Raw genomic sequence first — 144,179 nt, 5'->3', positions numbered from 1 at the left:
ATGAAAAAAAATTCAAGGATTTGGAGGCTTTTTGACCCTCATCTGCTTGGGAAAGTATGGATTTTGGTTGCTTTTTATGATAGCAAATCTGATTTCATTTTATTTATATTATCGTGTTTCCTTCCCCTCTCTCTGTGTTATAAATAGGAAGATTTGATAGAGGGACTGAATGAATGAAATTTAGGAACAAAAAAAATATAGTTATCAGAAGGAGTAGGTCTTGTATAGCCTTTTCAAACACCTCTAGATGGTAAAAATATCCATATCGAAGAAAAGAAACAATTAAATCGAACATTTTTTTTAGAATAGATGATATTATTATACAACGACAAGGGGGATCTCACAGCCCGGGATCAAGGCATCAAAGCATCAAAGTACAAGCAAAGACAGGGTAACAAAACCCAAAACAAAGTCTACAAGATAAGATCAGAACAAAACCATCATAAAAAAACAAACTCCGCAGACCACCAGAGAGAAAGCCCGTGAAAAGAAACCAAAATCCCACAAACAAGGGACAATAGCAAAACAAAGAACAACGGAAAGTACAACAAGAAAAAACATCCGTAAACACACTATATAAAACCAAGAAGATCAACCCGCCAGGAAGAATCACGAGCACGAACCGTAGAGACCATAAGGTGAACCAGAGCTGACACCGACTTCGGTCTACTTCCATGCAGTCGTCGATTACGTTCTTGCCAGATGTAGTATATGGAAGCACACCAGAATACATGAAATAACTTACTACACACCTTCTTACTCGATCCCACTCGACACAACCAACTCAAACTCCACATCCCAACTCGCCACCCGATGCAACGAGCCCAACTGACGCAACACACTAGACCACACATCTCTCCCAAACCCACACTAAAAAATAAATGATCTCGCGACTCCACATCTCCCCCACACAGAAGACACCCCTCCTTTGACAACACACTTCAACTCCTCAACCAATCCTATGTACCCAACCTGTCCCTCACAGCTAACTACGCACAGAATGAGTGACGCGGAATACCACCCCCCGCCCACAAAATACTAGCCCAAGACACCCTAGGACGACGAGGACGCAAACTCTTCCACGCACTAGCGATAGAAAATCGACTACTCACATCCGGCACCCACACCCAATAATCTTCCCCCTTTACCCTAGGTCCCACTGCCTGAATAAGACCCCAGATCTCAAGAAGCTCTCAAGACACTGTAGGCCAACTCCAACCTCCCTCACCATCTATGAATTCCGACAACCGCGCCTCTAAGCTACTCCCTGCATCATAAACCACCGTAGACTCGTATGAATCTAAAATTGCACCCCCCGGTAGCCAAGGATCCCACCAAACAAAACAAGACTGACCATCGCCAACCATCAAACGATAATAAATTTAGCTTAAATTGTAAGCTTGGTCCCTATAGTTTGAATAAAGTTAGAATATAGTCCCTGTGATTTATAATTAGAATTTAGTTTCTATGGCTTAATAAAACCTTTGTACTAAATTATAAGGATCAAATTTACAATTTAACCATAAATTTACTAATAAAGCTTAAAATAAAACTTTATCAAAACATGTGCCTCCAACATGGGTTTGGAATTATCATGTCATGCTCAATGGCAGGTCTAGAACTTTTGTTTAGGGGATTTACTTCACATTGAGTACATATAATTTATAAATAATTCTCAAAATAATTAATTAAACAGTTACTTTTTCGTACATCACTATTGTCCCTAAATTGTTATATAATTTTGTCATCTATTTTATCAAAGAAATGTTTTTCAACATGTTACAAGATAATAATTCATTCATTGATCTATTTTTTAATTATTCGTAATTGTTGCAATTGATAAGATCAATACTAAGGTGAGCAATTGATATACTGATGACTAAACTTTATCTTTAAATGTCATCATCATTTATAGGGAAAACTCATCAATACTTGTTAGCTCAGCAGGCGTATTATCTAAACGCACAACAATGACTATATTTTTAAAGCTGATTTTCAAGAATAACAAGTTCAATGGTTGAAGAATGTCTGAGATAAAATTGGTAAGACAAATAAATTTTTGTTTATCAAAAGTAACAAATGAGTCATTTAGATTAAGACATGTAATACAATGAGCAATTCAATATTTGTTTAAGTGAAACAATTATTTAATTTTGAAGTTGCATATTAATAATTGTATAAAAAATCTTAACTCAGATAATGGTGCATATTTTTTATTTCTTAAGATATTTGTTATGCCTCTCTCAAATAAAAACACATCATTTTAAGCATTAACATTTTATGTTACCAAAAAATTTAAAACTTCATCCAACAATGAATTCCAACTCGATCTCTCATTGATTGTAATCTTACTCTACAAATCTTGATCCAACTCCCTACATTTACAGTATCTTGATCTTTTAATGATTCATAAGATAGCTATGCATATGGAAAATGTAGTCAAATGATTGAATTAAACTTGTTAAAAAATTTGTTTCAAATTTTTGTTTAGAATGTGATCATCATCTACAATTGTCTCAAGTACACCAAAACTGTTGAGAACACTGAAATAAATGTCATTAGGTTGTTGTAATGTGATCCTTATCATGTATGTCTGTCACAACCCACTCTAGATTACCCTACTTAACCTAGGGTGTGACATGCTTACAATAGTTTCTAACTAAATGGGAGAACGTATTGTCAAACTCTAAAAACGTTTTACAAAATAGGTGGCTAACACAAACTTTCTTTTTAATATTATTATTAGAAATTCGAATACAAATTTGGTAATGGTTTTGTTATTAACTCATGTGTACATTTTCAAGAGCTACTCTTACAAAATTTCGATATGTTTTGATTATTTTGAGTTTTGAATTTGTTTATTATTTCCATTATTTTTATAGAATTTTAAATTTCTATTGAAAATGGGAAAAGTTTCTTATAAACTTATTTTCTTATGTACTCTTAACAGTCATTGGGTTTTTTAGTCAATTAATTTTCTTAAATTTTCCACTAGGTAGCATTTGAGGTTCCACGACCTATAAAAGTTGAGATATGCTACCAGTTTTGTTTAGATTTCACATATGAATTTTTCCATTATTGTTTTGACTTATAACTATAGTAGCTAACGTAGTTTCAAATGATTTAATGAAAACTTGCAATCTCCAGGTATATAACATAACAAATCTTTAGTCATATATTTTCTAAAATGTATTTAGTTTTTTTTTATAAGGTTGATAATAGATTCCATAATTACATTGGGATCTATTGTCGGCATGCCACATCTTAGGTTTGGTATGGTAGCATGGGACGGAGTGTGACAATGTCCTAGATGTTAACTCACTACTTCCTAATTTAATCCTTGTCCACTTGACAATTCACCATTATTCAGAGTTTCAAAAGTTACAATATTATGTTTTTCTCTTGAAATATTTTGCTGTCTTGTTGATGATCCAATAACATTTACCATATTTGCAACCGAAAGAAATAAATTTAATGGTCTGCATTTAGACCATGTTTACTTTAAGCGAATGAAAAAGGATGAAGCTAGGTTGACTCCAATTGGACCATCAATTGAAATGGGTCTGAAAGGTAAAATGATTTTATTGTGTTTGTTGGTGTTTACTTATCAAATTTTTCAAAAGTAGTGTCACTGTCATTGAGACGGTTTATTTCACATCATTAATCGAAACTTAAAATTAAATAGACTAAACTACCCTCATCAAATGTTTTCCTATTAATAACACGCCCATTGACGAGCATCTCAAACAATCTATCTACTGTTTGAGACCATTCCTCTTGGCTATGTTGAGCTTCAACTCCGTACTTCCCTTTGTTAGGGTTCCTCGGAGTAGTTCATTCCCTCGCCCATCTGTAAGTTGAACATTTTTATGCCATTGAACTTTTTTTTTTACTTCATTTATACTACAGTTGTCTTCAACTACCTGTTCAAACAACTATAATTAGGGTTACGATCAATCTATACGTCCTATTGATTCATTTCAATTTCGAACTTGCTTGTTCCCTGTCGTTACTTCTCTAGTATTAATAAGATTCTATTACCCTATTTATAAGTGATCAGTAAGTAATCCCTTCGTTTATCTTCACTATTATCGACATGACCTGATTTATTTTATGATCTGATTATACTTACCGACAAAAATATCGTTCGTCAGTCTATTCGTTCGTCGATATGAATGTTGTTTGACGTTTCGTCCTATTCCTATTGTTTAATAGCAGTAAGTCGATAAGTCGATAGCGGTAAGTCGGTAATGGAGTCGGTAACAGCAAATGGATGAAATCGTCTGCATTTCTTGCTTGCTAACTATTTTTTTCATGAAATGTGGCAATTTTTAGATAACACATGGCAGAGCCTCAATACAAGATTCATCCAAACGAATGGTTTCCAACACAATATACAAGTCTATCCCATATCAAGACTACAAATGTGACCATTAAGAGGAAACTCAGTGAAACAAAACTCGATGCTTTCAAGAGAATAGTATTAAGTTGTTATATTGACCTGAATATCATTTTCAGCAACAATGTAATACATGAGGCCTTACTGAGGGAGGTTGTCCATGTTTGAGAAGACTGCATTATGTGTGATGTTAGAGGATCGCTTCTGACTTTCGGCAAGCTAGAACTCCTACTAATGACAAGGTTGTGGCCTTCTTTTGATGTAGTACCACGACTTACGACTGAGGGCAATCATTTAAAAGATAGGTACTTCCTTGGTTGTGGCACACTTACTGTATTTGATTTGGAGAAAGAGTATCCGAAATTGGAGTTTGAAAATGACGAGGATGCTGTGAAAATTTCTTTGGTATACTACATGGAGCTTACGATGATGAAAAAAGACAAACACACTTTCGCTGATTCAACATTATTTGTTGATGTCGATGATGTTTTCCATCTCAATAGCATGGGCTGGGGAGCCTTCTTATGGGAGGAGCTTTATAGATGACATTGGTCAAGAAAGCAAGGATGTATTAAGATAATAGTTCATCTAACCCGTCGTATATCATAAAATTCAGTCTATGTTTCCACTTGCCTTTCAGATACTTAAATTACTGTTATGATGTTTTTCAATTAACCAGTTTCATGATTCTAACAATTCTCACGGCTCATTTTCATAAGTTTGGCTATATGAGACACTGTCAATAATACATGGAATCGTTGCGACCAAAGTAAATAAGAAATTCACTCCTCGTATGTTGAGATGGACTTGTGTTCGATCCATACCATGAACCATGTTGCAAGGTAAAGTGTTCGAATGCACATCGATAAGTGTGTGAATAAACCTATGTTCATGTCATTACCATTTTCTTGTATTGACATTAGCATTCGACATTATGACAAACTAAAATTACGAATGTGATACATATATAGGATGAAGAGCCATTGTATGTAGACACGCCAGTGCATGAGAGGCAAATACATGTACCTGATGTTGGGTTTTTTGTCCTAAAACTCGTAGATGGTAAATGTAAATAATTGACCGTCATCAATAAAGAGTTATCGATGTTATTGCAATAAGTTTTATTGATTGTGTTGTATTCTTTGTCTTAATAACCCTAAATCCAATAAACTAACATTCTAGGCTGTTATGAGTCTTGATCTATATGTGGAGACATACATGGATCAATGTTCAAGATACAACCTAAAGTGTCTATAGTACAGAGATAAGGCTGGGTACCTTATCTTGGTGACACTATGGATACGACCTACATTGTATTTGATACAAATGCACTGATCCAATGCGTTCGTGTAGGTGACATGCGAGTGGGGTATCCCTGAGTTTGCATAAAATGGGACCGCAAAATAGTAACCACTAGATGTAACACCGTTGACTAATTATATTTCTATTTCAATAGGATGACTTAGTCAACTTAGTCTTAATCCTAAGTGTTTTATGAACTCTTGTTCATAAAGGATTATTCTTTGATTTGTATGGGTGAGAGTGGCTAGTTTGCCGACTCAATAAGCCCACCATTTTGGGAACAAGACCAAGTGAGGAGCTGAGAACATAAAAATACAAGATGGAATTCAATCATTCCCGTATCTAGGGTAAATAGATGAGTGTTCCCTTAAGTGGTGTTTCTCAAACTTGAACAAAAGGCCCTACTCTCTCACTGGCCTGAGAGGAGTTTCTGTTTAATGGTTGGACCATAAGCAGGTTGTTCATTAGAGTGCACTAGTACTTAAGGATACAGAGGTAACCTGAGGGTAAAATGATAATTTGACCCAGTTGGTGTTACGAATACTCATGAAAGACTAACTTGCTATTATCGGTCTATATCCATGGACACAAAAATACGTTTGTAGTGATAAGAGTGGAACTGTGGGTCTTTCATGGAGGGTACCCACAGTTAATGAATATTGATTAATTTGGTTGATGAGTTTAACCAATTAATCTCATATCATTGGAGCTTCTGATCTGTAAGTCCATGAGGTCCCTCCCTAGCTCGTAAAAGGAATTGAGGTAACTATGTCTTGAATTAGATTGAAATGTTCAAATTAATTTATGGGAGAATTAACTATTTGAAGGAGTTCAAATATTAATTTAATGTGAATTGGATTCATATTAAAACTATAGATTAAAATTAATATGTATTTGATACACATTAAAACTATAGGTTATGAGAGAAATATGATTGAAAGAATTCAAATATAGGCTAAATTAAATATTTGATATTTAATTTAGTAATTATTTAATTGAAGAATTAAATAATTATTTAATTTAATTTAATTTAATTAAATGAATTGAATTAAAAACGATAGATTATATAAGAGATATTTCATTTAAATATGGTTTAAATTAAATTACTAATTAAATAAGATTTAATTAATTATGAATTTTAATTAATTAAAAATATAATTCCCACGTAAGGGAGTTATATGAAACGTGGGAGATCCCACGTTCCTCCTTCTCTGTTAATAAAAAACCACTATGTTTCTTACCATAGAGAAGACACAATACACAAAACATTTCTATAATTTCTTTTCTCTCAATTTCTCTTTCTCCAATCTCATTTATTTTTTTATTCCTACAAACTACACCTCAACTCTAAGGATTGTAGCCTTGTGGTGGAGTTGAATTCAATCCAATTGGAGAATTGACAAATTCAATCAAGGTTTCTACGAAGGTAAAATTTCTATCACTTTTCTCTGTAATTTCAATGCACGCTTAACCTAGGATCTATTTTACAGTAGGTTGTAATTTTGTTAGTCTATGTAATTTTTCTGAACTTCCTAGTATATGGGTATTTCAGCAATCCTAAATCAATAACGACTTTGGTTCTGAGATTTCCACTGCGTTAGGGCTTTCATCCCCACACCTGAAGCATGTGAAGTCGTAATGCAACGGTTGCCACATGTAGTCCTCCAATCAATTTCTCTACGTCCTCCTGTTTATGAATATAATACAGCCCAAGATGATACATTTGTGCATGACACTTCCACAAATGATGCAATGCGTAACAATGACACTATGTCTGTAAACATGCCAATAAGTACTACATGCATGCAACAGCCTTGGGTACCATTGGCGTCTACCTCAATGTGGATTGCTTAATCACAATAGAGTGTGGCATCCATGTTATTGGTGATAGGGTGGACGAGCTGAACAACAAAATGAATGACATCATGATGATGACGACGGATATATGCAGCCGCATGAGGTCGATAATAGAGTTTATTAACTCAATCTCAAAGGTAATCTTAATAACTATATTTTTTTAAATAGTAAACTATAAACCCAATGATGGCTTATGACAAGTGTACTTATACGTGATTTTCATGCTATATTTCTAACTTAAAATCATGTTACATTTTTCTTACATTTTTTTTTTTTTTTTTTGAAATGGAATGCCTAATCATTTATTTCTATTTTTTCTGTACATATTTTGTTTACTACATGAGATTGCCTTTAAAATATACCACAGAGAGATTAAAGATATAAGGAGTTGATAATAACACATGCATGCAAAGAATAGGATGACTCAAAACAAATTTGTGTCAACTTTATCGATATAGTGAATACACGATAGGTTGATAAGCATATGGAAAGTTGGAATTTGTAAAATTTATAAAACATTTATCGACCAACATGTCGGTTAACCATTATCGGCTCTATAATCGAAATTGGTGTATCGATAGGCATCCAGTGAATGTGTTTTTAAATGTTTACTGATGGGTGCATCCGTAAAGCTGTATGTTATGATATCCGAGGGTAAAAGATGGAAATTCGTCATAAAATATTTTAATAAATAAGTGGTTCCAATGCATATTCCAACTCAATCAGATTGAGTACCTTTTGAAGATCAATCGATCTACAAGATTTGATTACAAATGGTATGGTGGACCCCACATCTAATGCGATTATGGAAGAACGTGTAAACTACATCAAAAGCAATCGGATGGACCCATTGAACAAAATACTGATTGATTGATACCCATTCACCAATGTAAACGTGGTCTTTGTTATAATATGTATTTATATTGTAATTACGATTAGTTGTCATTTATTGTAATTTTATATCTCCTAGACTAGGGTTTCTTAGTCACCTTTATATACATATGTATGTGTGTATCTTCAGCTTGATTAAATAATAAGATCATTATTCTCTCCAAAAGTATTGAGAACATGGTATCAAAGTAGCCTAGGGTTTAGAATATTCGTTTGACAGCTAAGGGTTTATGCTTCTCACAAGATTAGAGTTTGAGTGGTCGTTTTTCTACATCACCCATCCCAGGAGAAGCGTCATCACTGTCCGCTCGAGTCTGCCATCGTCAGTTGTCTAAAATGCCCGCGCGTGAGGCTCATGCACCGCCACAAAGAGGTTCCTTCGTCGCCACGCGCCAGTGTGTGAGACCATCGTTCCACATTCCATCAGTTGGGCTCTTTCCGACTCATCTTTTCTGATCATTCTGTGTATTTGGTTCCATTGAAATCTACTGGGTTGTGAGTTATTTGGAAAAAAAAAAAAAAAAAATACCCTTTTGTGCTTAGAGTTTATTGCTGTTTTGTTTCAATTTGGAGCTATTTGCTCTTTGGTTCATCTGTGATTTCTATTCTGATTTGCTTTTTCCACTCATGACATCTACAAACTGTTTGTTAGCTCATAATGAATGACGTGAAGCTTATAGTAGTATCTAATGTAATTTTTCTAGCGTCAAAGATAACTGACCACAAGTTAAATGGATCTAATTACTATGATGGGTGTTAGACGATTCAATTTTATTTTCTTAGTACAGATATGGATGACCATGTGATTGAGGAGCCACCAAAAGATGATAAGAAAAAGACTTGGCTTCGCGATGACGCTCGACTTTATCTTCAGATTAAAATTTTTATTGAAAGTAAGGTTATTGGTTTTGTAGATCATTGTGATTATATGAAGGAATGCTTAGAATTATTAGAATTTCTATACTCTGGAAAAAACGTTCATCGAATGTTTGATGTCAGTATATAATTCATTCGAACTGAACAGAAAACAAAATCTATTATAAGTTACTTTATAAGACTTAAGAAGACAGCTGCCAAACTTGCTTTACTATTGCCATTTAGCCCCGATGTCAAAGTTCAATAAGCTCGACGAGAAAAGATGGCTGTTATGATTTTTTTTAATGGACTTTTACCTGAGTTTAGAATGGCTAAAACACAGATTCTTTTTTATTATGAAATTTCATCATTAGAAGAAGCCTTCAATCGTGTACTTAGTATTGCGAGTTCTCAATCCGATTTGTCTGTTTCTCAATCTAGCTCTTATGAGTAAGAATAATAGTAACTCCCAGGGCACTTCAGAGATGACTAACAATTTTCAGAAGACTAGTTATGATATCGAAGATCAGATTCTTAGGAAATCGTCTGTCACTATTTTCATATGCTAGGACATATGAAACGTGATTTTCGGAAGTTGTTGTATAAGACTCAACGATCTTAATATGCTCAGATAGCTTCCACCAATGATATGGTTGAGAAGTCTGTTATCATCTATGCCGACAACTTTGCTATATTTCAAGTATTATAGGAATCCTTGTAGGGATCTTCTTCATTAAATCCTATTGCCATCATTGTCAAGAGAGGTAATACGAAATGTCTTCTTACATCATCTATCAAACGGGTCATAGATTCTGGTACCACTGCTTATATGACAAGTAATTCTAACCTATTTTCTACGCCTTTGTCCTTTATCTCATCTTCGACTATCACTTTGGCAGATGGATCAACCTTCTCTATTCTTGGATCTGACACCATTTCTCTCGCTCCATCACTTTCTTTGTCCTCTGTATTACATTTGCCTCAATTTTTTTTAATTTAATTTCGATTAGCCAGCTTACTCGTGACCTTTACTGTTTTGTCTTATTTTTTCCTTGTTATTGCTTGTTTCAAGATCGTACGATGAAGAAGATTATTGGTAGAGGACATGAGTCGGAGGGCCTTTACATTTTTGACCACCAGATATCGAAAGTTGTGGCTTGCTCTGAGTTACATCCCCATTTGAAGTTCATTGTCATTTGGGTCATCCATCATTGTTCGTGTCGAAGAAACTTTATCCAGAATTTCGTTCCTTGTCGTTTTTGAATTGTGATTCGTGTCAGTTTTTTAAATTTCATCGTCTTAGGTCTAGTCCTAGAGTTCATAAATGAGCCAATACCTTTTAAGTTAGTTCATTTTGATATTTGAGGTCCTTGTCTAGTTGTGTCCCAAATAGGTTTTCGTTACTTTACTACTTTTGTTGATGATTATTCTCGTTTGACTTGGTTATGAAAAATTGTTCTGAGTTATTTTCTCATTTTTGTGCTTTTCATGCTGAGATTCGAAATCAATTTAATGTCTCTATCAAAACCTTGCGAACTGATAATGCTTGGTATTTCTCTCATGTACAATCTTACTTATGTGGTTATGACATCATTCATCAATCCTCTTGCATAGACACTTCATCTCAAAATGGAGTTACTGAAAGAAAGAACAGACACCTCCTCGAAACAACTCATGCCTTATCCTTTTAAATTCATGTTCCAAAGCAATTTTGGGCTGATGCGGTGTCCACTGCTGGCTTCTTGATTAATATAATCCCTTCCTCTATCCTTAATGGAGAGATTCCATATTGTACTATTTTTCCTACGAAATCTTTGTTTTCTATTACCCTTAAGATCTTTGGCTGTGTTTGTTTTGTTCAAGATATACGTTCAAATCGTACCAAATTAGATTCGAAATATTTGAAATGCATATTCTTAGGCTATTTGAATTTTCAAAAGGGTTATCGTCGTTAATTTTCTATACTAAACAGGTATCTCGTATCTCCTAATGTTACATTTTTCAAAGATATACCCTTTAGTTCATCACCGTCGAGTCCGTGTCAGAGGGAGGATGATGATTTTTTTTTTTTATCTATGAGATTACCTCTTCTACATCATCCTTTCCCCCATCTTCCTTTGTGTCTCTTCTTTCTGACCCTCCGGTTACTCGAGTCTATTCTAGGTGTCCCCCACAACCTTCAAACCCATGTTCTCTACCATTGGCTTCTTCGACATCTGATCTGGGACCAAGTGATGATCTTCCCATTGCCCTTCAAGAAGGTAAACACATTTGTACTTATCCTATTTCTTCGTTTGTTTCGTATACCCAGTTGTCTTCTCCCACTTATTCCTTTATTACATCTCTTGATTCCACCTCTATCCCTAACTCTGTTCATGAATCTTTATCTCATCTCGGATGGGGTAGTGCAATGATTGAGGAGATGACTACTTTGGATGATAATGGTACTCGGGATCTTGTTTCGCGTTTGGCTGGAAAGAAGGCTATTGGGTGTAAATAGGTGTTGGGATTGGTGTCCTAATTCTCCCGGAGTCTCGTTGTTTTGTAAAGATACATATTGTTTAATGAATAAAATAAGTATTATTTAATTCTGGCATTTACTCATATCTAATAAACAAAACTCTTTGGTTATCTTATGTGAACTTAAGCATGTATATTTGATATACAAGTGGATCATGCCTTAAGTGACAACCTAAATAGGTCTGTAGTATAAGAATTAAGGTGGGATACCTAATCCTGGTGATACTACGGATACGACCCGCTTTATAGAGGTTTGTAAATGTTGTAAACTACTACAGATGGTAGATCCTGACCATTCATATGGAGACGTGGAGCGGGGGTGTCCTATACAAAGAGTTGTATAAGATCTGGACCACGAGATGACTAGACTCTGTATATAATGCCGTTGATACTAGAGACTTGTATCTCACCTAAATGACCATAAGTGACATGACTTCAATCCTAAGTGTTTTGGGAACTCCTCCCTTTGAAGGCGGTCCTTTGATTAGTATGGGTGAGAGTGGCCAGATTGCCAACTCAACATCTCAACCTTTTTGGGACTTGTCTGATCTGGGAGCTGGGAACTCAATCCACAAGATGGAATTCACTTCTTTCCCGAAGTAGGGATAAGTAGAGAGATTGCTCCTTTAAAGGCTAATTCCGGGGCTTGAACATAGTGGCCACAACTTCTCTTTGGAAGAGAAGACTCAATCATAGTAGGACTATGATTTATGTTCATTAGAGGGATCAGTGGTACTTAAGGAGACAGATGTAACTACAGGGGCATAATGGTTATTGGCCCAGCTGTACTTACGAGCGATCTGTGAAGGGTTGTCGCATTGCTAATTGATTAAGATGGACACATAATATATCTGTGGTAAGGAGAGTTCAGCTGTCGATCTTTAGCGGAATATCTGGCAGTTAATGGATGGTGGTTCTTGTGACTAAAGAGTTTAGTCAGTTATTCATGTACCGTTGGAGCTTCGAGCTACAGGTCCATGAGGTCCCCTTGGTAGCTCAATGGATTCAGTTAAGGATCAGTTCTTGGTGTTGATTTGAAATGTTCAAATTGACAAGAGGTATTTTAATTATATATGATATAATCGGTATCATGTATGAGGTACATCTAGTGAAGGATTGATGTAAATGAGATTTACATTAGGTACCATGGAATAGAAAAAGAACTATGGTTTATATGTTTCATGAGATGAAATATTAAAACTATAGGTTATAAATATAGTATGACAAGTTGGTTATCATTTATCTTTATAATAATATTAATTATTGGATAATTAATTCTTTTTCTTTTAAATAACCAAAGTAGTGGGTGGTTATTGATTCATGGTAACCATGAGTTTAAAAGGAAAATGGTTTTCCTATTTTGAAAGAAGTAGTTTTTTTTCAAACGATAGAAAAAGTTTTGAGTTTTCTTTCCGCACAAAAGAAACTCACGAAGTCGTCAAGTAAATTCAGACTTACTAAATGATCGCTGGCCCAAGGTAAACGATTGTGTAGTGTCTGTAGGTGATAGACCAAGCTAAACGATGAGCTAAACGATCGCATAGCTTTTGCTAGACGATCGCTTAGCTTTATCTAAACGATTGGACATTGACCTATATGATAGGTCTCCGCCATCTCCCACTTGCCCAGTTGTGTATGTGATTGGTGTTTCCTCCATTCGTCTGTCTCATACCAAGTCCGAACAGAGCCCGCTCTCTGGATTCTCACACGGAGAATACCAAGGTCGCCTTGTTGGTGGTGTCAGACTTAACTCGACACCGTTGACGTTTTTGGAGGCCGTTCGCTGTTGTGGAAGAGTTCATGACCGAGGAGATCATTGAGGATGAGCGCGAAGTGTTCGTGCTTTGTTCATTCTGTGTTGTGGTCGTGTAGATTGAGCATTCGAGGTTGCTGATTGTTCGAGCGGTCGCGCAACGGAGCGTGAAGACACATCCTCATATGTGCGTAGAGTTTGATCTCTGTTCATTTGAGTTTATTCATGCTTTAATTTCTCTATATGAATTGTGTAATCGTTTGTTTGAAGTCAACTGTAAATGTATTGTTCATTTATGATTGTAATTTGGAATAGTCTTGTTGTGCTACTCATGGAAATCTCGCTTCCGATTTCCTTCAATAGGTGTTTGCTATAAAGATTAATCTCAATGGAACAGTGGCTCGATTGAAAGCTCGTTTTGTTGCCAAAGGTTATGTCTAAATTTATGGGACTGATTATTTTGATACATTTTCTCCTGTTGCCAAATTAACTTCCATTTTATTATTTATCTCGATGGCTGTTACTCACAATTGACCTTTGCATCAACTTTACATTAAGAATGCTTTTGGAAAGTTGGGCATGATTGACATATTTGCTTCAGTTTGGTCAATTTCATACCAAAGATTTGGAGCCATTGAAGTACTTCTTAGGTATTGAAGTAATGAGAAGCAAGAAAGGTATTTATCTGTCCCAACGAAAATACGTACTTGATTTGTTGTCTGAGATAGGTAAACTAGGAGTCAAACCATGTAGTACTCCGATGATACCAAATTTGCAACTTACTAAAGGAGAATTGTTTAAAGATCCTGAGAGATATAGAAGATTAGTTGGAAAGTTAAACTATCTAACAGTGACATGACCTAACATTGTTTATTCTGTGAGTATTGTGAGTCAGTTTATGTCTTTCTCGACTGTGGATCATTGGGCTGCAGTTGAACAAATCCTATGTTATCTAAAGTTGCACCTGGATGTAGGATCTTATATAAAGATCATGGATACAAGGGTTGAATGTTTTTCAAATGCTGATTGGGTTGGATCTCAAGAGGATAGGAGATCGACCTCTAGATATAGTGTTTTGTAGGAGGAAACTTGGTGTCGTGAAAAAGTAAGAAACAAAATGTAGTTTCATGTTCGAGTGTTGAGTCAGAATATAGAGTATGACACAATGATACATCAAGTTTTATTTAAGATGGGATTCAGTATTACTGTGCCAGCTAAACTATGATTTGATAATCAAGATGCTCTCCACATTGCATCCAACCCAGTATTTCATTAACGAACTAAACAAATTGAAGTGGATTGTCATTTTATTCGTGAGAAAATACTAGAAGGGTTGATATCTACAGAATATGTGAAGACTGGAGAATAATTGAGAGATATCCTTACTAAAGCAGTAAATGGAGTAAGAATAAGCACTCTGTGCGACAAGTTGGGCATGATTGACATATTTGCTTCAGTTTGGTCAATTTCATACCAAAGATTTGGAGCCATTGAAGTACTTCTTAGGTATTGAAGTAATGAGAAGCAAGAAAGGTATTTATCTGTCCCAACGAAAATACGTACTTGATTTGTTGTCTGAGATAGGTAAACTAGGAGTCAAACCATGTAGTACTCCGATGATACCAAATTTGCAACTTACTAAAGGAGAATTGTTTAAAGATCCTGAGAGATATAGAAGATTAGTTGGAAAGTTAAACTATCTAACAGTGACATGACCTAACATTGTTTATTCTGTGAGTATTGTGAGTCAGTTTATGTCTTTCTCGACTGTGGATCATTGGGCTGCAGTTGAACAAATCCTATGTTATCTAAAGTTGCACCTGGATGTAGGATCTTATATAAAGATCATGGATACAAGGGTTGAATGTTTTTCAAATGCTGATTGGGTTGGATCTCAAGAGGATAGGAGATCGACCTCTAGATATAGTGTTTTGTAGGAGGAAACTTGGTGTCGTGAAAAAGTAAGAAACAAAATGTAGTTTCATGTTCGAGTGTTGAGTCAGAATATAGAGTATGACACAATGATACATCAAGTTTTATTTAAGATGGGATTCAGTATTACTGTGCCAGCTAAACTATGATTTGATAATCAAGATGCTCTCCACATTGCATCCAACCCAGTATTTCATTAACGAACTAAACAAATTGAAGTGGATTGTCATTTTATTCGTGAGAAAATACTAGAAGGGTTGATATCTACAGAATATGTGAAGACTGGAGAATAATTGAGAGATATCCTTACTAAAGCAGTAAATGGAGTAAGAATAAGCACTCTGTGCGACAAGTTGGGCATGATTGACATATTTGCTTCAGTTTGAGGGAGAGTGTTATAATATGTATTTATAATGTAATTATGATTAGTTGTCGTTTATTGTAATTTTATATCTCCTAAATTAGGGTTTCTTAGTTGCCTATATATATGTGTGTATCTTCAGCCTGATTAATAATAAGATTATTATTCTCTCCAAAAGTATTGTAAACAACTTTATTATTATTATTTTTGCAATAGCTATCAAAGCTAATTAGAGCTGTTGAAAACATAATGAATATAAAATGCACAATTGCACATTCATTTTCTCTTAAAATTAAAGTTTTCAATCCATCAAATCGCCCAACATTTTGTTTGTCCCATCTTATTTTTTTCCTCCTAAACTGACAATGCTTAATTTATGTATAGAAAACAATCCATCAATGGTTTCCTTAATCGGTAAAATGACTTGTACTAGTTAATATGTGCAATACCTGAAAATCGTTATCACGTTTGTCCACATATCTCAACACAATTGTCATTTGATCCTTTGAAGATATCTCCTTCGATATTCGATTATTCAGTTAAAATTGAAACAACTTATCACCGATATCTCTTATGCTTGCATTAATAATTTCTACCACAATCCAATTCTGAATATCATCTTTTTTTATACATGGGACAACCAGTTTCAAGTCTTGGGAGCATTTCTCAAACAACAACTTCAACGTCTTTATTATGGTCATCATAAAGAGTTTAAGAAAATTTCTTACATGTTTTTAATAATAAGTTTCCATTGTAAGTGTAAGTGGACGGTTATTCTGTTTTCTTTTTTTATTACTTTTGATCTCTGGTTCGATTAAGAGCTCGATCTTTGTTGTTGCTTTGTTTGCTGTGGTGCCTTGATCTCAGGCTGCGGGATCCTCCTGTTATTGTATAATAATACAGTTAATATTTGGAAGGTAAAGGGGACGGTAGACTCACGCGGGAAGTCGAAGCGCTTGCAGTTGTTTGAAGAGGTATACGAAGAGACCGTAGACGATAGTATTGAGAAGGTAGACGATAGCGTCACCGAGGTACACGATAGTGCTAAGGAGGTAAACGATAACGTCACTAGACGATAGTATTGAAGAGGTGGACGATAACGTTACCAAGGTACACGATAGTATTGAGGATGTAGACGATAACGTCACCGAGGTACACGATTGTGTTAAGGAGGTAGACGATAACGTCACTGGACGATAGTATTGAGGAGGTAGACGATAGTCTTAACGTGTACTTTGGTCGACAATAATGTTGTGCCAACCTTTCCTTTCCATATTTCTCTTGTATTTTGAAATGTATATAGGTGTTATATTTATACAACATGGAATCCCTAATTTGGGAATGCAAGAATAATTCAACAACAAAAAATGGTTAGACACTTGTTGTATCCAACCTATTCTTTTGGTAAAAAAGTAAGACTATAATTTATGAAGTCTTTCATTACTGACGAAGCTATTGAGTAGATTTTCCTTTGGTGACGTGGCTGGCTGTGTTGGCATCCTTAACAAATATTAGCTATTCAAAATTAAGAAAAAAGAAATATTTTCACAACTGAAACAATCCATTACTGCACCTTCCGAGTTCGATATTCAATTTTTGCTTGGTCAAATATCTTATTAAGAAATGTTGCAATTTGTTGTATTCGTTTCAAAAGATTTCACATACAACCAGGCTTGGTTATGCACATTTTTTTTCTTCACATTTGAAAATCTTTCACCAAAAAATGTGTCATGTCAGGATTGTTCTCCAAATTTGTTCTTAGAATACTGCATAAACTTTGTGATGGCAGTACTCCTGGTCTTCAACCATCTTAATCCCTTATGTTCAGCCATTAAAATGGGTCCAAATTTCTGCTATGATACTCTTACTTACAATTTCCTGGTTATCGGTCATGTTATATCTTATGCTGACTAAATCTTAATATATTGGGTGCTAATATTTGCACCAATGAGCATTAGATTATCTTGATGCTGACTAAATCTTAATATATTTCAAGTTAAATTAAATAGGATTCACCATCTCTTTCAGACTTGTTTCCGAGGTCTTTCTGCTCCAGTAAGTTTCAAGTTTGTAGAAGTATAACATATGTTTCTGATTAATAATTATTATGTCTTCGTTGCTTTGATGCTAAATCAAATCCTTTAGGGCAGTAAATTCACTTGCTTATTTGTGCAAAGTTATGGCCAATTGGCATCTGAGCATGGGAACTTTGTTTATTAATATCTGTTATCACAATAGTCAGTGTTTAACCAATGACCTTATCTTTTGCTAGCAATGACCTATATACTTTATACAAACAATTTATATAATTTATAAGTGGTAGATTTTGGTACACAATCTATATAAGCACCACATTAGGTCCCCTTACTAGATTTTGGTACACAATTTGTAAGTTCTTGTCCTGCCTAATATTGGCTATTGAGGAAGCTCATTTAGTTTAGGTACTTCTTTAAGTGGTTTTGGAGCTTTTGTTGATGCAACTTCTTGCCCTTTTTTATTTATGGAATTATATTAACTTTGTTAAAAATTTAAAAGTATGAGTCAAGGATATGAACATTATGAGGTCATTTCAAATTATTTATTTAAGAAATATTATTTGAGTTTCAATATTTTTTAACGAAATTTGCTTCACCAAGTAAGAGAGAGGACACCCTTTTTATTTAATTTTTTTAGAAATTTTTATTTAGATTCGTTCTAATTTGCATATGTTTGATCTTTGAGAAACTCCATTTTTATTTTTTTCTGGTGTAGTTGTGGTTTTTGTTGTTCTCTTAAAATCAGTTGCAGGGTTCTATTTTGCATTTGCTTTTGTTCACAATGTTCTTTCTTGCATTTTCATTAACGAATGATTAGTTTTGTTGTTTAATAATGCTTCATGGAACATAAGTAAACCAAGTGTAACTTTCTTAATTTAAGTTTCACTTTGTTCTTGTTCTCATAAACTCATTTAATGGATATCCTTGTTTTATGTATTTATAAGTTTTTAGGTTACATTTCCTATAATTCGACTAGTTTTCTTAGATTTGCCATTGTGATTAAATTTTTAAAATTTATTCTCTTGTACATAAATGTGTACACTTCTAACTATGCTTGAACAGAAATGTAGGTTTACAAGGATTCCAGCATAATATGAAAATTGGAACATTGTTCATGAGTAGTTTCGTCTCCAAAGTAGAATCTCAAATTTCAGTTATGTACTAGTAGCCGACAAATCAAAATTGGAATAGGCTAAATATGTCAAGTGGGGATAACAACTCACCTAACTTTCTGTATTTTATACATATGCTACTATATTTAGTAAATTGTGTATTTTATATTTTAACTATCTTTTGTTGAAAATTACTTGTTGAATTTATTTTATCATTGTACCAAGTTTGCTTGAAATTAAATAGTTTTATCTAACATTTTAAAGAATGCAAATGAAATTATTTGTGACACTAGATTATAGTTATTACTAATAATAAATAGTAGCAAGAAATTGTTATAAAATCTAATGCTATAGAAACAAGCATAGTAACAAGTTTATTATTATCTATGAAGCACAGATACTTCATGTGAGCTAAAGAATTAATATCAGACACGTATTGGATACCAATACTTTTAGATACTTCCCAGATATGTATCTGACACGCGATTTGACGTATCTATAATTTCATATACTTTTCAGATATATATCTGAGACACGATTTGACGTATCTATTTTTATGCGTACTTTTTTTTAAGAAAAAGGACAAGTAACTTATATAATCTTTCTCAATCTAAAATTAGGTAACTTATTTAAAAAGCTCACTACTCGAGTCCAAAACTAAAAGAAAAAATAAATAAATAACGAATCAAACCCTAGACTAGAATCATCTAATCTCCATCTTCACATTTGAGTCCCCACAAAATCCACCAAAATATAAACCATTTAGATATCTTCAATAATAAGTTCTTTGTTTATCTTCATACTTCTCTCTCTAGTCTTATTCTTCTTCTTCTTTGCAATATGAGTCACTTTTCTATTGTATTTTATTAACTATTATACTTCAACATCTTAGATGTTGCTTTTTTTGTATTGTATTTTAGTATTTGTATTCTATTTTGTGCTATTGTTATTAACTTGTATGCTAAATTTATCTATATCCTAGATTTTTTTAAAGAAAAAAAATGTATCTTGAACGTATCAGTATCCTCGTTTTTTAGAAATATATATATTAAAAATATATGTATAAAAATGACGCATCCTTAGACGTATCCGTATCTTAGTTTTTTAGAAATTGACGAATCGTTGTATCTAATCGTATCCAATCGTATCCGTATTGTGTAGCCGTATCTGTGTTTGTGTTTCATAGACTGTTATAAAGTGTGCTATTAAACAACCATAACATTAAAAATATGCAATAGAAAGTCTTTAATAATGTTTTTTTATAGCATTAAAAAAATTCTATGAAATGTTGGGGGCTTTTAATAACATGGGCTACGTCAACATGCCTAAAATGCTATAGAAAGTCTTTATAGCGTTTGTTTATCGCTAAAAAATGCTATAAAAGACTTTTTTTTATAGCATTTTCTTACTGTTATAAAAAATGCTATAAAAAGTTTTTTTATAGCATTGTCCGATAACGCTATGAAAATTTTTCATAGCATTAAATTTAAGCTATCGAAAGTGTATTTTTAATAGCATTTATGATAGCATTATAAAAATATTATGGAAAGTTAGGGACTTTTAATAACATGAGCTACGACAACATTTTGAAAATGCTATAGAAAGCCTACGATAGTGTTTTTTTAATGCTATCGTACGTAATATTTGTTGTAGTGATGATGGACTCCTTTAACAAGATACCTAGCACAACAGTGATGTCTAGTCTTTGGGCAAAAACACTAACTATAAATGATACTCTCAATCAACTATAAATGATACTCTCAATATAGTAATTAAAGTACTGACAATAAACTCTGTAAAAAAAAAAATAGTCGAAGCAAATGAGCAATTCTTATAGTTTTTACATATTCATTACCACATGCATACCCCACAATTTGGCCAAATAATTATCTTTCTCTGGGCCGACAATTATCCGCATAAATCCATGAATATGCACATCTTATATTTTAAAATTAAACTAATCTAGACAAGAAAGACTACTTTGGTAACATATTGTTTTGACTGTTTCAATAAAAAATATAAGACACAATAATATAATATTCTTAAATATAATATTATTGTACATAAATAATGGAGAAGAACACCAAGTACACTTTACCAAAATTTACTCAATAATTGCATACATTGAATATAATTAAAGCAACATAATCAAGTGAATATCACAAAAAATTATCAATTAAATTCAAACTTAAATTTACAACATGACAAATTAAACTTGAATCCATAACATGATTAGTATATTTGAACTTAGATCAATTAATCTTAAAACCCAAACATGATTCATCAAATTTAAATCGGATTCACAAACGATTAATTAAAATCTTGATTTTAAATTTACTCAATTATCAAAGTAAAAAATCTAGATTTTAAAAAATATTAAATTATCAATATAATTTAAATTTAATTTTCAATCAAATTAAAAACCAAATTCACAAAAAAAGAAATATCAATAAAAAATTGAGACTAAAATTCACAAAAAGTAACCCAAAAAATAAGAAACAAGAATCGCCGGCAAACCTTCAATCCGCAATTAACCGTAAATAATATGGTCGACATGTCCTTTAATCGAAAAAACCATAGCCAAAAAACCCATGAAACCCATAGCCGGCAGTGCCTTCGACGACAAGCAATGCTGATTGAAACCCATCGTCGACAGTGCCTTCGACGACAAGCAACGGAAACTCCATGGATAGCTCATCGACTGCCGGTGGGTTCCTTTCATACCGATCGACCAAGTGGTTTCCGTGGCGTGAGGATTTTCGTGCCGCGATGCAATTTTTTTTTTTTTTTTTAAAAAATTTAAATAATTTTTAATTCATTAACCAAAATCAAAATTGAATCAAAATCTCAATCGAAATCAAACCTAAACCAACAATCTAACTTTGATATTAAAGATCGTTCATGCCAAATTGCTAAGAATAAATAACATACTAGATTCTATTGAGAGATTGATGATAGCTTCACGATGACTATTGTCTTCTTCAACCAAAAGTGGGATATTTATCTGGATTCAAGAAAGACAAGACTAAGTGCTTATTGTTTTGATATATTGGAGACCATAGCTCTGTCTCGAATTAGAGTTTTCATTAAACTCTAATTAACTAGGCTTATACACATTAAGTTCAAGAAATCTAAGACCTTATTAGATCACATAATCACATAATAGGTCACAGTCTAATAAAATAACTCAATATCCATATACATATACTTTAATTATACATATTATTACTTAAATAAGTCTAACATCTTTTACTTGTGCTTCCAATTCAAAACATACTTATTGTCTTCTTGTCTCACCAAAGCCATTACTTCCTCCTTTCTTTGAATTTTTTTTTGTGTAATCAGCACCGATCTATTGTACAACTTCTGCTACACCCAATTAAAAGTTTTCATGCACGCAATCTTATGTATTTTTTTAGAAATGGAATGTATTAACTTAGGCGCAGTCTAGATTGCAAAGTATTGTCCTCCTTAAAATATTGTTTTTCATCATTTTAATTTATTTTGTTCAAATGTCTAAATTTATTAAAAGATGTCTAAATTTATTATTTCTACTTTTAATAAATTTTAAAATTAATTCTCATCACTATTAACTAAATGATTATAATATTTTCAAGGTAAGAAAAAGCATAATGGCAATATGCTTCCAAAATTTTGTATGAAAAGGACTAATATGGACATTCTTTTAAAACAAAAGTTAACAACAAAATAGACAAACTAAATTGAGATATTTAAGAGTATAAAATCTAAAGAAGAAAATTCTCAAAATATAAAGACTACAAGAATATTTTAACTACATTTATCAGCTGCTCCCAAAAAATATTATGCCACTCTCGGGCTCAATTCACCCTTGAAAGAGAGAATTGTATGTTTTGGAGGATACATGCTCTAAATAAAGAGAGAGATAAGTTATCTACTCATAAAATTATTGAAAAGATCAAAAGAGTGTGAACGATATTTTATTCATATATATTCAAGGTAAAGTAGGAGTTACATTTTGAGACGATCAGATTGTACTTTTCAATTTGTATAAGAGAAGAGAGATTACAAATTTTGAGATAGTCATGTCTCTTTTTTCTGTCTTTGACAATGGAAGCAAATCATTCAAATGGCAGCTTGTAGGCTTGCTTAAAATGTATATCACAAAGTCATTTTCGTCTTGCACCTTCTAAGTTGGAATTGGATAAGCTTAAAAGTCATATATTTGGTCCATAGATTTGAACATGACTCGATGATCCTCACTAAACCCTTTTACATGAATTGTTAATAAATGGTTATTTGATAAATAAATAGAGTTCCATTGATCATTTCATAGGGTAGTTTCTCCGAATGTCAAATATTCGAATTCTCGCCGCTCGGACTAGTTTGAACTAAAAAACCTAATGGTTATTTCAATTAAAAAAATCTGCCTGCATCGCGGGATGCTGCATTTCTTCTTGGCAGCTCAATAGTCTAACTATAGTTTGTCCTACGACAAAATTTTGAGAATTTTATGTCGTGTGGTCGAGGTGAGCCGCAAAATGATCGTGGTTCAAAAATGCACCCAACAATTTGATCATTTCAATTTACAAATTAGAAATAAAAGTGAACTCATTCTGAACCGTCAAAATTGAATGATCAGAAAAGAGAGGAGCACTAGAAACTAGGGACAGAAATTTCCGTTACGGCGGCGATTCAACCACTACCGCTATTTCCGATTTGGTGTCGTCGGTAGCAGCTCTTTCCAATCCCACTTGTCGAATCTCCTCGAGCATGCCGACAACATCTTTCATTGATGGTCGATCATCGGCCTTGACGCTGGCACAGATCAATGCGACGGCTAAAGTTTGAATCATTTCATGCATTGTGGGATCGGTTCTTCCTCTGAGCTTTGAATCGAAAATGTCGGCTGTGTTTTGGTGTGTGGCGAAATGATCTTGAACCCATTGCACCAAATTGGCTCCTCCTGGTAAAGTTGGGTCCAGCGGATGCCGCCCTGTTAGAACCTCCATTATCACTACACCGAAGCTATAAACATCGCTCTTCTCTGTAACTCTCAACATCGACCCTTGTTCTGTAATCATCAAGAAAAACGTTTAGTTTTGAATCCATGGAGTTTATTTGTGAAGATCGAAATATGGGTTTTGAAAGTGAGAGAGAAATGAACATACCAGGGGCCATGTAGCCAAAAGAGCCAGCAAGTTGAGATCTCGACAATGACATCTGTGAACCGTCATTGACGCTTTTTGTACTCATGATTTTGGCTATCCCAAAGTCGGCTAGGTATGGTTCAAATTTATGGCCGAGAAGGATATTCATAGTTTTCACATCTCCATGTAAGATTGGTGGAATACAATCATGGTGAAGATATGCTAGAGCATGAGCCACTCCTAAAAGAACTTCGTATCTAACCTCCCATTCTGCTTCTCCTTTTTCAGGGCCATGGATAAGGGAGCTCAAGTTTCCATTTGGAAGATAATCATAGAACAGGAGCTTCACATTCCTGTTGCATCCCCATCCCAGTAGCCTGATTATGTTCTTATGTCGAATTGATCCCAAAATTTCGATTTCAGTGTTGAAGGAAGTTTCATCAGTAGACCACATTTTCTTCACTGCCATTGTTTCCCCATTTGGGGTTGGGATTCTGTAGACCGCACCAGCGCTTCCGGTGCCGATCACGTTGGATGTAGTTAAGTTTCTTATGATGTGGTCTATTGAGAAATCGAGCTTTTGAAATAGGGTTATTTCCCATTTGTTGCCTTCTGTAAAGATGATGAAACGTGCCATGTGGGTGCGAATTGGCATATAGAATGCTAAAAATAACAGCACTGCACATATGCTGATGAAGATAGGCATAGCTATATGTAATGCTTGTCTGCTTATGTTGCTGGATTCCCCATTGTCTTTAGGATTATCTTCTCCATAGAGGAGGTTTTTGTTTCCGATAACTGCGCTTTCAGGGAGCTTTTGAAAGAAGGGTGTGTCGGGCAATTTCCCGGAGAAGTCGTTGTAGGAGATGTTTAGAATGACAAGGTTTTCAAGCTCGGAAAGAAAGCTAAGTTCCCCAGAGAAGTTGTTGTGGGAGAGGTCTAGAATACTTAGCTTGGTGAGACCAGAGAATTCATATGGGATTTGACCTGAGAACTGATTGTGACTTAGATTAAGAGCAATTTCAAGTGAACCAAATGTACCTAATTGCTTAGGGAGTTCCCCAGAGAAGAAATTGCTGCTGAGGTCTAAATACTGGATTTTCTCACAGGAAACAATTTCTGCAGGGATTTTGCCTGAAAGCTGGTTGTTTTTGAGATCTAGTTTAGTTAATTCCAATAATCCTCCAATGTCGGGGTTGAGCTGACCTTTAAGCCTGTTGTTAGATATATTAAAATACACTAGGTTCTTTGGCAGAGTATTTGGAAGACTAGTGAGCCGATTTGAACGTAGGTCAAGCGACTCAAGCTTGTCACATTTGGAAAAGGATGAAGGAAACCCTCCAACAAAAAAGTTGTCACCCATGTCAAGAAGTTCTAAGTTCTTGAGATTTCCCATCTTTGATGGAATTGTACCTCCAAGCTTATTCATAGACAGTCTTAGCCTGGATAGTGTGGAACAGTTTCCAATTTCGGAAGGAATGATCCCCGATAGATTATTTGATAAGAGAAGAAGTTTAGTTAGTTCTTTCATAGCGAAAATCTTTGCTGGTATTGGACCTGTTAAGTGATTGAGAGATAAATCCACCAATGTGAGATTTGGGGAGTCTGCTAGAGTGAGGGGAATAGTGCCTGTTAAATTGTTCCCCCATACTAATAGTGTACGTAGGTTCTTCATGTTGCCTATATTATCTGGTATCTCCCCCGATAATTTGTTGTTGTCTATTTCCAAATGAAGCAAAGTCGAAATATTAAAAATTTCAGGTGGTATTGCACCAGTAAGCTGATTAAGACTTAGTTGAATGTCTTGAAGTTTCGGAAGTCGTCCGAAACCTTTTGGTATAGGTCCCGTTAGAAGATTTTCTGAAAGATCAAATACTACCAGTTCGTTGCAGTTTCCAATTTCTTCTGGAATTTCACCCTCCATTAAGTTCAACCATAGAAGAAGGATTTTAAGCTTTTTCATCTCCCCGATTCGTCTTGGTAACGGTCCAGAAATACCATTCTGATACAGTCTAATAGTCTGTAATTCACTACAGTTTGTAATCTCTTCTGGGAGTGCATCAAAAAGTTGTGATTTATATATGTGTAAGGTCTGAAGTCTTTGCAGCATCCCGATTGATGAAGGAATAGGACCATAGATTCCGCTGTCGGATAAGCCTAACACCGTTAAACTGCTGCAGTTTCCAATTTCCTTTGGCAACAAACCCTCTAGAAGTCTATTCCCTCCAGCTTTGAAAAGATAAAGATTCTTCAACATTCCAATGCTCTTTGGAATCTCCCCATCGATATCATTGTCATTGACTTGAAAATTCACAAGGCTTGAAAGATTTCCAATGTTCAAGGGTATGTTGCCTTCAAAATCATTGTTATTAAGAAACAAATCTTGCAGCTCGCTCAGCCTGCAAATCTCTTCTGGGATTTTTCCTAATAGGTTATTTTTGCTAAGATCAAGAACATTGAGCTTGTTATAATCTCCAAACTCTGTCGGGATTCTTCCAGTAATATTCGTCTCGGAGATCACAAGGATCCTCAAGGACTTAAGAGCCTGAAAGTTTGTAGGCAATGTACCTTGCAATTCCAATAGTCTCAGGGCTATCTCCTCCACCTCTCCATTGGAGTTGCACACAACTCCAAGCCATGAACATGGCGTCGTGGCTTCCGGATTCCATGAACTCAAAACATCTGTGGGACTTGTTAGATTATTCTTCCATTCAAGAAGAGCTCTACCCTGCTCATCAATGGAGTAACAAGAAGAAAAGAGAAGGAATTTTATACATAAAATCAAGGCTATGGTGAAGAAATGAAGAGGAAGAAAGGGATTCTTTAGAATTGCAGGCATTGTTCTTGAAAACACAAAATACACAATGATCTGTTTTGTGATTGTGGAGAGGGGAAACCCATGTTTTGTTTATAGGAGAAGAAAAAGAAAACAGAAGAGAGAGGAATTTAGATTCAAGAATCTTTCTCTCTATTCTATTATTGTTGTTTTTTCCTCCCTGTTTTGATTCTTAATTCTGGATGCTAGAATATGGTTTTTCCTTTTTTTTTTTTTTTTTTCTTCTTTTATTTCTTTTTAATCTTTATTAAGAAAACCGTTTCTTTTTCTTTTTCCATTCTCTGTCAGTTAACAAATCCTCATAAACGGTTGTTTTTTTTTTTTTTTGGTTAAAGTATACACCCTAGTCCCTTAAATTTCATTAATTTTACTCTAATCATCGTCCTTAGGTTGAAATTCTGTCTTCTAAAGTTGAGTTGTCAATAATTTATTTTTTATTGGACACATGCATGCCACCTGTCATTGTTTTGTTATTTTTATTAACAATTCTATAACAAGAAGAATGCAATTGAGAAAAATCAAAAGATTTAAGGCTAAATTTATTAATTGTAAAAGGTTGAGACCAAATTGAGAAATTTTGGAATACTTGGTTATTATTAGTTCCAACACTAATTGTTGGGGAGTTATGATTGTCTTGTTTTGGTTGTGAAAGTGATGTAAACTATTCTTTGGCAATCTTATTTGGTTATAAGTACATTGTCTTTTTAATATCTTCCAATTAAATTGGTGAATGATGTATTGATATGATGTGACACAAAAATCGTACACTAATATTGGGTTATATTTTAAATTTAATCCATATAATTAAAAAAAAAAGTTAAAATATAGAGTTATTTTCAAATAAAAGAAAATGAATCAATTTATTTACAAATATAGCTAAATATTACTGTCAAGTAGATCGTAATAGACTTCTATCACACATTCTATCACTATAGATAATGACATTTTGCTATATAGATAAACGTTTATCCCGGTCTATCATTAATATACAATGACATTTTGATAAAATCTATACACTATTTATGAACATTTTATTAAACCATAGATACTATTTAGTATTTGTGAGGTTCTATCAAATCATAAACACTAGATTATATCTTTTAAAATCATAGAAACTAAATTCTAACTTTTTGAATTTTATTAAGTCCAACTTTTTAAACTTTATTATTACATGAAGTAATAGATACAATTATTAATAAATAACATTATAATAAATATCAAATAGTTTTCATTGAAAGTCCTAATGGGATGAATTAGAGCAAGCAGGGTGGATGTGATCATTTTAAGCTAAGTTTTTCATCCTAAATCCAAAGGACAATGAATAGACTATTTGAGCATCAATTGGTCAAAGCATAAATCTTTAACTTAAAAGTTTGGTTTTTGTTTGATAATTATTTTGTTTTGTTTTTTATTTTCTAAAAGTGTATTTATTTTATCACAATTTATTACCTATGGTTTTTATATTTCCTATAAAAATATTTGAATTCTTAGCTAATTTAAAAAAAATAAAATCTACTTTTTCTTCAAAATTTAATTTTGATTTTGAGAATACTTCTAAAATGTAGACAACAACTCATAAAAACTAATAAATAGAAGTAATGTGTATAAACTTAATTTTAAAAAATAAAATGATTATCAAGTAGGATTTGGAGGTTCAAATTCCTACCATATAAAACGTTATAAATAAGGTTAAAATGATTGAAGTTTTTATTAAGGGAAGTAAAAACTAAATAGAAGTTTGAATAAATAGTGTGAAAGTGAAACTAAGGCCATGTTGCTAAACAAGAAATTTTGTAACCCCTTGAAAAATCAATTAATTTGATGTCTAAGTTAGTATATAAATATTTTAGTTCACTAAGTTTTTCCATAATCGTTGAAATGGGGAAATGGGACTGTTTATAAGGTCTTTTTTCTAATACTTACTTGGGTTGCCAATAATTATTAGGGCCTTCGAGGTTGTAGAGTGCCAATTTCCTTTTGGGACGAGAAATCTCTGATGTTGTCTCCAAGTTTCAGCTAGTTTGGGACTTTGGGCCCTGGCTGGCACAATCCTCAATAATAATGATTAGGTTTCTCTTTATAAAGAACTTTAATAGTAAGCATAAATTCCAAGAGAAGTTTTAAACGTCCTATTATTTTAGGAATGATTTAATTGACTTATTTTTTTAATATTAATACGAGGGTTCATCAATTTGTTAGACACATGCATGCCATTTTTTATTAACAATTTTGTAACAAGGATGCAATTTTTAAAAAATCAAAAGATTAAAAGTAAATTTATTAATTTTAAAAGATTGGGTCCAAATTCAGAAATTTTGGAATATTTGGTGCTGTTGTTGGTTGTCATTAGTTGCAACATTAGTTGTTGGGAGTTATGTTTACTAGTAATACCTATTATAAATGACACATTTTTTTTTTCTATTAGGGTGAAACTGATCTAAACTACTTCTTGGCCATCTTCTTACATTGTCTTTTAACCTCTCTTCCATGGCTATTTGAATCAAAGTTTGGGATATGGTTTTTTTTTCTTTTATTAAGTTTCTTTTCTTTTCCATTTTCCTTTGGTTAACAAATCTTAATAAATTGTTGTTTTTTCTGTTATATACACCCTAGTCATGATATTTTAGAAAAATTTTCAATTTTATTCTGATTCTTTCGTCCTTAGGTTGAAATTCTCTTTTCTAAAAGGTTAGTTGTCAATAATTTATTCTTTTATTGGATATGTGACACGTGTCATATCGTGTTATTTTTATTAACAATTTTATAACAAGAATGCAATTGAGAAAAATCAAAAAGGGTAAACTATAAAATGGTAAAATATCAAGAACAAATTGAGAAATTTTGGAATAATTGTTTTTATTAGTTGCAACATTAATTGTTTGAGGAGTTATGGTTGTTTTCCGTTTGTGGTGAAAGTGATGTAGATTTTTTTTTGCCATCTTTTTTTAATTTGGTTAAGAGTACATTGTTTTTTTTTTAATGTGATGAGTTCCTTAACTCGGCATAGGAGATAAAAAAAGTAAAGTAATGGATAATTAAGACATTTGATAACCATTATTTGAAAACCATTTTATTTTTAAATTTTTGTTTTTGAAAATTAAGCTTATGGACACTACATCCACCTCCAAATTTCTTCTTTTGTTATTTACTTTTCACCAATGGTTTAAAAACCAAGCCAAATTTTTAGAATAAAATTTTTTTTTTTAAAAAAGATGTTTTTGTCTTTGAAATTTCACTATTTAACCATTTTACTTAAAGAAAGATGTGTATAAGAAATGTGGATGAAATAAGTTTAATTTTAAAAAACAAAATGATTACTAAACGGAAAAACTTTTAGGGATTAATTTAATTTTTGGAAAAAGAAGTTTTTAGCTAGTATGTTTCTAATGAAGATTGGAGTCTCAAGTTCAATAAGGTAGTGGAGAAGGAGATGATCCATCAAATATTTAGTTGTATTTAGCATTTGAGTAACCCACATTTACTAGATGTAATATTGAGAGTTTTAAGGTCTGTTTTGTAATTTAGAAAATAGTTTTTGAATTTTTTAAATAGCTAATAGGCTAATAATAAATCCAACAAATTCAATTTTGTTCTTGAATTTTTAATTTTGATGATAACAAGCCTTAAATATTGATGTGAATTAATTGGGATTTAGTCCCTATAATTTAGAAAAAGTTCATATTCAGTCCATATAGTTTATAATTAGAATTTAATTCCAATTATTTGATAAAATCTATAAATAGAGTTTTAACAAACCATAGATTATTTAGGAGGTTTTAATAAATCTTAAAAACTAAATTCTAACTTTGAAGTAAAAAAAAAGTATAGCTCAATCTACATCAAGTATATATTATCAATTTCGGGGTCTTCGATCCTTCATCTCATAGATGAAAAAAAAATCAGAATTTTAGAATTATAGAGACTAAATTATAACTTTTTCCAAATTATAGGGATCAAATTAAATTTATAATTTAACTTAATACTACCAGAAATAATATATACAATAACTAATAAATAAGGTTATAATATATATTCTATAGTTTTTCTTGAAAGTCATAACATGATGAAATAAGAGCACGCAAGTGGGATCTTTTATTTAAATAGTGTAGATTAGGAAAAATATTAGTGAAATATTGTAGTTTGTAAAATATTTAGAGATTTAGGGTAGCTTTAAGATTTCGAGATGGAAAAAAATCTCAATATAGAGGAAGTCGAAAGTTGAAATCTCGACCTTCTCATTCACAAATCGAGGGTTCAACACTCTGACCTACATAGGTTGAGACTTCAACCCTCGACAAGTTGTTGTTGTGTCCCGTCACTTTACATCACTTCTCCATGCTTGCTCGCCTGCCGCATGTCTACACCTTCACCAATTTAAAGCTGCCTTGCGTCTCAACTACTTCCTCTTCTTCTTAAATATGTGGGTCGAGTTTTGAACACTCGATCTATAGCTATTTAACCCCATATCCCACTCATTTTTTCACCTCACTCATTTTTTGATTGTCTTACTCTCTTCGCCCATTTTCAACTCATTTTTCCACTATCTTATCACAACTGGTTACTTCGTTCTCCTTACTCTCTTCTTATTTCTTAATTCTCATCTTCTATTTTATGTGGATCCTTTGTCTCACACTTCTTTACCCTTAAACAGGTTTGTTATTTTGTTTTACTAGAGATTTTTGTTTTTTTGTAAGAATAATTATAAAATTTATTTCTATTCTTATATTATTATTATTATTATTATTATTATTTTATAGTTTTCATTGTTGTTTGAGAAACAAAGATTCAAGAAAAGAGTATATGTTCGATCAACTAAATTACTATTTTTTTAATTAAAAATATAAGTTATAGGTTCTAATATGGTTTTATTATTTTTTTTTTGTAGTTGTTGCCGAATAACAAATAACAAAAAAAAAAAAAAAAAAAGGTGAACATGGTCACTTTGAAGAAAAAAGAATACCTACTATTGAATTTTTTAGTTTAAATTTTATTTATTACTAGTTTTTTATTTTTAATATTTGTTTATGCTAAATGTATTATTTTAATTTCTTATATATTGATGTTAATAATTTTTAGATCTACACGTTTATCTTTTATTTATTACTAGTTTTTTGTATTTTAGATCTACATATTTATGTTAATTAACCATGTTAATATTTTAGATCTACCATGTTAGTCTCAATTGAATAATAGTTTTTTAATAGTCTAAATTCACTAATATTGATATAATAATGTTAGTAATTTTTTTTATTATTTATATTATGTTAGATCTATAATGTTAGTATTTTCGTTTGTATTTTAAATATATAAAAAATTATTGTTGTTCTTGAAGACATTAGATCAACAATATTGATATAATAATATTAGTAGGCATTATATTGTATTATAGTTTTCTCTATATTTTTTGTTTATTATTTTTTAATAGAAAAAGACGTAATCTTGTTTATTTGTTTTTTTATATGATATTCTACTTTTTAGTATTGTTTTTTAGTTAAAAACTTTAGTATTTTATTTGTTTTTAACAAAAGAAAAAAAAAACTAATTTAATGAGTTTTTATATATTTTTTTATACTATTTGATTTTTTTACTTCTAGTTTGCTTTAGTATTTTTAGTTTAATACAAAAGTTTAATTTATAGTTTAGTACAAAATTATTGTAATTTTTTTAACATATTTGTTATGATATTTGATTTTTTTAGAACTAATTTTGAAAAAATAGTTCTAAAATTTTTAGTAATTTTTTCAGTGATTTTTTTTATAAGAAAGTTTAGTTTATAGTTTAATACAAAATTATTGTGATTTTTTAAACATATTTTTTTTTTATATTTGATTTTTTTAGTGTTAACTTCGAAAAAATAGTTTTAAAAAGTTTAGTAATTTTATAAATAATTTTTTAATAAGAAAATTTAGTTTATGGTTTAATAAAAATATTAATGAGTTTTTTTAAAATGTTTCTTATGATATTTGATTTTTTTAGTAATAACTTTGAAAAAATAGTTTAAAAAAGTTTAGTAATTTTTTCCATGATTTTTTAATAAGAAAGTTTAGTTTATGGTTTAATAAAAAAAATATTAATTTGATGTTTAAAGTTTTTCTATTATACAAAATATAGTATTAATTTGAAGTTTAAAATTTTTTATTTGATTCTTTTAGTTCTTAATAAGTTTGATGTTTAAACTAAGTTAATTTTTTAGTATTTTAAAATTATTTTTAATATTTTTGTTTGTTATTTTTATTTAAGTTTGATAATTAGTAATGTATTGTTGCATTTTTTTTCTTTTAGAAAATGACAGACAAATGTTTGGGATTTATGTTGTTTACAAATGGTAATGTGATTGATGGTATTGATGGAGTTGAGTATAACCAACCACCATGTGAGGGGTTTAACATAAATGTGAGCAGTGGACTTGTTTTTGAGCAATTAATTGAAATAGTAGGGATGTCACTTGGTGTAGATATGAGAGCCAATCAGTTAGAAATAATATATAGATATCCTAATCTAACACTATCAGGATCAGTAAGGTTTATGTCATTCTCTATTTCTGATGAACAAGCAATGAAGTTGATGTTCTTAATCGCGATGCCACTCTCAAATTTAGTGGATTTATATGTTAGTGTGAGTCGGGTAGGGTTGGATATAAACTTGAATGCATCCTTCAGTCAGTTTGAAGATCCTGATCCGGAATTTAGTTACACAGCCATGTGATGATGAAGATATGGAGGCTAACAATTTGTACAGAGATTTTAGAATAGAACAGATGATGAATTTGAAAAGTTGGATTTTGATGGTCATGAAGATACATTCAACGATTTGGATATGAATGTAATAGATAGCATTCGAGAAGACAACCCCATTGTAGCCCCGTGGATGTTGACAATACCTAATTGTATAAAGGGATGATTCGTCAAGACAAAGAAATGCACAACACGCAGTCAAATGTTTTACTATTAAGTGTCATGCACCATATGAGGTTGTGGAATTGACACAAAAAATTTGGGCAATTCGGTGTAAGAAGTGCGAAGAATGTTGCAAAAGGAGACTTCGTGCAACAAAGAAAAAGTCGCATGGCTTGTTTGAGATCATTAAGTATGTTGATCAACATACATGTTTTTACTTAGAACTTAATCAAAGTTATATACAATTAGATTCATCAATGATTATACTAGAGTTTTGTGATGCCGTAAGAGAAAAACCATATATCAGTGTGGCATAACTGCATTCCGACATAAAATCAAAATTTGGATATCATGTTCCTAACCATAGGGTGTGGGAGGGCAAAAGAAAGGCGTTGGCTAAAGTGTTTGGTGATTGAAACGAGTCATACAAATTGTTATCCAGGTGGCTGTATATGGTTAAACAGACCAATCCTGGAACATGTGTGGAGTGGAGGGTGAACAATCCAGCAAATGGTTGGACGGGACGAAAATGTCACCATCATTTCTGCTTACGACATATCGTCAGCAACTTCAATAAAAAAAATACAAATTTAACACATTAAAAAATTATGTTTATCATGTCGGATGTCAATTTCAAATTCAAAAGTTTAATAAAGCCATTGAGGACACCAAAGGAATAAATCGAAGCTGAGTTTTTTTTGACAACATTGATATAGAGCAATGAACTCGAGCACATGATGGAGGGTTTAGTTATAAGTGGATGACGAAAAATCTATCAGAGTGCATAAACTGTCAACGTATGCTGTATGTTACTCTCTTCAATTTCAACCTGAACTATATGAAGATAGGATCACACTCCCTAATATGTCTGTCTTACATATTGACCCATCGTTGTTGAGGAAACCTACTAGACCAAAGAGTTCACGATACCATAACGAGACGGATTTGACATAACCAAGCTATCGACTACGATATGAATTTTGTAATGAATTGGATCATAATCGAAAGAAGTGTCTTCGTTACTAAGATAAGCTCCAAGCAGTTAGGGATTATTATTAATATTTTTATCTTGTAAATAATAATTTTATTGTATAGTTAATTTTCTTATTATAATTTATTAAGTTGTACATTATTTTTTCTAATTAAGTTGTACATTATTTTTTAATTAAGTTGTACATTATTTACTTGAGAAATAAATAATTTTTTTCTTTTAGATCATGACTTTAAATCTAGGACCTATTGATCTCGATGTTATGTACGACCAATCGATTCATCGATCATCAGTTGTATGGTAAGATCGTACCACTGACGAAATATCTTGTAGACATCAAGAGGCAGTTGTTTAGCGCACTATCCCACTCCATCCTTGAATACTACCGTTACTTCGTACGTTTGGATTTTATGGAATTTTCACATTGAGATTCATTCAGCTGGATTGGCATCTCATCATAGCATTGGTCGAGAGATGGAAGTCTGAGATGCATACATTTCATATGTCCATTGGAGAGTGCACTATCACTTTACAAGATATAGAAGTGTCGTTTGGGTTACCTGTTAACGATGAGCCGGTCTCCGGAATGATGTATGATGGCTGGTTACAAATTTGTCAACTGTATCTCGGTGTGACTCCACCTACCGATAAAATTAAAGGATTAAGGTTAAGTTTGATATGGTTAGGGACATAATTCTGTGAGCTCGCCAATGATGCAGACGAGGAAATCGCCATGAGATATATGTGAGCATATATAATGCAAATGATGGGTAGAAATCTGTTTTTTGACCAATCAAGTCATTTTGTTCACTTGATGTTCCTGCCATTATTAGCTAGATGCGGGACAGTATTCCTGGGGTGGAGCATGTTTGGCATGGTTGTATAGACAGTTGTGCAAAAAAACAAAACCTGAAGTTTGCGAGATCGTTGGGCCTCTGATACTTTTGTAACTATGGGCTTGGGAACAATTTCCAACAATGGCTCCACAACTCCAACATGTAAATGACGCTCAGTTAGCTGGACGAGCCTACGGTTCTAGGTATGTTATTTTAATTCAATTTAATTTTTATATGACTAATTTGGTTAATTCATAATCTAAATTATTAATTTAAAATTTTACGCGGAGAGACAAATTTTGTGTGACTAGGACAGCCACACATGTAGTCAGCCAGTATAGATACATGTTTGATATGCTTCAACCTAATCAGGTACATTAATACTGAACCAAATTGATTTTTTTTTATACAAATTTTTATTATATGTCTTTAATATTTTTCAATATAATATTTTGTGTTTCAGATTATTTGGGAGCCTTACAAAGTTGTTATGGACACTTTGTCCAATTTTTGTACAAGCGGTCAAAACATATGGGGGATGATAAGTCCTCTCATATGTTTTCACATTGGTGAGTGGCATCTTCCTGACAGGGTAATGAGACAATTCAGTTTTCAACAGGATGTCCCATCCCCTTGTAATATTGAAACTCTACTGCATGACATCGACTTAAGAATTGAAGATTGGTCCGAAAAAGTTGCACATTTGGTAGTACGATGGCACTATCGTGCAAGGTTTATTGCAATGGGGTTTCTATTGGGCAGTTTGATAGGAATGTCACTCATAACTACATCAACTGGTATAATAATATTACAAGGCGCTACGTTACTCGTACGGGAGCAACTGTGGGTCATCTAGTACATAAATAAATATTATCTAATTATTTTTAATTTAAAATTTATTTTAAATATTGTTTAATTATTTTATAATTCATAGAGATCGAATAGCAGTAGACTTCGTGAAGTTGCAAATGATCCGAACTAGGTTATTGCTATATGTAGTGACAACGAGAGCTATATGGAGGAGATACATTATATGTACGATATACATATTGTTCATCCACTAGTTCCTAGACGTAGAGGACCTGTTCGAGAAGAAGACGATGAGTTTGATGAGATTGCCCACAATGTAGAAGAATTGCCCCTATGATGCAGACGTAGAGCCAAAATGATTATGTTAGTTCGATGATGATGATGTCAACATTTGGTTCAGGATCTTATGATTCAAAGGCTTGTCCATCGCCTTCATACATGCATGGACATAGTCGCAGTCATGGAGAACATAATGAATATTTATATTATGAAGCGCCTGTAGAAGTACCAGAGCAACATCAAGAGAAACCAAAGCAACCTCAAGTTTGAAGTCAACGACGACAACCAGCTCGAAATCGACGACGTTTGCCTTGTGGGACACATTGATTTTTTTTAATTATTTTTAAATAAATGAGATAATAGTTGTATTAATATGAATATTTTAGTTTATATTTTATTATTTTTAAATTATGGAAGGAAACGAGAATGATATATTATTTTCTATGATATTTCTTAGAGGTTAAGAAAATGGTGGTTGAAAATAATAACAAAGTGAGGTCGAATATAATAAATAATAAAATGAAAAAGGGAGGTCGAATTTTAAAATAATAAAATGGAAAAGGGAGAAAATGAAAAAAATAATAAAATGGGAAGAAGTCGAATGTTCAAAACTCGACTTACCCTTGTCGAGTTTTGAACACTCAACTTCATTTGTTGAGTTTTCAAAATTCGACATATTGAATTAGAAAAAAAAATCTACAATTTTTTCTCTATTCTTTTCAAACAACTATATTTTTCTAAATAATTTTTTTAAAAAAAATATCTTTCTAATTTTACCAAGCACTGTGGATGGAATGCATTTTAAAGTAAGTTTTTCATCTAAATTCATAAGAGGATGAATAAACTGTTTGACATAGTTCAATAGGTCAAAACACACCTCTTTAATCTAAATGTTAGAAAGTGAAACTAATCACATATTTGAGACAACTTTTTAAGTGCTTAAAAATGGTTTATAAGTGCGAAACAAAAAAATTTCTAACCCCTTAAAAAATCAATTTAAACCGTCTTTTCTTTTCTTTTTTCGTTTTTTTTAGAAGATTTATACTTAGCCTTAACTATTCACAAGAATTTAAACAAAGATATATGAAGATACATGAAGGGTATTAAGGAATTTTTATTTTGTAAATAGTTAGGTCTGGTCCTAATACCCTTCATGTATCTTTCTCCAAATTCTTGTAAATGGTTTTAGGTCTAGTCCTAACTATTCACAAGAATTTGGAGAAAGATACATCAAGGCTAACTTCTTATTTATTTATTATTTCAAAAAAAAAAAAAAAAGAAGAAGAAAAATGGCAAATTGTGGAAAAGATGATGAGACCAAGGTTTAAAATGTTAACGTTTCAATTTTAGAAAAATATCAGGAGAATTATTGATAAAATGTTCATATTGGTGGATATTTATTGAAAAAATATAAAAACAAAAAATTCAAAAAATATTTAAACTAATAAATAAAAATTTTACGTTTCTTTTAACAAACTAACATATTTATTATTTATATTATGTCTACATCATGTATTTCTCTTTGAATTTTTTTCACCAAATTATCTCTACAAAATCCACAAAAAACCACTATTTATAGGTAATTTGACAACTAGGATGTGAAACTATTTGAAAACTAAGGATATGTGGTCAGAAGACACGTGGATAATATGCATTGAGATACATGGGGCAGTGAAATATTAGACATTTGGTCTTTTAGGACACTAAGTACGGACATTTATTTTTGCTTATAAATGTATGATATTTCCCCTTAGATGGCCATTATGTATGAAATATGCTTCGTTAAAACCTTACTAGAAAAAAGAACTCAATGGAAAAGAAAATCCTAATGAAGGAAAAAGAGTACATATTTCATATAATCTAATAAATCTAAAAGAACACAATATTTTTGTTCCCCCTCATGGAAATATTATTTGAGATCTCTGAGTTACTGCACTCCAATTTTATGCACCAATTTTTCAAAAGTTGCAGTAGGTAATACCTTGGTAAATAATTCTACTAGGTTATCCTTCAGATAAATTTATTATACAGTGATATCACCATTTTTTGAGATCACGGGTGTAGAAAAGCTTTAGTAAAATGTGTTTTGTTTTATATTCTTTAATATATCCTCCTTTGATTTGAGTTATATATACTATTGAAAAGCACTTAAAAAGTGCTTTCTTTAGCTTAGAATTTTGTTAGTTTTCATGCTTATTTTATGTTCTTTGATGATTTATTTGTTTAATTTGTAGGAAAGTGAGCATATATAACTAGTGCCCATAAAGTAGGTCAAGGTTTGACCTAGGGCAAGAATAGATGAGAAAATAGGTGAAAATGGGTGACAATGCGAAATTGGGTGTGAACGGTGCATTGCAGTGCTGCGCAATGCTATCCACGACCCTGCAGACAGAATGGAGGAAACAGAGTAGCGTTGTGGGATTATCCCTATTTTTATAAAACAAAGTTTATCATCAGATTTTAAGGAGGCTGGTTTCTTAGGGTTTCTTTAGAATTCGTCAAGAGCCTCCACTGAGAGCAAAATTATGGGCATAGACAACAATTTGGAGCTCAGAGAAGCTGATGATCAAGAAGTGCGTTGGAGGACAATCTTGAATCCAAGGACGACAGTCGATTGCCCGACTTGCTTTCCCTCCCTTTTTTAATCTTCAACTTTTCTGTATTTAGAACAATATGAATAGTCTATGTCTGTGATGTAGCCATGAGTAATTAATTGCAGTTCTTATATTTTTTTTTTATTTAGTTATGGATTATTGTTGCAAACTTTGTTCATCGTTTCTTAGAATTGATTTATGCATAAACTATTTTAGCATGTTTGTGTTTATTTCTTTTGAATAATTGGCCATTATTTGATTGATTTTTGTTTAATGTCTTGCTTGAGAGAGGGGGCATTACATTAGAACTAGCATGCTAAACTGTTAATCAAATATGCATGAAAATGGTAGGGGATTAATAAAGATTAATGATGAAAGATTTTAATGTTGTTTTTAATTAATTAATTACATGATGATGAGTTAGTGATTGGGAGTTCGAAAGGGTTGTGCTCGAAAGAGGACACCTAGATATAAAAGTTCTAGGTCTACATTTAACATAAAATCAATCTAAGGTTAAAACAATTAATTTATTTAATCCATTAGCGAAGTCATTATCCTAGGACATGTCTTTATCTAGTTTCGCCTAGATTTAATAATTTATTAGCTTTTTAAGATTAGATAAGTTCAACTGTAATCACAGTGCGCCCCCTAGATAAAATTAGAAGGATCTCTGCATAGCTAGAAGAATCAAATCAATTTCTCAGAGGACGATACTCGGTCTCTTGACCGTTTTAATTATATTATAATTTGACGCGTGCACTTGCGCATATCAACTGTGTTGTCTTCATATAATATTGTTAGAAGATTTTTACTAGAAGACAAGCCACATGTTCTACGAATGTATTGAGTCATTGATCTTAGCCAAACACATTCTTGACTAGCCTAATGAATTGCAAGAATTTGAGAATGATTTGAAGAAGTGATTGTTATAGTATATTTCACTAAGCCATTATATAGTAGTTCCTCCACATGTGAACAGATAATTTGTTTGAGATCTAGCTTTGTGTTGATCGGATAAATATCTAAAATTTGCATAATTAACTAGATCAAAATTTGATTTTTTTGAATAAAACAAATAAATTGGAAAAGAATTATATACTTAATCATTCCTTGGAGACAAAACAATATATACTTAATTCCATTCCAATGTCATTTTTTTTGGAAAATAACTATATCTAACTAATAAATTTATTGAAGATTCAATATCTGGTCTTGAATAATTAGCAAGAAACAAAAGTGCACCAATTGCACTAAGATGTGGTACTTCCGGACCAAGAAATTCTTCATTATTATCTCAAGGTCGAAATATATCTTTCATTACATCCAGTGTGAACGAACTATCATTAGAATGTTCAATGAATGTGCTTTGTCCATATAGAATCTTTTTAAATTTTTTCTTATGTAAGTTGATTAATGAACAAATATCTCATCTACTAAATGCTCAATTTACAAGCGAAGACAGAATTTTGTTTTTTCAAGATCTTTCACCTCAAATTCTTTCTTAAGACACTCTATTACTTTTGAAAGCTCATTAGAAGTTCCAATTATATTTAAATCATGATGCATATAAAGTTATAGTAGCAAATCCTATCGCACTCCCTCCTAAATTTACTTCTTTTATCTAAAAGGAGGCGTAAAGGCAACAAATACCACTCTTTTGGCATGATAGCACAAAAAATGTGTTATCATCATCTGTTTAATTTAGGATTATTAAGCTATTTAATGTGTTTAAATTGATAGTTTTGTAGGACTTGAGTGTATAAGAGGTTGAATGAAGTGTTCGGGACAAAAAAGCGTTAAGATAGCCAAGATAGAAACTAAATTGCACAAATGGAGTACAAAGGCCAAGAAATTGAAGAACTCTACTAGCCGGAGCGTTGCGCAACGCTATAAGACAGTAGCTACCTGTTCGTGAAGAAACAGGCTAGTGTTGCAACGCTGCGACAAATTCTATAAATACACCATCAGTCCGAGTTTAGGTTACACACACCAAAGCAGTTGGCTGCCACTCTGTTTTTACTCGATTTCTTCTTCTCCTTTGACAAGATTATTGTTTTTTCTTGCCCCGTTGAGCACCATAGAAGTTGAGGATCAAATTTAGAAGATTATTTATAGCTAAAGGGTAAGTACTTAGCTTGGGTTTCGTAGTTTATCTCCATTCCGTTTCGTTCTTGAGACTTTTTATTGTAATTGGTTGAGATTATTCTAAATTTTATGAAATTTATCTTCAATTGTCTTGCATGGGATAATATAACAAATTAGCTATGTTCGTAAGATTGATTGCTTTGATTGGCTCTAATTTATAATCGTTAGGTAGTTTTCACTTAGAATTAAGGGTTAAGTAAAGTTTGTGAAGTTAAATTGTGATTCCATTTAATAAGCATTACTTTCTAACTTAGATAATTCTCACTCAAATAATTGGTTAGGTGATGGAAATCGATTGTTTGGCTTAGCGTTCCCCTTAATTTTAATGCCCGTTGATTTATTGATTAGTTGAGGATTCTCACTTTTCTTTGAATTAACTTGATTTTAAGGATTTTAAATGAGTAGGGTAAGTTTAATTGGAATATTCTCGCATTGATCTTTTGAATAAGTTTATGATAGAATTGAAAATGAATGAGATAAAATAGAACAACCCAAGCTAAGTGCTTTTTTTTAATTGATACTTTTACACAAAATTCTCTCAATTTATATCATGCATTTTAATTTTCGAGCAAAATTTACGATTTTCACAATCCCTCCCCTTCTCCCGCCCTCCCCCTCCCCCCTCCCCCCGGTTACATCCTATGAGTTTCAAATTTGAGAAATTCACATTGGCTCTCTGTGGATCGACTTCGTACTTCCCTTTCTATATTTAGTGGAGTAAGTCATGGGATTTAATTGTGCACGATACGACCTAGCGCGTGGTTCACAACCTTACCAAATTTTTGGCGTCGTTGCCGGAGAGCCAATGGATTTTTTTTTTTTTTTTTAGGCTTGTAGTGTCTTCCTTGCTAATCAATTTTCTCTTTTGGTGCATAACCTATACTCCCAAGGGCTCTAGACCGTTATATTTTATAGAAATTTTTAGGGAGGAGCGAAGAATCGAAAGAGAATGGAGATAGCAAGCTGTGCTTAAAAGAATTGTCCGTGTTGAAACATTTCTGGAGAAGAAAAATTGTGAAATCCGAATTTCCATTTTTCTACTTAAGTAGGTGATTAAGGATTTAAACAAGTGAAAGTTAAATCCTATGTTAAAGAGAAGGAAAATTCTAAGTGTTTAAATAGATTTGTTAAGAAACTTTGAAATAAGCTTTAACTGATGTGGTGTCATGCGTTGGAAGCCAAGAAAATAGCTAAGTATTAGACAATGCGTTGGCCTTGTGCTAAATGTTGGTGTGGTGCCATGCGTTGGCCATGAACATTTGAGAGGTTATTTGGGGAGTTGAAAGAGGCTTGAAGTATGGCCAAGAGGAAAGGCTATGTGGAGACGAGCATGCGGCAACTGTCTTGATAGGTTAGCAAAACATGCGGTAGCCTCAAGTTGTGCGACATAGGCGCTGGGCGATGGAGATGCGTGCGCGAGTCGATCATGTAGTAAATAAGCAGTGCTACATGATAAGGTAGACGATCGTGTAGCTAAGGCGCAACACTACATGATGGGGTATGCGATCGTATAGTAAGCGAGCGGCGTTACACGATGAGGTAGACGGTCGTGTAGGCGAGCGGATGATTGTATAGCAAATGCGGTAGGCGATCGTGCGGAACAGTGAAGCGTGGAAGCTAGGCGATAGCGCGAAACGATAGCACTAGACGATAGCCGATTTTGCTAGACGATGGACGTCAGCGTTACACGATGAGCAAGAGCCGTGCGGCAGACTGATGCTATGTGGCAACACTATGCGATGGTGTTATGCGGTAATCCTACGCGATGGTATGCGACAACGTTGTGCGATGGTGTTATGCGGCAATGCTACGTGATGGTATGCGGCGATGCTATGCGGTGGTGCTATGCGACGGCCTTATTAAACGATGAACTATGCAGCGATGAGACAAGCCATGGTGGATGCATGGTGAAACGTCTTGCGTTGCTAAGGCTTGCGGTAATAAAGTTTATGAGGTTGGTTGCATTGGTCTTGAGTAAGAGACTATGGACGTTGACAGGCAACAAGGACATATGCGTTGGTCATAAGGGATGCATTAGCAAGAGCCTAGGCGATGGTAAGTTATACCATGAGGCGTTGAGTTGAGAACTAGTTTGACCCAAAGGTTGTTATGCGTTGGTGATGTGCTATGTGCCAAGGACTTCCAAGGCATGTGGATGCATAGGACAAGGCTTGAGCAAATAGTATGCGGTGGAAGAGGGTTGGTCATAATCCTAGTTGAGCGCATAGGGCAAAGGTAAGTCATGCGGTAGAGGGCATGCGGCTAAGGAGGAGCCTTGCGAGCATCTAGCATATGTGACAAAGTTGCATCAATGGGATGCACAAGGTAAGGTTGCGTTAATTGGAAATGGCACAATCGAGGTTAGTAGGTCGCATATGGGGAAAGGTGCTAGGCGACAATGGCTTGAAGGGTGTTATGTTGAGATTTAAAAACACCGCAAGGGCACAAGGTAAGGTTGGATGAATGCATATGAAGTTAGATGGATGAATATGAGGGATGAACGCATATGAAGTTGGATGAATGCATATGAGATTGGATGGACGCATTCAAGGTCGTCATCCAGACATGTGGTTTGTTAGGAAGAAATATTAGGCCTTAAGAAAATGAGATGGATGCACAAGAAGACATGAAAATTTTAGGGCTATGCATATGTAAAAGGGGAAGAAGAAACCTTAGATTATGGTGACATGAAGGTTGCATTAATAGTGTAAGGAAAGGACACTTGGACATGCGGCCAAGTAGGAGGTGTCGGCCTTGGAGAGATTTTGGACGCCTATAAATAGAGCCAAGGAATTCTCTTCATATCATAATAACTCAAAGGACATTTAGAAGAGTGTATGAGGACTAATTGGGAGAAGACTATGCATTGATGGAAGAACGCATGTGTTGGTAGCAGAAACCATGCGTTGGTTATAAAGTTCCAAGAGAAGGAGATGTTGTCGGACAGTGAAGTCTAGAAGTAGCATCAACTTAGGACAAGGATATCTCCCAGAATACTCATGCGTTTGGAGTGATTCCAAATCCATCTGAAATCTCTGAGAGTCTAGTTTTTAGGATAGGGCTGCCAGAGAAGAAGCTCCAAGGAATTGGGCTGGAGAATGAGGAAAAGACATAAGGGTCAAGCGGTCGGGTAAGCTTGAGCCAGTCTTGATGTTTTGAAGATTCCGGCAAAACAAAGAGAATTTCTAAGCTAATATTTTGAGATAAGCTTCTTGAGACATTTTAGAGCATATTTGTAGAAAGAAGTAACTCGAGATAAAGCCTAGAACTATGAGTAATCTGAGCTCTAATTTGAATCTAGAATTTAGGGTTGAAAAGAGGAGCCCGAGAAGATCAAGGTACTTCTAAGAGAAAGATTTCTATCCTTACCAAGGTGAGTGGTACTTTCCTTTAAGTCTTAAAGCATATATTTTAGAGTAAATTGTATATGCTTATGTTATGAATGAGTATCTAGTATGAGAATGAAATTATGTGATCAGGATGGTCAAGAGGTCAATAGACCTAGTTCCTGAGCCCGAAAGCAAAACCTCACGGGATGGTCAAGGGATCGAGAGGTCTAGTTCCTGAGCCTGTGGGAGGAACCTCGTATGGGATGGTTAGAGGGCCGATGGGCCTAGCTTCTGAGCTCGTGAGTGGGGAGCTATGTGCACATAGAGGACATAGGGGGCAAAGGTAACGCAAGAGAGTAAGCATTTGTAATTAGTAACAGTTAACTATCTACCGTGTGTGTAGGTAGACAACATACTCATTCTAAGTAGTTATCAGTGTAACTATCTACCGTGCGTGAGATAGAGTTGAGAACAGACCCATTCGAAGCTGAGGTTTGAATGTAACCTCGTATTTATGATATATTTTTTATTTATGAGTTGAAATAGACTCTAGAAGTTGCTTACCACTCACTGAGCTTTGTGAAGCTCATTCTTTTCTTTCATGTTTTTCTTCCCAGGTAGCGAACGATGAGGAGTTCCAGGGTGCTGCTAAGGTCAAGTTCTACCACAAGTCACAGTTACACTTCCGGAGGGTTTTAAGAGTGGTTGTTGTAAACTTTGTAGTTAAGTTTTGGAGTTGTATAAACATTATATTGTTGTAATATAAAATGAGCCTACTTAATCAGTTGTTGTTATCTCCTTGACTTAAAGTTTATTGAGTATAGTAAAGAGGTTCAGTTGGACAGTAGGTATCACAAAAGGGTGGTATCTACGGTCCCTCATGCCTCTCCTCGGACTCAGGAGTGCGGGCACGGGGTGGGGTGTGATAAAAATGTACCTAAAAATTCACCAATAATGGTTGAACGTGAGAAAATGCTTAGAGAGATCGCAACACCTGATTTCACTCAACAGCCCTTACGCATTGCCTATCCAAAAATGACAGGTAATTTCAAATTCAAGTCTGTGTTAATGCACTTATTCCCTTCATTTTCTGGTCTGCTTGGTGAAAATCCACATAAGCACTTGAAGAAATTTTATTTGGTGTGTGATGGCATGAGACTAAATGGGATAACTCAGAAGCAAATTAATATGAGGTCATTCCTCTTCTCGTTGAAGGACGATGCCAAGGAGTGACCCTACATCCTACCACTTGGGAGCATTACATCTTGGAAGGAGTTGTAGAGGCAGTTTTTGGAAAAGTTCTTCCCAGCATCTCGAACTGCCAGTATCAGAAAGGAGATTTACAGTATTATGTAGTTCTATGGGGAGACACTTCACGAGTATTGGGAATGATTCAAGAAGACCTGTGCAAAGGTTTCCCACCATCAGATCTCAGACCAGATGTTGATCTAGTACTTTTATGATGTAGACTGACAAGAGTAGTAGAGATGCAGTTGTAGGAGGAGTCTTAGTACTGAGGCGATGAAACTGATAGCAACCATGGCAGCCAACTCTCAATAGTTTGGCACAAGAGATATCTGACCTGGTTTCTATTGTAAAACAGTTGGCAAAGACAGAAAATGGACAGTCTGCTGTTGTTTGCCAAATGTGTCATGGAGTGGGATACACAACTGATGTTTTCCCAAGCATTCTGTAAGGGGCAATCCTGAGGTAAATGCTATTGAAGGCTACATTTCAATGGGCAAAATAGACGGCGAGACCCATTTAGTACGACATAAAATCCTGGGTGGAGAGATCACCCAAACTTCAAATTGTGAAAAATTTTAGCAGGACACAAGAATGCCATTGATGCTTTGGGTACCCAAGTCTCTCAGCTAGCCACTTTGATGAGCAAGTCGGAAAGACAATCTGGGAAACTCCCATCTCAGCCAGAACTGAATCCCAAGGAGAATGTGAGTGCAATAATGCTCAGGAGCGGCAAGGAGTTGGAGACACCTGCAGAAATTGTGGAAAAGCCAGAATTGGAGGAACAAAGGACCACTTCTCCAAATCCTACAATCACACCACAAGAAAAGAAAAAAGGAGTATCAGTATCCTCTAACTCTCTTCCCTCATTAAATGCTTATGTGCCTGAAGCACCTTTTCCTTCTAGGCTTGCAAGGCCAAAGGAGCTCACAGGAGACAAGGATAAGGAGCTATTGGATAAGTTCAAAAGAGTGGAAATCAACATTCCTCTCATCGATGTCGTTAAGCAAATCCCAAAGTATGCCAAGTTCCTTAAAGAAGTATGCACAAGGAAGAGGCAAGCGAAAGAAAAAGAGAGGATGGTGGTAAGGAAACCATTGAAGGTCCTTAAGTAGAAGCATGAGATCAGACCAAATTCCCAAAATACAAAACATAAATTTTACAGCAAAAACATACAGATTATGCATTTAAAAGATAATTACAGCATGTTTTAAAACAAAGATTACGGAAAAGAAGAAGGGTTTAAGAAACCTTACCCTTGAAGAACTCTTCTTCACGAGATTCTTTCTCCTAATCTTGTCACGAACAATCTCGAACCCTCTAAATGTTAACGAGGATACTACCATGAATGTTACCTCTTTATTCTCTGGATGAGAATCCAAGAGTTTCGTGGGTTCTGGCTATTTTGTAAGAGAGGGCTTTTTTTTTTAGAGATAAGAGAGGAAGTGATTCAGATTATCTCAGAACCTTTTTGTGTATCACCCTTGTGAAAATCACATCAGGAAGAAGAACAACTTCTCTTTTGCCTACTAACACGTTTTAGAGAGAAAAGAGAGGAAGGGAGTTGTAAATGATTTTTAAAAATAAATTAAATTAATTTATTTTCATAAATCAATTTAATATATTTATTTATATGATAATTACCTTATCATATAATATATATTAAACTATATGTTATATCAATATAACACATAACCTATAGTTTCTTGTATCAAATACAATATAACCGATAGTTTCTTTTCTCTCACCAATGACATTTAATATAAATGCTATTTATATTAAATTTAATTATGTGAATCAAATTCATATAATTAATATTTGATTCATATTCAAATATTTATTTCCTCTCTAACAAACTTTATATTATAATGTATCAAAATACATTATAATAATTATATCATATATAATTAGATAAAATTAATTAGATTACATATAATTAATTCTTTCAATTAATTTGAAAAAATAAAATTAATCTAAAAATTAATTCTCATTAAATCCCATTGAGCTACAGGGACCTCATGGATCTATTGCTTGAAGCTCCAACGGTACATGCATAATTAATTAAACTCCTTTAATTAAATTATTCACCATCCGTTAACTGTCGGGCACTTCACTAAAGATCGACAACTGTACTCTTCACACTATAAATATATTTCTTTGTCCTCAGTCAACAGTACAATGACCCTTCACAAATTGCTCATAAGTACACTGGGCCAAAATTACCGTTTTTCCCCTGTAGCTACATCTAACTCCTTAAGTACCACCGATCCCTCTAAAGAACAATAAATCATAGTCTAACTATGACCAAACCCCTCTCGGACCAGGAGAGGGTGTGTGATGCACGTGAAATTGGAAGTCAATTTTACTCGACAACCAAAATCCTGTGGACACGGTATGTGATGCATGTTCCTAAGTTATACGTTGATAGTCATGCGTCGATGGTCATGCGTTGGAATGAAAATGCACCAACAATGTATGCGATGACCACGCATCCTGCCACAAGTTTTCTTACGTTCACGCCAAGTATAACATGAACCCAAGTTTCTCGGGTAATCCGAGGTCGAACACAGAGACTTGTAACTATATGTTTGCGGTGATTGTGCATGCGGAAATATAAATAAAAGAATGGAGGGGTTGTTGTTAAATTAATCCTACTCCTACTTCAACAGACAACGCAATGAGAATATGCTTGAAAGGTAGCGATGCGACAAACCTTGACATGAAATAAATGTATGGGAAATTGATAAAATGCGGAGATATTTTCATTATAACCCTTAAGAGTGACCGCAAGAGCAACCCTAGTCAACGCAAACTAATGCGATCATGCAACACTCATACAATAGTAAACCACCTCTTGGTACGAATGCTACGGCTTTTAATGTTAGAACGCATGTGATGTATGTGCATAGATGTCTATAGGGCCTACACATAAGCCTCTAATTCTTATCTATGCGATGATACACAAACAAGGCGACCACATATCACCATTCCTATTCCTAGGGTAGTGTTGACAAACAGAGCTTATCTCTAAGTCCCTATCTCTTGCTTATGCCGATCTAATCTCGCTCTCTCGAGTCTAGATTCTAACCTAGCTCTTTCGAGTCATTAGGTTCTTTCTTTAGACTCTCTCTTGAGTAGCTCTAAAGGGGTGCTGGGCACAACATAAGACAAGACAAACGTATGAACTTGGTTGACGCAAGGTTGTTACTATCCCTAGTGAACAATGCAAACATTGCTTAATGCGACCAACCACTTACCCTCCCGGGCAGTTGGTTATTGCTGACTTTACTTATAGACAAGCATTGTGTTAGTCTAAGACAGCGTTGCCGCAGTTTCACACTAAGAAAATTAAGGTTACTCACACATCACACAATGCATATCTCTGGTATGTTACTACATCCTTCATATCTCTAATCCACATGACTAAGTATGCAATACCCAAACAATCTCACTAAGTGTTGCAATGAAAGTAAAAATGCTAAGCAAGAAGATGGAGATGAAGTCGAAGGAAAAGAGAAATGCATTGAAAAACACATTGTATAATTTCTTAATTCAAAATGTCATACAATACAATATAGGAAAATAAAGGAAAAAGAAATGACCGGCTGGAAGCAAAGATTTGCTTCCAGCGGATGTGCATCAATGCTGTTGGTGGTGTCATGGATGGGTGGAGGAGCTGACTCTCTCGAGATCTAGCTCCGGTCGAAGGCTCCGATCGTCACTCGGAATGGATGAAAGGAGATGAAGAACTCTCAGCGGTCTTCTCACGCAGTTTGTCTGGATCACAAGGATCCGCCATAGGCGAAACTTAGGCGGAAAACCATGGATTCAAACCTGGGCGAAAACCCTAGATAAAATGAATTTGAGCTCATCGGCTTCTATTTATAGAACTTGCTGCCGACAGCATTAATTGGACTGTCGAAGTCTGACGTTCAGCGCGTTTGTCCTTTCTAAACCTCGCCACTAACGGTGTGGTAGGTGAAGTGTCAACATTCATCTTTGGATTTTCTCGAGGTAGATGCGTTGATGTGTTCATTCCACCTACCTTGTGTTGATCCTATTTAGTGCGTTGTCTCGTAGCCGCAATCATTCAATGACCGCATTCGCTTAATATCACAACTCTAACACGATGACCGCATTCGCTTGACTAGTGCAACTCCCATGCGATGGACGCATACGACTGATTACCGCAACATCCATGTGTTGATCGATTCGTTTTGTCTTTGCGATGGAGTGTTTCTCCGCATGCGGTTCGTCTATGCGATAGTCTGCGTTTCGGCGTTTGCGTTCATTTCCTACATTGGCTACAAAAATAGAACATTGAACGCACAATTAATGCAAAGTAATGGTTAGCTGAGATTCGACATGCTGATCGACGCAAAACTCTTTCTCTCATGAATTCCTAACACGATCGAGGCAATTTCTGCCCTACAACCTTCATAATTCTAAGTAAAAGGACTAAGATGACATGCATATCTGCATGTCATCAGTGTGGCGCCATATTGTTGAAGCCCTGGAATCAACTCTTAAGGGAGCAATTTATCTACTTATCCTGACATTGGGGAGAGAGTGAATTCCTTCTTGTGTAACTATGTTCCAAACTCCCCAATAAGACGAATCCTCAAAATGGTAGGCTTGTTGAGTCGGTGATCTGGCCACTCTCACCCATACAAATCAAAGGATCGCCTTTATAGGCAGGAGTTTACAACTCACTCAGGATTCAGGTCATGTTACCTATGGTCATCCTGGTGAAATAAAGTCTCTATTATGCATAGCGTTATATAATGAGACTAAACATTTTGTGGTTTGGTCTTACACAAACTTCTTTGTATAGAATATCCCCGCTTACATGTCTCCACATGAATGATCAGAATCAGATCATTTGTAGCACTTTACAACAATTGTAACCTCTAAAAAGCGGGTCATACTCATAGTATTACCAGGATAAGGTATCCAACCTTATCTTTCTACTACAAACCATTTAGGTTATCACTTAAACATGATCCACCTATATGTCTCTACATACATGTTTAAGCTACAAGATAACCTTGGATGTTAGTTTATTGATTTGTGGTCAATGCAACTAATTTTGAAAAAAACATCACATATTTTATTACATAAATAAAATGTTTGTACAATACAATTACAAACTATAGAACCCAACGAGATTTAGGGCATCAACCCCAACAGATGGTAAGTCAATCTGTGTCTATGATCCTTCAAAAGAATTTTCTTGAAAAAAAAGATTCAAGTATGTTTTCTCTCCCTTGTGTGATTGGTAAAAAGAAAATTGAGAGAGTTATGTTAAATTTTGGTGGATCCATAGATGTTATGCCATACTCAATATACCAAGAACTAAAATTGAAAGACTTGACTGAAACTAATGTTGTAATTCAATTAGCTGATAGGTCTTTTATTCACCCGTAGGAATCATAGATGATGTCCTAGTTCAGGTTAACTATCTTTTTTTCCCTACTTATTTTTATATTCTTAAGATGGAAGAACCTACGTCTATTTCATCTGCATCAATCTTGCTTGGTCGTCCTTTCATGAAAACAGCAAGATCAAGATCGATGTACATGAAGGTACTTTGTCTATTGAGTTTGACAGTGAAGTAGTTAAATTTAATATTTTTGATGCTATGAGGTCTCCAACCCTTGGGCATGTGCATTATTTTTCCTAGATTTATGTGTTTGATTTTCTTGAGCAGGAGGTAATTTGGGACATCTATGATGATGACGAGGATGATTTAGGCGATTTGATATCACTCGAGGAGCTTTCCACTTTATCCATGATAGAGCCGGTAAGTATTCCTTCTTGTTCATATGATGATTCATCTGAAAAGGTGCTTCCTTCTATTATGCAGACATCTAAAATGGAGCTGAAGGAGCTTTTTGATCATCTGAAGTATGCCTATTTGGGAGAAGCTGAAACACTGCCCTTGATTATTTCTAAGAACTTGACTGTTGATAGCTCTCAAAAGGAGTTATTATTCCTAGCTTAATTCAGGCTTGTTATCAAGTTTTACATGTCTATTTTACCTATTTTGTAGGTGTCGAGCAACCAAGAAGTAGAATTGGTGATTTGAAGCTGATCGGGGGTAATTTGAAGCAATTTAGACTTGATTTGAGCATCTGGGCTTCAAAGGATTCAAAAGGACCAAAATGCCCTTACTGAAGTGTCACAATGCTCAAAATTGCCTAACCCAATGCTCGTGCAACATTTAAAAGCAGCAACTCAAAGTATAGGGGCATTGCGACGCTGCAGAAGATCAACATCGCCACCGTTGCAACGACGTGCGACGCTCGACCTTGACGCTTGAAGACAGAATAGCAACATTGCAACGCTGCGAACTTTGATGGATGGACACGGTTAGCGCACGTGAAAGTGAGCATTGCAACAGTGTTTTCAGCGTTGCGACGCTACCTCAAATTCTATAAATAATCTCTTCGGCCCTAGGTCAATCATGCCAAATTTGGGAGGCCAAATTGATGGAGGCCGAAGTAAAACTCGTTCCTTCGTCCATTCCCTTAAATTGTTGGTATCTTTAGATTAGTTTTGCTTTTTATTTTGGGTTGTAATCAATGGAATGATGTGTATCTCAAAATTTTCTATGAATTGAGAGGTAATATCTATCTAGTTTCTTTGAGCAAGAGCCCTATGTTTAATTTCTTGAAGGTTTCTTAATTAATTTAACTGCAATCTTGTGAATTCTTTTGTTGGATTTGTTTTAATCTTAATGGAGTTTTGATAAATTCTTCTGACAAATTAATTTGTTAAAATTCTTGTTTGCAAAATCATTCTAGCCTATGCATCATTGATTGATTTAGTTGCACGTATTAGGATCACATGTTTAGGGTCTAGACTTTTTCTCGCCAAGTTCATATGGGTCCTAATATAATCCTTCCCAAATAAATCATGCAACAAGATATGTCTTTCCGGCCTATAGTATTTCTCAACAATTGAACCCTTTCTTAATGCTTTTCAGTTTTAACTTGTATATCGCTAAGAAGGAAAAGTTTAAACTGAATTAGGGCTGATTTAGATTTTTATCAAAATTGGCTAATTGGGCTATTAGATTTTCTAATAGGTTGAGGGATTGACAGATTCAATATAATTAATTAGTGCCTAAGGAAAGAAATTGCATAGGAACTCTCTCTTGTTCTAGAAATTAGATAGACTCCTTTCCTAGATTGCATTTACCACTTTTGTTTCAATTTCGCACATATTATCTCTTCCACATCAAAACCCCCATTTATCACTCTAGTTAGAAAATTAACTCAATAAAACCAATTGCGCTTCTCTGTGGATCGACTCGAACTTAACAATGTTGCTACGTTTTAGTAGTAATAGGAATAGTTCGGTATTTACAAATTATCTTTTGCTTCGCGGTCCTTTTCGGGAATTAAAACGACACCGAATCAGGTCTGAACAAAAAATGGCGCCGTTGCAAGGCCATTGACGTTTCGTTAGTTAAATTTCTAGTTAGAGCATTCTTTTGCTTTCTCTTTTTTTTCCTTTTTTTTGTGTCTTTTTGTTCATTTATGGCACGAAATATCAACAGGTATGGTTTTCCATATGCGGAGCAATGGAAATCACCAGAGGTACGAAAGATTCGTGATCTTAGAGATCAAATTTCTAAACTAACCTCTGTTGTGCGAGCTTTGGCTAATATACAGATTCATAATTCGCATGGCCTTGAGTGCAAATATTATTCCCCTTGGGAGTTGGCTGGCCAAGCATCGTTGCCAATACCATATTATTCTGCCCACGTAGGTATTTCTTTAGAGGACATAGTTAGGAAATTTTCTAATCGCTCTAGTAAGTTTTTGCAGGAACGCCCCTACTATTATCAAGAACCCATCAAATTCCAGCAGGACGACCTCTATTTCGAACGTGAGGTCAAAGCCAAAATTTAGAATTTGAGTGACCAAATCGCTCTGATCGTTGAATCAGTTAGGAAACTGGAGCAGTGTTGTGAATCACCCTCTATGGATGTCGAGGTGAACAGTGGCGATATGAGCATAGATGATCCCACAGAATAGATGGTCCCTCAAATTTTTTAGCAAGATAAGGCGTTGGATTATTTAATGTGTGAACGTACTAATGATTTTTCTAAGCGCACAGGAAATCATTTAGAGCCATTCCACGTCTGTGGCACTAAGCTCGACCTTGTGATGGAATATTGATGCGTTATTTTATGCGGTAAAAATATGGAATGAAATGCGGTGATGGAATTGCGTTGAGCAACAAGTTTTCTCAGTGGAATCTAAGTATAAACCCCACTGAGTTTACTGGTAAGTCCAAGGTCGAACTCAGGGACTTGGGAAAATGGTATGCGGTGATAATTTTTCAAGAAGACTTTGTAGTAACTCTAACTCAAATAATTGTTTGGTTTGTTGTTTGAGGTAATAAAAATAAACAAATGTGGCAGAGTTTTGAAAAGAGTTGATAATACAGAAAATGTGATAAGTATGTGGTGAACAGGTTGAGAAGGGATTTTGCTAACACTTCCTAGGATGCGTTCATGCTATGCGACCATGCAACAAACATACAATAGTAAACCATCTCTTGACGGGAATGCTACAGCTTCTAATGCTAGAACGCATGCGATATATGCGACAAGTCTATAAGACCTACACATAAGCCTCTATTCTTACCCATGCAATAAAAAAATGACACATAAAAATAAGGCAACCACATAATATCATACCTATCTCTAGGGTGCATGCGTTGTAGGTTGGTAAATAGAGCTTATCTCTAAGTCCCTATCTCTTGCTTATGCAGATCTAATCTTGCTCTCTCAAGTCTAGATTCTAACCTAGCTCTCTCGAGTCTTTAGGTTCTTTCTTTAGACTCTCTCTCTCGAGTAGCTCTAAAGAGGTGTTGGGCACAACATAAAACAAGATAATCGCATGTGATGAAGATCCTAGGTTATGTTAGCTTAGTTCTTCTCAACCCCTTCAATAAGTTTAGCTACTCATGCGTGCTAAGAGAGTGAACAGATGTAAAACAAGAACTTCCATTGTATAAATATAAAGTTGAAATATAAAATAACAATGCAAGAAGAGAATAAAGAGCCTGGTAGCAATCTCTCGCTTCCCAGGATTTTACACTGTCTTGTCTATTCTTGTTCAAAAGATAGTCTCGCTCTCGCGAAAGTCGGCCCGTTCTCTGCTTTCTACACCTCCGGGTTCTCTCTCGAGTTGCCTTGAGCGATCTTCCGGCGTCTCTTCCCTTCTTTTGCTCCGCCTTAAAATAAAAGGAAAACTATGGACAAAGCTATTCTAAAGGAAAATTCTATAAGTGTTCGAACTTCTTTCTTAAGGTTGCCTTCGGTGCTTATAGAGCATTCGGGGTGAAAGGCGGCTTCTCTCTTATGATTGCATGGATGGGATGGCTTTAATTCTCTGACTGATGTGCCGAATATTTGTCACCAAAAACCTGAGTGTACTTGTTATCGTTAGCGACTTGTTAACTTAATTCGGATTCGACCGTCATCAGCTTTCTGTCCCATCGTGATTAATTATTCCTTTCACCCAGATCTTCCCACCAAGTTGCGACGACTTTATGCAGCAATCCTTCTTGAGCAGATGTTTGCGAGCACAAATCATAGCAAAGCCTTGCAATAATGATACACTCGTCCATTGATTTCTTGTGATCGCACTTTCCGCCTTGCGTCAACGCATATTTTGCATAAAAATACAAAAGTTAACTGTTTCTATGCGATGGACGCAGGCGACCGCAATGTTATGAACTTAATTCTTTTTGGACGCAATCTAACATATTTTATCAATGCAAACTTTCATTGCTTAATATCTTAGTACTGTAATAACGTGTATTTCTGCTCGTTATCAAATATGCGTAGACTGATTCGGACGACGAGATTTATCTTCTGCCACAACAAGAACGTGTCAATGAGGTTAAGTATAAGTATAGGCTTAATTTAGAAGAGTTTCAGGAAAAAGAGTCGAAGGCTCCCAAGCCTCGCCCTGTTCTTTGTACCAGTATTCCTCTTATTTTTGAATTTTTTTGGCCTTCACCTCACAAGTCAGTTGAGTCAGAATCTTTATTTTCTATTGAGTCAGTCCTTGAGTCTTTTATTTTATTTCCTTTTATAAATATGAAAAATACCAAATTCGACTTGTTTGGTTCTCTTCAAAAGATAAACAGCCTTATAGCCTTACCGGGCTATATCGACTCAACCAAGAAGAGACCAGAGAAATACGATAATTTCTTTGTACCTTGATAGAGGATAGGTCACGTCGAGCAATTGACGTTAAAAATTTGCCCTTTCTAAAGGGAGCCAAGTGAAAAAAAAAATTATTGCTTTCTTTATTTGTTTTCTAGATTAGGTTTCTTTTTTGTTTTTGTTTTGTAGGGACGACCTAGGAGAGGGGAGCATCTTTTTGAAAGGCGAGCCTGATCACCACCATCCCATGCACGACATTGTTATCAAGGGAGGTTTTCTGTTCCCTTGTTTTTATTCTTTTTGAGCTATATATGAAATATATTGGGGACAATGTATCATTTTAAAGTTGGGAGTGGTAGTTATATATGCATGTCTGGCAAGTCCTTGAGCACCTGAGCTCGAACTTTGTTGTTGAACTATTGATATGATTTTTATGATACATTTATTGTGATGATGACTTTCTGTGATAGGATTTAGATAAATCTCTCTTCGATTTGTTTAGGGTTCACATAATGTATGCATGATTTTGGGCTAAATTTAAAAAATTTTCTTGATTCCCTTGCATATTTTGAGCACATAGCCATCTTATTTATGGTTTTGAATGCTTAGGATTGGATTATTTGGTCCATAGCTTGTTGTCACTTTGAAAGGTCTAGGTAAGGGTTGTTAAGTAACTGAAGCTCAACTTAGTAATGCATGCTTAGGTTTTTTCCAAACTCTTGTATTGTAAAGTAAAAGCCTGTTGTATACTAATTAAAAGGCAAGCATGTTGTAGAGTAAAAGAAAGTTTGTATGATATTTTTTTAAGGGGATTACTTCTCTTTCTTGGGTTATGACTAACCTGAAGCGACTATGTCACCCGTGGTTAACCTCTGAGCTAAAGTACCCCGAGGAATGAGTAAGCTTCAACACGTTGTTAGGAGACATTGCTCGTAGTTGGATGATTCGCATGACACCCGTGTGGGCAAGCCAAAACGAAGGCGATGTGTCTAGATAAGGTTTCCTCTTTCGTGTGTATAAAAGTGAAATAATAATAATAAAAAGAGGTTTGGTTTCCTTAAGTGTTTCATTGCCACCTTGAGTCTAGGGAGCTTAGTGATTGATCCTCCGAGCCAGAGTAGGGGGAAAATGAGTTAACGGCTGAATAAAACTTTCTTGGGCTAGTAGAGACCTAGATAGGATTGGCTAAGCGCAAACACACGTGGGGGATAGAGAATTAGTTTTAAATTTCTTGATTAAGTGCATGCATTTGAATGACCCTTTCTTTGAGAAAAGTTTGTTATCTTTAGCCTTGAGATCGGAGTCGCTCATTTGCATCATAAGTTTCATATCTATATTTTGTTCTGCCTTGCTCAGGACGAGCAAGAATTAAGTTGGGGGTGTTTGACAGCTCCCAAAAGGAGCTATTATTCCTAGCTTAATTCAGGCTTGTTATCAGGTTTTACATGTTTATTTTTCGTATTTTGTAGGTACCGAGCAACCGAGAAGTAGAATTAGTGATTTGAAGTTGATCGGGGGAAATTTGAAGCAATTTGGACTTGATTTGAGCATCCGGGTTTCAAAGGATTCAAAAGGACCAAAATGCCCCTACTGGAGCATCACAACACTCAAAATTGCCTAACCTGATGCTCGTGCAACGCTTGAAGGCAACAACTCGAAGTACAGGGGAGCGTTGCAACGCTACTCACAGCATCGCAACGCTCCAGAAGATCAACGTCGATTGACGCTCGACCCCGACATTTGAAGATAGAAGCGCAACGTTGCAATGCTGCTTTACAATGTCGCGATGCTGCGAACTTTGACGGATGGACACAGTTAGCGCGCGCACAAGTGAGCGTTGCAACGTTGTTTTCAGCGTTACGACGCTACTTGAATTCTATAAATAATCTCTTCGGCCCTAGGTCAAAATCATGCCGAACTTGGGAGGCCAAATTGATGGAGGCCGAAGTAAAACTCATTCCTTCATCTATTCCCTTCAATTTTCATTATCTTTAGGTTAGTTTCGCTTTTTATTTTGGGTTGTAATCAACGGAACAGATGTGTATCTCAAATTTGTCTATGAATTGAGAGGTAATCTCTATCTAGTTTCTTTGAGCAAGAGCCATGTGTTTAATTTCTTGAAGGTTTCATAATTAATTTAATTGCAATCTTGTGATTTTTTCGGTTGGATTTGTTTTAACCTTAATGAGTTTTGATAAATTCTTCTGACAAACTAATTTGTTGAAATTCTTGTTTGCAAAATTATTCTAGTCTATGCATCATTGATTGATTTAGTTGCACATATTAGGATCGCATGTTTAGGGTCTAGACTTTTTCTAGCTAAGTTCATGTGGGTCCTAATATGATTCTTCCTAAATAAATCATGCAACAAGATATGGCTTTCCGACTTGTAGTATATCTAAATAATTGAACCCTTTCTTAATGCTTTTTAGTTTTAACTTTTATGTTGCTAAGAAGGAAAAGCTTTAAACTGAATTAGGGCTGATTTAGATTTTTATCAAAATTGGCTAATTAGGTTATTAAATTTTCTAATAGATTGAAGGATTGACAGATTCAGTGTAATTAATTAGTGCCTGAGGAAAGAAATTGCATAGGAACTATCTCTTGCTCTAGAAATTAGATAGACTCCTTTCCTAGATTGCATTTACCCCCTTTATTTCAATTTCGTACATATTATCTCTTCCACACCAAAACCCCATTTATCACTCTAGTTAGAAAATTAACTCAACGAAACCAATCGCGCTTCTCTATGGTTCGACTCAGACTTACTACTGTTGCTATGTTTTAGTAGTAATAGGAGTAGTTCGGTATTTACATCTTTTTCTTCACGATATTTTTTGGGAATTAAAACGACACCAAATCGAGTCCAAGAACAACTGAGTAAGAGGAGCAGTTAGTAAAAGTCTTGAAAAAATACAAGCTGGCCATTGGATGGATGTTGGTAGACATTAAAGGTATTAGCCTTGTTGTGTGCATGCATAGAATCTCTTAAGGATGAAGCTAAACCATGTCGACAGCCCCAGCGACGTCTGAACCTTGTTTTGAAAGTGGTAGTGATGAAAGAGGTCTTTAAACTCCTTGAACTATTTGATGCAGGTATTATCTACCCCATTGCTAATAGTGAATGGGTTAGTCTCATACATGTAGTGCCTAAGAAAACAAGTGTTATTGTGGTTAAGAACGAGGAAGGTAGTTTAATTCTTGTTAGGATTCAAAATGGGTGGAGAATGTGTATATATTTTAGGAGATTAAATGTTGTAACTAGAAAGGACCACTTCCCCATCCCATTTATAGATCAGATGCATGAAAGGTTAACTAGAAAGCCTTTCTTCTTTTTTTTTTTTTTTTTCTTTTATAGTTTTTCGGGTTTCCATCAGATCCCGATTAACCAGGAAGACCAACAGAAGACGATATTTACATGTCTCTATGGCACCTTTGCTTTCAAAAGGATATCGTTCAGACTATGCAATGCTCCGAACACTTTCCAATGCTACATGATGAGTGTTTTTTCTATGTTCCTAGAAAATTGCATGAAGGTATTTATGGATGATTTCACTGTATATGGAGACTCATTTCCTTATTGTTTGTCAAACTTGTCTAGGGTGCTAGAGAGATGCATTGAGTCTAACCTTGTGCTTAATTTCGAAAAATGTCATTTTATGGCCTCGCATGGAATTGTCTTCAGACACACTATTTATGAGCATGGTATTGAGGTAGATCCTGGTAAGATTGATGTTATTGTGAAGCTCCCGTAACCCATAAACGTGAGAGAGGTTCGATCTTTTCTTGGGCATGTAGGTTTCTATCGCATGTTTATCAAAGATTTTAGCAAAATTGCTCAGTCGATGACATCTCTTCTTAATAAGGATATGGCTTTCAAGTTTAATGATGAATGTAAGGCAAGCTTTGACGTGCTAAAAGACGCCTTGTTGTGTGCTCCGATTATTCAGGCTCCTCATTGGGATTTTCCCTTTAAGATCATGTGTGACGTGAGTGACCATGCTGTAGGAGCAGTTTTGGGACAGGAGGTTGATAAGAAACATCACGTGATCTACTATGCTTCGAAGACCCTTAATCCAGCTCAGTGCAACCACACCATGACAGAAAAGGATTTTTTGGTTGTTGTCTTTGCTCTCGAAAAATTTTGTTCTTATATTGTTGAATCTAAAGTAATTATTTTTTCTGATCATGCAACTTTGCACTATCTCATGTCTAAAAAGGAGTCCAAGCCCAGATTGTTGAGGTAGGTTCTTCTCCTCAAGTAGTTTAACATGAAACTTCAAGACCGAAAGGGATGTGAGAATTTTGTCGTCGATCACTTAAGCAGGCTTGTAGCTGATAGTGGTTGTCTCAGTTCTGATGGAGACTTCCTTGACCATGCACTGATGTAGGTAGACAATATTTCTATAACTCCCTAGTATACTGACCTAGTTAATTATTTGACCACTGGTGAGTTCCCTTATGGAATTAACAAGTATAGACATGATAAATTAAAAAGTGAGTCAAAACTTATGGAAATTCTATTTTGATCAGGTTGTTATGAGGTGTGCCCCTAATGACGAGTTCTTTTCTGTTTAAAATTTTTTCATAAGCATTCATGTGGTGGACACTTTAGTCCCGAAAAATCGCTAAAAAAGTCTTAGATTCTTGTTTATATTGGGATACTTTGTTTAGGGATGCATATTTTCTTTGTATGACTTGCGAATGTAGTCAAAAGTCAGGAGGTTTGTCTCGTAGAAATGAAATGCCACAAGTCTCTTTTCTTTTATGTGAGATATTCAACGTATGGGGGATAGATTTTATGGGATCATTTCATTCATCTTATGGGTTTAAGTATATTCTATTGGCAGCGGACTATGTTTCCAAATGTGTGGAAGCAAAGGCCACTATTACTGTTGATGCTAAAGTGGTTGCAGGGTTCTTGAAGTTTAACATTTTATGCAGATTTGGCTTCCCTAAGGCAATCATCAGTGATCAAGGATCACATTTTTGCAATCGAGTCATCGCTTTCTTATTGAAAAAGTACGGTGTACAACACCGTATTGCCACCTCATACCACCTTCAGATGAATGGGCAAGCAGAGGTGTCCAACAGAGAGGTAAAGACTATTTTGGAGAAAGTGGCCAGCCTAAGAAGGAAAGATTAGAGCATTCGACTTGACGATGTTTTGTGGGCTTACAGAACGACCTTCAAGACCCCTATTGGGGTGTTTCCCTACATGATGGTCTATGGAAAAGCTTGTTGGCAGAAGTTCGAGTTTACCATCGTCGGAAAACCCGCGTCTATGCAAATAATATTTATAAACCACCAAACTAACTACTTATACTAACTAATAGTACAAGCGGCAAGTTCGAGGTCGAACCTCAGGAAAGTGCAGAAGATTAGTTCATCAAAACTCATTTTCAGTTAAAGAGATAAATGGGGGGGGGGGGGTGTTGTGGATGGATAACTGCAATTGCATAAAATAAAGTGCAAAAAAATAAAAGATAGAACTGCAATTAATCGAGATGTCTAAGCTTAGAGAAATGGATTCACCCAATGTAATTTAGATCATCGACCCAATTTATGACTTTATGCTTAGCTCAATTGAATGGAATCCCAACCAATAGTCCTAATTATCTAATTAATCAAAATGCACAAAAAACGAATCCCCTCCATACAAATTAACAAATCGCATTAAGTTTTAGAGATTACGCTAAGATGACTATTTAACTTCCAACATCTAATTAAACAATCAATACAGTTTTTCTATAGGTTGCTTGGGGTGGTCCTTTTTGCCTAACTAACCTATTGCTTCCAATGGGATTAAGCTATAAATATGTGTCAGATATTACAAGGAAATCTCAAAGCATTAGAATTACACGACGAAATTATTGGGCGTCAATCAACAATTAAAATCATACAATTCATACACATAGATTCAGATCAAAACCCATAAGCAAGTTTGAATACATCATTGAATTGAAATCTCACAAAATTACTTCGAGTTCCTCTGAATCCCTAAACTAAGAAACCAAAATCTTACCTTCCCATGGAGGATGAGAAGTTACAATCCGACATTACTCGATTAACTACTAAAGAAACGCTCAAAATACAAGTGAAAGAGGGAAGAAAGGGGAAACATCAGCAGGAGGCCGAAGGTGGGCATCCTTTTTCTGACCTAAAAGGGAAAAATTTATATAGGGCAGGGTCACAACATTGCAACGCTACCTTGTGCACTCATCCGTCATAATGTTTGCAACGTTGCAACGCTACCCTGTTTTGTCCAATACAGGCAGCTACTACCTTATAGCATTGCACAACACTCCATCTAGGGGTGTTTTCGTCCATTCACGTCCCTTTGAAGTCCAGTTGCTCAAATTAGCTCCTAATTGCTTCAAATTAACCCCAAATAGCTCATAACGGCTGATTCTACCTCCAAGATGCTCAATACCTATAAAATCATCAAATAAACACATTAAACATAGTAACAACCTAGAACTAAGCAGAGGAAAATAGCATATCTTTGGTGCTATCAAATACCCCCAACTTAATTCCTGATCATCCTCGAGTAAGGTAGAATCACACATTCACACAAAAGATTATACTTGCTCAATCACAAGGGTCATTACTCTAATTTCAATAGTTTATAAGCTTGCAATTAAGCTCACATAACCCTGAATGGTTTTATAAGGCTCTCAATTCGTTTCCCCCCTATACTAGATCGAAGGTTCAAGGGCAAAGCTTCCTAGACTCAACTTTGTAATGACACATTTAAGGAAACCAAACTTTTATTTTACCCCTTTTTTTTCTCTCTTTTTTTTTTAAATGAAAGAGGAAGCATTATCCAGACACATCATCTTCGTTTTGGCTTGCCCACACAAGTGTCATGCGAGTCATCCAACTATGAGCAATGCCTTCTGACAAGGTGCTAAAGCTTACTCATTTCTTGGGGTACTTTAGCTAAGAGGGAAACTACGGGTGTCATAGCCACCCCAAGTTAATCATAACCCAAGAAAGAGGAGTAATCCCCTTCAAAAATAACATACAAACTTGCTTCTACTTTACAACACACTCTGCCTTTTACAAACTACTTTTTTACATACTCTACACTTGGCTTTTACAATACAAAACAAGAGTTTGGAAAAAATTTAGGCATGCATTACTAAGTTGAGCTTCAGTCACTTGACACGTATCACCCAGGTCTTTGGGGGTGACAACAAAAATATAAGCCCCATAACACGATTCTAAGCATGCAAGTCCTAATTTTGTTGGACAAGGGACTTAAAGATGCATGAGAGATAAGAAAATTTTTTAAAACAGGCTAAAAATCATGATCATGCTCTTTAAACATAGTTTCATGCAAACCTAATCACAAAAGGGGTGTGTCACCAACTACTTCATCGTAACAAACCAAGTAAGAGAGCAAACAATCAAATTAAGCACACAAACATCGCCTGAGCACATCACTCAAGGACCCCAACAACCACCACATGCCCCCACCCCCAACTTAAAACAATACATTGTCCCCAATGTAAGCTCAATAAAATAAAATATCCAAGGGAACAAAAAACCTCCCCTGATAACATTTCTGCATATAGGATGGTGGTAAGAGGGCTGCATTAGCCTACTAAAAAGAACGAAAAATAACAAAGGTAAAAGAAAAGAAAAGATAAAACCTAGAAAGAAAAGACTAGCCTCAGTCGAAATTTGGAGAGTCTGGATCCCTCTAAAGACCACTCTGGAAACCGTTGCTAGCGTAGTAGAGACGGTTCTCCTCAGCGATGAAGTTCAACATCCTTTCCATATGCCTCGCCCGACAAGCAGTCTCCTGACTTCCTCTCAGCGACTTAGTGGCTACCCTGAGTGCCTCAGTGGACATCCTCAATGCTTACTCCGCGTATTTAAAAGCCAAGTTCGTACTTCCATAAAGAATTAAAAACCCACGCCAACCTGGATTGTAACCTGAGCCATGAGGGTCTTATTTCCTCTTGTAAATCCCAAATACATTTACTTGTGCTTGAGTACATGCTTCAGATGCCTGCCCAACTACTCCACAGGCTTCACAAGCCTTAACTTGAGCGACTCCTCCCTGGGCCAACTGTGTCACAAGAGAAGTCAAATTAGAAATTTGAGTTTTTAATTCTTTAACTTCCAAATTACTAGATACATCAGATTTAGTGACCCTGGTACTTATTCTCTGCGATGTGAGATATCAATTCTTGGGCCTCCTTGGGTGTCTTGTCAGCAAGAGTACCCCCAGTTGCTGAGTCGATTGAATTCCTGTCATTGGTAAGCAAGCCACTATAGAAATATTGAATTAGTAATGGGTTAGAAATTTGGTGATGGGGAAAACTAGCACATAAACATTTATAGTGTTCCCAATATTCAGATAGAGATTCTCCCACAAACTGTTTTATACCATAAATGTTTTTCCTTATGGAATGGGCCTTAGAGGCTGGGAAAATTTTTTCAAGAAATTTCTTTTACAATTCATTCCATGTAGTAATTAATCCAGGAGCCAAGTAGTATAACCAATCCTTGGCGTCGTCCTGTAGTGAAAAAGGAAATGCCCTTCGGTTTAGTTACTCTTTTGTGACTCCATTGGGTCTCATACTTACACAGACCATATGAAAGTCTTTGATGTGTTTGTGGGGGTTCTCCTCTGCAAGCCCTCTGAAAGTTGGTATTAAATTGATCAGTCCCGACTTTAGTTTAAAAGGCATCATGGTTGGTGGAAAAACAATGAACAAAGACTGTTGGTCCATGTCAGGCTCCACCAGCTCCCTTAAGGTCTTTTCACGAACTTCCTCTCACATGGAGACTGTTGAATCAATCTAGGACAATTTATGAATTCCAAATAAAAGGGGTTCTGATGGTTTTGATTTTGATGAGGAAAATTAAACAAATAGATAAAAGAAACAAGAGAAAGTGCAGAAAATGTGTTTGAATCAAATTGAGGGAAAATCTTGGGATTAGTTTGTATGCTTTTTATTTTCTATCATTAGGTACTAGTTAATTTTTTTTCCAATTGTGTAAACCCCTCAACCTATTAGAAATTCTAATAGCCCAATTAACCAATTTTTTAATTAAATCAGCTCTAATTCAGTTTAAAAACTTTTCCTTCTTAGCGATACCCAAGTTAAAACCTAAAAGAATTAAGAAAGCGTTCAAATGTTAAGACATACAACAAGCTGGAAAGCCATATCTTGTTGCATGATTTATTTGGGAAAGATTATATTAGGACACACATGAACTCGGCCAGAAAAATTCTAGATCTTAATCATGCGATCCTAATATTTGTAACTTAATTGATCAATGATGCATAGGCTAGAAATATTTTGCAAACATTAAATTCAACAAATCAATTTGTTAGAAAAATTTATTGAATTCAATTAAAATAAAACAAATCCCCCAAAGAGTTCACAACAATTGAATAAAATAAACTAGCTGGCCTTCAAGAATTAAGACATATAAACTATCCCAAGAAAATAATTTAGCCTCTAAAAGGTATATTTTGAATACAATGAACAAAAAGGGGAATCGAGGCTAACTATACCAATAATTGCTCAGCAATTTGACACAAAACACTAAATTTCTCTCTATTCGGGCTTGTTCTCAAATGGGTCATGGTTTTTTTTTCAAGGCTAACCCTAAGGGTCCTATTTATAACATCCCAGCAGCATCGCAATGCTAGGGTTAAGCGTAACGATGTTGTGGCGTTCTGCTGGAACCGTCAAGCAAGTGTTGCGATTGTAGGTGTGACGCTTGGTTGCGCTGCACGCACCTCTGATTCTCCATCAAAGTTCGTAGCGATACGACGCTGTGTTTCTATCTTCCTATGTCAGGTTCTCAGCATCAGGGGGCATTGCGACGATGGCGGTGTCTCAACTCCGGAGCGTCGTGATGCTCAGGGCAGCGTTGTGACGCTACCCAGTTCCGGATGCTACTGCCTTACAACGTCAAATGAGCATTGGACTTAGGCTTAATATGAGCGTTGTAACGCTGGCGTAGGGAAAAATCTTCCTTTTTCAACTCAACTCGATTTAGTACGTTTAGACTCTAGTTTTTTCGCTCTTTTGACTCGATTCTTTGTCTTTTCCACGTGTCTGCTCCATAGGGTTAATTCTCCTACAAAATAAGACAAAAAGATCCAAGAATTACCCAAATATAGGAAGTTAAGGCCATAAATTTAGCTATTTTGGAGAGCTAACAAACACCCCAAACTTAAGACTTGATCGTCCCGAGCAAGATAAAATTCAGTCATGGATTTTAACAAGAAAATGTTCACTTTATTTAACAAAACCTTTCTCCAATCTCAACAGTCTATAGGGTCACATAATAAATCAAACCAAATAATCAATCAATTGAGACTTTTTATAAAAGGTTATTTTTGAATCAAAGCCATGTACAAATGAAACACTAAGACATAAATTTTTTTTCATAAATCGTAAAGTGCCCAAAAAAGTCTTATCCATCTCCCAATTCATCTTCCCCCTGCTTTGGCTCAATTATTAGCTAGGGACATATTGATATTGCTAATCAAAGAGTAACACTGTCAAGAAAAGCCCAAAAACTCATGCACACAAAAAATAAAAGGCATTTATTTTACCTAGAGGATTAGCTTTCACACTCAACCGCCAGGAATCTATCACTCTTTTCTCGCGGGCCCTAACAGGACACAATGGAGGTAGTTCTTTTCACCTCTATCCATGCACACACGCACACACACACACACACACACATATATATATACTCTAGCAAAGAAAGGAAACTAGTATATTTCTCATTTATGTTTAACATACACTTGGCCATTTTTTTTTCTCACTATTTAGTTTTACTCTCAGGCACTAACAGTTACTCCTAAGCCAATAGGGGGATTTTTTAGGTGACAATGAAAATCCAAGATAGATAATCTATTTCTAAATCTTTAAGGGATTTAAACCGAAATTTTTTTAACTTAGGTTTATTTTATTTAGATCTCATGAAAAAAAATGTTTATAAAAAACTCAAAACTGTGAAAATTACCCTTTTTAAGAATAGACAAGCCATTGAGTGCGTCATTAATATGTCATTGAAAAGAGATAGCAAACAGAGCAAACAAAAATAGGCATCCACCATGAGAAAATCAATTTAATTTTCAATCATACGAAGCATGCTTCACCCACTCCCAACTTAAAAACTATGCATTGTCCTCAATGTATATTTCATGCTAAGGACAAAAAGAAAAAGGGGAAAGAGGGAACAGAAAAACTTCCCTTGATTTTTGGGCATAGGCATGATCATCTTATACCTCAAGAGTCAAAATTGCACATCTTCTATAAAGAAGGGTAAATGTAGTTAGCCGATATTTTAAATAAAAAAGAAAAGAAAAAGAAAAAAATAAAGAAGAAAGAAAAGAAAGCAAATAAAACTCCTGGTTGCCTCCAAGTAGTGCAACGTTTAACGTCCTTAACTAGACGCCTGGTGATACAGGCTCAAGTGATGGAAGGTGGAGCCAACAAGAAGCTTGCACTAACACAGTTGACTTCTCCTTCATTGAAAATTTTTAAATGATGCCCATTTACTTTGAATTCCTTCCCAATTTCCAGACTTCTGATTTCCACATCACCATAGGGAAATAAATTGATTACCTCAAAGGGACCAAGCCATTTAGATTTTAGTTTACTGGGCATAAGTGATAGATGAGAATTATAGAGTAACACTTTCTGCCCGACTCGAAATTCCTTTCTCAAAAGGCCTCTATCATGAATGAACTTTGATTTTCCTTGTAGATCATTGAGTTCTCATAGGCCTCTAAGCAACTGCAATCTCTGCTCACTGGCTTGAGCCAAGTTCATATTACACTATTTGATGCCCCAATATGCTCTATGATTGATCTCAACTGGTAGGTGGCACGCCTTGCCATAGATAAGCTTAAAGGGCATTGTTCCAATAGGTGTTTTGAATGTGGTCCTGTATGCCTAAAGAGCATCGTCAAGGCGCATGCTCCAATTTTTGCTAATTGGGTTCACCGGCTTTTCTAGGATATTTTTTACCTCTCGATTTGATATTTCAGCTTGTCTGTTCATCTGAGGGTGATACAGAGTGGCAACACAATGGTGTACTCCATATTTCCTCATGAATGCCTCGATGGTCCGGTTGCAAAAATGAGTACCCTGGTCACTGATTATAGCACAAGGTATAGTAAATCTAGAAAAAAAAATATTAACTCTTAAGAAACATGAAACCACAGCAACATTATTAGTCCTGGTGGGGATTGCTTCGACCCACTTCGAAACATAGTCAACTGCTAAAAGAATGTATAAGTAGCCAAATGAAGAAGGAAAAGGACCCATGATGTCAACCCCGTACTCTATTTTTCCTACAAAAATGAGTAACAAGCATGTTAAGTAAAATTATGAAAGAAGATAAAGAAAGTAGGAAGATGGAGAAAGAAAATTCTAAGTATTAGAAATACTTAGTCGGGTGAGTTTTAGATAATATAACAAGTAAAATTGGCTAAGTATGGAAGCAAAGTGTAGGCATGCATTGATGAAGAAGTGTGGACGCATGAGGTTGCGTGTGTAGCAACCAAGGCTTGTAGAGGTTAAGTGTTGAAGGCAAGGATAAACTGTGCATTGATAAGGCATGCGGTAGCCTATGTCTTAAAAGGTTAGCAAAGCATGTGGTAGCCTCAAGTTGCACGGACATAGGCGCTGGGCGCTGGAGATGCGTGCACGGTTTGATCGTGTAGTAAATAAACAGTGTTACACGATAAGGTATACGATCGTGTAGCTAAGGTGCAGCGCTACACGATGGGATCGTATAGTAAACAAGCGGCATTACACGATGAGGTAGGTGATCGTGTAGGCGGGCGGACGATCGTATAGCAAATGCGGTAGGCAATCGTGCGAAATGGAGAAGCGCTAGATGATAAACATGGAAGCTAGAAGATGGCACTAAATGATAGCACTAGACAATAGCCGAGCTTCACTAGACGATGGGCGTCAGTGCTACACGATGAGCAAGTGCCGTATGGTAGACTGGTGTTATGCGGCAAAGCTAATCTAGACGATAAGCTATGCGATGATGCTATGCGCCGGCCTTGCTAAACGATGAGCTACGTCGCGATGAGACAAGCCATGGTGAACGCATGGTGAAATATCTTACGTTGCTAAGGTTTGTGGTAATAAGGTTTATGAGGTTGGTTACATTGGTCTTGACCAAGAGACTATGGACGTTGACAAGCAACAAGGACATATATGTGTTGGTCATCAAGGATGCGTTAACAAGAGCCTAGGCAATGGTAAGTTATACCATGAGGCGTTGAGTTGAGAACTAGTTTGACCCAAAGGTTGTTATGAATTTTAGCAGATTAGATAGGCAGTAAGTGTCAGCAAAAGGGTTGGTAACTGCTGCAGTCACCATTCCATCCAGATTAAGAGGGTAATCTGGAGCGGGGTGTGACAAGTTGGTATCAGAGCAAAAGATTCTGGGAAGAAAGGGCAAAATTTTATATATATAAGTTTGAGTCCTGAGTCCTTAGCATGTGTACTACCTAAGTAAAAGAAAGATGTCAAGTAAAAGTGGCAAGTAGAGCAGGCAGACAGACAACGGGAACCCTGACCCTACCTTTAGCAACTTTGAGATTCGAAAAGAGCGTAGATTTCAGTGAAAGATAAAGTTTTCGTGGCTCAGTAAGAAAGACTTCGAAAAGGGAAGTCGGGAGTCACTGATAACGGGCAAAAATGCACGTTATCATAGTGCTAAGTTCTTAAACAATGTTAGATTGTGTTGATAAAACATGTTAAATTGTGTCCATCAAGCATCAATTTCATAATATTGTGGTCGCATGCATTCATCGCATAGGAACAGTTGATTTTAGTGTTTTTATGCAGAATATGCATTGACGCAATGCAAGAATTGTGATTATAGAAAATCATTGGTCGAGCGCAGCATCACCGCAAGGCTTTGCGATGATTGTGTTCGAAAATATTCGCCCAAGAAGGATCGCAGCAACTTAGTCAGTGCAACATGGTAGGTGCATCTGGGTGAAAGGCTAATTAATCGCAATGGGGCAGAAAGCTGATGACAGTCGAATTCGAATTAAGTTGACAGCCGATAACGATCACAAGTACATTAAGCTTTTCGGTGACAAATATTCGGCGCATCAGTCAGAAGAATTAAAGCCGTCCCATCCGTGCAATCATGAGAGAAAAGCTTCTATTCACCCTGGATGTTCTATAAATACCAAGGGCAACCTTCTGAAAAGGGGTTCCACAAGTTAACCAGTTCAGCAGTTAAAGATTTCATACTTCAATTTGCACGTCTTTGTTCATAGTTTTCTTTCGTTTTAAGGCAGACGCGAGAGAGGAGTTTGTGCCAATAGATCGTTCTGGTAAGCTTGAGAGAGCGCCGAAAGCTTCAAGAATAGAGAGAGGGTCAACGCCTGCAGAAGCGGGAACATCTTTAGAACCAAATAGAGATTACAGTGCAACAAAGAATTGCTACCAGGCTCTCTATCTTTAACTTCCATTGTCATTTTGTACTCCACTCATTTATCGAAATGGAATCTATTTCTTTATATCTGTTCACTCTCTGTTATTTACGCATGAGTAGCTAAATTAGTTGAATGGTTTAAGAAGCATTTAGCTAGCACAACTAGGGAATCTTCATGCTATGTGATTATCTTGTATTATGTATGCTTCATTCGTCTATTAGAGATACTCGGGAGGGTAGTCTAAGGACAGGATCTAGACTTGGGAAGGTCAGGTTAGAATCTAGGCTCGGGAGAGTCAGATTAGAACGCATAATCAAGAGATAAGAGCTTAGGAATGAGCACTATTGGTTATCAACGCATCGCATGCATCCTAGAGATAGGATATGATTGTATGCAGTCACCTTGCTTTTATGAATTTTGCATCATCGCATAGGACAAGATTAGAGACTTAGGGATAAGCTCTATGGACAGTTTTGCATTCAACACATGCGTCCTAGACTTAGGAGCATCGCATTTGCATTGGAAAATGACTTGCTGTGCATGGTAATAGCATGATCGCATAGTCTGACGTATTCCCAAGTAACGCTAGCTAAAGATCTTCTCAACCCGTTCATCTCATACTTAGTGCATCTATTATACAACTGACTTTTCTCAAACCCGTCGCATTTTGTTATTTTCTCATTAACGCAATCAACAACAAACCAACAATTTATTTATTTGGTTACCGCAAAGTTTTCCTAAAAATTACCAATGCAATCTGTTTTCACAAGTCCCTGTGTTCGACCCTGGACTTACCAGGAAACTCAAAGGAATTTATACTTGGATTCCGCTGAGGAAACTTGAGTGCACAACGCAATTTCATCAACGCATATCATCCACATTTCCATTCAATAAAAATAAGCATCAGTCACACAGGTAAACATAGACTTTTCATTCGAGATAGAATGTTTAGCAGGTTTGCTCAAAGGTTAGTGGTAAACGTGAAATCTATTCTAGTGAATTCAGGGAAGAGATGTAATCTAGAGGAAGTCCTAGTTAGATTAATCCTAAGAGAAGGGAAAAAATGAGCAACTGTGAGCTCGAAATGTACCAGGGGTATGACAACTAGAAAAGAATGTTCCAGTGGTATTACTAGGAAAGAGAAAAGGACCACCCTAGTAATAAGTAAATGCTATGACTCAGTGAAGAATGGAAGAGTCATCAAATGATGTAACAAATACAATGCATTATTATGACCAAGTTGTTCATATATAATAATATTACTTAGTATGAACAAAGTTAATATCAGAGTAGCGCAGTGAAAGCGTAGTAAAAACAAGAAAGAGAAGAAGAAGGTTGTAAAGTTTTATTATGCTTTGATAAGGCATGCGGTAGCCTATGTCTTGAGAGGTTAGCAAAGCATGTGGTAGCCTCAAGTTGTGCGAACATAGACGCTGGGCGTTGGAGATGCGTGCGCGGGTTGATCGTGTAGTAATAAGCAGTGTTACACGATAAGGTATACGATCGTGTAGCTAAGGTGCAGCGCTACACGATGGGGTATGTGATCATATAGTAAGCGAGCAGCGCTACACCTGTCTCTTATACACATCTAGATGTGTATAAGAGACAGTGATGGGGTATGTGATCATATAGTAAGCGAGCAGCGCTACACGATGAGGTAGGCAATCGTGTAAGCGGGAGGACGATCGTATAGCAAATGCGGTAGGCGATCGTGCGGAATGGTGAGGTGCTAAACGATAGCACTATGCGATGGTGTTATTTGGCAACACTATGCGATGGTGCTATGCGGCAAAGCTAATCTAGGCGATAAGCTATGCGATGGTACTATGCGGCAATGAGACAAACCATGGTAGACACATGGTGAAACGTCTTACGTTATTAAGGCTTAACGCATGGTTGATATGATGAGACTAAGCTATGCGTGGGCTAGAACATGCATTGGTTTAGAAGTATGCGACCAAAGGAGGGACGCAATAGTCTCTAAGTGACCTATGCGTTAGCCAAATTGGGCGATGCATTGAGGAGGTATGTGGCCATGTGGTTGCAAGCATTGGCTTGGGAGCTGACCCTTGCATCGATAACCAAGAGGAAAGGATCATCTTAGTTATTGATCAGCTAAGCCCGTTGTCATACTCAGGTTTGATATTATCCCTTAAGAATGAGGTAGCAGCTTGATGTTAAAAGGAGAACATGCAGCTGCTAGTTTAAAAGGAGAAGCTCGACCTCAAAGAGAGGTTTGGAGAAATTTACTCGACCAAATGGAGTAATTTCAAAGCCATTCAAACCCTGAGTCTTTCTAGTTACTGAGGTTGAAATGCTGGAAGGAGATTCTAGTAGAATCAAGCTGGAGAATGAAAAATCTGGCTGAAGGTCGAATTCTTGGGTAAGTTTAGGCCAGCCTTGATGATCTGAGGATTCCGGCACAACCACAAGGAATTCTAAGCTGAAATTTTAAGTTAAGCTTACTAAGACTTTTTAGGGAATGTTTTTAGAAGGAAATTTCTTGAGAAAAGACCTGGAAATTAGTTATTAAAATTGAAATTTAAATCTGGAATCTTGGGCAAGCAGGCAGCTGCTTGGGTTGAACAAGCAAGCAGCTTTAGGGGTTTGACGATGATGTTGAGTGCATGCGATGGAGGTTGAATTGGCGCAAGGACGCACTGAGAAGCATTAGACTATGCAATGCATATTGAAGCCGTAAGCGCAAGGTCGCGTTGGAGTCTTTGGGTGCAACCAGACGAACGCATGGGGCATGCGTTAATGTGCCACAGGACGGGTGCATGAGCTGAACAATGGGTGCAAGGTTGCGTTGGAGTTTATGGGCGCAACCAGATGAATGCGTGGGCATGCATTGATATGCCACAGGACACACATGAGCTGAACGATGGGCACAAGGTTGCGTTGGAGTTTATGGGCGCAACCAGACAAACGCATGGGGCATGCGTTGATGTGCCACAAGNCACACATGAGCTGAACGATGGGCACAAGGTTGCGTTGGAGTTTATGGGCGCAACCAGACAAACGCATGGGGCATGCGTTGATGTGCCACAAGATGGGCGCATGAGCTGAACGATGGGCACAACCAGACGAACACATGGGGCATGTGTTGATGTGCCACAAGACGGGTGCATGAGCTAAACGATAGGTGCAAAGGTTGCTATGTTATGGGCAATAGGCAAGAGCTGAAGGCTTGGTCACATAGGAGGCTTGAACGCCTAACACAAGGCATGGATGCATGGTAATGAAGTGCTACCTAGTCAAGTTAAGGCCTAAGAATTTGGCTAAGTGTTCAACGCACAGTAAGCATATACATGAAGAGGATTGCCAAAGACTGTGAGTGATCTAAATACTCTAAATGTTTTAAGTAAATTGCTAATGCTTATGAATGTTTAGCAATGCATATTTACTGAAAGCCATTTATGACAACTATTCTCAAATAGTTACTAAGCAAAGCATCTCACATTAATGTTATATTTATGCTATGTTTTTCAATGACCATGAGGATGCGTTAGTATAGAATGTTTTTGGGCAACTAAGTCATTAAGAGATAAGAGTATGTAAGTTGAGTATGAGTAGCTCAGTACTAAAGTACACGGAGAAGGTACTGAAGCTTTGTCTTAGAATGTGAATAGCTCGATACTGAAGTACACGAAGAAGGCGAGCAGCTCGATACTGAAGTATACGGAGAAGGTATCTGTGTAGTAGTACCTAAGGTATGACGGTACTTAAACTAGAATCACATGAATGTAAGAAAAGATGTTATTGGTAGTGTCAAGATCACTTCACATTAACTATGGATTGACGTTGAGAAATTGAGTAAAGGTTCTCTCTCAACTAAGGATGAAAATTATGTTTTAGGAAGTGAACAAAAGGGTTCCTTCCCAGTTAAGTAGTAATGCAGTAAGGAATGATAAAGAGTGAGCAAAGGGGCCACTCTAGACTAATAGACTAAGGCATAGTCTGGCAAAGTAAGAAAAGTTCTATGTGATGTTGATGATGACATAAATAATAGTTGACAAGTCTATGTTTTTAGTTTAAGCTTTCAGTTTTAATATCAAATTTATGTATGAAAGTTATGCTTTAAATGTTAGTCACTCACTGGGCTTTTAGTTCATGTTTTCAAATGTTTTCCTTTCAGGTAGCGGTCAATTCTCAAAAGACTTCTCTGCTGCTACTCTGCCACTTAAAGAGTCAGGTTGAAGGAAGATTAATTGAAGACTTATATTAGTTAGTACACATGTGTCTGTCAGATAGGGACTAGTATCCTAGATGGGGCTCACTAAGTTGTAATATTCATGTATGAAATGCTATAAAACCCTGTAATGTAAATGTGTTAAATTCTAAGTTAATTTGTTTAGTATATTGATGAATGTATGTATTCAGGGTTTGAGCAAGATTTAGCAGGTTAGATAGGCAGTAAGTGCTAGCAAAAGGGTTAGTAACTGTTGTAGTTGATAACTTGTAGAAATACAAGTTATTTATGCCACCTTATCTAGATATTGCGGCCAAAAGTTAGTGAATATGCCCCGATTGTATGGAAATTAGCCTAGTATTACAATAATTATAAATGTTTGCAATTACACCCACTAACACCATAAAGATGGAAGATAAGCCAAATTTTACTCTGTTTTGCAAGAGACCAAGTCACTGCTTGCACTCAAGGCTCACGAGAAACTGATCAACGCATCTCTGTCACATTGTGTCTGTCAATCAACAATAAAAGACGATTACCGCAATGACGGTGCAATGTGACAGTCGATGCGACTGGCGCGGCCGAAAGGCGAAACTCTTGTCGTAGTTTGGCGACCTCCAGAGTTGTGTGCAACCGCATGCGGTAATAAAAACAACACCCCATGTGAACCCATGATCGAAAGATGCAGCTGAGCAATGTAAAAGTAGAGGATTGAGACACGTGTACAACTAACGGTTGTGTAGGATTGATGGTCTGATTGGATAACAGAAGGAATAATATCCCTCCATCTTCGGAATTACCATAACCATCAGTGGGGACCACAAGGCCGGAGTCAAAGACCTACACCTATAAATACCCCATAGATTTCAGAGAAAACTCATGCTATGGGATACGAGGTAAGTGTTGCAAAACTGTTGAGAGAAAAGGCTGAGTTGAGTACTTAAGTGAAGAAATCCGGGAAGAAGACGAGATAAGGCCGAAAGGTGAATCCCAGATCTAATCTGCCAAACACCCGATTGAAAGCTCTGTGCAAAGATCCCTACTACCGGTGGAGCAAGCCTGAGATGGAAGCTCTTCCTACCATCAAATCCATCCTATTCGGCAAGTAGATCTCCATCGAATCAGTGCCAAGACATTGGCACTTGTTTGTATCTGTTCTATCTCTTTCATCGTTGTATTTCACTGTTTCTTTACCTCTGCATTCACACCATGTATCAAACGCTTAATGGAGATATTAAATGTTTCGATAGCTTTCACTTACCATTTTCTGTCTATTTTCGTTCACCCATCAATCACTTTCTTCATGATGTCTTCTTAATTCCCTGATAAGCAATATGAATTAACCAAGTACTTAATCTGTGTTAAAGATATAAAATGCATTTAGCTAAGGCATGCTAGACGACATCTTCACCTGTGAGAGTAGAAGTGAAGATGCCATTCCGACCTATTGAGAGAAGGTCAAAATAATGCGTTAACTAAAGCAAGTAGTACTTCCAGACATGGAAGCAACCTTGCATTCATTATGTTAGTCTCTGTTTTACCACATACATGTGGAAGCATGGCCAATCACTGAAAGGTGTACGCCAAGAGAAGAGCAGAACAACATTTGTAGCTTTAACGCAATTGAGAACTTGTGTTGTTATATTCTTTGTCTTTGTCTTTCTGTTCTGTTCATAAGACTTGTTGTCGCATTCCACGTCTTTGCATAACTTTCACAGCCAGCCTTGACCCCAGCATCTTGTAACATGAAGCCTATATCTTGGATCATCTAGCTTAGGTTTATTGTATTTCATTTTATTATCGCATCTTTACTGCTTTACTTTATTTTATCGCAATTTATATACCTGTACAAACACATTTTTAAAGATTGAAAACCTGGTCGTATATATCATGAACATACCACAATAACCTAAATCAATCCCCGTGTTCGACCTCAGATCACACCGAGAAACTTGCGGTGGAATTACACTTCGTTCTATCGTAAGGAAACTTGTGACAACGCATGGCATACTACGTAAACACCCATCATTAATGCATATCTAGCGATAGTATCGCATTATTTCGAGCATAGAACATCATCAATCATACCTATCAAAATCTTCATTACAGCATTCACCACTCCATCCACATTAAGAGGGTAATCTGGAGTGGGGTGTGACACATGAAATCCATACCCCATACATAAAAAATCTCACATACAAGAATAGAATTTAATGGCATCTCATTCCTCTTAGACAAAGATCTTGACCTCTGACACCTCTCATAAGACTTACAAAATGCAAAGAAGTAGGCGAATAGAGAATCCCAAATCAACCCACTATCCAAGACCTTCCTAGCAGTTCTCCTAGGACTAAATGCCTCCCACAAGCCACCTCATGACAAAAGGTGAGCACTGATTCAAACTCTTCATTTGGGACACACCTCCTAATGATTTGGTCAGAATAAATCTTCTAAAAGTATGGTGGTTCCCAAACAAAGTACTTTGAATCACTTTTCAATTTGGCCCTTCTAGAACTAGGCACATCGTAAAGGAACTTACCTGTTACTAGGAAATTAACCATGTTTGTGTACCATGGAGTGGGTGTGTTGATATGGAACAGAAACTCATCTGGAAAGTCCTCACGTAGGGGTATGGGGTCTTCTTCTTGTACTATCCTGCTCAAATGGTCAGCTACCAAGTTTTCTGCTCCCTTTCTGTCTTTGATCGTCAAATTGAACTCTTGGAGAAGGAGCATCGAACGGACCAATCGAGGTTTCGAATCCTTCTTGGTCATTAGGTACCTGAGAGCAGTATGGTTAATAAAGATACTGACAGGAAATCCAATGATGTAAAACGGAATTTATCTAAAGCAAAAACAATGGCCAAAAATTCTTTTTCAGTTTTGGTGTAATTAATTTGGTTGGGGTTTAGGGTCCTTAATGGAAAACATATGACGTAGCTCTTCTTGTCGACCCTTTGTCCTAGCACCGCTCCAACAACTAGATTGCTAGCATCGCACATGATCTCGAACGACACATCCTACCTTGGAGGTTGCAAAATTGGGTTAGTGGTCAGCTTCTCCTTTAAAGTGTCGAAAGCCTCTTGACACTTTTTATCAAACTCTAAGGGAACATCCTTCTGCAATAATGTCGATAGAGGCAATACCAACTTCAAAAAATCCTTGATGAACTACCTATAAAAACCTTCACTTCCAAGAAAAGAACGAATTTTCCTAACACATGTCGGATAGCGGAGGTTAGCAATAACATCCACCTTAGCTTTATCTACCTCAATTCCTTTTGCAGAAACTAAATGCCCTAGCACAATACCATAGGAAGCCATAAAGTGACATTTTTCATAATTTAAAACAAGATTGGTCTCAATGCATCGTTTTAAAACTAGACTAAGGTTATGCAAGAAATCCTCAAAAGACTCTTCGTAAACTGTAAAATCATCCATAAACACTTCTATGCACTTTTCTATAAAACCTGAAAATATGCTCATCACACTCCTTTGGAACGTGCTTGGGGCATTGCAAAGCCCATATGGCATACGTCTGAGGCATATGTATCGTAAGTGCAAGTGAACATGGTCTTTTCTTGGTCTTTTTGGACGATGAGGATTTTGTAGAATCCAGAAAAGCATCAAGAAAACAGAAAAATGGTTTTTCGGCTAGCCATTCCACCATTTGATCCAGAAAAGGGATAAGAAAGTGGTCTTTTTTGGTTACCTCATTTAGTTTTCGAAAATCAATGCACATCATCCATCTGTTTTGCACACGCATTATCACCATCTCCCCTTTGTCATTCTCTACAATGGTCATGTCGGTCTTCTTGCGAAAAACGTGAATGGGGCTTACCCACTTGCTACCAGGAACGGGGTAAATGATTCCGGCCTCTTTAAGCTTGATTATTTCCTTGAGAAAAACGTCTTTTAGGTTGGGATTGAGCCTCCTGAGGGGTTGTACTGTGGGCTTGGATCCTTCCTCTAGAGTTATTCTATGCATGCAAAGTGAAGGGTTAACTCCTTTGAGATCATCTAAGGTCCACCCAATGGCCTCTTTATAAGTTTTCTGGATGTCAATCAAGGATTCCTCTTAGGTCGGTGTCAATTCTCTGGAAGTGTATTCCTTTCTCCCAGGTACACATACTTCAAATGACTAGGGAGAGCCTTCAGCTCGATCCCTTGTACCTACAAATCAAACATATCAAAGTCAGAAGGAGGTTCATCCATTTTGGTAGCATCAACAACACCAAGAGACAAGTCATGTGAGTCTAAATCAATATATGGAGCAATTAACATGTTCGCATCGTCATCTTCATCATGCAATATATCATCATAAAATCATGTGCCTCAATCAAACATAAGGACAAATATTCCTCAGAAAATTTCATGGCATCATATATGTTAAAAGAAACAACTTCTCCATCAAATTCTAGAGACAGCAAACCCCTATCTACATTAATTTTTGTTTTAGCAGATTTCATAAAAGGTCTATCTAGCAAAATTGTAGAAGATAAGGGAGAACAAATTTCATCCATCTTTAATATGTAAAAATCAACTGGGAAAATTAAGTCCTTTACTTGCAAAAGTACATCTTCAACTATCCCTAATGGTTGGATATAAGATCTATAAGCCAGTTGGATGCACACGACAGTTTTTTGTAAATCATTTAGTTTTAAATCATCATAAACATGATAGGGCATGACATTTATAGAAGCTCCTAGATCTAACATGGCGTGACGGATTGCTCTATTACCAATTATACAGGGTAGAGTGAACATACCTGGATCTCGGCATTTTTTAGGCATATTATGTTTTAGGAGAGCCGATACATTCTTACTTACCGCTACCCTTTCCTTGTCCTTACCTTTTCTCTTATTGGTACACAGATCCTTGAGGAATTTAGCATACCTGGGTATTTGCTGAATCGCATTCAAGATTGGGATGTTAATCTGAACCTTTTTTTATCATCTCGATCATCTCTTCGTCCCTTTGTTCCTATTTTGGCTTGCTAACCTACTAAGAAATGGAGCTTTAGGAATGTAAGGTTCAAGAGAAGGTGTAGGAGGGGTACTTACCTTAGGGGTAGGTGGTTGTGTCTCAGAATCACCATCATTCTTTTCAGTTTCTTCGTTTGTCTTACTAATTGAAGAAGGATCGTCAAAGAAGGTCTTAGGTGATGGAAGCTTTTTACCACTTCTTAGTGTTATAGAACTGATGTTGGCATGGTTCGGTTGGGCAGGAAGCTTTCCAGAACTTTTGTTCTTAATTCAATTTATTGCAGCAGCTAGTTGTGTGACTCGAGTCCCTAGATTGGCCATGCTTGCTCTGGTCTCTCGTTGATAGGCTTTAGTGTCCTGGGACAATTGGAGTGAGTCTTTCTGCAGTTGCTGGAGTTCCTATTGAAATTTAAGAGAATTATCAACTAAAGACTTAACAATGTCTTCTAAAGACATACCTGAGGAAGACGACGATGGTTGATCGAAACGGTTAGAATTGTCATGCCCCTATCCTTGGCCTCGACCTCTCCACTTAAGGTTAGGGTGATCACGCCAACCTGGGTTGTAAATTGGGCCATGAGGGTCGTACTTCCTCTGGTAACCCCCGACTGTATTTACTTGTGCTTGAGGACATGCTTCAGATGCGTGCCCAACTACTCCACAGACTCCACAAGCCTTGACTTGAGCGACTTCTCCCTGGGCCAACTATGTCACAAGAGAAGTCAAATTAGAAATTTGAGTTTTGAATTCTTTAACTTCCAAATTACTAGATACATCAAATTCAGTGGCCCTGGTGCCAAAATTTTAGTTATTCTCTGCCATGTGAGATATCAATTCTTGGGCCTCCCTAGGTGTCTTGTCAGCAAGAGCACCCCCAGTTGCTGAGTCGATTGAATTTCTGTCATTAGTAAGCAAGCCACTATAGAAATATTGAATTAATAATTGGTTAGAAATTTGGTGATGGAGAAAACTAGCACATAAACGTTTATAGCATTCCCAATATTCAGATAGAGATTCTCCCACAAACTGTTTTATATCATAAATGTCTTTCCTTATGGAATGGGCCCTAGAGTACATAAACGTTTATAGCGTTCCCAATATTCAGATAGAAAATGGAAACAGCGCCGCGAGTATGAGGGAATTTTATAATCCTTCAGTCTTTTCCCTTCCCAATCGAACCTTCTCCGGGAACACAAAAGTATTGCAGATTTCAATAAAATTTCGGAGGTGGGCATGCGGATCCTCGCCATGCCTTCCTCCGAATTGACCTGCAGCCTGGATCATCTGCAACATCACTAGTTTTATTTCAAATCTACTTCCGTCTAAGGCAGACCTCATGATTCCCAGAGAGAAATCATAGAGGTTTGGCGATGCATCGTCCCTAATGGGCCTATTGCGATCGTTGGCCAACAGAATTGGATTTGCAGACATTGTTGTTGTTTGGTGCTTCATTCCTAGGCTGCTCCACCATCTCTTCTTTATCGGATTGTGGTTGTTGTTGGCGGTTCCTTAGTCTCCTTCGAAATGTTCTCTCAATCTCCGGGTCGTAGTTCGCCAGAGATTGAGAGTTCTACAAAGAATTCACAAAAATTACCGTTAACAACTATTTTTGCCGAAGTTCTCGGCAACGGTGCCAAAAACTTGATGTGTTATTTTATTAAATGTGGAAAATGTGGATGATATGCGTTGATGGAATTACGTTGTGCACTCAAGTTTCCCCAGCGAAATTCAAGTGTAAATTCCTCTGAGTTTCCTGGTAAGTCCAGGGTCGAACACAGGGACTTGTGAAAATAGTTGCGTTAGAGATTTTTATGAAAGCTTGCGATAACCGGTAAAATAAATAAGGTGGTTGGTTTGTTGTTGCGTTAATGAAAATGATAATAAATGCAACAGAGTTTGAAAAGAGTTGGCAACGGGAAATACGATGAATATGCGGTGAACGGGTTAAGAAGGGTTTCGGTTAACACTCCCTAGGTTGTGTTCATGCCTTGTGATCATGCAACATGCATACAATAGTAAACCACCTCTCGACATGAATGCCACGGCTTCTAAGGCTAGAACGCATGCGATAAATATACGGTAAGTCTACAGGGCTTACACATAAACCTCTATTTCTATTTATACAATGACAACATGACATTTACACAAATATGCGACCACATAATATCATTCCTATTCCTAGGATGCATGCGATGCAAGTTGACAAACAGAACTTATCTCTAAGTCCCTATTTCTTATTTATGCAGGCCTAATCTTGCTCTTTCAAGTCAGATTCTAACCTAGCTCTCTCGAGACATTAGGTTCTTTCTTTAGATTCTCTCTCGAGCAACTCTAAAGGGATGTTTTGCACAGCATAAAACAAGACAATCGCAAGCAATGAACTTCCTAAATCATGTTAGCTTAGTTCATCTCAACCCATTCAACTAGTTTAGCTACTCATGCATATTAAGAGAATGAGCAGATGTAGAAATAGAACTTCCATTGAATAGATAAAAGATGAAGTATAAAATAACAATGCAAGTATAGTAAAGAGCCTGGAGCAATTTCTTGCCACCAGATGTTACACTGTTATACTCGTGCTCTAAAGATATTCTCGCTTTCGCGAGAGTAAACCCGCTCTTTGCTCTTACGCCCCAAGGTCCTCTCTCGATCCGCCTTGGACGATCTCCGGCGTCACCATTCTTCTCTAGCTCCGCCGTGAAATGGAAAAGAAAATTATGAACAGAGGTGTGAACTTGTAAAGTGATGAAGTAATCGACTAATTAACCCCTTCTCTGAAGAATGCACTTGGTATTTATAGGGCATCAAAGGTAAAAGGCGGCTTCTCTCTCCTGGTTATATAGATGGGACAACTTTAATTCCTGACTGATGCGCCGGATAGTTGTCACCGATAAAGCTGGATGTACTTTGTGACCGTTATCGACTGTCAACTTAATTTGGATCCGGCTGTTGTCAGCTTTCTATCCCATCGATCTTAAATGTCCTTTCGACCAGATGCGCCCACCATGTTGCAGTGATTCTTCTTGGGTGGATGTTTGTGAGCACGATCAACGCAAAGTCTTGCGGTGAAGTTGTGCTCGACCGATGTATTCCTATGATCGCATTCTTTGCATTGCGTTACGCATTATTTTGCACAAAAATATAGAGATCAACTGCCCTAATGCATTGGACACATGCGACCGCAATATTGTAGAGTTTATGCTTAATGGACGCAATTTAACATACTATCAACGCAATCCAACATTGTTTAAGAACTTAGTACGATGATAATATGCATTTTTGCCTGTTATCACACCTCCAAATTTAAACAATGCTTGTCCTCAAGAATAAGTTAAAGATTCCTTTAGCAAGTTAACCGCAAAGTTCTTTTCCTAGATTTCTCAAGGATACTTCATTCAAATCCTATATACTAGAATTTTCTTAAGTCTTATTCAAGTCTACTCTTAAAATATTTCTAAGACCTAGGGACTGCAAGTTTAACTTTCAAAAGGACTTTACTAAATTCTGGAACATCGCATGATTTATTTCAAAAAGAAAATTTCTATCGGGGTGACAAAAGATTTATCCTTGCACAAAATTTTCTTTATTGCTATTTTTTTCTGACCTTGCGCTGATCCAAGTGCCTTGCCTTTGTTTTGGCTTGCCCCATAGGTGTCATGTGGACATCCAACTACGAGTAATGCACTCTTCTCAGACTAAACTCATACTGATTTAGCATTGGAGTTGCGGTCATTGATTTATGCGTTGATCCTAGTAACTTACTTTCGTTTTGGCTTGCCCCCACGTGTGTCATGCGAACATCCAACTACGGGTAAGTGCCTTTTACAACTTAACTCTTATCAACATGGGTTTCCCCTTTGCGTTGACAGTGGAGTTGTTATTCTTAAAAATATTTTTTTTTTATAGAACCGAAAATAACAAGGTCGAAAAATAAATACCTCACCCCCAAATTTAAAATGCGGCAATGTCCCCATTGCCAAAAGATTAAAATAAATTATATGATGTTCTAGAATACGTTGTAAAAAGAGTTTGAAAGAAAGCTAGCAAACCCCAAACTTCTAGAAATATTTTATGAGGTGACTATCTTAAGATTAAGTTGACTCTAATATATACGAAATAAATAGAAGCATATTTTTCATCATTGAAATCTTACTTGGTAAAGAAACAGAATGCGGTAAACTACTAAATTTATCTCTACTTGTTAAATGATTTCGGTAATCAAGAAGGATGCGGTGATAAAACTACGAAAAGAAAAATGCAATGTGATAGTGCAAAATTTGAAATAAAGATAAGGAAGGTACACCCCCCAATTTTGCGTTGTCGCCTGCATTGTGTTGACGCATCCATCCTTGCGGCGATCTTTCTTCTGTGGGTTGCTGTGATAGAATAAGATGATGTTTCTTCGCATAACATCGCCGCAATCCAACGCCTCGATCATTGTAAGAAAAACAAAGAGAGGGTCAAATTATTTTAAACAAAAGAAAAATCATTAACGCAAATTAATTTTATTTATTTTTTTTTTTTTTTTTAGAAATAGAACTAAAAAATGAAAAGATAGCTGAAAGATAACGAAGATTCTGAGTAGTGGAGAAAAGAGTTGAAGACTTGAAGTTTTCCAAAACTTGCATCCTTGAGAAATTGCGATCATGTGACAACGTATGGACCACCTACTCCCTTCTTTATTCAAAGTTTCTTAGTTCCATGGAGTCGACTTGGCGATGCCAGTCGTCTCCATGGCATTGCTGTGTTTTCAGCAATTTCTGGATTTTCTTCTTCTTGGACTTCTTCTCTATGTCTCCTTCGGCTTCTCCTCTCCTCTTGGTCTATATCTGGCAAGAAAAACAAAATATGGTCTCCCAGAGGAGCGGGTCATAAACCAACTGGCAAACTTATTTATTTATTTTTTATATAAAAGGGATTCAAAAACTTTCCTTGACCGATTTCCAAGTCTCCCCGGCAACGGCGCCAATTTGTTCAAGATTCAGGATCGATGTCGTTACTCAACCCCAAAATCGAAAAAAAATAATTTATTTTCACCAATCTAAAACTTATACCACAAATGTAGCAAAGCGGTAAGATTGGGGTCGAATCTATAGGGAGACTGTTGAATCAATCTAGAACAATTTATACATAACAAATAAAGTGGGTTTTGATGGTTTTGGTTTTGATGAGGAAAATTAAACAAATAGAGAAAAGAAACAAGAGAAAGTGCAGAAAAAAGGGTTTGAATCAAATTGAGTGAAAATTTTGGGATTAGTTTGTATGCTTTTTATTTTCTATCCTTAGATACTAGTTACCTTTTTTTCAATTATGTAAACCCCTCAACCTATTAGAAATTCTAATAGCCCAATTAGCCAATTTTGATAAAAATTTAAATCAGCCCTAATTCAATTTTAAAACTTTTTCTTCTTAGCAACACCCAAGTTAAAAATGAAAAGCATTACGAAATGGTTCAAATGATGAGACATACAACAAGCCGAAAAATCATATCTTGTTGCATGATTTATTTGGGAAAGATTATATTAGGACCGACAGGAACTCGGCTAGAAAAAGTCTAGACCTTAACCATGCGATCCTAATATTTGCAACTTAATCGATCAACGATGCATAGCCTAGAAATATTTTGCAAACATGAAATTCAACAAATCAATTTGTCAAGAAAATTATTGAATTCAATTAAAATAAAACAAATCCCCCAAAGGGTTCACAACAATTGAATAAAATAAACTAGTTAACCTTCAAGAATTAAGACATACGAACTATCCCAAGAAAATAATTTAGCCTCTAAAACGCATATTTAGAATGCAATGATCAAAAAGGGGAATCAAGGCTAACTATACTAATAATTGCTCAGCAATTTGACTCAAAACACTCAAAAACTAGGCAAAACTCTAAAATTTCTCTCTATTCGGGCTTGTTCTCGAATGGATCGTGGTTTCTTTTCAAGGCTAACCCCGAAGGTCCTATTTATTGCATCTCAGCAACGTCGCAACGCTAGGATTAAGCATCGCGACGCTGTGGTGTTCTCCTGGAAGCGTCAAGCAAGCGTCACGACTGTAGGTGTGACACTCGATTGCGTCGCACGCGCCTCTGATTCTCCGTCAAAGTTCATAGAGTTGCGACACTCTAAAGAAGTGTTGCATCGCTGTGCTTCTATCTTCCAGCGTCAGGGGGCATTACGACGGTGGCAATGTCTCAACTTCCGAGCATCGTGACGCTCGGAGCAGCGTTGCAATGTTGCCCTGTTCCTGATGCTACTGCCTTACAGTGTCGAATGAGCATTGGACTTAGGCTTAATATTAGCATTGCAACGCTGGCGCAGGGCAAAGCCATCCTTTTTCAACTCAAATCGATTTAGTACATTTAGACTCTAGTTTTTCCGCTCTTTTGGCTTGATTCTTTGTCTTTTCCACGTGTCTGCTCCATAGGATAATTCTCCTACAAAATAAGACAAAAAAATCCAAGAATTACCCAAATATAGGAAGTTAAGGCCATAAATTTAGCTCTTTTTTAGAGATAACACACTGTAACCTCGGGCATGCTTTCATGGGATGCCCCTTGAGTAGGCAACTTCCGCACACCTCTACTTGTTGCGATCTCCTTTTCACCAAGTGGCTAACCAAGGAAGTCAACTCGACAAACTCATGTCGAAGGCCACTTACCTCGTCATCAAAATTTGCAACTTGACCTTTGGACGTCGAAGATTGATTCGGAAATCCTACCATGCTTAAATGACACAGAAAAGAAAACAAATCAAATCAAAAGAAACTTTAACTAAAAACCAACTAAGAAGAACTAATTGGCATTCCCCGGCAACGGCGCCAATTTGGCAAAAGTTTGAGTTTACCATCGCCCGTAAACCCTACACAAATAATATTTATAAATCACCAAACTAACAACTTATACTAACTAGTAGTACAAGTGGCAAGTTTGGGATCTAACCTCAAGGAAATGCGGAAGATTAGTTCATCAAAGCTCGTTTTCAGTTAAAGGGATAAATGGGGTGGGGGGGGAAGAGGGGGAGAGTTGGTGTGGATAGATAATTGAATTTTCATAAAATAAAGTGCAAAAAAAAAAGGATAGAAGCGCAATTAATCGAGATGTCTTAGCTTAGAGGAATGGATTCACCCAATGTAATTTTGATCATCGACCCAATTTATGACTTAAACTTCTTATTTATGCTTAACCCAATTGATTGGAATCCTAACCAATGGTCCTAATTATCTAATTAATCAAAATGCACATAAAACAAATCCACTCCATACAAATTAACAAATCGCATTAAGTTCTAAGGATTATGCTAAGACGACATTTAACTTCCAATGTCTAATTAAACAATCAATACGATTTTTCTTTATGTTGCTAGGAGCAGTCTTTTTTGCCTAACTGCCTATTGCTTCCAATGGGATTAACCTATAAATATGTGTCATATATTACAAGGCAATCTCAAAGCATTAGAATTACACGATGAAATTATTGGGCATCAATTAACAATTAAAATCATTCAATTCATACATATAGATTCAGATCAAAACCCATAAACAAGTTTGAATACATCATTAAATTAAAATCTCACAAAATTACATCGAGTTCCTCTGAATCCCTAAACTAAGAAACCAAAATCTTACCTTCCCATGGAGGATGAGAAGTTACAATCTGGCATTACTCGATTAATTACTAAAGAAATGCCCAAAATACAAGTGGAAGAGGGAATAGAGGGGAAAAATTGGCTGGAGTCCGAAGGTGGGCATCCTTTTTCTGACCTAAAAGGGAAGAACATATATAGGGCAGGGTCGTAGTGTTGCAACGCTGCCTTGCATGCGCATTTGTCATAATGTTCACAGCATTGCAATGCTACCCTGATTTGTCCAATACAAGAAGCTACTGCCTTATAGCGTTGTGCAACGCTCCGTCTAGGGATATTTTCGTCCATTCACGTCCTTTGAAGCCCAGTTTCTCAAATTAGCTCATAATTGCTCTAAATTAATCTCAAATAGCTCGTAACGATCGATTCTACCTCCAAGATGCTCAATACCTATAAAATCATCAAATAAACACATTAAACATGGTAACGACTTAGAACTAAATAGAGGAAAATAGCATATGTTCGGTGCTATCACTTGCCATCTTCCAGTTGAGATTCAGCATAAGGCATATTGGGCAGTAAAGAAGTGCAACTGGGATTTTGAGACAGCTAGGGAGGCCAGACTCTTACAGCTTCAGGAATTGGAAGAGCTCAGGAAAGAATCATTTGAAAATTCTATAATCCACAAATAAAGAGCAAAATATTTTCATGATAGGATGATCGCACCAAAGGAGTTTGAGGTAGGGAAGAAAGTTCTTTTATATAACTCTCGTATGAAATTTATGCCTGGAAAACTCCGATCTAAGTAGCTTGGGCCATTTAGCATTTCTCACGTTTACCCTTATGGTGCAGTAGATATTATTAATCTTGAGACAGAGAAAATTTTGAAAGTGAACGAGCACAGGTTGAAGGTCTTCCATGATGACGAGTCTTTAGATTGATTTGACATCGCCTACCAATTGGACTCACCGGTTTACATTTGATAATGAGCCGCCTGATAAAGTATACCAACATGCAGTGAAAGAAATTAGAATCAATAAGCAATCTAATTACACTTAATTTGAGTTTAAAAACATGTATGAAAACTATTTTCAAAAGAGGATTTCAAGATAAACAATACCTTTGAAGTAACTCTTCACTTCCAGCTCCCCTTCATGAATTTGGCCTTCAAATCACTAGTGGACCACCAAGAGGATCTTCTTTACTATCTTCTAACTTAGATTGTGTGGTGAAAACATGAAATTGAGATCAATTGGGTTGAAAAGGAAGAGGGTTTAGGAGAAAGTTTGCAAAATTTCAAAAATTCTCATTTTTCTCTTCTTCAATGCTGAAATTCAGCATATTTATGAAGAATAAGCATGCAACCATTATTTGGTAATGCTAATTGACACTTCAATCAACACCAAGTTAGTGGAATTGGTATTGATCTATGAATTAATCCAACAAATGTTAGATTAATCCACTATCTATTTATTTTCCAATTTCCATTTTCAATTTAATCTAATTTTCACCAAAATTAGTTTTAATTCAAAATTTTAAAATGAATTTGAATTGAAATTGAAAAAGTTATTTATTTATTTAAATAATTAAATAAATAATAATTTAATATCAAATATTAAATTAATCAAACACCTAATTAATACATGAATCGTATTTATATTATTCAATATTTAAATCACTATTTAAATATTCTAATCTCTCTGATTTCGTTCAATTTCATAAAATTAAACGTTTTAATTGTATTGAATAAAATTAATCAGACCCTAATTTGAACACTTCAAATTCAATCCTAATTTCGAATTTGAACATTTCAAATCCGCTTAATTCACTAATTCAAGATATAATTTTACGAACCAGTAGAGGAACCTTATGGACCTACAGATCATGAGCTCCAAGGATTTGAGATTTGGCTAAACTCTTTAGACCAAATTAATCAATATTCGTTAACTACCGGGACACTCCACTATAGCTCGATAGTTACACTCTCCTCACTGTACATATATTTCTGTTCACTTTAACCATAATTAGTAAGTTGATTCTTCACAGGTCATTCATATTTACAACTAGGTTAAAATTATTGTTTTACCCTTGTAAATACATCTTGTTCCTTAAGCTCCCAGTGATCCTCTATTGAACAATTTGTTTATAGTCCAACTAATAAACTATAACCCTCTCGATCATGAGAGGGCGGGGCCCCGTTGTTCTAGACCAGGAATCAGTACTTAAGAGAACAACCTATCTGCTAATCCTAAATTGGATAAGAATGAATTCCATCTTGCAGGACTACGTCCCCAGCTATCTATCCGGTCTTATCCCCAAAATGGGAGGCTTATTGAACACTGCTGTTAGATCACTCTCACCTACGCAGATCAAAGGAAAATCCCGAATAAATAGGAGTTCATAGTTAGCTCAAGATTAAGATCGAGTTACCCTAGGTCATCGAATTTGAAATAGTTTTTTAATAGTAAACAATCGTTATAAAGAAAAGTGACTATTTCGAGGTTCGATCTTATGCAAACATCCTTTGCATAGAATGCCCCTACTCGTATATCTCACATGAATGACTTTGGGATCACATCATTTGTATCAATATATAAAGTGGGTTGCATCCAATAGTGTCACCAAAATGAGGTATCCAATCTCATCCATATACATATAGACCATTTTGGCTATATACTAAAACTTGATCCATTTTTATGTCTCCATATAAAGTTAAAGTATTCATATTATAGCCATGGATTTCGTTTATTGGATTTTTATAATAAAATGCAATATCAATAACATTTTATTGATAAATAGAATATGTTTCCAATATTTATGAACTGCAAGTTTTAGGAAATTCCCAATAATCTCCCACTTAGACTAATACTCTAGTGAATTACAAGTATATACAAATATATAATGTACACAATGTTGAGATTAAGAGAGAAAATACAATAAGCTAGGGCATCTATATACCTTTGACATTCTCCCACTTGTCCTAGATTATGAAGCTCGTAGTCCTAGTCCAACTAGGTGACCCTCGAACACTTTAGCCGTGAAGGCCTTCGTAAATGGATCAGCAAGATTATCTTTAAAGGCTATCTGTGTGACTATCTCGTATCCTCTGTGTACTATTTCTCAAATGAGATGGTACTTTCTCTCAATGTGTTTCTCACGTTTGTGGCTTCTTGGTTCCTTTGAATTGGCAACTACTCCACTGTTATCACAATATAAAGTGATAGGTAGATGCATATTTGGAACCACTTCCAAATCTGTTAGGAACTTGCGTAGCCGTATGGCTTCTTTAGCTACTTCACATGCAACTACGTATTTTGCTTCCATCGTGGAGTCAGCGATACAACTCTGCTTGATGCTTCTCCACATTATAGCTTCTCCTTTAAGAGTGAAAGTTGATCCTAAAGTAGATTTCCTAGAATCTACATCAATCTGGAAATCAAAATCAATATATCCCGTAAGGATCAAATCCTTAGACTCATACACGAGCATATAGTCTCTCGTTCTCCAGAGATACTGGATGTTCTTAACAGCAGTCCAATGTTGTGTCCAGGGTTGGACTGGAACCTGCTGACAATTTCAACTGCAAAGCGTATGTCAGGACGTGTGCACAACATAGCATACATCAGACTCCCAACTATTGATGCATATGGAATTCTTTTCATTTCCTCAACTTCTTGAGGCGTCTTACGACACTATTCCTTTGACAAATGAATTCCATGTCTAAAAGGTAACATACTCTTTTTGAAATTTTTCATATTATACCTTGTCAATATAAGATGCTTGAGATAGTGCTAGGGTCATGTTCTTGCGATTCCAAACAATTTGGATTCCAAGAAAGTATTGTGCATTTCATAAATCTTTCATTTGGAATTGTGATGCTAACCATCTTTTAACATCAACAAGAAAACTTGTCTCATTCCCACTGAGTAAGATATCATCAATATAAGAAAAGTTGACGAACCTTTTGCTCTTGACCCTATTCAATAAACCCTTCTGATTGAGACATGTAAATACTTTCATCAAGGTGGCCATTCAAAAGGGCTGTCTTGACATCCATTTGCCATATTTCATAGTTATAAAATGCAGAAATGGATAAAAGTATTCTCATAGATTTTATCGTGGCAACAGGAGAGAAGGTTTCTTTATAGTCTACCCCCTCTCTTTGGGTAAAATCTTTAGCCACGAGTCTCGCTTTATAGGTCTGCACCTTACCAGTTTAGTCTCTCTTTTTCTTGTAGATCCACTTGCAACCAATGGGTTTGACCACATCTGGTTGATCTACAAGTTCCCAAACAGAATTGAAGTACATTAACTCCATTTCTAGGTCCATGGCTTCGGTCCATCGATCTCAATCTACATCTTCCATTGCCTGTTTAAAGGTTAATGGATCTTCTAAGCCATCATATGATGACATGAGTTTCTGATAAACCCATGTGTCGATCAAGTTATCGTACAATTCTCCAATTATGTCGACGCATTCTCAACTCTTGAGAAGGATGTGATGGAGTAACAACTATTATTGATGGACCAGCTTGATCAACAACTCATGTTAAATTTGTAATTTCCCTGGACATTTCATTGAATACTAGTTTACTGCGAGGTTGATAATTCCTAATATGATCTTCTTCTAAGAATGTAGTATTTGTCGATACAAATACTTTATCTTCTTGAAGATCATAATAAATCCACCTTTTGTTTCTTTAGGATATCCTACAAATAGGCATAATTTTGAATGTCATTCCAATTTCTTAAGGTTTTGCACCAACACGTATGTCGGGCATCCCCAGATTCTGAAGTAACGTAAACTACCTTTATGTCCTCTCCATAAATCATATGGTGTTTCTGAAACACTTTTTGAGGGAACAATGTTCAAAATATATACTGCATACCCCCAAAAGGACTGAGGTAACTGAACGTAACTCATCATCGAACGAACCACGTCCAACAAGGTTCGATCTCTCATTTCTGCAACACCATTTTGTTGTGGTGTTCCAGGCGCTGTGAGTTGGGATCGAATTCCATGATCTACTAGATAGTTCTGGAATTGTAAATCCATATGCTCACCACCTCGATTTGATCAAAGTGTTTTGATTCTCTTACCTAATAAGTTTTCAACTTCTATCTTAAATTCTTTGAACTTTTAAAGAGTTTCACACTTGTGACTCATTAGGTAAATATATTCATACCTTTAATAATCATCAACAAAATATATGAAATATTCATATCCTCCTCGAGCTTTAACATTCATCGGACCACAAAGGTCTGAATGTATAAATTCTAAAGGTTCTTTGACTCTAGGACCTTTTCCTGTAAAAGATCTTTTGGTCATTTTACCCTCAAGACATGATTCACATGGAGGCAATGAACTGTCTTATAATTGATTTAGATGACCATTTTTTACCAGTCTCTCAATCCTATTAAAATTTATGTGACCAAGTCTTAAGTGCCAAAAATAAGCATTGGGAGAAATATTTCGTCTTTTATTTTGAGTTTCTACCATTTTAAACAACTCTATATTTAAAATAGCTTTTGCTTCAGTTGGTTTTAATACATACAAGTTATTTTCAAGTCTAGCAAAACAAACATGAACACCTCTTGAACTAATGAACACTTCATTAATATCAAAGAACATCTCTGTAAGCATCTCCGAAAAGTAACTTGATATCTCTCACTGCTTCTAGTGAAATGACTTCACCCGTTCCCACCGTGAAAGTCATTTCATTTTCTAATAGTTGTGTCCAGGAACTAGTTTCCTAAAGAAAAGTGCAAATATGGTTAGAGGCACCTGAATCTAGTATCCAAGTTAAGTGAGAACTTTACACTAAACATGTTTTACCACAAGTAAATCAAATTTACCTTGGTTTTCCTTTTCAGCTCTCTTTTTAACAAGATACTACGGGCAATTGCGTCTCCAATGCCCGTCTTCATTGCAAATGGAAACATTTTCCTTTTGGTGCTTTATTCTTACTTTTTTTGTAGGGGCTTTCTTCTTCCCTTTTCCTTTCTTCTTCATCTAGATACTCTTATCCTTAGAAAAAGCAGACTTCTTTTTATCTGAGGGTTTCGTTCCAGACGAAGATCCCTTAAGCGATATCTTCTGTGAAACAACATTTGCTTCACTTTCCTTGTTTTTCATCAAGGATTGATAAGTCTGTAGTTCATTCAGAAGAGTGGTCAAATTGTAATCAATCTTATTCATTATAGCATTAGTACGAAATGTTAGAAAGCTCTTCGAAAGAGATTCCATTATCATACTAACTTGACTCTTTTCATCTATGACAGCACCATGAGCTTCTGCAATTTTGAAATGGACAATCATGTCCAGGAATGTTCTCTAACAGAGGTCCCTTCTTTCATGCGGGAGCTATAGACGTACTTAATGTTGAGTTTTATGTCCTAAAACTCGTGGTTTGTAAACAATAATACTTATTCTAAAAATTCAATAAGTTGTTATTGAATATATGTATTGCTTATTAGAAATTCAATAAACCTAAAAAGACCCATGACTATTACATGAGTACTTGAACTTTATGTGAAGACATAAAAATGGACCAGGTTCGAGTTAATAGTCAAAAGGATCTATAGTATATGAATAAGATCGGGTGCCTTATTCTGGTAACACTATTGGATGTGGCCTACTCTATAGTTGTTACAGAGAATTGTAAAGTGCTACAAACAAAGTGATCCTAATTCGTACATGTTATGACATGAGGAGTGGGGGCGTCTTATGCAAATGGGTTTGTACAAGATTGGACCACGAAATCAGTTACTCTTACTTTATAACACTGTTTACTGTTTAAGACTGACTATTTCAAAGCGATGACCTAGGTAACTTGACCTTAATTCTGAGCTAATTATGAACTCCTGTTTATTCAAGATTATCCTTAGATTTTCATAGGTGAGGGTTGGCTCAACAGCGCCGGCTCAATAAACCTCTATTTCAGAGGTAAGACTGGGTAGATATCTGGAGACATAAGGTGCAAGAAGGAATTCACTCCTACCCGCTTTTAGGGATAGTAGAGAGGTTGTTCCACCACGCGTCTAACACCTAATCAATTCTCAACTCTTAAGATTCCAACCTTAGTTTCTCCTCACATGTCCAACCAAGTTCATTAGATGCATCTAAGATGGTCCTTTGACCCAGCATGCATCCAAATGGTCACTTCTTTGGCTTTAAAATGCGTTCCACTGCCTCAAAATGTATAATGAGGTAATGTGTTGCATTTTCTCAAGCTCTCTAGATGAGTATTTCATTTTTCTACAAGGTATGAGTCTAAAGCTCCTCAACTATGCTTTCAACTTTAGGATGATGAGTTGAACTTGTCGATGCTTTCAAACAAAGATTAAGTCCTACTCTTCTTCTACTAGTACTTAGTCAAATTTCCAAGCTTCTTCACGCCATGCTATTTCCAACACTTAACCAATTTCACTCCTCCTTCTCTTCATCTCCTAGTCCCAACGCATGCCTTACTCCAAAAAAAATTTCGAAGTTCAACGCATAGTTTGAACACTTAGCCAAATTCTAATGTTAATATACTATGCTTCCAATTGTTGCATTCCAACCTTTTCCTACCAACACTTAGACGAATTCTTATGAATTCTTACCCTCCAAAATTCCAGCATATTTTCCAACTAAATATTCTTAGCTCAAATGATTGTTTAGTGATCTCTTAAGTTTAAGTGAAGGGATAAAAAATTAACGGCTTACAATGATTTCTTTATAAAAATACATGAATATGTTAGAATTATTTTGATATTCTTCTTTCAGTAAATATCCACTCAAACAATTGTACCACATTCATCCTGGTTGTTTCAATCTATATAGTGATCTTTGTAACATTATTGAATACAGTTCCCGAGAAGTTGATTTATATGTTTCAGGTATCTTAAATGCTCATAGGATTCTCATATAAATATCATTATTAAGATATCCATATAAATATGTTTTTACTACATCCATAAGATGCATATTTCTAAACTTTCATACACAGTCAAACTAATTAAATAAATTAGTGTAATTACGTCTACCACCGGAGAATATGTCTCCTTATAATTAATACCAAATCTTTGGGAAAAACCTTGTGCAACTAATCTTGCTTTATATTTTGAATCTCATTTATTACTTGTCTTTTTACAAATACCTATTTGTATCTCACAAGCTTGAAATCTTTTGGTCTTTGGATTACTGGTCCAAAATCTCTTCTAAACCATTTTTTTCCTAAGTACAACTGAAAGGATAAAAATTGAAGAAAATAATACAATAGAAAAGAACTATCAAAGGATATATTCTCTACAAAATGAAGAAGTCATTATCATTCTGGATCCATGATGATAACATTAAGAAATGTCTGTTCGGTTTAAGTTTTGTGTAGAATTTGAACGATTACGCTATGATACCAAAGTTATTCTTGAGTTTGACTATTCAAGACTAAAATAAATAATTAAAATGAATCTGGCTCAATACTATTGACATGCACTTCGTCTTTAGAGGTCAAATATTCAATTCTCCACCTTCACTATTGTTGTACTAATAAATAAATGATTAAGAATAATTTTTTTAAAAAAAAAATAAAATAAGTGAAATATTTGTACTCTGAAAATTTTAGATACAAATAAATAATTGAGTACAAAATCATAAAAACAAAGAAGTCAATAAAACTTGCTCACATCTTCATCTAATACAAATATCTTTAATATTTTCGGGTCTTCACTGCTACGCTTTTGAAACTCTTTTTTTTTTTTTTCTTGTCTTAGAATGAGAACTCTTATAACCCATTCTCTTTGACCAATTTGTTAATGTTTATAATTAATTTAACGTGATAGTCAAAAATAAAATCTTAAAATGGTTTTTTTTAAATACAATAATGAGATTTTTTAAAAAAAATCATCAATGTTTGTAATTAAAAAAATATATCTTTTTAAGAAGATGATAATATAATAAAGATTAACAAGATAAATAATGAATAGCAAGATTTTAACGTGAAATTATGTTTATAATTTTTTAAACAAAATACAATAATGAGACATTTTAGATTTTTTTGAAATTTGCTAATGATTATAATTAATTTAACGTGATAGTCAAAAACGAAATCTTTAAATCATTTTTAAAAATACAATAATGAGATTCTTTTTTTTAAAAAAAAAAATTGTTAATATTTGTAATTGGAAAAAAATCTTTCCAAAAAATAATATTATAGAGATTAAGGTGATTATATAGATGATGAAGAAAAATATATATATATTTAAATTGCAAGTTTTTCACGTGAAATTATAATTATAGTTTAAAAAAATAAAATAATATTATTATTTAATATTTTAATGTGACATTATCTCATATATCTATATAACCAAATAAAATGGATAAAAAGTTTCTCCCCATTAAGACTATTGGATTGTATATATAATTACTTGCCTTCTGTCATTATTCTTCTATCAATATTCACTTTACCCAATACTCATCTCAACCAAATTTATATGCTTCCACAAAAATCCACATTAACTTTGATATTGTCATACCATGAAAAGTTGCCCAAAATAATCCAAAACTCGAAAACTTCTATCAATGGCATCTTTTTTAATAATATGTTTTTCTTTACGTTTTTGAGATGAATCACTTCTCCATTTCTCCTCTTTGTGTTGTTTCTTATATTAACAAACATCAAATACAAAAAATATCTAAGTTTAAAAGCTTTGTGAGGTCATTTAAAAGTAAACATACTTTAATATTTTGATCAATTTATAAACATGGTTGGAAAGAACACGAAAAAAAAAACATATGAAAAAGATAGTTCATTTAGCTAAAACGAATATATAACTAGAACAAAATTAACGATTGTACAACAAAAGGTTCACTATCACCAAGTTTGGTTGCCCAATCACTAATCTTGAGATGTGCGATTATGTAGCTCACTTTATGATTTTGTTTTAGTCATATATCCATCGATGAAACTTCGTTTTAGCTAAATGGCCATTTCTTTTCATATTTTTGTGTTCTTGCCCACCATGTTTATAAATTGAGAAAATGTAAAATAATCTTAATTTTAAAGACTACCACGTTTAAACTTTTATAAATTTGGCTTTTTGAGCATTAAAGTTGGTGTAAAAAAACACAAAAAAAATGTATGAAAATCGAGGCTACTAGATTGCAAACCTCAAGTTTAGCCATCAAGCGCCTTTTGTTGCACGGATGTTGACTTTATTTTGATCATATCTCAATCAATACAATTTTATTTTAGCTAATTGATCACTAATTTTATATACTCTTTTTTGTTCTTTCTAATCATGCATATTGAGCAAAATGTTAAAACATCTTTACTTTTAAATGACCTCACAAAGTTTAAACTTGTATCATTTCTGGTATTTGATCTTTCGATAATATAAGAAGAAACACAAAAGAAATGGAGAAGCAGTTCATTTATAACTAAGGGTAAGTTAGGTATTTCACATTTCAAAAAATTATATATATATCATTTAAAAAAAGGTCAATTTCATAGAAGTTTTTAGAGTTTTTGCTCATTTTGGGCAATTTTCCAATTGTGGCAGATGAAATTTACCGTCTAGAAATCTAAAACATTTGAGAATATAAGATGACAGTTTGTATTTGGTAATAAAGATGTGTGAGACTATTTAAATAGGTTTATTTTTCAGAATTTATTCCTTAATGAAACATACAATTATCATACAACCAAAAACATAAGAGATTCAAATCTATCTATAACTACAACTTAAATAAATTTTTCGACCATATTAGTTTAATAACTTATATTCGAACATAGTTTAATAGATAAGTTATCAATTTACCATCAATTCATATAGAAACAATCCTTATGAGAGAGTTTGGTAACTTTTTCATAAAAGAATGGACAATATATAATAAGAAAGTCAGCTGGATGAAGTAATCTAATTTCATTCTCTATTGCCCTCAAATTGTGATGGCAGAAAATAACATCATTAATGCCCCAAAGCCTTCACAACTTTGTCCCACTAATGGACCTCCTCTCTACAGTTGCTGAATAACTCAGTCAATATTATGATGGGGATGAGAACAACCAGAAAAGAACGCAGAAAAATGGCGCCTGTTGCTAATACTTTTGGTTTATACATTCAGCGACATGTTATGGATCATTTCCAAAACTTTACGAACATTAACATAGATCTCTAATCAGGAGAAAAATTTGCAGTGCACCTAGTGAATGCCACATTGGAGTTGAGATCACCTACCGAAACATTTCATTACCGAAGACGTAAGAGCAGATGACAGAAACTTCATCCCAGTAGACCCACCGGGGAAATATGAAACAGCATAGTATGCAAGTGCAAGAACCTGGAGGAATCACAATGTTTCAATTCGGACTAATTGTGTCATGTATGATCAAAAAAGCAGGAAATGGGAAATGGATATTAGATACGTGATAGAACTCAAATTCATTGAAATATAAAAATATCAAAACTACAAGATAAACTAAGTGTTTTGAGGTAGATAGAAGTCAGACCTTCCCTTCTTGAGATTAACTCTCAAATTCTAATTCACTTACCACTCTATTTGTAACCAAACAACATGACAAATTCCCTAACTAATTACTAATATACCATTAATACCTTAATTACATCACTATCAATATATTATTGGTTGAAATTGGCCAGCATATCATGCAGAATTATGTGAGCAAGGAGGATATAATCATATACAAAAGAGTTAGATAAGTCTCAGCAAAACTAGGATAAAGTTGTGCCAAAAGATCCCAACTCAAGATAAATTTACGAGGAAGTGAAATCTATTTAGGATCTACTCCAACATTTAGAAATTCATTAATCGGTAGAGATACATGTACTTGATGTCCCACCCAAGAATGAGACCCAAAGTCCTAGCAGACCCACTAAATGACGCGATTAAAAATGGATTCTACAACTCGGAACCAAGCAAATTTTGGAGCAACCTTGTGATAATGAAACCAACTGGAAAAAAGAAAAGCATTAAGGCTGCAAAGGGGGCGACTGCTGCTGATTGATTGTTGGGATGATGTCCACTAGGAAGAGAAGATTATTCTATAGATAGGTAATGAAATGGGCTGAATTCACAGAGAAGCCGGATGCTGTTCAAATTAGGAAAGACCAAGACAGGATTTATTGGAAGTTAGAGGCTTCGGGTGGTTTTCCAGCAAAATCAGCCTTTGTTCGCCTTACAAAACACCCGAGGCAAAGTTGAAGCCCCCTCATGGACTACATTTGGAGGTTTTAAGTCCCAGGAAAGCTGAAATTCTTTTAGTCAGTGATCTTAGAAGCTTGAACATCGTTGATAAGATGCAAAGAAAAGCTCCCTCCTAGACTCTTGGCTCTTTGCTCTGTTGCCTATATGCTACTAAGACAGGGAGACCTTAGATCACACATTTCAACCACTGTGAGTTTGCTCAAACGGCTTGGCTTTTCATCTTAAATGAGCTGGGTTTGTCCATTTACTTTCCTCAATAGGTGGATTTATGGCTGGAGGGAAGTTTTGAAGATAAATCTAATATTTTGTGGGATTGTGCAGTGAGGACAACTTTTTGGCTCGTATGGAAAGAAAACAAAAAAATAAAAGGGTTTAAGAATAGAATGGTTTTGTTGAATTCTTTAGTCATAGTGTACAACATACCATACCCTATCGTCCATGAATTTTCAGGTTGATGTTTATTTGATCTCTAAACTTTAAAAGTGTCTGATAGGTCTTTTAACTATTAAGTTTGTATCTATTTAGTCCCTGAATTTTTAAACAATGTCTAATAGATTCGACATTCATTTTCTGTCCAACATGTCCTTGAAATTTCAATTTTGTATCTAATTGCCCTTGACCTACTAGACATTTAATAAAGTTCATAAACCTACTAAACACTAAATCGCAAGTTCCGAGTCTTATTAGACATAAAATTCAATTTTATATCTAATATCAGCTACTTCTTAAATTTTTCAAAATGTTGGAGACTTTTTTTTTTTTTTTTGGAAACAGAAATGTAACTTTTCATTGATGAAATGAAAAGAGGCTAATGCTCAAATCTAATACCAGCTACTTTTTAAAATCTTCAAAATGTTGGAGACTTAATAGACATTTTTAAAGTTTAGGTGTCTTTTAGATACAAAACTAAAAGTTCACAAACCAATTAAATACTTTTTAAAGTTCAAGGACTAAACTTATTATTTAACCACCATTGTTTCTAATAAAATAAAAAATAAATAAATTATTCAGAAGTAGGAAGTTACTGACGGCCGATGGGAATAAAATTTTGTACAATAATGAAGAAAGATGAGGTCTTATGTTTGAATACCTGTAATACAGAGAAGATAACGGAGAGAATATAGCTGTGGAGCCCCATGGAAACGTATAAGGTGCCCAACATACTACCAATAAAGATCACCGTAAAAGGAAGTCTCTGCATCATGAAACAAAGGAACAAATAACAAAATAGAATCAACTAAAATACCGAGAGGGTGTTGATGGAAATGTAATAAAAGAAACATCTAGCAAGGGTACCTCTTTTGAGAACATATGTGCAAGCTGATTCTTTGGACCCTTGAGTACAAAGAAGGATCCAATGATGAAGCAGCACCCAAGGGTAAAGCAGATGGCAAACTTTTGAGGCATCAAAACCATGACAGGGAGGAACATGGTAAACGCAATGAAAATAAAGAAAACCCCAGTTGCTAGAAACAAACCAAAATACATCAGGGCTTTTCCTGAGGGAACATTGCTAGTGGCAGATTGGAAGTTTCCAGGAAGTTCTCTCACTCCTTTAGAAACCCTATACAAGGATTAAACACAAAACAATCAGAAGCTACACATCTTAAACAAAGTGAATGATGTGAATAAATAAATAAAAAGGGCAAAAAGAAGGCATCATAAAGGATAATATCCTTAAATTCGTAAATAGTCCCTTTAGGACAAAATCCCAAGTTCTCTCGGATGTATTTCTAGAGATTGGTGAATAATCTCCAAGACGTTTAAGGTTTTTTTTTTTTCTCCAATAGAAACAACTTTCATTGAGAAAAAAAATGAAAGAATACACAGGCATACAAAAACCAATCCCACAAATAGGGGCATCCCTCTACAAGAAAGGACTCCAACTATGCATAATAATGTCATAAAATAGCTACAAAAGGTATTCGAAATCAAAGCCCACAAATAGACATAAAAGCGAACAAGAGAGCAAACCTCACTAGGGTCCCTCTCCCTCCCTCTAAAAGTCCTATTATTCCACTCACCCCACAAAGACCATAAGATCACACACACCCAGCAAGCCATAAAAAGCGACCCTTCTTCCCATAAGGCCGATTGAGGAGGAACTCCTCCCTCCTCAATCATACTATTAGAACCCCTCTAGAAGTTTAAGTATTTACCGGATGGCCTTATAGTTATACTCATTTTGTGCTTCTGCTGGTGTTATTTTTCTTTGGAATGAAGTGAATCTGGAAGCCGCAGGCTGTAGCGTGGAGGACCTGAAGGTAAGCCTGTTATACTACAAAAATTACCCTCGCTGATCATTCCCGTCTGTGAATTCAAGGATTTCTTGCCCAGTTTCTTACATGACCAGAGGCATTTCTAGTAGCAGGAAATTGAGACTTTGGCTTCGGTGCCTTAGAAGTGATTTGATTGGTTGGAAAATTTTCAATATTCTAAAGCTAGCAGACTATGTAGGACAACATCCAGCCATTTCCAGTTTATTTTATGAGCCCTTCTAGCTTTCAATACATTTAGTAAAAGCACCACGCCTTTCTTTGCTTATTGAATTTTGGTGGAAGAGCTGCAATATTCAAGGAAGGCCAGGCCAGGTTTCCAATTTACTCAGTAACTAAAGACCAGGAAGACGCCACTAAAGAGATGGAATATGGCTACTTTTAGGGATTTGCAAAGTAACAAGGAGTCGCTAAATGCTAGCATATACATTTCCATAGGTCAATTTCTAAGGTGCCCAACATACTACCAATAAAGAGGAAGCAACTAGTTTGTTAGAAAAGGGACTAGGGAGGATTTCTGAATGAAATCCATAAATGCTAATTATCTAAAATTAGTGAACAGTACCCTTATTTTGAGCTGTAATCGAGAGGCATATGCGAGAAACTGACGTTTTAAAATTATAGGGGTTTAAAATGTAATTTGAGATGAGCCATTTAAAATTGACTATGGCTGGGTATTAGTTGGTATTAGTGCAAATATTCAAGATTCTGATTCAACATGTTCTTTCCAAAAGATTGAAAAATGCTACAAAATCTTCCATTACGGATGACAGCACTAAGATATATCTACTTATCAAGAACGGGAAGGATGGGATTATCCAGAACTTGCTTCAGAGGAAAGGCTAAGGTTTGATGAGATTGTGCGGCTAAGGCCATGATTTGCCGATCTGGTCTACTTGGAAATAAGGAATCACTAGGAGACTCTTTTGTCTATACTATACATCACTTGGCCTCTTGGTGAAGCTCTCGTCACAAAGATTTTTGGTATTTCTATCGCCTGGCCTTTATCATTAAAAATTGGAAGGCTTTTTTGTTATAGTTCTCCCTTGGGGAGGAGTTCTCTCTAACCTTGCGGCCTTGCCCTTAAGTTGTTCCTTTTGTCGATTCTCTATTTCATATCGGGGAAAATAATAATAATAAAAATAATCAAGAACGGAAACAAAGAAATTCTTCCTCCATTCTATTGTTGGTGAGTTGTTAACCATAGGTTAAAAATTATTCCAAACTGCTGGCTCCTGCATTTCATTGTTGGTGTTTAGTGTTTACCATAAGTCAGGATTCAGGAACAATTTTTTCTTTTCCGAGGGAATAACATTCTCCACAATTCACAAATTCAAGAACCCCACTTTTATTTTTATAAAATACTTTCTTTTTAGTTTAAAAGACAAGTTTGGTCATGAACTTTCAAGTTCTACTCCCTTTAGTACCTAAACTCTAGCATGTAACAACCTTCTCCAGCCTACAACAATCAACCTTTCTCTTGAAAGGGCAGGTAAATTAAGATCTCATAAAACAGAATACAACACAACCTCAGAGGAGACAAACCAACTCTAGAGGTCTTAAAAATCTTGTCCAAATCAGTCTAGCAAAACGGCACACCAATAGGACATGATTATGATCTTTGAGGTCATTCCTTTACATGACACATCATAAGGGTAAGAAACAACTAAGAGGGCAATGTAGGGCTATCGTCCTTAGCTTGTTCTTGGGTTTCTTGTTCTTTCTTGGAGTTGTTTCTTGATTAAGTTGGATAATTCTTTGTCCTTAGGTTTCGCCCTTCTTAGTAGTATTTTTACAGCTTTATTTATAAGCTGTTAGTTAGTTATTTGTTTTTACCGATCCCCCCCTAGGTTGTTTATGTCAGCCTATATAAATGGCTGCTGGTTCCAGTTTTGGATTCTGCATTCTTTGACAAAGAATTTCCTTTGAGGTATTACTGAATACATCAGGAGGGCCTCTGGATGAAATTCACGATGTTAATCCTCCATCTAGAAACCAACCAAGAAAAGACTTTAAACTCCTTTGGAATTCTACCTTTCCATAACATCATAAGAAAGAGAATGGTTAAATGGAGACAATATGCCAAGCTAAGTAGTGCGAGCTTGTAACCCGAACGGGGCATGAAAGTGGTTGGAGCTTGGTCCAGCCCACAGAGTATGGTCTTTCCAGGATAATCTCTGGCCTGCCCCTTCCAAGTAGAGGGTTGGGCCTTGGGCTTTGGGTGAAAGGTTCAAAGTTAAAAAAAAAAAATGGAGACAATATCAAGAGGGAAAAGAAAATTTTGCAAGAAAAATACATAAAGAACCCATTGTTCAAAATTTTCACTCTATTAACACTAGGATCAAAGCGAAATCCATAGAAACACAACAAAGTGCAAAATAAAACCAGCAATTTCCCAAATCTAAAGCCAAAAAGGTTTGCTCTCCTCTCTTTCCCCTCCTCTTAATCTCTGTTCACCTTCTCTTCTCCGACAAATAAAAATCTAAACGATCATTAGCACTCTGGTCAGAATTTTATTCCATCCCTGCTCCATCGTCCCTTTATCAAATCTTAGAATGGAAATCCAAAGTTGCAAAGTGAATGGTTTTTTTCTGCATATGGTTCGACGAAGGAAAATTTTTGTGGAAGATGTGGAGTTTAAAAAGGTTCTTCCTTTGGCAAAGGCTCACCTGGAATGGTTTGTGGATTGGATTTCAGAACTACTTCAGGGTAAGTCACTAACTTCTTTATTCGAAAAGCTAAAGATGACATGGGGGTTGTAAAACTCTCAAAATTGAAAGATATCTCAGGGTGGGTGATGAGATGTGTTGTTTGGCCTGCTTCCGATGGTCGATCATTTATTCATGTGCCGATGGGTCTGCAGCTTCAGGGTTGGATGTCGTTCTCTGGTATGCTGAAAGGTTTTTTAACTAGGACAAAAGGTGAAATGGTTGGGAAGTCGATGAGGGTAGAGTTGGTTGAATTGCCGGCATTGCCTCCAAAAAAATGCTAAGGTGAATGTGATGGAATATCTAAATAAGGATACAAAAGCTTTTCTTCAAAGTAATCACCCAACTTCTAAGGAGCATCAGGCCCCTGTTTCTGCATTAGTAAAATAGAGCATTCCTTTTTCGATAAAACAGAGCATATCCTCCTATTGGGTACATAAAAGTAATGTTGAGTTCAAGGAAGATTTTAGTAGTCTGTGGGTTATATCAAGGTTGTTTGTGTTTAATGATTGGAAGGACTTTTCAAAAATTTTGGAGGGACTATTTTCAAACCAGGGTAATCATCAATCCTCTGTTTGCAGACAAGGCACTTTTTAGAATCCCTTAAGGAAATCTGGAAGAGATGGTTGAGAATCCGAGTAAGTGACAGATGTTCAGGCCTTTTCATCTTCTTTTCGAAAAATGGAATAGCTTGACACAGTGGGCCAGAAGTAGTAAAAGGTTTTGGTGGCTGGATCTCCATAAAAAATTTGCCTCTTGATTATTGGAACAATAGCGTTTTTAACGCAATAGGAGCTTATTTTGGAGGGCTTGAAAGCATTTCACTAGATACTTTGAACATGATCAACTGCTCGGAAGCTAAGATTAAGGTTAGACAAAATTTATGCGGTTATATGCCGGGAAATGTTGAATTGAGAGATGAAAATCGTGGTAATTTCTTCCTTAATTTCGGGGATATTGAAGCTCTTTGAAGAACCTAAAGTTGTCCAAGGAGATTTATTCATTAAAGTTTTTTCAAACCCGATAGATTTAGCAAGATTAAATCAAGTTTTAAATGATGTAGGGGTTGATTCGAACGTTTTGGAGCCAGAATGGGCCTTTCTAACTTCGGTTCAATCGAAGCCAAGAGTCTCAAGGAATCCTTCTGCAGCTCTCAATATGAAGGAAGATCATGGGAAGTTGGCCGGAGACTCACCTTCTTCTCATCGGAAATCTCTTCCCACTGCAAAAGACTCAGCGATGGGAAACAAGTCTGGTATAAACTCAACAAAGGAAGATGAAGAGTCACATTTAGAGAGGAAAGAGAAGAATACGGTGAGTCACCTTTGTTGCCCAATGAGATTTCAAGATTTAATGATGTGGTAAATGAAAAATTAGGCCTCTTGCAGCTATCTCCTCCTCGGTCAAGTCTGTGACTAGAGCGACTCGACCAAGGGCTAAACGCCATTCAAAAGTAAGAAAATCTTCGCACCTTTTCAAGACATTCCCAAAGCATTACATTAGAAGAAAGCGTTCGAAGGAGACTTCTAAGAAGAAAATTTCCAAGGCAAGTTGATAATAGAGCAGAATCTGGATTTCTTGGAAACAAGCTGTGCTCAAATTCAAGCTTCCGCTCAAGTTAACAGGTCAGATTCCATCTGATAAGGTTAGATCACCAAAACCAAGGCCTCCGTGTTTTTGTTGTTTGGAAACTAACTCCCATCTGACAAGGTGATTAATCTTGCATCCATCTGAACCTTCCCAAAAGAACTTTCTCATAATCTTTTCTAGTTCTAAGATGACTTTTGAAGGCATTGCAAAAGAAGACAAGTAATAAATTGGAATACTTGAGAGAACTGCCTTGATCAAAGTGAGTTTACCTCCCCTTGACAAATTAAAACCCCTCCATCTATCCAACTTTTTCTGAATTTTATCAATTATCGGCTGTCAAAAAGAAACATTTTTTGGATACCCTCCAAGAGGGAGACCAAGATAAAGAAAAGGTAATGTTTCTGTTTTGCAATTCAAACTAGAAGCAGTGGCCAGCACCCTTTTTTCATCAATATTAACTCCACATAAAGCAGATTTTTCCCAATTAACATTTTGTCCCAAATACCATTGAAATAAATCAATGGCATTAATTAATGCCTTCAAACTTTTGTCATCATCTTTGCAAAATAGTAATGTATCATCAGCATATTGGAGGATTGAAACATGAACTTTTTCCATGCCAACTAAAAAAGCCTTCATAATCCCCTTTCTCATGTATTACATCAACAAGGACACTCAACAGTTCACTAACCAAAAGGAAAAGGAAAGGAGACAGAGGATCTCCTTGTCTAATACCTCTAGAAGCAAAAATTCTTCCACATGGCCTTCCATTAATAAAGACTGAAAACTTTGGATTTTTACACACCCCATGATCCATTGAATCCATTTAGCAGTGAAGCCTTTTAAATTCAACGCTTTTTCTAAAAAATCTCAATCTACTCGATCAAAAGCTTCTCTAGGTCAAGTCTTAATATCCAGCCCTTCTTTTTAATTCTATATTCTTCCACTACTTCATTTGCAATAAGCACTGGGTCTATAATCTATCTTCCATTGATGAAGGCACTTTGAGTGAGAGAAATGATACTTGGCATCACTCTTTTCAACCTTTCTACTAAGACCTTTGCCACAATCTTGTAAACTGAATTAGTTAGGCTAATAGGCCTAAAATCTTTCACAAAAACTGCTGTCCCCTTTTTCTGTATCAAGCAAATGAAGTTCTCCTTAAGCATTTAAAATGCCATTTTTGAAGAATTCTTTAAACAGTTTCTAAAAATCACTTTTGAAAATATCCCAATTCTTCAAGAAAAACTCCACCACGAACCCATTTGGACCAGGAGCTTTGTTTTTCCCCAATATAGCCAACGGCTCTTTTAATTTCATCTAAAGAGAAAGGAGCGTTGAGAATTTGATTTTGGGCTGAAGAAACTTGAGTCCATTGAAGATTTAAGGGGACTGACCGATAATCAGGGCACTTTTGATATAAATTGTTGAAGAAACCCAAAATTTCTTGTTCTATTTCCCAAAAAGAGAAGATTGGAAAACCATTGCTGGAAATCAACTCTGTAATAAGGTTCTTCCTTTTCAACCAAGAATCAATGGAAGAAACTAGAATTCTCATCCCCCAATTTAAGCCAATTTAGTTTACTTTTTTTACTTGAATTTCTTTCCTCTATTTGGTATATGTCCAGCAATTCCTCTTTAACAGCAGCTCTAATATTCATTTCCAAAGCAGAAATATCATCAGCTTCAGCTTTAGCATCAAAAAAATCAATTTCTGACAGTAAACTTTTCTCCTTCTTTCTTTCAGACTCAAAATTAGTACTTTCACCACATCTTTAATCTGTCTAAGTTTAGTATCTATAACAAAACCAGTCCACCCTTGAACATTGAAATCAGCAACTGCCTCTTTGATCTGATCACAACAGCCCTTTTGAAGTAACCAACTATTACAAAATCGAAAAGGAGATGGTCCCCATAATATCACACCAGCTTCAAGCAGGAGAGGAAAATGATCCGAAATTGTTCTTGTATGTCTTGAGACCCTAGAGTTGGCAAAAAGATCATCCCACTCTTTGTTAACGAAGAAACGATCAATTAAGGATTGAGAAGAGCTATTACCCCCTCTAGACCATGTAAAATGATCCAAAATTGTTCTTGTATGTCTTGAGACCCTAGTTTTTATGCTCATTGTATAACCCTCCTCTACTTTGAGCTTTTATCTCATTAAATTTATTAATAAAGAGACTCGTTTCCTTTTCAAAAAAAAAAAAAACCCAGCAATTTCCATTCTTCCATTACAAATTATAAGGAATTCCTCACAGAGGCATTCCTAGCATAATAAAAATCAAATAACCAAGCAAAAAAAAGCAAAAACAACTGCGGCCAAGCCAATGATCTTCTCAATATCAAACTCAGCTATCATCCTCATCCTCAATCCTGTGGTGGATGGAACTTAAGAACCTAGGCAAGAAATAGCCCTATGAGGATTCTGACATTCCTATCATCAACAATTTCAAAATCCCACTCCTTGAAACGCTGCCCCATCCATCTTAACAAAGATCAAGTGCCACAAAGACTTCAAATCTAGAGGGAAGTGCCAAAATTGTTCACCCTCAAATTAGTTTAATTTTTACTTCAAATGTTAGTAATAAAAAACAATGGTGATCACTTCATTTTGATTATGATTTTGAAATAATTTTAGTAAACAAAATATTATAAATTTGATTCACATTCCATACCTTTTTATTCCAATTTATTTTCATTATGATTCTCACTCACATCTTTAGAAATCAAGAATACAGTTATAGCAGATCTTGTTCAAGGCCGTTGATTCTCGCTCACATTTGTCCTTATTGAGCAATTGGGTCTAGAGGTCATATAAGCAAGGTCATCTTGTAAATTGGCAAACCATTTCAATCACATTAATAAAGGGGGCTGTCAGAAAATGTAAAGAGTAGAAATAAGGCTTTGTGTCAAAATGGATATGAGTTTACAAAAAAAAGAGAGAATTTATGGCATTAGATGATAGTCCGGAAGTGCAGTTTCACTTCTTGAGGATGAACAATATCCCAAAAAAAACAGATCTGAATATTTGAAGGGCTCATGTAAAATAATATGAAAATCGTTCTAACTTTCCTTCTGAAGCAAGTAATACTACTGTGAAGCTCTCAGACGAATTCATTTCTAGCCTCAAGTTTTCTTTTGTAGAAGTATTTTGAAGGTGCAAATGAGTCTATACTGTTATATACAATCAGAAAAAATATATACAAAAAGAAATGTAATCATAAAAAGAATCAAATCACACAGCTTAACCATAATATTCCACTAAAAAAACTCAACATTCAAACAAAAATATATTGCATCATTAGTAAACTGTAGATGCATTAGCCAGTTGGTTGTACTTTGTTCTTTCACATGTGGAAGCCTTCTATAAAATGGATCTCCTTTAAGCTCAAGGATCTATAACCATGATGAATAAGAGTGGCAAGACCCGAAGACATTGGAATCAAGATCTACAACTTACATTCTCCTTGGCCTCAACAGAATTTCTCTTCATGCTGTGTTTGGCAACCTCTAGTGACATTCTTTGTTACTTCAGATCCCTTTTTAACTCTCTAATTCAAATGAAATTTCAGACGCTAGATATCCAGAATTCTTAAATGAAATTCTCAATATATCCAAATGACAGTACAAGACAACTCAAGCCTCCAAGAGTCGAGAACATTTCCCACACTTCCCCGTAGCAAGCCAACCAAATCATGCTCACGAAAAATGTAACAGACATAGCCAAGTAGCAACACTACAGCAAATTTACCCAACACCTATCGCCATGGATGAGTGCACTCAGCAGATTATTACTCAAAAACTCAAGTACGCAATGATCCAAAATCGGTATCATAAATAACCCAGAAAAGATATACAAAATTAAATTTGACATTCTTTACTAAGATGGATATGGGGGTCGGTGAGAGACTTACACGCTGAAAGTTCCTGAAACAGTTTCATTGGCGGACCTAACAGCACTTTCGAGATCGAATCCAATTCCCAAACTGGAGGTGCTATCATCAGCAGCTTGGGATTCTGCGTAAGAATTCCAATCAGCGAGCAAGGAAGAGGAAGTTTTGAGCTGATTATCACTGCCACTACTACCCCCTTGCGTGAACCATCCCTGTGCCATTTTCTGCATCGTTTTCTCGGCAGACAAACAGCCCTTATAAATCGAACTTCAAATTGTCTTGAGAAAAAAGGTTCAGGCGTTGCGCTCTGATTTGGGAATTTGAAATTGGATTCTGGAAGCGAACGATTTTGGTTGTTTTCTCGAATGAACTGTAGAAGAAACCTTCGAAATGAAGGGAAACAAGTGCAACAACCCAAATTATGGTAAAAAAAAAAAAAAAAAAAACCATTTTCATTTTAGATTTCTTCTATTTGAACTTTGATTTGAAATATTTAATTACATTGTAATTAAATGTGCCGTGAGGGCATCTTAGGATATAGGGGGGAAAAAAAGGTCACATTGAAATGGAGTTTAGCCAAAATCTCAAATGAAACCTTAATTGATGTTATACAGTCCAATTCTCTAATTAAATAGATGAATTCTCCTTCTATTTAGACGTTGAAAACTCTTAAGAAAAATTTAGAGAGAATTTAGAAAATAACTTATTAAAAAAACACTTTGGAGGAGAAAACGGTTTTAAGGTCTAAAACCACTCCAAAGATCATACAACTTCTAAATCTAAAAAATCTAATTTTGAGAATATATCTTTAGCACACGTGTTCAAGATATTCAAAAATTGAAACTTCTAACAAGAACTTAGAGAGAATTCATAAACAAATAATCAAGCTATCTAAGCTCTTGAAGATGGAAGATTCCTGAGTGACCAAAATAGACTTTAACTTCAATCGCACTTATGTGGTCTACAGTTATATAAAGCATACATCGTTTAGGAAGTCAATCCAACGTATAAGGTCAACAATCCAAGTTTGCTTGAGAATAAGAGTACCAATGCTCAGGCAATTGTGTATAGGAGTATAAAGATTGTAACCTAACATTTAAATTAATACAAAATCAAGTTCATTTGACAAACTAAATTTCTTTGTTGAAATATCATGTGAACAAATATATTTTAAAAAATTATAAAGTGAAGGCAAAATGAGACGGTAAAATAGATAATCATAAACGTTTTTTTTTTTTTATTTATAGTAGTGAGTATCGTTGCCAATTTGTGCGCACCTTAACTATTTTAGGAGGCAACCTAAATAGCCCTACAACATTTAAGTATACCAAAAAACGTTCATGATATTAAATCTTAGGTAGGTGATGATAAGTAAAAACGTGTTCTCTAAAATTGAAAAACTTTAAAATAAAAAGTTGACAGTCCAGTATAATGCACACTCTCGTCAAACAAGTAGTAAATGGAAATATTCCAATAATCATCTCATAGGAACGGTTAAAACAAAATTTTAAAAAAGAAAAAAAAAAAAAAAATCACATGGCCAGGTGGGTGTAGTGAGGCGCTTTGTCAACCTATTACTCACAATGAGATTTGTATTATGTTACTCGAAGAGGAGTTGGAAGGCCCCTGGCTCAAATGGTTACTCTATGGGTTTCTTTAAATCTACTTGGAGCATTGTTGGTAATAAGTTTTGTTATGCAATTTTGCATTTTTTTTTTTACTTATTTCCTTCCCACAAATGTGAACACAACGTCGAACATTTTGGTTCATAAACGGCCTGACCTAAAGACTATCAGACATGTATCAGATACCAATACTTTCAGATACTTTTCAAATATGTATCTGACACGTGATTACACGTACGTTTTTTAAAGAAAAAATACAAGTAACTCATTTTTTAAAACTATGCAACATATTTAAAAAGCTCACTACTCGAGTCCAAAACTAAAAGGAAAAAAATAAATAAAAGACCAACCTTAGAGTCATCTAATCTTCATCTTCACATTTGAGTTCCCACAAAATCCACCAAAATATAAACCATTTGGATATCTTCAACAATTCAATGAAGAAGTTCTTCGTTTATCTTCATACTTCTTCCTCTCATCGTCTTCTTCTTCTTTGTAATATGAGTCACTTTTCTATTGCATTTTATTAACTATTGTACTTCAACATCTTAGATGTTGCTTTTTTTGTATTGTATTTTAATGTTTGTATTCTATTTTGTGCTATTGTTATTAACTTGTATGCTAAATTTATTTATATCCTAGATTTTTTTAAGAAAAAGAAAATGTATCTTCAATGTATCAGTATCCTCGTTTTTTAGAAATATATATATTAAAAATATATTAAAAAATGATATTTCTTTAGACGTATCCGTAACTTAGTTTTTTAGAAATTGACGAATCGTCGCATCCGATCGTATTCGTATATGTAACCGTATCTATGTCTGTGCTTCATATCCCAGAGGTCTTGGAGACTTTCATCGATTTTTGGTTGTAATGTACCATATAAACATGATTATTGCAAATCAGCTTTATGTATGGCTTCCTTCTTGTTAGGATTGATATCCTAAATCTCTTTGTTCTCGTAGTTTATAAACTTGTATAAACAAATTGTTATTAATAAATAAAAGTTATTTTAGTTGTGCATTAACTCAATCCAATAAACTATTATCTAACATGTATGTGATTGACATACAGGTAGATCATGTTTAAGTAATAACCTAAATGGTCTGTAGTATATGGATAAGGTTGCATACCTTATCCTAGTGATACTACATATACGACCCACTTTGTAATTGTTACAATTATTTTAAAGTGTTACAAATGATTTGATCTTACTCATTCATGTGGAGACATATGAATGGGTATCTTATACAAAGAGTTTGTATAAGACCAGACCGCAAAATGACTAGTCTCTCTTTATAACACCGTTACTAAAGAGGTTAACATGTCAATAGGATGACCATAGGTGACTCAACCTCAATCCTGAGTGAGTTGTGAACTCCTATCTATGAGGGCAATCCTTTGATCTATATAGATGAGAGTGGTCAGATTTGCCAACTCAATATGCCTACCATTTTGCAGACTTGTCCGAGTAGGGGGCTAGGAACATAGTTACACAAGATGAATTTCCCTCCTTCCTGATTCTAGGGTAAGTAAATGAATTGGACAATGAGGGTCCCTCACCCTCTTATTAGGTAGAGAGGGGACTAGTTTATAGTTGGACTATAACTAATTGTTCATTAGAGAGATCAGTCGGATTTAAGAAGTTACATGTAACTACAGGGGTAAATTGATTATTTAACCCAACTGTAGTTACGAAAAATTCGTGAAGGGTCGACTTACTATTGATTGGTTATATTCGTGGACACAAAAATATATCTACAATGTAAAAAGTATAGTTGTCGGTCTTTAATTGAGTGACCGACAGTCAATGAATGTTGGTTAATCAATTAAAGAATTTAGTTAATTAATCTCGTATCCTTTGAGTTTCTAATTTATTGGTCCATTAAATCCCCTTGCTAGCTCACTAAGGGTAAATCAATGATTAAATAGTTTTGGTATAACTTGAAATGTTCAAATTATTTAAGGAAAATTTTTATATTAATTTGATTAATATAAAGTATTATGTATATTGATACATTATAGTTAATTATGAATGTGATTTATAATTGATAATATTTATAAGGGAATTGATGTAATATACATTGATATATTATAGTTAATTATGAATATGATTCATAAATAATAATAGAGATAAATATTTGAATAAGATTCAAATGTATAACTATATTATAATATAAAGTGAATTATAAATATGATTTCTAATACTATATAATATATGAATGTGATTTATATAAATATTATATGTTAAAATTAATATGAATAAGATTCATATTAAAACTATAGGTCATGTAAGAAGATCATTTAAATATGATCCAAATAAAATTAAATATATAATATTTAATTGTTAATTTATATATATATGTTAAATGGGATTTAATGTATATACATTAAATTAATAAAAATCACTCTCCTTCAACATATCTCTCACGTTGAAGAAGAAAAAACCTGTAGAAGGAGGATTATTGTTAGATACAGTGAACAAAAAGACAACACTCTCCATCTCTCAAGAGAATTTATTGTAATTCCCTTGCATTTCCAAGAATCAAAGATCCCACAATCTTTTATTCCTTCTCCAAGAATAGTAAGTAAGCCTTATTTGTAATGACCCAAACAATCATTAAGGTTATTTTTGTAATTTTATAATATTATTATTCTTTTCCTAATTTAGATAAACTGCATAATAAATTATTTAAATATAGTTTAAAGCCCTTTAGAAACTAAATTTATGATGGTTGAGAGCCCTTAAGCTTAAGTGATATAATTTTTTTTATCAAGATCGATTTCAATACTTGTTGCATATGATTATTACAATTCTATAATTTCAAAAAATTATTCTAAATATTAGTAACTTAGCTATATCCATATTTAGTTATTTCAATTTTAGAATGGAAGAATGAATAAATACACGATTAATTAACTTGATAAAAATGCGGTATTATGGTTTTGTTACTTACAATTTTGTATTGTAATTTTGTCATGGGTTTTTTAATTAAGTTATTAGAAGAGTTGTTTTTAGATATAGAAAAATGAACCAAAATATTATAAAATATAGAAAATTTTAGAACTATCAATGATAGGTACTGATAGATTTCTACTAGTGTCTATCAATGACATTGATAGACATTGATTAAAGTTTATCAGTGTCTATCAGCGTCTATCATTGATAGTTCTAAAATTTTGCTATATCTTTTAAATATTTTCAATTGTTTTATCATTAAATTAATTTTTCTTATTAGAAATTCAAAATTAGATCGTTAGGAATTTAAAAATATAAGAGGTTAAATTCATTAATTGTGGATTGTTTAAAGAGAGTACATAGGAAATAGGAAGAATCTTAGTTGGAACTCAAGTTAAAATCAACCATAGCATATAGTTTTTTTACCCAACATTTTGAGCTTCAACCCTAGGGTAAATAAGAGTTTAGGTGGGTGAATTGAGGAGTCACAAAACTCCATCGGAAGACTACATGGTTGTGCATGCATGAAGGAGGGAGAAGAAGAGCTTGATCACTTTCCAAAAATCTTGTTTCTTAAGTTATTTAAGTGATTTTCCATTTATCCTTCAAGATAGGCTAAAAAAATCTGAAAATTTCTTCTCTAGCCCCCATCCTAATGTTGTAAATCATACTTCTTAGAGAGAATAATGAGTTTTAAAAGTTGTTTCGATTGGTGTTATTAGATCTCACGAGATTGTTCAACAGTAGCATTAAATCGGTAAGAAACGATCCCTTTTCAATCTAGTTTTGTAGTGAATCTTTTCCTAACTAATTTTCATAGATCTAAAATGTGTCCATACCTCTTTTCTTATGTATTCTAGCATTATTTCAAGCTCTTTAGATATTTAAAGTTGTTTCCATCCATCCTTATGATAGAGACGAAAACACCTACAATGGTAATGAAAATTCTCTCTAGCTTTCAATTTTCTTTAAAGGTTATTCTGAGCAAACCTAGGTATTCTTTTTAAAGCTATTTAGATCTCAAAGTATTGACTTTATGTCTGAAAATCATAATAAAAAAAAAGATTCAAAACAGTCCCTAAAAACTAGTCTAACATTGTATTTATCGGTTTATGCCATATTTCTAGTTTTAGCTTGTTTGATATCAAAATTAAAATGTTGGCTATGAAACTTTGTAATCATGACCAGTAGCTTAGAGTTAGCCAAAAAATATGTTTAAGGTATTAAAATTTACTTTTATGATGTATTTTGCATGGGACTAAATTTTGGTAAAAACACTATTACTCAAGTTTTCAATTTCTATCATTAATCTTAAATTTTACAAGTAATTGTCATGTTTTTTTAGGTATAGATAAGAGGCTAATAACATAAAGATTAAGATATGAGATTTATATAAATAATAATTTTAGGGGGATTTTTAAATATAAAAAATTGGGCTAAAATAATTACAATCTGTAGCAAAACAAACCAACGAAAAGTTGCAGCCCAACCAAAGCCCAAAAATGGTGTGAAATACTAAAAAAAGCCCCGTCCGATTTTTCCTCTTCAGCCGATTTTTCCCTCCAACGTTTCATCTCCTTCTTCAGCCCGACTTCATTCACTCTTCTTCTTCTTCTTCTTCTTCTTTTTCTTCCTCTTCTTCCATCACGCTACTTCACGTCTACTTGGTTATTTTTCATCACATTGCTTCACGACGCTTCTTCAATCAAAGTTGATTGATCTTCCCCAACATTTTTCTATTTAAGTTCATTTTATGTTACTATTATTTTAGGTTGTTGAAGATGCAAGAAAAGAAAAACATACAAAGTTTAGACCAAATATATGTCCAATGTAATTTTATTAGGTACGTCATGAGTTCTATCGTTGATAGAAAATGATAGAAGTCTATGAATATCTGTTAGTGATGGTCTATTAAAAAAGAACATGATTGTAAGCTCCATCTCACTTTGGAAAAGAATTGCTCACTGAGCTTTGATACCACTTGTTGTCCCAGATGACTATGATTTTCACGTTCACAATTACAAAACACACAGATTTAACGGTCAATAACAATTCAAGAGTCAGGGGAGGTAGTATGTTGAGGCTTGAAATTCTTCTATCGTACCAAATGGCAGCTCGATCGTGTAGACAAAGCTCCAAGAACTAAACGATAGTTCAATTATGTAAACGATTGGATGAAGCGCTAGATGATCATGTAGACAATAGTTGACTCGAGCTAGACAGTAGTGTAGATGACAGCTGATGAGCTAAACGATTGTATAGATGATTGGATGCAGAGCTAAATGAACGAGTACACAATGCGATAGGAACTACACAATCGTGTAAACGATACTTTGTAAATTCTAAACGATCGTAGAGTTAGAAAGAAAAGACACATAAGTGTAAGTGGTTTCGCCAAAGGTCTACGTCCACTGTGCATATTGAAGAGCGAGTTGCTGAGGAAGAAACTAAAGAAGAAAGTTGAACCACCATTTTTTGCTTGAGTTATTTAAAAGAGTTTAAACAGTCCTTTAGAGCATTTTTGCAAGAGTTTGGATGTTGATATTGACAATTTTCTTATCTCAAACTATTTTTTGGTTTGACATAAATATATTAAGCTACTTTCAGTATCTATCAATGCTTTAAAATATATTATATACTTTTGAAGTCTATCAATTCCATAGTTTACTGATAGACATTGATAGACTTCTATCAGTGTCTATCAACTCTCAACTCAATTACTATAATGCTATAATGCTTCTAGTTGCGATGCTAAAAAATGAATCAACCATGGATAATCTTAATATTGCAACAACTTTTACTTAAAAAATGAAATCAATATATAAATTTTAATAACCAAAACTGATATACTATAACAGATGGTAAAAAAGAAACATTGGCTTTCAAATTGATCATTAGACAAGTTCAGTATCAATATCCATGATCAGTTCATCAAGTATCTTCATATTTCAGAATAGCAGTGATATATACTGATTGAAAGATATCGGTAGATATTAACACAATGGTATATCAGTGTGTATAAATGATAGACACTGATAGAAATCTATCATTGTCTATCAGTATATATCAATATTTGTATAAATGGGTATATCACATGTTTCAATCTAGAAAAGGAATATAAACAAAGAAATACTGTTAGTGATGGTAAGCTCAATGATAGAATTCATGTTATCATGAATTCTATCATTGATAGACAATGATAGAAGTCTATAAATGTCTATTAGTGATGATCAATTAAAAAAGAACATGGTTGTAAGCTCCATCTCACTTGGAAAAAGAACTGCTCACTAAGCTCTGATACCATTTGTTGTCCCAGATGACTATGATCTTCACATTCACAATCATAAAACACTCGGATTTAACGATCAATAACAATTCAAGAGTCAATGGAGGTAGTATGTTGAGGCTTGAAATTCTTCTATCGTTTATCAAATGGCAGCTCGATCGTGTAGACGAAGCTCCAAGAACTAAACGATAGTTCAATTATGTAAATGATTGGATGCAACCCTAGACGATCGAGTAGACGATAGTTGACTGGAGCTAGACGATTATGTAGACGATAGTTAATGAGCTAAACGATCATATAGACAATCAGTGATATGAACATTTTCTCATATATTTTATATTATCTATCATTCATACCATATTTAGTTGGGGCTACTTACAGTTGGTGTTCTGATATTTCTTTTATAGATATATAGTATTTTTATCATTCATAGGCTACTTACAACTGTCATGTTTTAGTATATAAAGAGACAATAGACAATGATATAATTCAGATTTCCATAAGTGTCTATCGATGATAGACAGTGATGAACTTCCATCACTGTCTATCGTTGATAGACAGTTATAGACACTATCACTGTTTTATCACATTTCATGGTATGCAATAGACAGTGATAGAAGTCTATCATATTCTATCAGTAATAGAAAGTGATAGAATTCAGATTTCCATCACTGTCTATCAATGATAGACACTGATAGACTTCCATCATTGTATATTGATGATAGACAATGATAGAAGTCATTAAATGATATAGTGAGTGATAGTTTATGATAGAATATAGACATATATCACTTGTTTATTGCTGATACTTGTATATTTAAACAAGTGGAACAAGAACATGAACATCAAACAATAATGCAAGACCAGAACAAGCATTTAAAGATAACAATATGCATCTCATTGGATGTAATACAAATTATTAAAAACCAATTAGATGATAGAAATTTAAATATTTTTAGAATTGGTCCTTTCGGACACTTTCTAGATATAAAAATTGAGAAAATGCCCACAAGATTTATAAACTACCTTCTAAGAAGATAATACATCACAAATAAGCCAAATGTCTTGGCTTTTAACATTAATGGGCATATAGCAGAGTTTGGATTGAAAGAGTTTTGTTTAATCACAGGTTTAAGTGGTACTTAACTACCAACAATAGATTTAGAATAAAAAAAGCAAATTTCTGAACTTAGAAAAATAGTCTTTAAGAATGATGATTCGATTGATAGAAAAGACATTGAGAGAAGCTTTAATTTCCTACATGATTCTGAAAGTGATAATGTGAAGGTTAAGTTGGCAAACCTCCTTCTCTTAGAGTCCTTTTTAATCCCAAGGCAAGGCCACAATGTTGTTAATTGGAAACATGTTGACATATTGGACAATGAAGAAGAATTTAAAACCTATCCTTGGGACGATTGTCATATAACTTGGCATATCAATTTTTCAAAAAGGCTTCTTCTACTGAAAAGGATTCTATATGCCTTCAAGGTTTCCCTTTGGCACTAGTTTATTGGGCATTCGAAATAATACCAAAACTTTCAACAATAGATATTGGATTTGGAAGAAAAATTTGCAATCAAAGTCCAAGAATATATCTTGGGAGTGCTTGCAACCTGATCATTGGAGAAATCTTGAAGAGAATATCTTTCAAAGAAATGATGTAAGTATTTTCTATAATTTCATTGCCTTGTTTTTATTACTTGCAATGGTTTCAAACAAAAAACAGATAATAGTCTATCACTGATAGACAGCGATAGGCGATAGAAGTCTATCACTGTCTATTAGCAAAAACAGTGATAAACATATATCATAAGAAAAACTTGTTAGTGTTTTCCTGTTTTTGATCTAATGATTTAACATGTGTTTAAGCTTGTAGTTTTGTGTAATTCCACTAGTTCCAACAGAAGAAGAATCACAATCAACTACTATCAAATATTTGATAAATTTGGAAGAAAAGGAGAAGAAAAATATAGAAAGAGAGAAAAAAAGAAGAAGAAATAAATGAAGGAAGAGATTTAATTGGAGTAAAAAAAGGAGCATGGGAAAAATATAAGGGAAGAAATAGAAGAACTGAAAAATGACCAACAAAGGATAGAAAAAGAGTAGAAAAGTTAAACAAGGCCAAGAAGAGATCATCAAAATGTTAAAAACAATCATAGGAAGACTTCCAATTGAAAAGCTTTCACAAGAAGAACAAGAAAAAGAGGTTGAGGAGACCATAGAGAAAAACAAAGCTCCTTACAAATTCTTAAAAGAAATTATGAAATTGACAAAATGGTGAATTATGTTGCGAATTATGTAGCTCAGGTAAGTCTTTTGCAATGTGTTATTTTATTTTTAAATGTAAACATACATTTACTAACTAAACTAATTTTTTTTCTTCTAGATTAAAATTAGGAATGAAGGAAAGGTCGATAGTAACATATCACTGCCTATCAATGCATTTTTCTTCCATTTGTTTTGTATCTTTTATTATAGGAATCTCATTCTTTTCATTATCTTTGTTTTTTATTTATGTTTTTGGTTTTAAGAATCTTTCAGTATAAAATTCATAAATACATACACTACACGTGATTTTGTACTAGTTTATTTAAACATTAAAAAAAGGTTACTATGTACACGTATAAAATTGAGTCCCATTAAAGGCTATATATATAGACAAAGACAAAATGGAGATAAATGAAAAATGAATCATCCTTCTTGAAAAGTAAGAGTATAATTTTATTAATTTCACTAATTTCTTGAAAAAAAACCTTTTATCCTTGAGATTTGATCTGAAGTTTCATTTGTTCCAAAATCTTATATAAGATTTTCCTTGATGTTTAAAAATGGTTCATTTTAATTTAAGAGATACTCGACTTCAACCTCAAACAGCCTTATAAACCTTATAAGTGTTAAGACAACCTATTGGTATCGGATCATTTTTTCGGGCTAACAAGAAGAATGATAGATTTTAACTTTTCATTTGTAAAAATAGCAAATCATTTGTAAAAATGGCAAAACGAATTTAGAAAAGTCTAAACTACCTTCAACCATACAAATGAGATTGTAATTGACTTATTAAGAAATATTCGTAATCATGTTGTAATTAAAATAAACATCTAGAGACTATGGGTTGGCCGTGCTCTAAGCACCACACAGACCTCTTCTCCAACCAAGTTGTCTTTACTTTTCTCTCCGAAATTGGTTCCTCCACCAATAGTGGTGACACTTCCGACTTGAATTTTGTTTCATTGGTTGTTTCGTTGGGCATGGCTCCCTCTCCTTCCATCAATATTTTACCATCAGCATCCACTTCGGCTCCTTCTTTGTTGACTTCATTTATTGCTCCTTTGGAGCCACTATGATCCCTCCAGTTCCATCTTCTTCTATTTCAGCTCTTCTGAAATAAGCTCCGTCGCCAACCTCAACACCTAACAATGATGTTGTCGTGAATAGAATCATTGTCTCTGAATATATAAATCTTATATTTGATTGTATTAAATTTTCAAACTAATTAAAAAAAATCAAAATATAAAAATATAACATAAGTTGAAAAAAGATAAAACAAAATCAAAACAAAAAATAAAATGATTTTTGAAAAAAAAAACGGTTTTGTTTTGATATTCGAAAAAAACAACAATATGATTTGATGATTTAAAACAAAAATTAATTACACTATAATTTGGATGAGAGGTTGTAGTCATAAAAGGTCTTTTGAAAGTTTTTTTTTGTTGAGATATTTATGTGACCTACAAATACTGTAATTAGTCGTCAAACTATGCCCAACAAATACACTACCATTTAGACCCAAAAATATCAATTTAGAAAGTGAGGGTTGGACTGATAAAAATGTTATCTAAATAATTGCATTCATAAAGGAAGAAAACGATTTAGATTAGGGTATGAAAATTCTAAGTAAAAATGATCAACTGAAATTACCAACCAATTATGATGCGATTTTGATGTCAATTGTGGAGATCTCATGAATAGAACAACAATATTCAACGACTTTGAATTTTTCAAGGTGGGTTCAAGACCCCAAGGCAAACTGGTTAATGTTAACACGACCCATATGCTTGGCCTACTTTTTCACAATGGCTCGATAGGAATCACTTTGGAAATAAGAAACTTTGCGACTTGAACTCTCGATCGATTATCGATTAAGTCGAGTCTTTCATCTATGCACTAGTGGATTTGATCGATTAAGTCAAGCCTCCAAAATAGTCCATTGAGAACAAAAAAATAAAATTAGTAAAAAAAAAAGACGAAAATCGAAAAAGATGAGTTTGAAGCAACAAAAACTTCAATAAATTGGAAGTCATGATAATGTTATTTTCATCCCACTTACCATTGAACAAAACTTTTAATCGTTGAACAGTCATAACAAGAAAGTGTTCAGTATAGAAGATGAAGAAAGTTAGTGCTACGTGTTGTATTCTATGTTTGAAACAAAAGGATAACAAATATAACATTCAAAATAATTTAAAACCTGTGAATCTTAAGATTAATAGAAAGTATAATACAAATAACAAATCTCAATTATGATAATTAATATAATATGATATTTTAAATTTCAAAACAAGATTTAAAAATTAGTTGATGTACAAGATTCGAAAATTCAAAACAGCTATTAAATCTGATTCAAAAATTCAAAACAACTATTAAATCGCGAGAGTTAAAGACAAATTATCTATTTGATATGATGATCTTAGTTGACGTTGAAGGTCTGATGGGATATATAGTTGAACAATTAATTACAAAAGATGTCGAATTATCACATGACATTCATGCGTTTTGCTATAATTCAAAAAGATTTCACCTTTTACCATTCTTTCAAATGATAGTATAATTACTATTATATACCTGATTATTTCTATTTTCTCTCGTAATAGCCCAAGGACAGTTTCAATTCTTGATTGCTTTTTCCTTAAGATTTTCCCTCTAGAATTTCTATCATTATGTTATTTTGAGATGTAATTCAGTGTGGGTGGGTGTATTTTTTTTTTTTTTTGGAAAGTTTTCTCCCTAAACCTCTTTATATGATGGTTTGTTCATTTTCCCATTTATATATGAAGCAAAAGGGTTTTTTCTTCCATATCTTCAGCCTTTTTTTCTCTAAATTATTTTATATTTTATATTTTATATTTTAAGTTGGTATCAAAGCCGGCCTATGTCTAACGACAGAGGGTCTCTTCGTTTCTACACTTCTTACTCTTCTGCTTGAAATCAGTCTCCATTATTATTATTATTATATTTTTGTTGAGCTTCCATGACAGATACGAAAGCAAGCTTTCTTTAACCTTGAAACATAGATCTTTACTAGTTCCATAGCATGTTTTGGGACAAATAAGCATTTAAATCGTACTAGAAATGCATAATAAAGGAAATGTAAGGTGTTGTTTAAATATATTGAAAACAAACTATAAAGTAAGACTAGCAGATTTGTAAGAAACATGAAGCTGCAGCATTACTGAAATTCTGAGTAACAACGTGGTGGGATGTTCTCATACCCTGAATCAATATTTGATCCCCCATGTCATTAGCTAAGTATTAGAAAAAAAAACGTGGAGGACAAATATGAAAATGAGAGATATATTTTTCATTCAACTAAGCATGCCTTTATATAGGCTTACAAACATAACCATAGGAATGCCAATGGTTTAAAGCTATAAATGTCATCAAATGCTCATAACTCCTATAACTCAAAAATTACTATTAGTTACAAAAAACTAAAAGTCACAAAACCCAAAAGTCACACTAAATGCCACAAATAAAGTTTAATAATGACAAACTTTTCAATCTAAGTTTCTTAGCCAAATTGCATGACATACACATGAAGTTGCTGCGACGTACTTTGCCTCGCATGTTGATAATGTGACTATGGGTTGCTTTTTTTTACATCCATGTGAACGCCGTTTCACCAATAAAAAACACAAACCCCGTAGTGCTCTTTCGATCATCCAAATCACTACTCCAATCACTATCACAATAACCAACAATATCAAAATTGCTTGAAGAGACATAGGAAAGACCATACCTAATCGTCCCTTTGATGTAGCGAAGTATCCTTTTTGCCATTTTGTAATGTGTTGCTGTCGGTTCCTCCATAAATCGACTAATAATTCCAACCGAATAAAGAATATCCAGTCTTGTACATGTCAAGTATCTCAAACTTCCAACCAAGCTTTTGAAATATGTAGAATTTACCTTCTCTCCTCCATCTTACTTGTTGATTTTGACTCCACATTCCATCGGTGTTCCAACTGGATTAGCATCATTCATATTGAACTTTTTGAGCACTTCTTTAGCATAGCCCTCTTGGGATATAAAAATCCCATCTTCACCTTGTTTGACCTTGATCCCAAGATAGTAACTCATGAGACCAATATCCGTCATTTCAAACTCCTTTGCCATCTCTCTTTTGAACTCATCAAACATGCTAGGATTGTTTCCAATAAATACTAAATCATCAACACATAAACAAATGATTAGTATGCTTTCACCTTGCATTTTGATGTAGAGTGCATGCTCATAAGGACACTTCATATACTTCTTCTCTTAAAAGTACTTGTCAATCTTCGAATTTCATGCTCTTGGTGCTTGCTTTAAACCATAAAGTAACTTCTTCAATCAAAGCACTTTATCTTCTTCACCCTTGACTTCATAACCCAATGGTTGTTCCACATAGACATCTTCCTCAAGAATTTCGTTCAAGAATACCGATTTGACATCCATTTGATGTATCGTCCAATGATTATGGGCTGCCAAAGCAATAATCAAATGAATAGTTTCAAGGCAAACAACAGGGGCAAATACCTCATCATAGTCGATGCCATGTTGTTGGCTATACTCTTTCACCACTAGTTTCGCCTTGTGCCTCTCAACATCACCATTGACTTTTCTCTTTGTCTTGTGTACCCACTCCACTCCGATCGGTTTGTGCCCTTTTGAAAGTTTGGTCAACTCCCATGTGTCATTTTTCTCTATTGCTCGAATTTCTCCATCCATTGCATCCTTCCATTTCTTGCTTGCAATGGTTTCTTGGAAACTAATAGGCTCACAATCACCAAAAAGACAATAGAGAATTATGTCATTTTGATTTTCATTTACCTCATTAAGTTCCCGTAGACTTCGAGTTCCTCTTGGGCCAATTTCGTTCTCCGAATTGCTGGATGAACCTTCAGATGATGATCGATCGGTCGAATGAGGTGGCACTGGAATGGGAAAACCTTCACCCATTTCATCCCTAGTCGACTCATTTTCATCATCTTTTTCAAAATATGGAAGGAAATCATACTCCTCCTCTTGTATATTCCAATCCCAAAAGGCTTCCTCATAAAAAAAAATATCACGACTAATCATTACCTTCCCATTCAAAGGATTGTAAAGATGATAACCATTTGAACTTGCATCATAGTCGATGAAGATGGGTTTCTCACTTCGATCATCGAGCTTGGTCCTTTTTTCTTCCGACACATGAGCATATGCAATTCTCCCAAACACTTTGCAGTGACCAATCCCGGGCTTTCTTCCGTTCCGTGCTTCTTGAGGCGTCTTATCAAGCACACTTTTGGTTGGTGCTCGATTTGTCACAGTGAAAATCGCACAAGCTACGGCCTCAGCCCAAAATTCCCTCGGCATCTTCTTTGTCTTTAGCAGGCTTCTTGCCATGTTCAAGATTGTCCGATTCTTCCTCTCCACCACGCCATTTTGTTGTGGTGTCCTTGGGACTGTTAACAGACGTCAGATGCTCTTTTCATCACAAAATTGTTTGAACTCATTTGATGTGAATTCATCACCTCGATCGGTTCTCATGGCCTTGATTGTAAGGTTGCTTCATTCTCCACACGTGCCTTAAATCTCTTGAAGATTTCAAATACTTTTGATTTTTCCTTCAAAAAGTACACCCATGTTTTCTAGAAAATCATCAATAAAGAGAAGGAAATATTTACTTTTACATGAGACTCTGGTTTGATCATTCCACACACATCGGCATGGATGAGTTCTAAAGGCTTTTTTGCTCTTGTCATAGACTCTTTCGGAAAACTACTTCGATGATGTTTGCCAAGCAAACACCTCTCACACACTTGGTTTGGCTTGTGAATGTATGATAAACCTCGCAACCATCTTCTTCTTCGACAATCTTTTAGACTTCCAAATTGAGGTGCCCGAACCGTAGATGCCATACAAGAGAGATCTTCATAACACGTCTTCAAGCATTTTGGAACATCATTACATATATTCAAAGGAAACATTTGGTTTTTGGTCGTAGACTTTAGCAATAAGTCTCTCATGATTATCCCTCAAAATACAACAATTGTTTTTCATTTGAACTTCAAAACCTTTCTTAACAATTGTCCTACACTCAATATATTATTTTTTACATTGGGAATGTAAAAACATTTGTGATATATTGATTTTCTCCATTTTTTAACCAAATGAGAATTTTACCTATTCCTTTGATGGCGGCCAAAGAATTGTCTCCAAAGGCAATATTACCTTTCTCCATCTCGTTCAACTCCACAAACATCTCGCGTTTTCCACACATGTGATTCGAGGCTCCTGTGACAAGATAACACATACTATCTTGACTCTTCTTCTCCCTTTGAAACCATAAATAAGGTTTCATTCTCCTCTGCATAATTGGATTGCACTTGATGGGTTTTTTATGTGTTAACGGTTGATCGGTCCTGATGCTTTTGATCAATCGACTCTGTTTGAGATGAGTAACACTCATTCACATAATGTCCATATTTGTTACAATTATAATATTTTACCTGAGATTTATCTCTCCCGGACCTTCCACCACGTCTTCCACGACCTTGACCTCCTCTTCCTTTTGAGGATTCAGACGAGTTTTGAGAAACATCGGTGTTGGCTTCACCTCTTCCACCATGGCCTCGACCACCATAACCTCTTCCACGTACTATTCTTCTCCTTGATTTTGAGTTGAATAAGTTATTCAACGGTCTCTGTTTGCTCCATTCTCCTTTTCTTTTCTCCTCATAGGCTTGTAACGAGCCTATAAATTGTTCAATTGTCATGTTCTTGAGATCCTGTGTCTCTTCGATCGTCGTGGCGATAATCTCGAACTTTATATTTAGGCTTCGTAGAACCTCCTCCATGACATGAACATCGGTGATTTCTTCACCATTCTGTCTCAATTGGTTGACGACAGCCATTACTTTTGTGTGATATTCCGCTATCACCTCCGTCTCCTTCATTTGTAAAGATTCAAACTCACCACGTAAGGTCTGCAACCGTACCTTTTTCACACGATTGGCTCCTCTATGAGTCAATTGGAGCTTGTCCCATGCCGCCTTTGACGTCTCCGCATTGACGATGGTCTCAAACATATCTTCGTCCACTGATTGATACAAAATATAAAGGGCCTTCTTGTCCTTCTTTCTTGTCTCCTTTAACGCATCTCTTTGTGCTTGATCGGCTCTAGCTTCTGTCTCTTGGAAACCGTTCTCCACAATCTCCCACACATCTTATGCTCCTAGTAACGCTTTTATCTTGATGCTTCAATTGTCATAGTTGAGTTTGGTAAGCATTGGTAGTTGAAGTGAACCTATCCCACCGTTCACCATTTTTCTCTCAATATTTTCTACTTGCTCTGATGCCACTATGTTAGAAAAAAAACGTGGAGGACAAATATGAAAATGAGAGATATATTTTCCATTCAACTAAGCATGCCTTTATATAGGCTTACAAACATAACCATAGGAATGCCAATGGTTTAAAGCTATAAATGTCATCAAATGCTCATAACTCACATAACTCCTATAACTCAAAAATCACTATTGGTTACAAAAAAACTAAAAGTCACAAAACCCAAAAGTCACACTAAATGCCACAAATAAAGTTTAATAATGACAAACTTTTCAATACTAAGAAGATGGAGGAGACTTGGTTAAAAAAAAATCATGACAAAGAAAAAAATATAGAGCAACAGTAGGAAGAAAAAATAAGAAGAAGAAGATGATAATGTAATTTAAAAAATTAGGAATAAAAAATTTTGATTTCTCTTCAGTTTTCCACTTTATTTAACCATATTCCTACAAGAATTATTAGGGGTGTTCATGGGTTGGGTTGGGTTGAAAGACTTTTTAGACCCAACCCAATTATTCGGGTTATAAATTTTTTCAACCTAAATAACCCTTATTAAAAAATGAACCCAACCCAATCCAAGCATGAAATATTTAGGTTGAGTTGGTTCGAGTTAATCGGGTCATTTAAAATTTTGTTATAAAAAGAAGTAAAACGTAAATATGTAAAAATCTAATTTAATTGTTTTCATATATTGAATTAATATTAACAACTCAATTTCAATTTATATAGTGAAAATTTTCTTTCTAAAATGCAGAGAAACTACTTTTAAGAGTTGTTGAAAAATAAATTATTCAAAAAATATTGGAATTAAATAAAATTAAAATCAATATATGTATAAATCATTGTATTATAAGTAATAAAAGAATATATTTTAAAGTTAATAATAAATTCGGGTAGATTCAGGTTGGTTTGAGTTATATTAGGTGAACCCATGAACCAACCCAACCTATAAAATTTTCATTTATTTGAACTCAACCCAACCCAAACCGCACGGGTTAGGTTGGGTTGATCGATTTTTTCAGGTCATCAGGTTTTTTGAACACCCCTAAGAATTATAGTGGCTTAATTTGTGTTCACTATTAAAAAAATAAAAATAAAAGGATAAAAGATTGCAATCCATATTTTTGTTCAAACAAAAATGAATAGAATTATTGAGTAAAAAAATATTAAAACAAAAATAGTAATCATAAAAACAGATTATTCAGAATTCAAAAAACTGTACCAAATATTTCGAACATATGAACTCAACCATGCGCTCCAAATATAGACATATGAACTCAAAAAAAATAATTTTGCACCCAAACATAGACATATAAACTCCACTAATACATGAACTCCACAAACATACGAACTTCAGATATCATATCTCAACTTAATTCCCCAAATTGTTTCATAAGAAAATTAATATGTAAACTTCAAATTACAAGTTAAGACAAAATTAGATCAGAAATAAAGTGGAAATCGTGAAATTATTTCAAAGGGAAAAAAACTAGGCATTAAAGATCGAGATTATTATGAACCAATAATTATTACAAGTGTCTTTTAATGTTATTGAAAAGCCAAAATTATTAGCAAATATGTTGAAGGATTACGACATTTGTTTAAAAAAGAGGTCACAATGCGTATAACTCAACAATGCATTGTTGACCAAAATGTTTAAGATTTGAATTTTCTACCCACGTTAAAAATAAAAACAGATCAAAAGGAGGAATATATTCATGGAGACACTTCTAACTAAGAGCGAGAATTATATGTGTTAATACATTGATATATCCTTCAAATCCTTTGATATGTTTGTAAATCGTAAGATTCAACATTGATATTAAGAATTAATTGATATCACTGATGTCTTTGATAGGTACAAATAAAACATTAAAGAAATAATTTATTAATTTCAAAATGAAGATACACACTAATAGCAATATTTATAACTTATCTAGGAAGTATGTATATATAATTTAAAGAAATTTTTATCCTTTTGTTTAAATAAATATCCATCACTATTTATATTTTATCAACATATCCATCAAGATATCCATATATTAAAAAATTTTATATTGATATTGATACCAATATTTAACTCTCGACTGAGAGAAAAGTATTCAGCTAATTTTGATAAGGTTGTTTATAATTCTATAGTGAAATATATTATCTTCGAAATCCAATTTGCTAAAAATGATATAAAACAAAAGTGAAATTGTTTAAGTTTATAGAATGTGAGCTGTTACACTCCTCTAGGAAAAAAATTACATTGAATAGAAAATTATTGCACTAATATGAAGATTGTCTAGGTCAGAAAAATGTTACTAATTTATATGCAAAAGTAACCGTTCAAACACTTTACTCAAAGAATTGAATGATGTGCTAAAAATTATATATAAATGGATAATTTCAAGATTTTTTTTAAAAAAATAATGTTATTTTAATATTTATTGGGAAAAATAAGGTTGGAGGGAAATATTGACAAAAGTAAGGTTGTGAAATTGTGGACCCGGACCATGATTAAGCAAGTTAAAAATGGACCCGGTGCAGGACTAATAGCAGACTCGTGGACGGGGTCCACGATTAGCCATCCACCTCACCAAATTCGTTGTTGACCTGACTGCCACTTTGTTGACCTGATTGCCACCAGACTGCCACATGGCAATCATGTTGGGTTAACCACTAATCGTGGATCCCTTCCATGATTACCATACTCGTGGACCGGATCCATAAGTTTGTGATCCCTAAACCCCCAATCCCCCCTCTCTGCCAATCCACTCTTCCCATCTCTTTTCCTTATTTCCTTTCTTCCTTCCACTCTCTCAGCCTGCCACCGACCGCCATCCGCCATTTGTCTGCTACCTTGTCGCCACTCTCGTCCGTCCGACGACTATAGGTATTCTTTTTAATATATGATAAATATCCATAGATCTAATGCTTTATTTAAATTTATGGATGAATAGGCTTGTAGATCTAGAGCGTAAGATATGTGTTGTTTAAAATTTGGAGGATCTAGAGTGTAAAGCGTGTTTTGTTTAATATTAAAATTGATCTTGGTATTTTTATGTTAGATTGGGCTTGAAATTTAGTTTTTGACCGTTAGTTTGTATTTCAAATTTTGGTTTTTTAATTGTTTGAGTTTGGACTTGAATCAATTGTTTTTCGGATGTTTTAGTTGGATTGAAGTTGCATTAGGTTGTAGGTTTTTTTCCTCAAAATTTGGACTAATCTCTAAAAATTAGTAACTTAAACTAATGTTGGATTTGGACTGATATTGGGCTATTAGTATGGACTTGAAATTTGGACTAATATTTTCTTAATTGTAACCGTTGTAAACAAATTGATTAAATATATGGGTTCTCCTGAAGATTTAGTCATTCTTAAACTTGAAAAATAGTAGGGACAATGATATTGATGTGGAAATTGATGAATTATTTGGAGAAAAAGGAAATGTAGAAAATGAAAATGAGTTGGTACCGTCAGAGATATTCACACAAATAGAATAGGAAACTATTAATTCAATCTGTGAACCTGATCAACATTAAAGAAAAGGGGAAGATGTGTAGATAACTCTAGTCTAATATAAAAAGGAATGTTACTTGACACCAAAGAAGATCTACACATGGCTGTAAAAAAATATTGTGTGGTGGAACATTACCAGAACGTGGTAGAATCAAACCTATTTGGTATGTGGGATGCAAACAGTAGAAGGATAGTTGCAATTATGCTTGTCGGTGCAAAACTCATGGGATGTTTGAAATTACTAAACTTGAAGGAAAGCATTCGCATTTGTACTCAGAATTGACGCAAGATTATTCACAACTTGATTCAAATTTCATGAGTATTGAAATTCAAAATATGGTTAAAGTTGATCTTGGTTTTCCTGAGGCCTTACTCCAAGAAGTAATTAAAAAGGAGTATGGATATCATGTTAGTTATAGACGTGTGTGGCAAGTAAAGAGAAATGCATTGATTGCGGTTTTCGACGATTGGAAAAAATCATATTCAAAGCCTTCGTATTGGTTGAGTGTTGTTGTGCACTACAATCTTAGAACACGAATGGATTGTCATTGACATTTTTTTCCATCTAATGTGCCTGGTAAGACTAATTTTTATCAAGATTTCTAATCATTTGGTCCTGCAATTGAAGGGTTCAAATATTATAGGCCATTGATTCAAATAGATGGAATTCATCTATACGACAAGTATAAAGGAAGATTGTTGATCGCCTTATCTCTTGACTCAAACGGGCATATGTTTTCCCTTACTTTTGCTATTGTTGAAGGAGAAAACAAATCTAGTTGGTCATGGTTTCTGTGGGCATTGCACGAGTATGTTACTAAACGAGATGGTATTTGTTTAATTTCTAGACACATAGGCATTATTGTTACAATTAACAATGAGAAAATTGGTTGAACTGAACCTAGAGCATACCATTGTTATTATCTGCATCATGTTACTAGTAATTTTAATATGAAATACAATCAAAGTAACTGAAAGATTTGGTGTTTAAGGCTGCAAATCAACACCAAAAGCGCAAGTTCATCAGATCCATGAAAGAGTTAAAGAAATTAAACCCTAAGTGACTTGAATATTTTTTTTTAATATAAATTTGGAAAAATGGGCACAATCACATGATAATGGGTATCGCTATGATTGGATGACAACCAATGCAGCTTAATGTATGAATGGGATTTTTAAAAGAGCTAGAATATTACCAATCACGTCATTGGTTAGGCTAACAATTTATCACACAATTCTTTGATCGCTGTAGACAAAAAATAAGTGAAGCACTTGATCGTGGAGGCATCTATAGAGAATATGACATGAGAAAGCTTAAGAGGTGGAAAAAAACAAGCATCTGCATATACAGTGATGTCAATTGATAGGAAAACTCAGAGTTTTGAAGTTCAAACTAGCATAAGTATGATTTCTCTCTATAAAAGTCAATACACATAAGTTGTGAGCTTGAAAGAGATAGGACCTGTTCTTGTAACAAGTGTTGGGATTGATGTCCTAAATCTAGTGTATCTTGTGGTTTATAGTTTTGTTAACACAAATTATTTATCTAATAAAATTAGAGATGTTTTATTTGACATTTAGACAGCATTAATTCAATCCAATAAACTAAGATCCAAAGTTATTGTTGGGGTTGATGCCTTAAATCTCGTAGGGTCCTATAGTTTGTAAACATTGTATGAACAAACTCTTTATGTGATTAATAATATATGATATTTTATTCACTTTGTCTATAAAATTGTGATATTTTAGTTGCATTAACCACAAACCAATAAGCTAACATCCAAGGTTATCGTTGTAACTTAAACATGTATGTGGAGACATACAAGTAGATCATGTTTAAGTGATAACCTAAATGGTCTGTAGTAGATGGATAAGACTGGGTACCTTATCCTGGTGATACTACGAATATGGCCCGCTTTGTAGGTGTTACAATTGTTTTAAAGTGCTACAAATAATCTGATCCTGATCATTCATGTATTAGACATGCGAGCAGGGATATTCTATACAAAGAAGTTTGTATAAGACCGAACCACGAAATGTTTAGTCTTATTATATAACACCGTTCATAATAGAGACTTTCATTTCACCAGGATGACCATAGGTAATATGACCTGAATCCTGATTGAGTTGTGAACTCTTGCCTATGAGGGCGGTCCTTTGATTTGTATGGGTGAAAGTGGTCAGATTGTCAACTCAACAAGCCTACCATTTTGGGGATTCGTCTAATTGGGAGGCTAGGAACACAGTTACACAAGATGGAATTCACTCCTTCTCCGAAGCAGGGGTAAGTAGATCAATTGCTCCCTTAAGGGCTGATTCCGGATTTTGAACAATGTGGCGCCACACCTTCTCTTGGCCTGAGAGGGGTTTAGTCATAGTAGGACTATGATCTATTTTTTCATTAAAGAAATCAGTGGTACTTAAGGAGTTAGATGTAACTACAGGGGAAAATGGTAATTTAGTACAGCTGTACTTACAAGCAATTTGTGAAGGGTCATCGTACTGTTGATTGGTTATATCCAATAGACACTGAAATATATCTGTAGTGCAAAGAGTGTAGTTGTCGGTCTTTAGTGGAGTGCCCGACAGTTAACAAATGGTGAATAATGTAATTAAAGAGTTTAATTAATTATTCATGTACTGTTGGAGGTTTAAGCTAAGTCCCCTTGGTAGCTCAAAAGGATTTAGTTGAGAATATGTATTTTTTTTTGGTTAATTTGAATTGTCAAATTAATAAGAGGGATTTAATTATATATGATATAATTATCATAATATATTAGATACATTATAGTTTAATGGAAGGAAATAAATATTTGAGTGAGATTCAAATATATTATCAATGAATATGATTCATAGTTGTTAAATTTAATATAAATATGATTTATTTAAATGCCATAAAATAGAGAAAAGAAACTATAGTTTATATTGTATGTGATACAATATTAAAACTATAGGTTGATATAACATATAATTTAATATAAATATAATATGATAAGTTAGTTATTATATTTATTTATATTATTATTATTTGAATAATAACTTCCTATCTTTTCTCTCCAATCACCTTAGTGGGTGGTTATTGATTTTGTAGCAAGAGAACTAAAAGAAAAGTGGTTTTCTTCTTCTTCTTTTACGAGAGAATGTTGCAATTGTTAAACGATTGAGAAAACTTGTGTTCTTGTTTGTGAGAGATTTCTCAATCTTCTTCCTCCTCCACCCAAAACTATTCCTCATAACCAAAATAGTCAGAATCTACCACTCTTGGATTCTCACCCTGAGAATACCAATGTCTCTTTGTGGTAGTGTCCAGGTTACTGTTCGAGGAATCTTGAAGAAGGTTTTCAAGAAGTTGTTGAGTTCATGAGTGTTCAAGGGAGTTTCATGAAGAAAAAGGTTCTTCAAATGTAATGTATCTTAAACACTTTTTCTTTAAAAAACATGTTGTAATTTATTTTAAATGCATCTCTCTTGTAAGTTTACTGTAAATTATGTTTTCAATAATTAATAGAATTTGGACGATCCGCTTCCACTCAAGGTTCTCCTCACATGAGTTTTTTCAATTGGTATTAGAGCCAGGTTGTTGGTTTCTGATTCCAAATTCCATTCTTGTATTAAATTCGTTTACAGTACTGGTGGGTTTTACAATTTGTATTGCGTTTATATGATAAACGTTTGTGGATGTGTTGTTGATGGATGTTTCGGGATAGAAATATCTTTTTATGGCTTTCTGTTTAATTTACAAAGTTGTATTGTAAGGCCCCTACATTTTTTGGCAATAAATTACAATCAAGTCTATATTTTTTTAGTTTTGAGTCGCTCATGAAGCTTCAAAGAAGAAAGGTTGCAGTGCGTTTCGATGGAGAAGATGAAACAAAGGTTGCCGCATCGTGTAGCTAGAGCTAAACAATCGGATAGCTTTTGTTATGCGATCGTGTAGAATTTGCTACACGATCGTGTAGCATTTACTAAACGATCACATAGCTAATGCTATGCGATCGTGTACGTTTTGCTACACGATCGTGTTGTGTTGGCTGCATGATCGCATAGGCGCTCGCTTGCTGGACAATCACGCGATATTAGATACTTGACGCAAGCTTGCGTGCTAAACGATCGTGTAGACTTTAATGCTTATCGCATAGTCATTAGCTACACGATCGTGTAGTATTTGATACTCAACGCACACATGCTAACTACACGATCACATAGACTTTCATGCTCATCACATAGTCATAAGCTACGTGATCGCATATAAATGATCGTATATACTCGACGCCTCGCTGCTCGACAATTAAGCGTTTGTTACACGATAAGCTGCAAGGGTTCTTTGTGGAGCGGTTCAAGACTCGGTTCACTTGTTCCGAACCGGTGGATTTTTTTTTGTAATAGTTAGCCTTTTAATTTCTATTTTAGAGATGTTCTATCCCGGTCCATCAACTTTTATTATAAATATACATGTGATGTATGTTTTTTATTATATGCCATAATGTATGTCATATAGTTTTAAAACCCACCATAGGTTATGCATTTATTTTCATGCATCATTTATATTATTAATATTATAATATAAGGTTGAATAGTTGATGGAATGTATACTATAGCATAGTTCATTACTTAGTTATATAAAAGTTATATATTAGTAATGAATGAACATTTCATGAAGCATGACATTACCTTAGGTCAAATTATAAATGTTATAATTAACTTATGTATGTCTTTCATGTAATGGTTGGTTTTAATTGTTTCAATTATTATAATTAAATGAAATTAGAATTAAAATCAATAATAAAGAGTTGCATGCAAATCTTAAGCTATAATCATTTTTTAAAATTCTTTTAAAATATGATTGAGATAGACCTAAAATCATGTTTCTAATGAGATTAGAAATCTAAGTTTAATCTTTTAAATCAATTTAATAGGATTAAATTTATTCCTAATAAAAGATTAAATATGTAACAAATGTATCTATAAGGGACCTTTTGTCTAAAGTTGGTTTTAGCTAGGCTGGGGTACTTAAGTCGATGGAAACATTGCACCCCTACCTGGGAACCTACTTGGAAAGGTGAATTAGATAAATTTATTACATGCATGCAAATTTGATGAAAGTCTATTAAAGAGTTTAATGAGACTTGAATCAAAGTTGTTTAATCATCAAAGACAAGAGTTATTTTTTAGCAAATTAAACAAACACTTAGATAAAATCAGTAGCCGAATTTCTAAGTTAATTAACCCTAGGTATAACACTAAGTTGGAGGAAAATGAGGTATATGATACTTCATTTTGCCTCACACGTTTCTCCCTAAAAATTCACATCGTGAGATCTACTCTCGGGCTCAAGGCACCATGGGTGTCCCCCTACGGGTGGCATTTGGGTAGGTCAATACCAAGTGAATGGAGAGAGTGTTTATAGTAAGTGAGAGCGGAACATGTGACAACATATCCCACGGTCTCTCTCATTAGGTTGGGTAAAGTTTCATGCATCGCCTCGAGGCATCGTGGGTGTCTCCCTAAAGGATGGCAGTTTTGCATGACGCTTTATTTGATCTCCATAAATGGATAGCGTTGCTTTAGTCACTTGTTCCAATCAACTTTTCCCTAAGGTTGGCTCATTAGGGCGGGACTCTAGAACCTAAAATGAGGGGTTATACTTACACAAAATTGTTAAGGATGTTAACAATTTTTGGACCGAACAATGGTGCCTATTAGTTATAGTTACAAGGAGTTGTTTCTATCTAATGGTTGAGAATGTCTCATTTCAGTGAAGGGGCACTTAATCACCCTACGGTGACTTTTGTCCTACCTCACTGAAGCATCATTGCAAAATAGATGTCACTTAGGGTACACTAGACTATTTTGCTAAAACTTGATTTGTTTTCTAAAAGTGGTTTGATGCAAGTAGACTAAATTAAGTTTGTTAGACTAAATTAAGTTTGTTATTTTTTAGCAATTTAAAATGGCAATCGCTACTCTTAGTTTACTTGTCGCTGACATATAACTGGCAAAAATTAGCTAGTTGGAAAAACACGATCAACATGATTTTGATCATCGATGACCTGTGTTTTGTCCTGATGGAAGAGTGTCCTTCCATTCCATCTCCTAATGCTCCTCGAAACATTCGAGAAGCATATGAGCACTGGACAACGCAAACGAGAAGGTCTGAGTATATATCTTGGCAAGCCTTAACGAAGTCTTGGTCAAGAAGCATGAGCCCATGCTCACCGCCCATGAGATCATGGAGTCCCTGCGGGGAATGTTCAGACAACCATCCGCACAGCTTATGCACGAAGCTCTAAAATACATCTTCAATGCTCATATGCAAGAGGGGGCATCTGTTAGAGAACACGTTCTTAACATGATGATCCACTTCAACGTGGCGAAGATGAATGAGTCAAACATTGATGAGGCCAGCCAAGTTAGCATCATTCTAGAATCTTTACCAGAAAGTTACTTGCACTTTCGTAGCAATGTTGTTCTAAACAGGATTGACTACAACCTGACTACTCTGCTCAGTGAGCTGTAGACTTTCCAATCCTTGTTGAAAAGTAAGGAGAAGAAAAGTGAAACAAATGTTGCTTCATCTTCCAAAAAGTTCCACAAAGGTTCGACCTCTGTAACTAAGTTTGTACCTTCTTTCTCTGACATTAAAATGTGGAAGAAGAATAAGGGTGGAAAGGGGAAGGTTGTTGCTAACCCAGGAGTTGTTGCACCATAGGGTAGACAACCAGTCAAGGTTGACAAGGGAAAATATTTCCATTGCAACCATGATGGGAACTAGAAGAGGAACTGCCCCAGATATTTGGCAGAAAAGAAGAAGGCCAAACAAGGTAAATGTGATTTGCTTGTCTTGCAAACTTATTTTGTGAAGAATGATGATTCTGCCTGGATTATTGACTCTGGGGCCACTAACCATGTTTGTTCTTCATTTTAGGAAATTAGTTCTTGGTGGCAATTAGATGCTAGTGAATGATGATGTGAGTTGGAATCGGACACATCATCTCACTTGTGGTAGTGGGAGGTCTACGATTAACTTTACAGAACAAATTTCTCATTTTGAATGATGTATTCCTGATTTAAAAAGGAACTTAGTTTCTATAAAGTGTCTTTTGGAAAATTCTTATCAATTAAACTTTTCTTTTAATAAAGTGTTTATTACAAAGAATGGTGTTGATATATGTTCTGCTAAACTGGAAAATAATTTGTATGTGCTAAGATCGTTAGCAACAAATGCCCTCCATAACATAGAGATATTTAAAACTGTTGTAACTAAAAATAAACAATTTAGAATTTCTCCTAAGGAAAATGCCCAACTTTGGCACCTAAGACTAAGACACTTTAATCTCAATAGGATTGAGAGGTTGGTGAAGAATGGACTTCTAAGCGAGTTAGAAGAAAATTCTTTACCTATATGTGAGTCATGCCTTGAAGACAAGATGACTAAAATGTCTTTTACTGGAAAAGGTCATAAGGCCAAAGAACCTTTTGAGCTAGTGCATTCAAACCTTTGTGGTCCGATGAATGTAAAAGCTAGGGGAGATTATGAATATTTCATCACTTTCACTTATGATTATTCAAGATATGGGCACGTTTATTTAATGCAACATAAGTTTGAATCTTTTGAAAAGTTCAAAGAATTGAAAGCTGAAGTTGAAAATGCATTAAATAGAACGACTAAAACATTTCAATTTGATCGAGGTGGAGAGTTTATGGATTTAACTTTCCAGAACTATTTGATAGAACATGGAATAGTATCCCAACTCTCAGCACCTGATACACCTCATCAAAATGGTGTATCAGAAAGGAGAAATCGAACCCTATTGGACATGGTCCAGTCTATGATGAGTTACGCTTCCTTAGCTTACTTGTCTTAGGGTTACGTAGTAGAGACTGTAGCGTATATTCTAAACTGCGTTCCCTCCAAGAGTATTAGCAAAACACCTTTGGAGTTATGGAATGGTTGTAAAGCTAGTTTACATCATTTCAAAATCTGAGGTTGCGCAGCACATGTGCTTGAGGCTAATCTTAAGAAATTGGAACCACTTTCAAGGTTATGCCTATTTATAAGCTACCCCAAAGGAACGAGAGATGGTTATTTGTATGATCCTAAAGAAAACAAAGTATTTGTATCAAAAAATGCTACTTTTCTTGAGGAAGATCACATAAGAGAGCACAAACCCAAAAGTAAAATTGTGTTGAATGAGATTTCCAAAGAAATTATTGAATCTTCAACAAGAGTTATTGAAGAACCTAGTACCTCAACAAGAGTTGTTGAAGTAGATTCATCTAGTAGGTCAAATCCACCTAAAATGTTAAGGGAACCTCGAAATAGTGGGAGGGTTGTGAACCTACCTATTTGCTATATTGGTTTAACTAAAATCCTAGCTATGGTAGCTGATGGCGATGAGGATCCATTGTCTTACAAAAAGGTAATGGAGGATGTTGACAAAGATGAATGGATCAAAGCCATGGATCTCAAAATTTAGTCTATGTACTTCAATTCAGTATGGGATCTTGTAGATCAACCTGATGGGGTTAAACCTATAGGTTGTAAATGGATCTACAAGAGGAAACGGGGTGCTGATGGGAAGGTACAAACCTTCAAGGCTAGACTAGTGACAAAGGATGTCAAGACTGCTTTTCTGAATGGCAATCTTGAGGAGACCATTTATATGGTGTAGCCCGAGGAATTCATAATCCACAGTCATGAGCAAAAGGTTTGCAATCTTAATCGGTCTATTTATGGACCAAAATAAGCATCTCGATCTTGGAACATAAGGTTTGATACTGCGATCAAATCTTATGGCTTTAATCAAAACGTTGATGAGCCTTATGTATATAAGAAGATCATCAACAGTTCAGTAGTTTTTCTAGTGTTGTATGTAGATGATATCCTACTCATTGGGAATGATGTAGGTTTACTGACTATAGTTAAGATCTGGCTAGCGACCCAATTCCAAATTAAAGATTTGGGAAAGACTCAGTTTGTTCTAGGTATTCAGATCTTTCGAGATCTAAAGAACAAAATGCTAGCACTGTCTCAAGAGTCATATATTGACAAGATGCTTGGCAAATATTCGATGCAGAACTCCAAGAGGGACATATTGCCTTTCAGGCACAGAGTTACATTGTCTAAAGAATAGTGTCCTAAGACACCTCAAGAGGTTGAGGAAATGAGACGGATCCTCTATGCATCTGTCGTGGGCAGTTTGATATATGTGATGTTATGTACTAGACATGGCATCTACTATGCAATGCGGATAGTTAGTAGATATCAATCTAATCTAGGATTAGATCACTGGACAGTCGTTAAGAACATCCTCAAATTTCTACAGAGAACGAGGAACTACATGCTTGTGTATGGTTCTAAGGATTTGATCATTACGGGATACATGGACTCTGATTTTTAGATTGATAGGGATTCTAGAAAATCCACATCAAGAGTAGTGTTCACTCTTAATGGAGGAGCAGTAGTATGGCAAAGCACCAAGCAGGGATGCATCGCTGACTCCACTATGGAGGCTGAGTATGTAGCAGCTTGTGAAGTTGCTAAGAAAGTCGTTTGCCTCAGGAAAATTTTGACTGGTCTGGAAGTTGTTCCAAACATGTCAAAGCCCATCACACTTTATTGTGATAATAGTGGTGCTGTGGTTAATTCCTGAGAGCCTAGGAGTCATAAGCGCAACAAACATATAAAGCGAAAGTACCATCTCATATGAGAGATTGTGCATCAAGGGGACGTGATTGTCACGAAGATAGCTTCGGAGCACAACATTGCTGATCCGTTTACGAAGACCCTTATGGCTACAGTGTTTGAGGGTCACCTGCAAAGTGTGGATCTATGGGGCAAACTAAAGCTAGACTAGGGTAAGTGGGAGATATTGTACTGGGCGTGTTATGCCCTAGTTTATTGTTTGTGTACATTATATTTTGTTTATATGGTACACCCCACTAACTTTAGGTCAAGTGGGAGATTGTTGGGGTTAATGCCCTAAATCTCGCAGGGTTCTATAGTTTGTAAACATTGTATGAACAAATTCTTTATGTAATTAATAATATATGATATTTTATTCACTTTATCTATAAAATATGTGATATTTTAGTTGCATTAACCACAAACCAATAAACTAACATCCAAGGTTATCGTTGTAACTTAAACATGTATGTGGAGACATACAAGTGGATCATATTTAAGTGATAACCTAAATGGTCTGTAGTAGATGGATAAGGTTTGGTACCTTATCCTGGTGACACTACGAATATGGCCCACTTTGTGGGTGTTACAATTGTTGTAAAGTGCTACAAATGATCTGATCCTGATCATTCATGTATTAGACATATGAGCGGGATATTATATCCAAAGGAGTTTGTATAAAACCAGACCATGAAATATTTAGTCTCATTATATAACACCGTTCATAACAGAGATTTTCATTTGACCAGGATGACCATAGGTAACATGACCTGAATCCTTACTGAGTTGTGAATTCCTGCCTATGAGGGCGGTCCTTTGATCACCGACTCAACAAGCCTACCATTTTGGGGATTCGTCTTATTGAGGAGCTGGGAACGCAACTACACAAGATAGAATTCACTCCTTCCCCGAAACAAGGGTAAGTAGATAAATTAGTCCCTTAATGGCTGATTCCAGATCTTGAACAATGTGGTGCCACACCCTCTCTTGGCCCGAGAGGGGTTTAGTCATAGTAGGACTATGATCTATTGTTCATTAGAGAAATCAGTGGTACTTCAGAAGTTAGATGTAACTACAAGGGCAAAACGGTAATTTGGCCCAACTGTACTTACGAGCAATTTATGAAGGGTCTGAAGGAAATCGAATATGAGGATTTCCATGAGCAGCAGAATGATCGTTCCAAATTCCATTCGTATTTGAACATACACAATTATAATCAACAAACAGAAACTAACCGATCATGCACAATACGAAATTATAGATTGCTTTTAATACGATCAAGGGAAAGAATAAACATACCTTTGAAGACTCATCTTCAAACTCCCTCGATCATGAACGCTCATTCAATCTCCAAGAATGCAACTCACGAATGCTCGAACATAGCGACCGCAACACAGCACGATCAATCAGCAACTACCACACGAACACCGCGAACATAACGAACGACCTCTAAAGAACCTCAACTTAGTCGAGTTGAGTAAGACACCACCACAATGGCTACCTTTGGTATTCTCGGTGTGAGAATCCAGAAGTGTGGGCTTTATGTTGACTTGGTTACAGGAAGAGACCGGAGGAGTAACAATCGTATAAACGATTGAGCAAGAGCGGGATGACAAAAGTCTATCGTATGGGCGTTAGATGCCAAAGATGGGCATTTTCCTTAGAAGAAACCTTTGGTCTTTTAGCTGTTGTCGCTGTACTGAATATTTCAGTTTTAAACAAGGCTTTTATGACTAATGGCCTTAGTACATATAAGTTACTTTTCCATTGAACCAAAACCAATCTCCATCCCATTCTTGAAAATAAAAACTTTATTCTCAGAAAAGGAGACGATATAACTTAAGAGTTCCATGAGCGCGTTCAGATCGCTCCGATCTCACAGTGACCAAAATACAGCAATATACATTCATACATACAGTTACGCAAACAAATCTTAATTAACGGCATGATAAGATCAAGAAAATAACAAGGGAATGAGTGCCATAACAATTGAAGACAATCTTCAATCTTCGGAACTTAACGCAACGGAAAACCTCCACACAATCTACCAACGCCCAACAGAAGCGTCGACTGCAGCAGCACGAACAACCGCATGAACACGAATGTCGCGGGGAAAACACCACCAAAAAAGGGAAAACCAGATCGTGTAGGCGATAAGCAAGTGGGAGGGATAATCATCCTATCGCATAGCACGATACTTATCATTTAGGAGACACTACAAAATTGGCACACTGTACGATTGTTTAGAGAAGCTATCCGATCATGTAGGAAATAGTGTGCGATCGTTTAGACGCGAGGTGGACGATCATTTGACGAAGAGCGACTATCGCATAGGCTATCAACTTACTTAAGTGCTCGTTCACTTATCACCAACACGCGCTCTCACTTTTTTTTTCTTTGGGACGACGATTGAACGATTCAAAAAATGAAAACAATTTTCATTTTAATTAATCGGTTAAAATAACCGACTCATTCCCACTAACCCACGTTCAAATGTGATTTTTTTTTTGGCTTAATTATCATATAATTAATTAATTAATATAATCATATTATATTTTTAACCTATAGTTTGATATCACATATCTACTATAGTATTTTCTCCTCTACTTAATATAAATCATATTTATATCTAATTTCCTCCAAAATAATGTATCTCATACATTTAGCCAATTATATCATATATAATTAACCAGTCCAATTATATCATATATAATCGAACTTCCTCTTGTCAATTTGAACATTTTAAATTAACCCAAACACTGGTTCTCGACCTTATCCAAGCTACCCAGGGGACCTAATGGACCTGTGGCTTAAAATGGTCCGTGAATAGCTGACTAAACTCTTTAGTCACGAGATCCACCATCTGTTAACTGTCAGGCATTCCACTAAAGTTCAACAGCTGAACTCTTCTTACCACAGATATATTTCTGTGTCCATCGGATATAACCAATCATGAGTACGATGACCCTTCACAGATGCTCGTAAGTACAGCTGGGCCAAATTATCATTTTACCCCTGTAGTTACATCTCACTCCTTAAGTACCACTAATTCCTCTAATGAACAATACAACATAGTCCAGCTATGTGTGAACACCTCTCGGACCAAGAGAAGGTGTGTGGCGCCACATCGTTCAAGCCCCGGAATTAGCCCTTAAGGGAGCTATCTATCTACTTGCCCCTGTAGTTACAAATCAAAGGACCGCCCTTAATGGCAGGAGTTCCCAACTCACTCAGGATTGAGGTCATGTTACCTATGGTCATCCTAGTGAAGCGAAGTCTCTGTCATGAACGGTGTTATATAACGAGACGTTAACACTTCGTGGT

At 35.0% G+C, this 144,179-nt stretch overlaps 6 protein-coding genes across 7 annotated transcripts in view; 1 reads left to right on the top strand and 5 right to left on the bottom strand.

The window, feature by feature from the left end:
* LOC120085566 overlaps positions 1–127 on the top strand; it is a 14,519-nt gene extending 14,392 nt beyond the window's left edge. For both annotated transcript variants that reach the window (XM_039041608.1, XM_039041607.1), the window contains exon 6: positions 1–127. This exon is cut by the window's left edge and continues 289 nt beyond it. The gene's annotated coding sequence lies outside the window, so the exon portion shown is untranslated.
* Positions 128–23,511: 23,384 nt separating this feature from the next.
* LOC120086712 (LRR receptor-like serine/threonine-protein kinase) lies at positions 23,512–27,123 on the bottom strand. The gene is made up of 2 exons (XM_039043484.1): positions 24,169–27,123; positions 23,512–24,071 (listed from the first exon to the last, which is right to left on the bottom strand). Exons 1-2 carry the CDS (start codon positions 26,984–26,986, stop codon positions 23,680–23,682), a joined length of 3,210 nt encoding a protein of 1,069 aa, XP_038899412.1. The 5' UTR covers positions 26,987–27,123; the 3' UTR covers positions 23,512–23,679.
* A 37,137-nt stretch (positions 27,124–64,260) lies between these two features.
* On the bottom strand, positions 64,261–78,275 carry LOC120084768. Its single transcript, XM_039040589.1, has 6 exons — positions 78,171–78,275; positions 77,977–78,071; positions 77,493–77,734; positions 68,553–68,643; positions 68,318–68,471; positions 64,261–64,380 (listed from the first exon to the last, which is right to left on the bottom strand). Exons 1-6 carry the CDS (start codon positions 78,273–78,275, stop codon positions 64,261–64,263), a joined length of 807 nt encoding a protein of 268 aa, XP_038896517.1.
* Positions 78,276–98,307: 20,032 nt separating this feature from the next.
* LOC120084681 (protein transport protein SFT2) lies at positions 98,308–110,639 on the bottom strand. The gene is made up of 4 exons (XM_039040489.1): positions 110,221–110,639; positions 101,026–101,293; positions 100,820–100,924; positions 98,308–98,844 (listed from the first exon to the last, which is right to left on the bottom strand). Exons 1-4 carry the CDS (start codon positions 110,427–110,429, stop codon positions 98,734–98,736), a joined length of 693 nt encoding a protein of 230 aa, XP_038896417.1. The 5' UTR covers positions 110,430–110,639; the 3' UTR covers positions 98,308–98,733.
* Positions 110,640–123,946: 13,307 nt separating this feature from the next.
* Positions 123,947–124,465, bottom strand: LOC120084767 (uncharacterized mitochondrial protein AtMg00810-like). Its single transcript, XM_039040588.1, has 2 exons — positions 124,278–124,465; positions 123,947–124,166 (listed from the first exon to the last, which is right to left on the bottom strand). The coding sequence occupies exons 1-2, from the start codon at positions 124,463–124,465 to the stop codon at positions 123,947–123,949; spliced, it is 408 nt and encodes a 135-aa protein (XP_038896516.1).
* Positions 124,466–126,717: 2,252 nt separating this feature from the next.
* LOC120084766 (keratin, type II cytoskeletal 2 epidermal-like) lies at positions 126,718–127,407 on the bottom strand. The gene has a single exon (XM_039040587.1). It carries the CDS (start codon positions 127,405–127,407, stop codon positions 126,718–126,720), a length of 690 nt encoding a protein of 229 aa, XP_038896515.1.
* Between the last annotated feature and the right edge of the window lie 16,772 nt (positions 127,408–144,179).

Source organism: Benincasa hispida, chromosome 9 (genome assembly GCF_009727055.1).
Source record: "Benincasa hispida cultivar B227 chromosome 9, ASM972705v1, whole genome shotgun sequence".
NCBI lineage: Eukaryota > Viridiplantae > Streptophyta > Magnoliopsida > Cucurbitales > Cucurbitaceae > Benincasa > Benincasa hispida.
Note: the sequence above shows the minus strand (reverse complement) of the source record. Positions and strands in the feature narration are given on the sequence as shown.

Coding starts and splice junctions, on each gene's coding strand:
- LOC120086712 (XM_039043484.1), bottom strand. CDS start 26,986: ATGCCTGCAATTCTAAAGAATCCCTTTCTTCCTCTTCATTTCTTCACC. Junction 24,072..24,168: donor TTTTGGCTACATGGCCCCTG/GTATGTTCATTT, acceptor TGATGATTACAG/AACAAGGGTCGATGTTGAGA.
- LOC120084768 (XM_039040589.1), bottom strand. CDS start 78,275: ATGGCTTCCTATGGTATTGTGCTAGGGCATTTAGTTTCTGCAAAAGGA. Junction 78,072..78,170: donor ACCTCCGCTATCCGACATGT/GTTAGGAAAATT, acceptor ACATTATTGCAG/AAGGATGTTCCCTTAGAGTT. Junction 68,644..77,492: donor GGTTAATTTCCTAGTAACAG/GTAAGTTCCTTT, acceptor TCATTTTTGTAG/GAAAAATAGAGTACGGGGTT.
- LOC120084681 (XM_039040489.1), bottom strand. CDS start 110,429: ATGCAGAAAATGGCACAGGGATGGTTCACGCAAGGGGGTAGTAGTGGC. Junction 101,294..110,220: donor GTTTCAGGAACTTTCAGCGT/GTAAGTCTCTCA, acceptor ATCCTTGTATAG/GGTTTCTAAAGGAGTGAGAG. Junction 100,925..101,025: donor CACATATGTTCTCAAAAGAG/GTACCCTTGCTA, acceptor TTCATGATGCAG/AGACTTCCTTTTACGGTGAT.
- LOC120084767 (XM_039040588.1), bottom strand. CDS start 124,465: ATGGCAAAGGAGTTTGAAATGACGGATATTGGTCTCATGAGTTACTAT. Junction 124,167..124,277: donor TGTGGAGTCAAAATCAACAA/GTAAGATGGAGG, acceptor TGGAATTATTAG/TCGATTTATGGAGGAACCGA.
- LOC120084766 (XM_039040587.1), bottom strand. CDS start 127,407: ATGTTTGAGACCATCGTCAATGCGGAGACGTCAAAGGCGGCATGGGAC.